At 55.8% G+C, this 138682-nt stretch overlaps 3 protein-coding genes across 5 annotated transcripts; 1 reads left to right on the top strand and 2 right to left on the bottom strand.

Moving 5' to 3' along the window:
* Nucleotides 1-34237: 34237 nt before the first annotated feature.
* RCC2 (regulator of chromosome condensation 2) lies at nt 34238-59338 on the top strand. 2 transcript variants are annotated; one of them, XM_042995870.1, is made up of 13 exons: nt 34238-34407; nt 35457-35748; nt 41264-41357; nt 44624-44767; nt 47091-47222; nt 47626-47714; nt 48956-49070; nt 51459-51625; nt 53071-53251; nt 53499-53604; nt 54494-54566; nt 56179-56256; nt 56919-59338. In XM_042995870.1, exons 2-13 carry the CDS (start codon nt 35464-35466, stop codon nt 57021-57023), a joined length of 1569 nt encoding a protein of 522 aa, XP_042851804.1. In that variant the 5' UTR covers nt 34238-34407; nt 35457-35463; the 3' UTR covers nt 57024-59338. The 2 variants fall into 2 exon arrangements, with proteins under 2 accessions (XP_042851804.1, XP_042851805.1); XM_042995871.1 differs by having other exon boundaries at nt 34278-34297.
* A 1065-nt stretch (nt 59339-60403) lies between these two features.
* On the bottom strand, nt 60404-82623 carry PADI6 (peptidyl arginine deiminase 6). The gene is made up of 16 exons (XM_007083766.2): nt 82500-82623; nt 81603-81786; nt 79785-79857; nt 76878-76945; nt 76304-76418; nt 75149-75274; nt 70461-70639; nt 70094-70197; nt 66774-66885; nt 65535-65642; nt 65183-65337; nt 64395-64551; nt 64157-64280; nt 63010-63080; nt 61738-61899; nt 60404-60898 (listed from the first exon to the last, which is right to left on the bottom strand). Exons 1-16 carry the CDS (start codon nt 82589-82591, stop codon nt 60653-60655), a joined length of 2076 nt encoding a protein of 691 aa, XP_007083828.1. The 5' UTR covers nt 82592-82623; the 3' UTR covers nt 60404-60652.
* Nucleotides 82624-86552: 3929 nt separating this feature from the next.
* On the bottom strand, nt 86553-119347 carry PADI4 (peptidyl arginine deiminase 4). Of its 2 annotated transcripts, XM_042996520.1 has the most exons (16): nt 119208-119347; nt 108179-108359; nt 105993-106059; nt 104356-104423; nt 102768-102885; nt 101481-101606; nt 99843-100021; nt 99582-99685; nt 98550-98661; nt 97081-97188; nt 91741-91895; nt 90862-91000; nt 90537-90639; nt 89644-89711; nt 88910-89050; nt 86553-87057 (listed from the first exon to the last, which is right to left on the bottom strand). In XM_042996520.1, exons 1-16 carry the CDS (start codon nt 119297-119299, stop codon nt 86824-86826), a joined length of 1995 nt encoding a protein of 664 aa, XP_042852454.1. In that variant the 5' UTR covers nt 119300-119347; the 3' UTR covers nt 86553-86823. The 2 variants fall into 2 exon arrangements, with proteins under 2 accessions (XP_042852454.1, XP_042852455.1); XM_042996521.1 differs by lacking the exons at nt 108179-108359; nt 119208-119347 and adding an exon at nt 105018-105205 and having other exon boundaries at nt 105993-106049.
* Between the last annotated feature and the right edge of the window lie 19335 nt (nt 119348-138682).

Genomic DNA, 138682 nt, shown 5'->3' with positions numbered 1-138682 from the left:
GCCCCGGATATGACAGAGCCGAGACGAGCCGCCCCGTTGTACCCCGTCCGACTCCAGAGTCTATTATCAGCCCCACGAAATGGTTGTCTCCTGCCATGAAGTTTCGGGGCGGTTCGTTACACAGCAACAGCTGATCGGAACACCACCGTCCACACCGCGTTCTCCCCGAGCCCCCAGGTGTGGAAAGGGCACTGTTCTCGAAACCAGGCGATCCGTCCTACAACCCTGAACGTGTCCCTAGGCTTCAGATCCCACACTTGGAGAGTTGGAGTAGGAAGTCCAACCTGCCCATCTCTCAGGGGGTGGTGTTGGGGTGTGTGTGTGTGTGTGTGTGCACGCACGTGTGTGTTTCGGGGAAGCTCAGACAAGCCCCAGGATGTGAAAGCCCTTTATAGCACAGAGGTTAACAGTGAACACCCCGGGCCAGGCTGCCCGGGCTCCAGTCCCGGTTCTTTCACCAGCCGCGTGACCTTGGACGGGACACTGAGCTTCTCTGTGCACCTGTTCCCACTTGTGTAAAAAGGGGATGATGACAGAGGGCTGCGGAGAGGTTTCCGTAAGAAATGCTCACACAGCTCTAGGGTATGTGGGTGCATTCACTCTACTGAGAGTGCAGGCGATGGTGGTGAGGGTTGCAAATGGCTCTGCAGGGGCGCCTGGGTGGTTCAGTCGGTTGAGCGACCGACTTCGGCTCAGGCCGTGATCTCACACTTTATGAGTTCGAGCCCCGCATCGGGCTCCGTGCTGACAGCTCAGAGCCTGGAGCCCGCTTTGGGTTCCGTGTCTCCCTCTCTCTCTGCCCCTCGCCCGCTCACACTCTGTCTCTCCCTCAAGAACAAACATTAAAAAAACCTTAATTAAAAAGAAAGGAAATCGAGGCTCGGCGAGGGTGAGCAATTTGACCATGATCATTGAACTATACATGGCTGTCTCAACAAATGCTTGCCGCGTAATAAAAGAAAAAATTTAATGGCCGAAAATGATAAGCCTGTGCCGTAGCTCACGGTCAGCCGTGCAGTTCCTCCGGCCGGGACTACGCAGAGTTGATCTCACTTGGCTTGCTCACAAGGCTGCTGTCTGCTGGTTTCAGAAGCGCGTGCTCGGGATCCTGTCCTCCACGTGGTCCTCATGGGCCACAGGCTCGTATCACGTGATGGTCACAAGGGTCCGAGAAGGAACGTGCAAGCGGGCAGAACCTCCTGACCCCCTGACTTGTTCTTCTGTCTACCATGTTCTTTCAGTCGAGGCAAGGAGTAGCAAAAACTGACTCCTCGACGCCGGGAGAAACGGAGCGTGGCGGGTGTTTTGGTCACTTATACGGTGGTTGGGCCAGGATTTGAACGCAGGCCTGTCGCTTCACTGTTACTGCCTCCTACTCTCTCGCCGCCCCCCGCTGAATCATCCACACTTGCTCAGTATTCAACTTGAGCCTCTGTCCTTTCCAGCTCAGGCCTCTAAGGTGGAGGCGCCTCACTGAGAACCCTAGAGGCACAGCTTATTTCCGTCGATTTTCCCCGCCATCCACGGATGTGTTAGATTCCTACCGGCCCTGCCTTCTGCCAAGCTCAGGGTCATCCTGAGAATGAAATTCACAGCCCAAACAGCTGGGGCGCACCCCAGACATGGCAGAAACAGAAAGCAAGTTGGAGGGGGTGCTGAAGCCAACAGCTTGGAGGGGGGCCCGGTTCCCAAGAGGCATATGCCATGAGCATAATTGGTCATTGCCAGCCGCAGTGCTGTCCCCACAGAACTGTCCTCACAGAGATCGGTAGTCAGACGCAGCTGCGGCTCCGCCGGGGGCCGGGGAGCAGCAGGAGGGTTCTGCAATGTGCACGGCGCCCCCTGGCGTTGTGCACTGAGCAGCACGCCAGGATGGCGGTCAGGGTCAAGGGCGAGACTTGGTTCCTATTCTTGTGCCCCCTCCTCCACCCCAGAGGCAGCCGCCGAACCCCCTGGTCTTACAGATGTGGCTCTTGTGCAAGTCATTCCACCTCCTGGGGCCTCAGTTTTCTTCCCTACAAATGGGCATGATGATGCTACCTCTCACTGTTGCTATGTGGCATTGCCAAAGTCACAACCGTAAAGGGCCAGTGTTCTGAGCGGCTTCCCCTTCGTCCCAAGGGCAGTAGCCCCACCTCTCGACTCAGAGACAGGAGCACGTGAAGCTCGGGGTCAGGCCCGCAGCTCGTGGCTGCGTGGCTGCATGAATCTACACGGGATCCTTGAACAACGTGGGTTTGAACTGCACGGATTTGGAACTTCCATGTAGATTTCTTTTCTCAATAGATACAGTACAGCACTATAAATGTATCCTTTCCTCTGTCGGGGAGCAAGAACTCCCGTCCCCCTTCCGGAGTCCTTCCGGCTGGACCAAGAATCAAATTGACTTGAGACAGATTAATGGGAGAAGATAACATTTAATAGAGTGCATACGGGGAATCCACACAGACACGGAGATTCCAGAGACAGTCGGGCACGATGAGATACGCACATCGTTCTGAGCTAAAGAGAAGGGGGCAGGGGGCAGGGACTTCGGAGGAAAGAAATGCACCTCACAGGGCGATAAGAGGAGATGTTTGGTAATTAAAATGTCTCTCCTGCCATATAGATGGGTCACTCAGATAAAATGTGTCTCTGATAATAGCCCTGCTTCTGGGAAAGACCCCAATTTACATGCTTCTATGTAGTTAAGGGAGGGACAAATATTTCTCTCGAGGCCTCAGGGTCTCAATTGCCATCGGCTCAAAATAACCTTCGTGCCAGGGTCGCCTGGGTGGCTCAGTCCGTTAAGCGTCCGACTCTTGATTTCGGCTCAGGTCATGATCTCAACGGTTTGTAGGTTCAAGCCCCGCATCGGGCTCTACAGCACACAGCCTGCTTAGGATTCTCTCTCTCCCTCTCTGCCCCTCCCCTGCTCGCTCTGTCTCTCAAAATAAATAAACTTTAAAAAGTTAAAAAAATAATCTTCATGCCAAAGTGGGCCATCTTGGGGCCGTCTGCCCTCGGCCCTCCACACTCCCATATGATTTAACATTTTCTTTTCTCTGGCTTGCTTTATCGTAAGAATACAGCGTATAATACATACAACACACAAAATAACGTGTTAATCGACAGCTTGGGTTATCAGTAAGGCTTCTGGTTAACAGGAGACTAGAAAGAGTTAAAGTTTGGGGGGATCAAAAGTTGTACGCAGATTTTCCACGATGCGGGGTGTCTGCGCCCCTAACCCCCACGTTGTTCAAGGGTCAACTCTAATCTTGTGTTGTTTAACTGAAGACAACACAGAATCTCGAAAGCAATGGCAAAACACACACCTACAACATGTGTTGCACGTTTTTGACCTTCCCTGCATCACTATGAGGAAACTGAGGTTCAGAGAGGTTCGTTCGCGTGCCTGATATCACACAGCCGGTAGGAAGTAAAGTCAGGGTTCAAAGCCAGACCATCAGGCTCCAAAATGTGGACTTTTGTCCTTGATGGAGATGTTGCTCTACCAACCTGCCCGGAGAGGGAAAGAGAAGACAAGGATTTTTTATTTATTTATTTTTTTGGTCTCCTTTAGGTAGATGGAGGCAGCATACGGTTCAGCCCGCCCCCATCCCCCAGTTTGGCTGGAAGGCTGACCTGGCCCCCAGCCTCCCTGCTGCCCGCTGCCTCCCCCTCCCAACCCCTGGAGCAGGGCTCATCCGGGGATCGGGGCAGTCTCGGTTTCAGGGTGGGGTAGGCATGGGGGCATCCCGGGGGCACCCCAGGCTCCCGCTCCTGCCGTGAGCTGCAGCCTGACTCAGGGGAGCCAAGTTTCCAGATGCACTGGCACCCCAGCTCAGGCCAAAAGCCTCGACCGACCCTTCCCAGGAGAAGCTGGGACACAGACCGTGACCCCACCAGGAGCATTAGGTCTGGGGGAGCAGGAAGAGCGTAGGAAGGCAGGGAGGAGTTGCCTTTCCTCTGGAGCCACAATCAGCTGGAATGTGAACCCGGACCTTGAGTATGATCATCATCACCAGGCAATAATAACAATAAAGGGAAATTATAATATAGCAGAACCACATGCCCCGCACTGTTCTTGGGTGTTTTACATGTATCGTCTCAATTTTCACAACTGCCCTATGGAAGGGGGGGTTAAAATTATCCCCATACCACAGATGAGAAAACTGAGGCACGGAGAGGTGAAGTCACGAGTTCGTGGTCACCAAGCTAGTCGGTGGCGGACTCACGAATCCTGAGCCAGGCGGGGCTGAGGGTTTCACATGATCATTTTGTTAAATACAAAATCCTTAGGGGCATTATTATAGCCAATTTGTAGAAGAGAAAAATTGAGGGTCCGAGGGGCAAATCGCCAGGCCCAAGATCACACAGTTAGGAATGTATGGGCCAAGTCCTGGGCTCTTAACCACAGGTGACCTGGTTTCCAAACAGCAAGGGAAGCCCCTCACCTTTGTCCAGATGCCTCCTGAGGGCAGGGGCGGAATCGTGGAGCTGAGGCGCCCTCTGCTGGCCTCGGCGAAAAGGACACCAAGAGGACTAGGGATGCTGAGCCCATTAAGGGCTTGATCCCTTCCCTGATGGGCGCGCAGTCCCCTCACGGGAAATGGACCGTTTAAGAGAGGGGTAAGCACAGGACTCGGGAGCAATACCCGACCAAGACTGGGTGGTCTGGAAAGGCTTCCTGGAGGAGCTGTCCTACACTGAGAGATGGGTAGCCTGATTCAGAAATGCAATTCACTGAGGCCAAAACCGTTTAGGTTCGAGCGGCCAGAGCCACCGGCAAGGGCCACCCTGAAAAGCTGGACTCCTGGTTTCAGCTCAGGTCATGGTCCCAAGGTTCGTGAGTTCCAGCCCTTCATCAGGCTCCTCGAGCCTGAGGACAGAAGAGGAAATCCCGGTCGGGTGGGGGAGGTGGAGGAAGGCACTGCACGGGCAGAGCAGGCAGAAACGGGAACCACAAGTTGGAGGGAGCCTCAGTCAGCAAAGGCAGAGAGAGAGAAGTAGGAGCTGGGCCGCGAGCTCGGCTGATGGTTGGCGGCACCTGGCCGCCTGGGAACTTGTTGGAAACGCAGATAATCGACCCCCAGATGCAGCTCAGAGGACCACCGCTCTGAGCCATCCCTGAGAGTCCTGCTCCGATCCGGACTCCCCCAAACCAATTCCCTGCTAGTTCCCTTCACAAACCAGGTGAGGGGCGCCTGGGTGACTCAGTCGGTTAGGCGTCCGACTTGATTTCGGCTCGGGCCACCATCTCACAGTTCGTGAGTTCGAGCCCCGCGTTGGGCTCTGCGCTGACAGTGCGGAGCCTGCTGGGGATTCTCCCTCTCCCTCTCTCTGTGCCCCCTCCCCCCCCACCAAAATAAATAAATAAACTTAAAAAAAAAAAGCAGGTGAGCTCGCGAGCACACAGGCTGGCCTGCATTCTGAGAACCGTGTGGCCCTATATCACGATTTTGTGGGTTCCTAGTAACATGCTGACATTCGCTGCAGGGTCGCCCCGCTGGACCGTTCTCCATCCTCCCACAAAGCACCAGCAAGGGGCGCACCTGCGCTCCAGACCCGGAGACAGGGACTCCCCGAGCTGGAGGAACTTGGCCCAGGCTCCCAGAGCAAGGACTCAGCCCGGCAGCAGCAGGTTCTGGAACACAGGTGTCCCCACTCCTTCCCACTGCCTGGCCCTGAGCTGGACCCACTGCATGGGGGTGACGAGCTCTTCTCTCCCCCGCCCCCCGCCTTGGTTTCCTCGTCCTTGCAACGATGGGGTGCCAAAAAGATCGTAAGCTCATTTCCCGTTCTAAAACTAGCATCAGTCTTACTGCCGGGGACCCAGCAGTCACGCCTTCCTTCTGGCCACAACCGTGCAGAGCGGGAGACAGGCTCCTGCGGGTTAGGAGGAAGTACAGAATGTGCCAGTAAGTGCTGGGGACAGGGAGACAGCAGAGAAGGGGACAGGCGTGGGTGGCACTTTTGTTTCGGCTGCCTGGAGGAGGTGACATCTGAGCGGAGACCGAGGGCGATGAGGGCCTGGAGGAACTCAAGGGTATGTGGGAGCAGCACATTCCAGCCAGATGGGACAGCAAGGGCAACATCTCTGAGGCAGGAGCTTAGCCTGTCCAAGGGGCAGAAGGAGGCCGGGCGGCTGGACCAGAGAGAGCAGGGCTAAAGCGAAGCGGGAAGACGATAAGGAGTGTAGGGGAAAATCACGAAAGACCGAAATGTCATGAGAGTCTCGACTAGCTGCCTGCCTACCCGTTTCTGGCCTCTATGGTAACTTGGGACTCTACCCGATAGTGACGCACATCTCGCGCATTAAAATGTAAATTGTGTCCCGGGCATGCGATTGATTTAAAGGTTCACCTGCATAGAGATTGGGTAGGTTGCACTGAACTAGTTGGGGGCAGGAAGGGTTTGCCTGGATAATACCATTGGATGGACGGACAGAAGGAAAGGAGGGAGATGGGAGGGAAGGAGGGAGAGAAGGAAGGAGGGAGGGAGGGAGGGAGGGAAAAAAGGGAGGGAAGGAAGGAAGAAGGGAGGGGAGGAAGAAAGGGAGGGAGGGAGGGAAGGATGGAGGAAGGGAGGGAGGGAAGGAAGGAAGGAAGAAGGGAGGGGAGGAAGGAAGGAAGAAGGGAGGGGAGGAAGAAAGGGAGGGAAGGAGGGAAGGAAGGAAGGAAAGAAGGTAGGAAGGAAGGAAGAGGGGAGGGAGGAGGGAAGGAAGGGTTTGGCTTTTCAGCTCTTCAAATCCAGGAGCTTTCAGAACAAACTAGAACCTTGGGCCCTTTATCAGAACCCAAAGGAGAAGAGACCTCACACAGACCAGTCCTGGGGGCTAATTATTTGGTGTGTCCGACTCACGTCTCTCAATCCATACGAGTCAAGTTGCGGTCTAACCTGTTCTCTCCCTGGTGCTTGTTCAAAGCGACGTGCACTCTTCCTACGGCCACGGTGCCACCTGCAGACGCCCCCACCCCCACCCCCACCCCCACCCCCACCCCCGAGAGTGGTGTTTTAGGGGTTTGCGGGGGCCCCCGGGGGCACAACGCGCTGTAAGTAACGAAGGCAGAATTGAGCAGACGAGCCTCTTCCTTCGCAGCCACTGCGCGTGCGTTCATGCTCGCTCGTGCGCGTGCTTCTTTGATCTTCCCCAGACATTTGCAAGAAAACGTCAAACTTTGGAGGAACACTGGAGCGGGTCCGGCACCAAGCAAGAAGTCAACAGAGGACGTCTCCGGATCCCGGCCCTTTGCTCCTTCCTCCTTCCTGGCTCTCAGTGCTGCCCGCACAGCCTAACCACCCGACGTGAATTCGCCCTCACACCTGCGTGGGGGGAACGACCTTGACGTTTGGTTTTGTCTCTGCAGAGTTCAACATCATGAGGCCATTAGGCGGCCAGTCTCGGCATCGCCGTTCGGAGCTAAAACGGAGAGTTGGCCTCTACTGGGCCAGCCGACGACGGGCCACACGCGCGCTGCCTTCTGGGCACCTCCCATCCCTGGGTGCCTCGGAACCTCAGGGCTCAGAGAGGCTAACGGCGAGCTGGAGGTCACACGGCCGTCTTCTGCCGGGCCAGGATCGGATGCCAGACTCGCCCTCCTTCCCCTTCCCTGGGGAGATTTGGATCTGTCTTCATCAACCACGACATCGCTCTCTGGTCGGCCCCTTCAACGGTATAGGGGGAGCCAGGTAAGTCTCTCGGGGCCCCCCGTCCCCCACTGAGAGTTTATAACAGTGAAAAAAAAAAAAAAAGCTGTCTCTGGAAAAAAAAAACCCTCTAGATAGGAAACACGTGCCCATAAAGTGGGTTTCAGGGTAGCGATCAAAGCTACACATCTGGTTCTGGTCACCTCCCCTGTCGGGGCCCCACTCCAGCCCCCCCTTCCTGCTGCCACAGATGAAAATAATCCCAAACAGTAACTCCGTGGTGCTCAGCTGCGGGGGGAGGCGATCGTGCTCCCAGGGAACATCTGGCAGGTGTCTGGAGACGTTTGGGGGTCAGGTGGGAGAGGCAGATGTTCCCGGCACCTAGCGGGTGGGGGTCAGGGAGGCTGTGCCACGTAGCACGATGGCCCCCACGAAGAAGACCCACCCGGCCCCCAATGTCAGGAGGGCCTGAACACTCTGCACCGCGAGGGCTGTTTGCACACCCAGGGGCCATTTTCAGGAGCTAAGTGGGGAGGAAGAATCCTTGGCGAAGAGAACGGTTCCGAGTGAAGACAAGTTTCTCCGGGTTTATCCACAACGAGAGGCAAAGATCCTCACCCTCGCACCCATTTCTTGGCCTTCAGCTCGGAGAAAACCACTGGACGTCTCCTCCTTTACCTCCGGCCTTAGATGTGTCATCCCAAAGTCAAGACTGTGGGGCATGAGATCCAACCGGTCAGGGCCACCCGCCCGCCGCCTTCCAAACCCTCCCGCGTCACTTACGCGTCCCCGGTGCCGGGCTCGGCCTGGCACCGTTGACAGAAACGGCAAAGCACGTGGGTCCCACCCCCAAAGAGGTTACTTCTTCCCTCAAGGAGAGACATTACCCCCTACAAGGCGGTTTCTCCTATAAAACAAAAAAAATTATTCATGGCACTTGTCAAAAAGCAGCAAGGCAGGCTTGACTCGGGGGCACTACGGCCGTGAACGGAGGGTTCCATTGCAGGGGACTCTGCAGGAGGGGACAGAGACTGGGCTCAAGCAAGGGACCCAGTGAGAGAAGGTGGGCAGGCAAAGACAAGGAGCAGGGTGGGTGTGGATGGATGGAGAGTTTCCAAGAGGAAACATGGGGGTGGGGGTGGCGGGGGGCGGCGGTGGGGGGGGGGCGGGATTCTGGCTTAGGCAACAATGAAGGAAGAGGGCACGCTTGTCTTCCTTCCGAACACTTCTGAGCTCGGGGCACCAAACGTGTGGGAGACACCAGCCACGCGTCCTGCGATGTACCTCGTTCCAACGCTATCTACCTGGATGGCATCAGATCCCAGCCGGGCAGGGCTCCGTCCTAAAAGACTGCCCCCGCTTCAGAAGCCAACCGCGGGCCAGGTTGTCACCTGCACCCCCGGCCCGGCTGGCTGCAGGTTGGAGGTTCCCCACCCCCTCCTCGGGTTGGGTTAATTTGCTCACAGAACTCACAGAACGTGACGGTACTCGATCGATCGCTGAGTGATCACAGGATGTAGCTTGGGAACAGCAGGATAGGAGGGAGGGGGCACGGGGCAGGGAGTACGGGAAGGGGAGGAGCTTCTGAGCCCGCCCTCCCCCCCAGGGGCCATCCCTCCCCCACCCCAGCACCTCCACACCCACCAACCCAGAAGCTCTCTGAATCTCAGGACCCTGAGCCCTGTCCTTTGGGGGTTTAATGGAGGCTTCATTACATTGGGATGGATGAAAACATTGGCCATAGGTGATTGAACGCCTTCTCCAGCCCCTCTCCCTACCCCGAGGTCCTGGGGGCAGGGCGGAACGTTGGAAGCTTCCAAGCTTGTTAGTTTCTCCCAGCACCCAGCCCCCATCTCAGGGCCTTTCCAAAACTCACGTCAGTAACATAAACTCAGGGGTGGCTGAAAGGCACCTGTCACAGGTAACAGAAGACCAAGCCATTTCAGGAACTGAGGACAGAAGTAAATATCACCACAAAAGATGCCCCTGCCGATGGCTCTTCTATAGGAAATTGCAAGGGTTTCAGGGTCTCTGGGTCAGAACCGGAGGAAGACCAAATGCATTTCTTATTCTAAATCGCCCTATCACACACCCACCTAGTTGGAGTCCCACTGAAGGCAGGCCAGGGTGACCAGACGTCCCCAGGGCGGTGGCGGGGCGTGAGGAACCCCATCAGACATGGGGGGTGATCAGACGTGGCGAATGAGGGCTCCTGGCTGAGCCGGTTCAGCGGGGTTCTTGCAGAGGACGCAGGACAGGGCAGAGACGCTGGAACGTGGAAACCCAGAGGTCAGCACCTCACGCGGAAGGATTCAGAGGAAGCTGAGCAGGATCTGGGCAAGGAGAGGCTCGCTGTCACCGCCAGCTGCTGACCCCTGGGCGATGGGACACAAAGTGGCAAAGACCCAGAGCCCAGAGTCTGGTGACATGGGCAGAAGACAAATGAAGGTCCAGGTGACGCAGGCTTGAGAGAATGGCTTCCTGGAGGAGGCGGCATAGATGGGACTGGGGAGCGAGGAGCAGAAGTCCTAATGCCCTCGACGGCCACGTGGCAGGGGGAGGCCATCCCCGCTGTCTGGCGACCTCATGGTCAGATGACAAAGGGTTAGAGCCCCGTGAGCCTTACTCATCACAAAAAGGCACTAAGAGGGGCGCCTGAGTGGCTCAGTCGGTTAAGCGTCCTACTCTTGATTTCAGCTCAGGTCGCGATCTTGCGGTTGGTGGGATCCAGCCCCACCTCGGGCTCCATGCTGACAGTGTGGAGCCTGCTTGGGATTCTCTCTCTCCCGCTCTCTCTGCCCCTCCCCTGCTCTCTCTTTCAAAAATAAGGAAATAAACGTTTAAAGAAAAAAAAAAAAAGGCACTCAGAAGCTGGATGCAGGAAAGGACGCCGACCTTGGCAACCGGAGAATCAAAGTCTTATTCCTAATTCTGCCATCAGCTGGCTGTGCAACCTTGGACCAGAAACCTCCCCTCTCTGGACCTCACTTTTTCTCCTGTGAAATGTGAGCCCTGAGCTGGCGAAGCTGCGAGCAGCTGTCTAGACACCATCTGAGCTGCTGTTCCCTCGGAGATCCTATGTGGTTTCGAGGCTCTGATGATGCGCCTGCGCTGAAGCGAACGACTCGCGTGACTCCGCGTCCAGGCCAGACCTCTTCCCAACTCCGCCCTCGGGGCCAGCGGCCTGCTCCCGTCTCCACGTGGACGTCCCGTGGCATCGCAGGTCAACGTGTCCCAAACGGAGCTCCCCAGGGGTCCCCTCTTCTCATCTGCTGCCCTCCCCCACCACTCCAACCTGCTTCTACCCCGTGGGTCTCCCCTCTCCTCTGATGACAGTGACTCCGTGCTTAGGCTGAAAATTATAGTCACCTTTGTGTTTTGCTCCCGCACCCCGCCATCAATGAACCCAGAGGCCCCACCTTCAGAGCACATCCGAAAGCAAACATTTCTTGCCACCTTCTCCATGCTCGTGGCTCGCTTGGATTGTCACACGGGAATCCCAACTGATTTCCCTGCTGTGTCTCTTGGCTCCTTCTCGACACAGAGAGAGCAAATAGTCCATTTTTAAAAAGAAGAATCATGTCCCCCATCTACTCAGTGCCCTCAGGTCTCCAGCTGAGGCCCTATATGAACTCCCCTAAACCCCTGACCTCCTCACCTCATTTCCTCACCTCTCTCCCTCCACTCTGGCCACACCAGCCTCCTTGCCCACAGATCCTTGATACAGTCGGCATTTACCTACCTCAGGGCCTTTGCACCTGCTTTTCTCTCTGCCCAGTGTTTCCCCCGCCCACCCCGTCCCCCCGGTAGCCTCCTGTCTCCCAGCTAGCTCCCTAGCCAGAATGCCTCCTTCCCAGTGAAAGCTCCCCTGCCCACCCCGTCTGTAAGTGTAAATTTTCCAGCTGGCACACTCTCTCCCCTTCCCTGCTCTATGGGACCGTCCTCCCTTAACAGACATCACAATTCACCTCCTTGCCTTGCTGGATGTCTGTCTCCCTTCGATCGAATAGAAGCCCCAGAAGGGCAGGGTCTTTGTCTGCAACTGGTCCCTGCTCTATCCCCAGTGGCAGGAATGGTGATGGTTCAGTCAGTGCTCAGAAAATATTGGTAAAAGGAAAACTTCAAAGGGTAGCTCTTTGCAAGGATGGAATGCTAGGGCAAGCATCTAAAGGAAAGCAAGATCAAATGAATGCAGAGACAGTCACCTTCACCCTGAATAAGAACCTTTGGATTTTGTCCTTCTCCTTGCCCCTCCCCCCCATCATTGCCTCCCAGCCTTCCCCCCCAAAACTAATTTAAAAATGGGGTCACCCCGTCCCCTAAAAACGTGCTAGGTCTGTCTCCCCGATCTGGGTCTCGGGCAAATACATGCCCTGAGTAAATCAGGGAAGCCTCCCTCTCCTGGCAGGGGCGCTGATAAAGAAACGCTCTTCGGGGGGCACCTGGGTGGCTCAGTCGGTTGAGCATCTGACCTCGGCTCAGGCCATGATCTCATGGTTTGTGAGTTCGAGCCCCGCGTCGGGCTCTATACTAACAGTTTGGAGCCTACTTGGGATTCTCTCTCCCTCTCTGCCCCTCCTCCACTCACTCTCTCTCTCGCAAAAATAAACATTAAAAAAAATATATAAAGAGGGGCACCTGAGTGGCTCAGTTGGTTAAGCGTCTGACTTCGGCTCAGGTCATGATCTCGCGGTCCGTGAGTTCGAGCCCCGCGTCGGGCTCTGTGCTGACAGCTCGGAGCCTGGAGCCCGCTTTGGATTCTGTGTCTCCCTCTCCCTTTGCCCCTCCCCTGCTCACGCTCTGTCTCTCTCGGTCTTAAAAATGAATAAAACACTAAAAAAAATGTTTTTAAACACTGTTCGGGCCCCTCGATCTGCTTCTTGGCTGTGGGTCCGCAGCTGCCTGTGGGGTATTGAGAGCTCGCTCGCATGTCTCTGTATTATTGTAAGAGTCCCTGGCCGCTGTCATCTCAGATCACAAGTGTCCGGTGTCATTTTCGCTTCTTCAGCAGCGCACATTGTCGCGGTTGGGCTTTGCAAACACAGACACACACACGCGGACACACACACTCCTGAAGAGCTAGGCTCGGGTCCTCCTCGACCGCATCTCCCAGCACTGGAAAGGCCCCCCGCTGGCCACTCCCATCTCTCACGGGGTCCCCACCCTGAGAAACAACCTATTCTCTCACTGCTCTTACCCAGCTGACGCTATGGAGGCCAAGAGGGGGTGTCCCTCTTCCCCAGGGTCCCTGGAGACACAGGTGCCTGACTAACCCAAGGGCCAGGCAGTGAGCTGCGGGGCTGCTGTGATTTAGCTCAGACTTTCATTGTATGCAAATTATACCTCAATGAAAAGAGGAGTCTTAAGGAAAAACAGATGGTGGGGGGGGGCTAGGGGACAAAGGAAAGATTCCATTTTATTATTATGGTTTTAATGTTTATTTATTTTTGAGAGAGAGCGAGAACGAGAAGAGGAGGGGCAGAGAGAGAGAGAGAGAGAGAGAGACACACACACACACACACACACACACACAGCATCCGAAGCAGGCTCCAGGCTGCGAGCTGTCAGCACAGAGCCCGAGGCGGGGGCTCAGACTCACCAACTGTGAGATCACGCCCTGAGCCGAAGTCGGACGCTTAACTGACTGAGCCACCCAGGCGCCCCGAAAAGATTCCATTTTAAAAAGAGGGATGCGTAGAGCAAAGGGTTAACTTCACAGCCAGCCTGGAAGGTACAAAAAGCTGTTTCCAAAAAAAAAGGAGCTAAAACTTCTCTTAATGAGAAAGCAGACATAAAATTCCCATATGGGGGCCTGTGTTTTCACCAGTCCCGAGCAGAGATTGTGGCCAAACTTGCAAATGCCTGTGAACTAAACGCACACAGTCTCTCAGATTCTGCCAAAGATAACGTGTCACCCGGGAAGGGGGGGGGGAGGGGCGGGGGCCGGTGCCACTCTCATTTCTCAGGAGAGGTGGCGTGGTCTGCGGGGATAGCAGACAAACCCCACAGGCCCTCTGTCCCAGCCCCTGCCTGCGACCTGATGGGATCATTTCAAACCCCGGCTCCCAAGTCTGCCCGCAAAGCAATTGCTAACGTCGTCCACGGACGCGGTGGCTGTGAATCAGTAAGCCAGTGAGAGGTCAGGGGGCAGGGTGGGCTGAAGGTTAACGATGGGTGGTGTGGAAGACCCCGGTTCGAGTCCTGGCTCCCCCACGGTCTAGGTAGCCTGCTGTGAGAGACTGTTCCTCAGTTTGGTCACCTGAAAAATGGACAGATGATGGTAAAAATAGCCACTTCATAGCGCTCTAGGGAGAATTTCATAAAATTATAGACAGAGTACATGAATCTTTGCCCGCACCTAGTAAGTGCTCAATGCATGCTAGCTATAATAATAGTAACAATAATAGTTATAAATTGGCATTATCTAGGCTTTCCCGCAGATCAACTGTGTGAGCTGAAGCTAATCCACTCACCTCTGAGATTCCCTCGGCGGGAAGGAACAAGGCCTGCTCCCAAGAAGGAATAAAATAACGTGTGTGAGGGGCGCCTGGGTGACTCAGTCGGTTAAGTGTCCGACCTTGGCTCAGGTCATGATCTCGTGGTCCGTGAGTTCGAGCCCCGCGTCGGGCTCTGTGCTGACCTCTCGGAGCCTGGAACCGGCTTCAAGTTCTGTGTCTCCTTCTCTCTCTGCCCCTCCCCTGCTCAGGCTCTGTCTCTCTGTCTCTCTTAAAAACAAATAAACATTAAAAAAAAAATCTTAAAAAAAATGAATGCGTGTTAAGTACCCAATTGTCCCTAGAAAAGAACCAAGAGAAATAGTAGCTTTAATTATGATGATTTTCTCAAAGCTGGTCTTTGTTTGCCAGTTTTCTTTTGGGGCAAAAAAAAAAAAAAAAAAAAAAAAAAACCGGCCTGTGATTAGCATTTAGATTCCTTGGGGGCAGGAATTCAATTGTTTCCCAAGGGCCCAGACGCAGCGCTCTGGTCCCTTGGGTATAGCCAGCTGCTCCTTGATCCCTGAGGATATAACCCCCTCTCCCCCCAAAAAAATCCCAGAATCCACCAAAATGGTAGCTGGTTGTGTTAAAAATAAATAAATAAAGGCCATCAGAGGAAAAACAAAACTACCTGGCTGATTGCTAGCTGACGAGGCCAGGGAAGGCAGGGCAGAGGAGAAACACGCCCATGGGTTCCCAAGGACAGAGTCAGCGGCCTTCTGTGCTGGAAAGGGATTCGCCAAGTTGCGCCCACGGCACCTGGAAACCAGGCTCTGGGAGCCGCGCGGGGAGGCCCCAGGTCTGTACTCGGCTGGTTAACACCAGGCCCACTGTTCACTGGTCAGGAAAATGCCTTCACTTAGGTCTAGTTAGCTTCCGGGTCCTGGCCGGCCAGGTTTCTGATGACCTTTTATCAGCTTTTTCTCTCTGGAGCCCCTGGGGGTGAAACACAGCAGCTGGCTTGGATGGTTCCCAAAAGCTCTGCTATAAATGGGAAAAAAAAGAAATTTTATTTTATCTATTTATTTATTTATTTATTTATTTTACAAAGTCGTGGGTCATCGGCTGGCCTTTCCCCTCCTTTCCTGTACTTTCCTACTTTTCCTTCGCCGATGCTCTGTATTGTTTTCATATCCAAAAAAATACGTTCAAGAAACATCACCACGGGGCGCCTGGGTGGCTCAGTCAGCTGAGCGTCCGACTTCGGCTCAGGTCATGATCTCGCGGGTCGAGAGTTCGAGCGCCGCGTCGGGCTCTGTGCGGACAGCTCGGAGCCTGGAGCCTGCTTCGGATTCTGTGTGTGTGTCTCTCTCTCTGCCCCTCCCCTGCTCCTGCTCTCTCTCTGTCTTAAAAATGAATAAACATAAAAAAAAAAACTGGTTTAAGTGGTGTATTTTATGTTAGGCGTATTTTCCCGCAATTTAAAAATTTTACTTTTTTTGTTTGTTTATTTAAGCAATCTCTACACCCAACGTGGAGCTCGAACTCGGGGCCCTGAGATCAAGAGGCACATGCTCCTCTGAGCCAGCCAGGTGGCCCTAAGACTTTTCTTAAAGTGTTTATTTACATATCTATTTTTAAAGTTTCATTTGTATTTATTTTGTGAGAAAGAGAGAGAGAGAGAGACATTGAGCACGGGGGGAGGGGCAGAGAGACAGGTCGAGAGAGAATGCCAAGCAGGTTTCGGGTGTCGGCATAGAGCCCGACACGGGGCTCGAACCCACAAACCGTGAGATCGTGACCTGAGCTGAAATCAAGAGTCGGGTGCTTAACAGACAGAGACACCCAGGCACCCTGGCCCTAAAACTTTTAATAAAAAAAAAAAAAAAAAGAAAGAAAAGAAAAGAAAAGGGGGTGCCAGGGTGCCTCAGTCGGTTAAGCATCTGACTTCAGCTCAGATCATGATCCCACTGCTCGTGGGTTCGAGCCCCGCGTCGGGCTCTGTGCTGACAGTTCACAGCTCAGAGCCCAGAGCCTGCTTCAGATTTTGTCTCCATCCCTCTGGCCCTCCCCCACTCAAGAGTGCGCGCTCTCTCTCTCTCTCTGTCTCTCTAAATATAAATTAACATGAAAAACAATTAAAGAAGGAGAAGAAGAGGCAGCAGCAGCAGCCAGCAAGGTGGTTTAGCTGAGTACCTGGTACAACTGTATAAGCCCCCATCGTGAACAACCGTACAATGGACAGAACAGCCTAAGCCATGGTTTTCAGACATTGAACCACAAGCAGCAGAAGCCTGTGGTCCCCAAGACCCAGGGAGAGACCGGGACAGGGTGAGTCCGCCCTTTGCCACCGCCCACCTTTTCCCTGGGGACGGCCCCCCAAATGCCAGCAAAGCCCTGAGGTCCTGCTGAGCGGAGGTCAGCCTTCGGGGGCAGCAGAAACGGCTGGAGGCGGCATGGCAGGGTGCCACAGAGGCACTCCTCCCCCCCCCCCACCGACCCAGCCTCTCCTCACCCGGGCCTCAGTTTCCTCATCTGTAGAGGGGGATAACCACACTACCCACCTCATAGCATCATTACGGGAGTTCAAGAAGTTAAAATATGCAAAGCATCAAAACCTTTATATGGCGCGTGCTGAGAGCCACGTATCTTCCGTTCGGGTCAATAAAGACGTGCCGAGCGTAGTTAGACGCTGGGTGTTTGGTGTTAGGGGCCCGAAATGCATCTGCCACAGCCAGGACCTGGGTAGGGCCGTGCGGCATCTTCATTCTTCCGGTGCGGTGTGCACCCACAGCCTTAAAGCGGTCCTGCCCTTTGCCTCGGTAATTCTGCTAATGGCAAAGTAGCCTGAACAAGATACTCCTCATTGCAAAAAGTTCCTTGATAGGTTTAGTCATTGATTCAGAAATGTGGGGGTTTTTAAAAATATTTTTTAAATGTTTTATTTATTTTTGAGAGAGAGAGGGAGGCAGAGTGTGAGCGGGGGAGGGGCAGGGAGAGAGGGGGACCCAGAATCCCAAGCAGGCCCCGGGCTCTGAGCCGTCAGCACAGAGCCCAACGCGGGGCTCGAACTCACGAGCTCCAAGACCACGACCTGAGCCGAAGTCGGAGGCTTAACCGACTGAGCCACCCAGGCGTCCCAGAAACTGTTCTTAACACATGAGTGAAACGGTTTGGAAAGGAGCCATTCTCTTACACAAGGTGTAGCAAGGATTCAGGGCCAGAATGAAGGAGGTGGGTGCTTCACGTTGTGCTTCGTGGTTGCAAGATGAACGCCGGGACAGAGAGATTTTCCAGTGTCTCTGAGCAGAGCGGCTGGCCGGAAGAAGAGCTCTCGTGTCCCCACCCCCTGGTGCACGCCCGTCACTTGCCACGTGAAGGAGCCTGGGAAGCCCGGCTCTCTCATGCGGGGGTTCTGCCTGAAGCACCCTGCTCGGTCCTTGGCATGGCCAGGCTGGCAGCTGGAAAGCTGGGGCGGCCCACTGAGGGTCATGCCGGGCAAAGCAGGTTTGAACTTGGTGCCTCTCCAAAGGCCCTTCCCTTTGACTCTCAAGCCGTGGCCCACGGCCCGCACAACTCTCAGGGGCCGGGACCCACAGGTCCTGGGCCGAGCTGGGCGGGAGGGAGGGAGGTGGGGCTCCCGGAAAGCTGACCGGCTGCAGAGGATGCGGTAACCCCAGAAGCCACCTTGCGGATGGTGGGGGACTCCAGGAAGCACGTTACATTGGAGGACTCTCCCGGGGAGGTCTGCGGGGTCCCCAGAAGAAGCTGCGACATGAAGCGGGGAGGACACGGGCCTCTGGGATCTTGCAAGTCTGGGTTGACCCGGCTCTGCCGTCTACGTGATGTGTGTGGCATCCGAGAATTTTGCTCCCCTCTCTGAGCACCAAAGACGTTGCGATGGCGACAGTGAAAACACCTGCCCCTCGGATTGCTGTGAGGATTACGTGACATGTAATTTGTGAAGCGTCTGGTAGGGATTTGAAACTTTCAACCACAAGGGCAGGAAAGGACCCATTCTTACTCTGAACGCAGCAGAGTGTGGGGCTGAGATTGCAGACTGTGAAGTCAGGGGCAACCGAGCTCCAATACGGCCTCACTAGCTGTTCAACCTCGGGCTGCTTACTTCGCCTCTCTGGGCTTTAGCTTCCTCCTCTGTCAGCTGAGGTCGGTAACAAGAGCCCCTGCTTGCTCAAAAGGGCTGTCGTGCAGATTAAATGCAAAAATACATGACAGAGGGGCGCCCAGGGGGCTCAGTCGTAAGCGTCTGACTCCTGATCTCAGCTCAGGTCTTGATCTCGGGGTCATGCGTTTAAGCCCTGCGTTGGGCTCTGTGCTGGGCGGAAATCCTACTTTAAAAAAAAAAAAAAGATGTGGAAAACACAGGGTCTGCTTCATCACAGCCTCCACCACCGTCATCATGGGTGTACCGGAGAATGCTTTGGGGAAGAGGTGACCTTGGAAAGGGCCTTGAAGGCTGAAGAGGAGTTTGAAGGACTCAGCGTGACGCTGGGCCCAGGGCAGGCACCTAAGGAGTATTTGCGGTTGCAAAACAGAGCAGAGCAAGTTCTGCAGGCCGGGGGGGTGCCTTCTAGAGACCCCCGGGTGTCGGGGAGAGAGGCTGGGCTTGGGTGGTGGTCAGCCCTGGGTGAGAGTCTGTACGAGGTTCTCCAGAGACAGGAGCCCGAGGCTATACTGAGATATATGTACCGAGGTACGTCTGTTCATATGAGCAGATACAGAAAGAGATCTATGTGAAGGGCTGGCTCACAGGATCACGGAGCCTGAGAAGCACCATGAGGCACCGTCTGCGTGCTAGAAACGCTGACGGCACGGTGCCAGTCCAAACCCAAAGGCCGAGAACTCCGGGACCAGCCGTGTGAGTCCCGGTCCGGGTCCGAAGCCCGAGAACCAGGAGCGCTGATGCCCCAGGATGCGGGATGCGTGTCCCGGCTCAGACAGAGAGCAATCCGCCCTTCCTCTGCCTTTCGCTCCGTGCAGACCCTCTGGGGTCTGGACGATGCCCGCCGAACTGGGGAGGGTCCATCTGGTTCACTCAGCCGCCCTATTCAGATGCTGATCTCGCCCAGAACTCTCTCACGGGCACGGCCAGCATTAACGTCTTACCGGCTCTCTGGGCATCCCTCGGCCGGGTCACGCTGACGCGTGAAATTAACCACAACAGAGTCCCAGCTCTGCCCCCTACTGGCTGAGAGAACCTTCCCGACCTCGGGTTTCTTCATAGGAAAGCAGGACGGGAGGGACGCTTGCCTTGCCTGTCTGGTGTCCTGCAAAGCCCCCTCGCCCCCAGCGCGTGATGGGTACTTTATAAATGGCAGTCACCGTTTCGGGTCTCTGGGAACGTAGCAGCCTCCTCTCGGCCACACCAGCCTCCTCTGCCCGGGGACACAGATCTGTCACCCACGTCCTTACCGTTTCATCTGGGTGCCCTGTCATCACCCCCAACCCTTGCAGTAGAGCTCAAATTTCCCTCCCTCTAGCGCTGGGGTCGGCCAAGCTTCCTCTGTAAAGGCCCAGACAGCAAATATCTCAGGCCCTGGGAGCCAAGAGGCACCCTAGCAGGTGACCTGGGGCTACTTACATAACAAGGATAAAATGAACGTTCCCAAATGCCTCCTTACTTGTGATCAAATCCCAAAATTATAATCCAGGAGAATTTTTTTGTAACACGGGTTGACCAGCGAGCAGAATGAAATTCTTTCGGGGAGAGGAAGACAGTTTGCTTAACTGAGGTTCACGTGGAAAAACTGTTCTTTTTTTTTTTTTTTAAGTTTATTTATTTTGAGAGAGAGAGAGAGAGGGTGTGGAGGAGGGGCAGAGAGAGAGGGAGAGAGAGAGAATCTCGAGCAGGCTCCGTACTGTCAGCACAGAGCCCAGTGCGGGGCTCGAACCCACGAACCGTGAGAACTTGACCTGATTCGAAGTCAAGAGTCGGAGGCTTAACCGACTGAGCCACCCACGCGGCCCCCGTAAGAGCCATTCTTCACTCACGGGCTGGATGTGACCTCTCGGTGCCTCTCACTTTTCGGAAGGTCTCGGACCATTCACCTGTCGTTTGTTGTTATTTGCTGGATCTCGTTGCGAGAACTGACCCACCGGGACCGTTCGCCTAAGCCCCCCTACAAGTTGCTGCGCTCACGTGCAGAGTATTTACTGGGCGACTGCTGGGTTCTGGAAGCTATTCGTAGAGCTGGGAGTGAGGCAGTAAACAAGCAAGCCATCCCTCTAAGCTTCCAGCCTAGTGGAGGGAGACGGAAAAGTGAAAAGACAAGCCCCTTGACCTTCCTGAGCCCCAGGCTTCCCTGCTATAATGTGGGCATAATCATCTGTGACCGTGGCTTCAGCAGGTGGTCGGGAGGCCCGAGGAAGCAGACAGCACGCTTCGCTAACCTAAAGCACCCTACTGACGTGAGCCCGGCACCTGAGGCACGCTGCTATTTTTAGCTGGTTACTTCTTGTCTCAAACCAGAGATTTTGACAAGCGACCTTCAGGTCTCATTGCAGTTGGGAGGGATGGCAGAGAGAAGAGAGAGACATCGGTTCATCGAGGAGACGGGGCCGTTGCCAGCGCGAGATGAGTCCTGGTGCAGGTACGTGTTGGGGGTGGGGGGTGCGGGGTCCGGTGGGGTGGGGGGAGGCGCGTTCCTCGTGCCCTTGAGCCCCCTGCGGCTCCTCCCGGGGCATCTGGGGGAATTCTCTCCCGGCATCCCATGGCGGTGGGTAGAAGCAAGCATCTCAATTTGCATCGTGAAGCCACCCTTCCAAGTCCTCAGAGCGGGTCTCGCCTGGTGCATTCTTTCCCCCCCACCCCCCCGGCACGTCCACCCCCTCGTCCACGTGGCCAGCTCATCATTGCTCCTCACGAGGGGGCTGCCTGCCTCCCCGCAGGCTCATGCACCTGCCCAGGGGTGTCCTCTGTCCCACTAATGAGCCTCCCATCAAAGGAGGGCTCCTTTCTATGCCGAGAGGCCCCATCTGGGGAGGAGGGCCCAGATGGTAAGAGGGGGCCCAGGAGGGGCCCGCTGCTGAGGCGGGAACCCAGGAGTCCCTTGTCTGGGGGACTTTGAAGCCAGCCGCTGGGCTCCATGAGTCACCCCAGGGCTTGGAGCTAATAAGGTATGAGAGCCAGGAGAACGTCCGCATCATCTCGTTCAACAGTTTTCAAACTATTTTAGCGGCGACATTTTTTCTTCAAACAAAATCCTGCAGGGAACACGAACTCACAAAGTGTTAAGGTGGCCAGGTGTCCTGGTTACAAGTCCGGGTTTGAAAGAGGAAAAGGATGGGCTTTTGAACAAATGATGGAGAGCGACTGGATATCCACAGGCTACAACACGAACTTGACTTCAGCCTCCCGTCTCATATAAAAATGAACTCCAGGGGCGCCTGGGTGGCGCAGTCGGTTAAGCGCCCGACTTCAGCTCAGGTCACGATCTCGCGGTCCGTGAGTTCGAGCCCCGCGTCGGGCTCTGGGCCGATGGCTCGGAGCCTGGAGCCTGTTTCCGATTCTGTGTCTCCCTCTCTCTGACCCTCCCCCGTTCATGCTCTGTCTCTCTCTGTCCCAAAAATAAATAAAAAACGTTGAAAAAATAAAAATGAACTCCAAACGGATCATGGACTTAAAAGTAAAACACACAACTATAAAACATTCCGAAGAAAACATAGAAGAATGTCTTTAGGACCTAGGGCTAGGGTTGATTTCCTCCCCTCCTCCTCCTCTTCTTCCTCTTTTTCCCAGATCATTGGCTGGTGGTAAAAAGATATAACTCAGGAACAGAGAGACGGAAGAGACCCACAAGGCAAGGGTTGGGGGAAGGGCGAGGGCCTTCCCTGCCCTCTCTCAGAGCTCCCTTTCCCCCCACATCTCCACTTTTTCACCCACCCAGAAGCTCCAGGCTAGGAACATGATGCCAAAGCACAGTCCATAAGAGAAAAAAAAATTCATAAACTGGACTTCGTCAAAATCAGGAAATTTTGCTCTATGGGAAACCCTGTTAAGAGGACGGAAAGCCCAGCTACAAACCGGGAGAAAATACTTTGAACCCACATGTCTGACAAAGGACTCATATTGAAAATATATACGGTCGCCTGGGTGGCTCAGTCGGCTGAGCAGCCGACTTCAGCTCAGGTTATGATGTCACGGTTTGTGGGTTTGAGACCCTCGTCGGGCTCTGTGCTGACGGCTCGGGGCCTGGAGCCTGCTTCGGATTCTGTGTCTCCCTCTCTCTCTCTGCCCCTCCCCTCCTCACGCTCTGTCTCTCTCTCTCTCAAAAATGAATAAACATTAAAAACAATTTTTTAAAAAGATACTTAAAAAAAGAAAATATAGAAAGAACTCTCAAAACTCAACAGTAAAAAAAAAAAAATGCAATTAGAAAAACCAGGAGACATGTCACTGAAGAGGGTTTACAGATACCGATGAGGGGCGTGAAAAGATGTTCAGCATCACCAGCCAGAAGGGAAATGCAAATCAAGACCCCAGCGAGACATCGCGACGCGACGTACCTGTGAGAACAGTTAGAGTGAAAACAGTTCAAGTAAAAAAGCGGCAAAACCAGACGCTGGCGAGCATGTGGAGAAGCCGGCTCTCTCGCACGCGGCCAGTGGGGACATAAAATGCGACAGCCGCTCTCGAAAATACTTTGGTGGTTTCTTTAACGAAACGAAATACACACTTGGCCTCTGACCCAGCGATTACACACTCGGGGCACTGATCCCGGAGAAACAAAAACTCAAGTCGACACTAAAACCGATCTACAAGTGTTCCCAGCAACTTTGTTTGCAACAGCCAAACTCTGGAAACAAACAAGATGTCCTCTCATTGGACAAATGGTTAAGCAGGCCGCGATAGGTCATACCGAGGAACACAACGCGATAAGAGAGAGGAACAAACCGCTGATGCACACAACAGTTTGCACAGACCTCAAGGGATTAGGCCGAGTGTGAACACTCAGCCTTAGAAGGGTCTGATTCCAGGGGCGCCCGGGTGGCTCAGTGGGTGAAGCATCTGGCTGCCCATCTCGGCTCAGGTCATGATCTCATAGCTCATGAGTTCGAGTCCCACCCTGGGCTCTTTGCTGATGGAGCAGAGCCTGCTTGGGATGGTCTCTCCTTTTGTCTCTGCCCCTCCCCCACTTGTGCATGCACGCACTTTCTCTCTCTCTCTCTCTCTCTCTCTCTCTCAAAATAAGTAAATAAGCTTCAAAAGAAGTGGACAATTCCATTTACAAAACATTCTCGAAAGGACAAAATCACAGAGATGGAGAACAGACTGGTGGTTGCCAAGGTTTAGGGACTCCAGGTGGGAGGGAGGGGGGTGTGACTACGAAGGACAGCCCCAGGGAGATCTCTGCCGTCAAAGAGCAGCTCTGTGTCTTCACTGGGGTGGTGGCCACACAACCCTACCCAGGCGACACAAGGTGGCAGAGGAGGATACATCGCACCAATGTCAATTTCCCGATTTGGGAATTGTACCAAAGTTGTGCGAACGCAACTATTACGGGAAACGGGGCAAAGGGTACGTGTAAGGACCTCTCTGTACGATGTATGCGGTTGCCTGTGAAGCCATTATTTCAAAATTAAAGGAGAAACAAGTGAATAAATAAAAAAGTTCAGGCTCTGAAGTCACTCAGAATCGGGTTCAAATCCCAGGTCCCCACGGTTGGCTTGCTGTGTGACCTTAGGCAGATTGCATCACCTCTATGTGCTTCCTGTCCCCTTCTGTTACCCGTGACCACCTCGGGAGTTTGTAAGGGTTGACTGATAGAGTGCACACGTGCCTATAAAGTATCTGGTAGGTGGTCAGGGCCCAACAGATGTGTGTTATCATTTTGAAAATCTGATAGAACTGGGTTGGGGGACCTTGGGCACGGGTACCTCCGAGGAAGCTTCGCCGGAGGGCCACTGGTGAGGTTGTGCCTCTTTGTGTGGCCCTGGAAGCTGGGGGGACCCGGCCCAGGGGTCCCATCCAGCACCTGCCGCACGGGGAGACTGAGACCCTGTGCTCCTGGGTCCTCACCCTGGGTCTCTTGCTCCTCAGCCGCCCCCTCCCCACCCACATGGTCACGGGCATTCGTTCCCGTGGGTCGATCCTGGGCACTCCTTGTACGAGCCCCACAAGATCCCAGTGATACGTGGACAGGGGTCTTAGCTAATGCAAGTTCCTCTTTCTCGAGGGCTCCTTCCGGCCCAGACTCGGGGTTCGTGCCCTTGACTCTTTTTAACAATCCCAGCAGGTAAGGTCCATCCCCACCCTGACTTTACACATCAGATGACGAAGTCCAGAGGAACGCAGGAAGCGACCCGAGGCTCTGGCGTGAGTCCAGTAGTGGCTGTGGTCTGACCTGCATCTGTGGGTCCAGGGGCTCCCCTCCTAAGGTCTAGGAGAAGAGCACCCAACTCAGATCCCAACTCAACACGCTGAGTACCATTCCGAGCCTAGCTCACTTGGGCCGCAGAATGAGGCTCTGAAGTAGATTTTATTGTTAAAATTTCCACTTGCAGAGGAGGGAAGTGAGGCACAGAGAGGCTCTTGAACTTGTCCAAGATCACACAGCAAGCGACAGAGCCGGAAGGAGTCTCCATCTCCCTCCCTCACTGTCTCTCACACGGGTCCACCCTTTCCTGCCTTTCCAGAAGGGTCCTGCCTGCATTCCTGGGGTCACCTGTACTCTCCTCGGCCCCGTGAGTCACCTGGAGACCCCCCCTCCTGGTCAGACTGGCTGCCCAGAGATCCCCGGCACCCTGTATTGGACACAGAGCATTAGGTCATGGTGTGGGCGGAGAAGGCTTCAGAGTCCAGCCAGATTCCTTCCTTCCCTCCAAGGCAGGGAAGGGGAACCAGCCCAAGACACAAGCGATTTAATGAGGTTTGGTAATAAACAAACTCTTTGGGCGGGGGGGGGGGGGGGGAAGTATGTATAATAATAGTTATTTAAACCATCCAGAAGATAAAAAGTAATGAGTAGTTTACTTGTCAAGGTGGCTTCTGGCCCAGTGGTAGGGAGTCAACACGTGGCCCTCCTCCTTTTGGCTCAGAGCAGGAGACAGCTCCCCTTCTCTGGCTTTTAGTTTTCGCATCCCTCAAAGGAGGGGACTGGGTTCCGGCTAGAAAATAATCCTTTCCGGAGCAACCTAATAGACCCAGAAATGACTATATTTCACACATACACGCTAGATACTTCGGGCCAAGATCAGGTTCCCACCTGCAAGGCTCAGGTTCTCGGCTGCCAGCTTCCGGCTTCCTGAGCCCCATAATCAGGCCGGTGTTTGATGACGGGTTGCACACACCTGGTCACACAGGCAAAGCCAAAAAGTCTTCCGTGGATCAGGTCCAGACCTGCGTGATTCAATGTGTACCTTTCAACAGGCTTGCTTTCTCGTTCACTACCCGACTTCCGTTCGCGGTGGATTTTTTTTTTTTAAGTTTTTATTTCTTTATTTTTGAGGGGGGCGGCAGAGAGAGAGGGAAAGAGAGACAGAGAATCCCAAGCAGGCTCAAGATGCAGAGCCAGATGCGGGGCTCGAACCCACGAACCACGAGATCATGACCTGAGCCCCAATCCAGAGTCAGACACTCGATCGACAGGGCCACCCAGGCGCCCCATGGTGGATTTTTCTAGGTCATCAGAGTACGTGGCTCATCACAGACCAAAGAACATCAGAGCTGGGAGAGCTGTCTGAGAGCAGTGAATCCTGCTCTCTCAAAACGAAGTCATTTCTGAACCGCTTTATTTTTGTAAGATCTATGTAACACCTGATGAGTATCTTGCTTTAAATAAACACCTACTTTGGGGAGCCTGGGTGGCTCAGTCGGTGAAGCGTCCGACTTCGGCTCAGGTCACGATCTCGCGGTCCGTGAGTTCAAGCCCCTCGTCAGGCTCTGTGCTGACAGCTCAGAGCCTGGAGCCTGCTTCGGATTCTGTGTCTCCCTCTCTCTCTCTGACCCTCCCCCGTTCATGCTCTGTCTCTGTCTCAAAAATAAAGAAACGTTAAAAAAAATTTAAATAAACACCTACTTTAAGTTGAAGTGAATAATTTTTATTTTTCCTTTTTTAAAGTTTATTTATTTTGAGAGAGAGGGAGAGAGTGTGTGTGTGCAAGTGAGGAAGCGGCAGAGACAGAGAGAAAGAGAGAGAGAGAACCCCAAGCAGGCTCAGCTCTGTCAGTGTATAGCCAGATCTGGGGCTCGAACTCTACAAACCTTGAGATCATGACCTGGCCCGAAATCGAGAGTCAGTTGCTTAACCGACTGAGCCACCCAGGCACCCCTGAAATGAACAATTTTTAAAAGGACACTCTATATCGTACATTATTGAAAACACGGATTTGGTTGCTAATGATACACACACACACACACACACACACACACACACACACGTATTTCTAATATACTCTGAAATGAATTTGCAGCAATTGGAATTAAAAACAATTTTTTTAATGTTTATTCATTTTTGAGAGAGAGAGAGAGACAGAGTGTGAGCAGGGGAGGGGCAGAGAGAGAGGGAGACACAGAATCCGAAGCAGGCTCCAGGCTCTGAGCTGTCAGCACGGAGCCCGCCGTGGGGCTCGAACCCACGAATCGTGAGATCATGACCTGAGCCGAAGTCGGACGCTTCACCGACTGAGCCCCCCCAGGCGCCCCTCAATTGGAATCTTCTAAATATTCATCTGTGTGCCAGCCTCAACCTCCAGGTGCACAGCTGTGCTGCATTTCCATGGCGCGTGCCCACGAAGCGTGTCTATAACGTATTTCCACCGAGCACACCCACGCAGCGTGCCATTGGTGCGTGTCCACAGTGCCCATCCGTGGTACCTGTCTATGGTGCACATCCCTGGAGCACATCCACAGAGCACATCCCTGGAGCATGTCCATGGGGCATGCCCAAGGGGCACTTCCGTGGAGCACTGACCTATCCCTTTCATTTTGCGGTGAGGATGCCTGGGGCCCAGGCGGGGTTGCCCACAGCCTACACCTAATATTGCCGAGGCATATTCTGAGAAGGGGCCCAGGTCTCAGGGTTGAGCAGCAGGGAGGGGTGGCAAAAAGACTGTGGGTTTCCCAATCACAGACCCCGAATCACCACCTTGGAACGCACCAGTTGAACAACCTCTCTGAGCCTCAGTTTCCCCATTAGAAAATGCACCGCTGTACCTACACCGAGCCCACCTCACAGGGCTGGCACCTTACTAGCACTTGGTCTGTTAGTCACCGCCTTCCTCCTTCTCCACTTCGCCCAAAACAACAGAACGCATTCTCACCTCGGGGCCTTTGCACATGCTGTTCCTACTGCCTGGACGCCTGGACGAAGAGAGGCAGCTTGTGAACCGCAGGGCTCTGTGCCGACTGTGGTCTAGGAGCCCAACCTAAGGCCGTGATGTGGCCGCTGTGACATGCCTGGCTTTGGGAGGGTTCTGCCCCCGGCAGGGGACTTGCCAGCCCACGTGGTCCGCTCCCAGAAGAGCACAGACCTGGAGCAGAAGCTGGGCCCTGGCACTATCCAGCTCCCAGCCCAGCGTTCCTGTCGCCCACAGCGGACATCGTATTTGAAGATGGTGCCTCTTCTGGGGACACAGCCAGGAGAACCACTTGCACGAATGCTGTAATCCACCCGCTGCCTCCAGCTTCAGAGCGGAGCCGGGACTCCGATAGGCATAGCGAGGTAAGGAATGAAAAGAAGGGGCCCTGGGAAGAGGGGGGATTTCAGAAAGTGAAGGGGGGCACGGATGGGGGGGCGTAGCAAGGAGAGGGCTGACGGGTGACCGTGGAGAAAGTATCGAGTGGCTGGTTGAAATCAGGAACTATACATTTTAGTCTCTGCCACTAGGCAAGAGTTAGGCAAAGAGCGTATCATTATTCCTTATATTTTATCATCCCGTTGTTATGTCCCATGTTCAACCCTCGTGAGCAGGAAACACGAAAACCGTCGTCCACTCGCTAACAGGCACTGAGTTGCGGTGTTCTCGCGATCGCACGACAGGGAAACTGAGGCGCGACCAGGAGGGCTCTGCCGGGCTCAGTGGCCCCTGTTGCGTGGACATTTGGGCCCATGCCCTGGAGAGGGCAGCGCAGAGGGGGACAGCATGGACCCCACCGCACACGTTCCGCGTGCCAGGGAGCGAGCTGTCTGCTGGGCCACAGCCTGTCCCCTTCTGCAGGGTGGCTGTCCCCGCCTCCATTTTACCTTTGTGGGGCCTGAGGGGCGCCTGGGGGGCTCAGCCGGTTAAGTGACTGACTTCGGCTCAGGTCATGATCTCACGGTTCGTGGGTTCGAGCCCCACGTCGGGCTCTGTGCTGATGCCTCGGAGCCTGGAGCCTGCTTCGGATTCTGTGTCTCCTCCTCTCTCTGCCCCTCCCATGCTCATGCTCTGTCTCTCTCTTTCTCTAAAATAAATAAACATTTTTTTAAAAAGGTTTTTTTTTAATTTAAAAAGTAGGAACCGTGGGACCAGTAGGGGGGAAATTGTGAAGGAGCTGCTTGTTTTGTTTTGTTTTGTTAATTTATTTTTTAATTTACATCCAAGTCAGTTAGCATATAGTGCAACAACGATTTCAGGACTAGATTCCAGTGATTCAACCCCTCTGTATAAGGGGCACCCAGTGCCCATCCCAACAAGTGTCTTCCTTAATGCCCCCTGCCCGTTTAGCCCATCCCCCCTCCCACAACCCCTCCAGCAACCCTCTGTTTGTTCTCTATATTTGAGAGTCTCTTCTGTTTTGTCCCCCTCCCTGTTTTTATATTATTTTTGCTTCCCTTCCCTTATGTTCATCTGTTCTGTGTCTTAAAGTCCTCAAATGAGTGAAGTCATATGATGTTTGTCTTTCTCTGACTAATTTCACGTAGCATCATACCCTCCAGTTCCATCCACGTAGTTGCAAATGGCAAGAGGTCATTCTTTTTGACTGCCGAGTAATACTCCATTGTATGTATATCCCACATCGTCTTTCTCCATTCATCCACCGATGGACATTCGGGCTCTTTCCATACTTTGGCTATTGTCGATAGTGCTGCTATCAACATGGGGGTGCATGCGAGGGGCTGCTTGTTCTTGAGGTGCAGGTGATGGGGCTACAAACGTAAGCCCCTCAAACCCTCAGGAAGAGAAGCAGGGGCATCGGCTCCAGGGACGTGGCAAAGCAGAGGTTCGGTAAGTATTTGTTGAATCTCCTTAAATCTTGGTCTTCACCATCCAGCACGTGAGGCTGGGCATCCAGCATCTTAGAGCTTCTCTCCCTGGACTTAGGCAGAGACAAAGTCCCACAGGGCATAGAGAGTAAGGCTTCCCTTGAGAAATGGGGTATGACTTTCCATACTTTGAGATACATAGAAATCATCTGTGGGATCTTGATAAAAATGCAGATTCAGATTCAACAGATCTGGGGCCCAGCCTGAAATTCTGCTTCTTTCTTTTTTTTTATGTTTATTTATTTTTGAGAGAGAGAGAGAGAGAGAGAGACCGAGCGTCAGTGGGAGAGGGGCAGAGAGCGAGGGGGACACAGAATCCCAAGCAGGCACCAGGCTCCGAGCTGTCAGCACAGAGCCTGACGCGGGGCTCGATCCCACGAACCCGGAGATCATGACCTAAACCAAAGTCGGACACTTAACTGACTGAGCCACCCAGGCGCCCCATGTTTATTTATTTCGAGAGAGAGAGGGAGCGCTCGTATAAGCGAACGAGCGGGAGGGACGGGGAGAGAGGGAGAGAGGGAGACAAAGAATCCCAAGCAGGCTCACACTGTCAGCGCAGAGCCTGACGCGGGGCTCGATCTCACGCGCCATGAAATCATGACCTGAGCCAAAGTCAGACACTTAACCGACTGAGCCGCCCAGGCGCCCCTGAAATTCTGTGTTTCTAACACACACCACAATGATGCAGCTGCGGCTGGTCCGGGGACCACGCCAAGGGTTTCCTGAACTGGCTTACTTACCGGCCACTGTGGGGCCGATTCTGTGGCCTCAGGTGGTTTCAGAGCTTCTCTGGGCTTCCCTTCTTCCTCTGGGAAGCATACAGGTCAACAAAGCTACACTGAAAGCATGCTCCTGTCAGGCTGCCCTGGGTGCTTGCTGGAAAAACAAAGGTGAATAAAACCACAGGCCTGGGAGGGCCCCGCAGACAGGGCGGCTTAAAAGTCCAATGATAATATTTAAAGATCCTTTGGATTCTAAAATGTCACGGCCCCCTGGCAGAAACAGAGCTGGAGGGATTTCCTCTCCCGGAAAACACCTTTCCAAACACTAGGACAAGGATCCCCATCACCTACTGTTCTCAGGACCAGGGGATATTCCTCCACAAGTAACCCTAAAAGAAATTTAGTGCAAGCTCCGGCTTGCCATTTAACACACGGGAAAACTCGGGAGAGTGTTGGGTCCAGAGCAAGTTACTGGTTTTCCAGCTGTGCTTTCAAAGGTAGTGTCGTCCAATAGAAATAAAGCGTGAACCACACGGTATTTTAACTAAGCAATTTTAAATTTTGCGGTCGCCACATCGGAAAGAGTAAAACGGAACAGGTGATGTTCATTTTAATACTCCATTAACCTGATGCCAAAAAGATTATCATTTCAGCGTGTGATCAAGAGAATAAAATTAGTAATGGGGTATTTTACAGTCTTTATTTTTATTGGACGAAGACTGAAATTCAGCGTCGGTTCGCCTACAGCACGGCTTAATTTGCATTAGCCACATTTCCAGGGCTCAGTAGCCCGTGTGTAGCCAATGGCTACCATGTTGGATGGTGAATATCCAAATGATGGCACCCTCCCCTAACCCAACTGTACAAACACAGCCCATCGGGACCAATTTCCCATTGGTCACTAGCATCTTTCTCATGATCAGTGGTCATTTTTTGTAGACACTGGCATTGTAGCTTTCTGGGGTCAAGTTGAATAGCATTCCATTTCTGGGAGGGACCTACAGCGCAGCCAAATCTTTTTTTTTTTTTTTTTTTTTTTAATGTTTATTTTTGAGAGAGTGAGAGAGCTCTAGCGGCGGGGTGGGGCAGAGAGAGAGGGAGACATGGAATCTGTCAGCACAGAGCCTGATACGGGGCTCGAACTCACGAACCGTGAGATCATGACCCGAGCTGAAGTCAGACACTTAACCGACTGAGCCACCCAGGCGCCCCCAGCACAGCCCAATCTAACTTGACATACGCCTTTATCGAACACCAGAAGGGGCCAAACAGCCTGCTGTGGGGCCCCGCGATGGCAGGCTGGCAGTCGGAACCCACGCCTCCACAGCTCCTTGCTGTCCTGCTTGTAAGCCGGTGCCGGCCACCTAGGAAGTGCCCGGAGAAACTTCTTCGTTCCTCCTCTTCGAGTTTTGCACCAAACCGGCCTGTCCCCAGAGCACCGGCTCCATTAAAGTGAGATACGATGCAGAGCACGTCTGGGAGGAGGAAGTGTCACTTCCAGCTTGCCTGGCGGGTGCACCTCCCTGGGTCACAATCATTACATAAGCGGTGGGTCCAGCCCGGAAAGCCACGCCGGCTTTCCCCAGGAGAGTGGTGTGGAACCGAGGCATGTGCGTGCAGAAATGACTTTTGCCATCCGACGAGTCGGGCCAGTTCTCGGGTGTCATCCCCAAAGTGCTTTTCTAGCGCAGCGCGACCTCAAGAAAAACCAGTTTCACCCACACCACACCTAGGATCACATGACGCAACCCGATCTCAGCGTCTGGTTGCATCAGTGTTTTCTGACGCCTCTGTCTTCTGCGCTGGCAAAAAGCTTTATAATGGGGAAGGAGAAAAAAAAAGAAAAAAAGAAAAAGGCTCGCGGGCTGAAATCTAAAAGTACTATGAGTATTTCTCCTAATTGGCCACACAGGGTGCTTGGAGAATAAACACCCAACCGACCACGGAGGCCTGGCAAGCATCAGCACGCCATTTCCTGAAGGGGACTTGATGGCATATTTAGGCAAAATGCTTTTCTGGTTCGTTCTACTCCTGTTTTATATGAAAGCATCAAGGTGGAATCTCCGAAATCTTTTCTTAATGCGGGTCTATTAAGAAGAGGCTTTCAAAGGGTGTTTGTGTTCCCTGTCTTGACCTATCTGAAAAATCTCTGGAAAGTACCAGTTGGTTTCTCATTCCTAAAGTCGTTTCACAAAAGCGCTCCTGGCTCCCCGGACACGGAGACTTTTGACGGATCAAACACCTTAGATTTGGGCCCCTTGGTTTCTCTGCTTTGCTTTAGACATTTGTTGCCTCCTGAATCCTGCTTCTTGCTCTGAGGATTAAAGAATGAATTAATTGCAAAAATCCTAGAACTCTTATCCGTCTTTGGGAAGCTGTCTAAAGATGAAACTTCCCGGTAACAGTCTCTGCCTAAGACAAAAGGAAGCAGTTGAAAATCTTCGGTAGGAGACCCTGTGCTATTCAGATCATATCATAGGAGCGGAGACTAGGACATCATCCCCCTCCCAGGATGAGCAAACAGAGCTTCTAAGAAAAATCAACCCTTAGTATGGCTCACCAGGTGCTACAGAATCTAGCTCTTGCCTACTTCCTCCGCTCTGGCTACACTGCTTTTCTCGTCCAGCCCCACTCTCCCTCCACATGGTCTCTCAAGGTCCCCGGACTTTTGTCTGTACTGTTCCTCCTCGTGCCCTGGTCTTCGCATCACTGTTCGTCTGGCGAATCTTACCCACCCTCAAAGTCACTCGGCTTAACCTTCTAAAGGAGGCTTTCCCTGAACTCAGAAGAGGATGAATTTCCTTGCCATAAAGTTCCCACACGGGTGTTACTCTGCAATGCTTACGTTGGAGAGGAGAGAGCTTTCCTCGACCTTCTTTAGGGTTCTAGGCTGGGTCCGAAAATCATGCCGACAAAGGCAGCTTCACGGGAGAAAAGCATACGAGTTTATTTTTGCTTTGAGTCTATTGAAGTCATCTCTGCACCTAATGTGGGGCTCGAACCCACCATCCCAAGATGAAGAGTCGCACGCTCTACCGACTGAGCCAGTCGGGTGCCCCGTGAGTTTAAGTTTTATGTGACATGAGAGCCTTCATGAGGATATGAAGACCGAGAGAAACAGACCCGCGCATTTCCCGTCATGTTTGATGGCGAGCGGACAGTGTTGGAGGACCAGCGTAGGTCAAAGAGTATGACGCACGTGTAGGTGACTGGGGACACTAAGCAAAGGTCACTTATTGGGACTCTCCCTGGCGTTCTTTTGTCTTCAGAGAGGCTGTTCCTTTCCTTCTGGGATGTGGAGGGCACTTCTCACCTGAGGGCTTTCTGACCTGTCTTAGGCAAGAGGGGTTTGGCAGGGAGGGGGTTGGTGGGGGGTAGGGGGGGGTTCTCAGTGACTTTCTGGCTTCTGCAGGTTTTCTTAAAACTCCTTTAGCTGATAATATTCAACACACCGAGGTACCATGTTTCGGGGAAGCGTGTCCTGAACGCCATCACTTATCACACATGTGATTCCTTATTTAATGGTCTATGTGTCCCGTTAGACACCGTGTTTCGCTAGGACAGGACTCTTGTCTTCTAGCTTTATATCCCCCAGCACCTAGCACCGTGTGCCTTACGTGTCCCGGGGACTTAGCAAATATTTATGAAAACTTTCCATGAACACTAGCGTCCTTGGCCTGCATACCAATCACTGGCTAATTCACTCATAGGGCAAGTCTTCACGTAACCCTACCAGGTAACGGCAGCTTGCTACATACTGGGGACGCATCCGTAGGCAGCCAAAGCGCAGCTTCTCTCTGCACAAGAGATTATTCAAATTGTATTCATCCTTCATTCCAATCACTCAATTAGGGCACGTCCCTTGCTGGCTGATGCGTGAGCAAAGTAACTATTTTCCAGCGAGTGTCCTCAGGTGACCCGTCTAGACGTGCTCGGGGGAAAAACAATCTAACATGTTCCTAAACCCCAAGGAAACCTCTGGCGCGCAGAGGACGCGCCGCGGACAGGGCCCGGGGCCCGCGGCGCGGCCTGCGGAAGGCGCAGGACCCGAGCGGGTGAAGGGTGGCCGCGTGGCGCCCGGCGCAGGCTCGGGTGGGCCGGCAGTCCCCCGGGCGCGGGCGCGGGCGGGGGCGGAACCGGGCCGCCGCGGGGTCCGCCGGCCGGCAGGGGGCGCGCGCGCCCCGGGCCCCGCGCCGCCCGCTCGGTCGCGCGCTCGCTTGCCGCCCGGCAGCACATGTGTTTCTGTTTTGTGTTGTAGCATTTGTTCTGGAAGCTCGTATTTACATTTTAAGTGTATCTGGTGAGTGGGCTGGAGCCCTGATCAGGGCCGGGGGGGAAAAAAAAGCCCTCCGGTACGTCTTTTAGTGCTCCTCTTCCGTTTTCTCTCCGGTTTCTCATCACTCCAACCAGGTAGGGACTGAAAATCAAAATCGACAACGTTCAGTTTGCGGGATCTGGGAAAGTTTTCCCCCCTCCCATCCCCCCCCTTTTTTTTTTAAAGGAGAAAAGGTAAAAAAAAAAAAAAAACCTGAGAAGGGGGGTTGGGGGATTGAATGAATAAAAAGGGGAAGGAAGGCGGATCCACGTGGTTTAATCGGAGACAGACAGAGATCCCATTGTTCAAAATCAATAAAAAAAAAAAAAAAAAAAAGGCAGACAGGGCGAAAGCGCAGGGACGCTGGGGGAAAGTAGCGGCAGAGCGGGGCACTTTGCAGCCGGGATCGGAGGGACCGGCTGGGCCGCACGGTCGGGGAGGGGCCGGGAGAGTTGAGCACCATTAAAGTTTTTATTTTTCGTGTCTGTGCGAGCAGGTGTTTGGGGCTGGGGGCCGGCTTTATTCGCCCCCCTCTCGCCGGGGGCAGCCCACCCCGAGGGATTAGGCTAATTAGAGCCAGAGGTCGGAACCCCCGGGCTGGCGCGGAACTGGGGGCTCGGGCGGGGGAGGGGGGCGGCAGAGAGAATTGCATTTAATTGAGTGGGCTTGGGGAGGGGGGCGCGGAGACAAAAGCAGCAGGTGGGGCGGCCAGGGAGGGGGGGGAGCGCTTTCAAAGGGGGATCTTTGAAGTATCCCGGAGCCTTCTCTAATTAGAACGTAGAGGATCGGAGGCTCCTTTTTCTTTCCCTTTACTTTTTCGGGGACCAGGCTGCAATTGTGATGCGTTGTAGGCAAACCTAACTTGAGGATGGGCCGGGGGGGGGGGGGTCTCCATTTTTTTTCTTTCCCTACGCGGAATGCAGTCGGAGACCTGGGCTCCCGTGCGGGATTCCCCGGAGGAGGCGCGCCGGGGCCCGGGAGGGGCGCGATTTCCTCCCGGCTCGCCCCCTCTCCGCCCACCCCGCGGCCGCCACTTTGGGGAGGGCAGGGGAGGAAGTGGAGGCCGGTGGCTCGGCTGCGCTCCCCTCCCCCCGCGCAGTTTATAACCCGTCCATTGTGCGCCGCTGCCCCGTGTCTCCTCCAGCGCGACCATGCCCAGGAAGAAGGCGGCGGCGGCGGCGGCCTGGGAGGAGCCGAGCTCGGGCAACGGCACGGCCCGCGCCGGGCCCAGGAAGCGCGGCGGCCCGGCCGGCAGGAAGCGCGAGCGGCCCGAGCGCTGCAGCAGCAGCAGCGGCGGCGGCAGCAGCGGCGACGAGGACGGCCTGGAGCTCGACGGGGCCCCCGGCGGGGGCAAGCGCGCGGCGCGGCCGGCGGCGGCCAAGGCGGGCGGCGCGGCCGTGATCATCACCGAGCCCGAGCACACCAAGGAGCGCGTCGTGAGTGCGGGGCCGGGGGGTCCGGGGGGCCGCGGCGCGTCACTGCGCGTCCTGGCCGGGGGCGGCGGGGCCGGCGCAGGCCGCGGGCTGAATCATCGCCGCCGCCGCCGCCGCACAACAAAAGGGCGCGGGCCGGGGGCGGGCGCGGGCCGCGGCCTAGCCGACCCCGCAGCCCCCGCCCGCGCGGCAGTTGGCCGTTGGGGCGCGCGCCCCCGGGCCCCCGCCGGGGGAGGGGCGGCCGGAGCCCGCGCCCGCCCGCCCGCCCGCGCGAGGGGGTCATGGCCCCGCCCCCGGCGCCGCGCGAGCCGACTCCCTCCGCCTCCCCTCCCCCTCCCGCCCCGGGAAGGGAGACTTTTGCAAGTTGTCTCGGGCCGGAGGAGGGGACGCGCGCGCGCGCCGGGTGCGGCCCGCGACGCCGCGGGCCCTCGCCGCTCCCAGCCCCCTCTCCCGCCACCGCGGCTGCCGCTCGGCCGGGGCGCCGCCGCGGGAGGGGGCCGCCGGGGCGCTGCGGGGAGCGGCGGTTTGCGCCGGGGCTTTGAGGTTCCCGCCGCCTCGGCTCCGGCGCTCCGGGGGGGCGGGGCCTGGCGGCCGCCGCGCATGCCTCGTGCGGCCCTGCGCCGTCTAGCGCCGCCGGGGAGGCGGGGGCGGTCGGCGCCGGGGCGGGGTGCGAGGGCGCATGCTCGGGAGAGCCCCCCCCCCCCCCCCCCCCGGGGTCGGGAAGCCCCCGGGGCTGAGAGGTGTTTGGGCTTTGTTCGCCGCTCGCAGTCCGAGGGCGCGGGGGCTCCGGGTGGCGCTCCCCCTTCCCCCGGGAGGAAGCATCTCCCGTGCCCTGAGCGGGGCTGAATTCGCTGGTTAGAGTGGGGCCTGTAGATCTTAGTTGAGGTCGTGACCAACTCAACTCCTGCGCCTGCAAGACCCTGCGGAGCCGGAGATCTCAGCCCGGGGCCCGCGATCCTCGAAACCCACAGGCTTCTTGTGGGACGTGTGTTTGGGAGAGTCTCAGAGCTGACACCGGATTTCAGATAACCTCCAAAGAGTCGGAACTTCCGCTTAGGGTGTAGACGCTCTGGAGAGGCCTTTCGATGTCCCCAAAGGGCGTGTAAGGGTTAACAGTACAGGAGTGCTTTCCCCCAAAGGCGCTCAGTGTTTAAACGGTTAAAAATGATGCATTTCTTCATCCACTTAACTGATGAGGAAACTGGGGCGCAGAGTTTCAAAGAGCCTATCCCAGCATCACACGGAGGTGGATTTCCACATGGGCTCAGGTGTTTTCTGATGGCATCCTTAACCCCTGTGCAAAGGGGTCCCGTGAAAATGTTTTATGACTGCCCTCTCATTGAAAGGGTCAGCCCATCAGATGGTAGAGGAGAGCCCATGTCAGTGGAATGTCTCACCTGGCGTCTGGGACCGGGCCGGTGCCGGGAACTAGCCACAGCATTGAGAAACTGGGGCGCAGGAATGGCTTTCCCTTGACAGATCTCATTCTCTGTGTGGGACTGTAGCCATTGGCCGCTCCAGTCCTGGTGTATTAGGAGGAGACTGAACAAAAAGGCCAGCTGAGCTCTGCCTCTGCTGCGTTCTCTGTGCGTGAGTTCCTTCAGCTGCAGGGCTCCACTCCGCCTGACTGAGCGTGAGCTTTCTGGTCCTGAAGGAAGAGATTCTGACCCCAAGACCAAGGTTCGCCCAAGAGTGTGGTCCCAGAGGCTCAGTCTTCAGAGGCTCAGGTCCTCAGTGGCTCAGTCGGTCAAGGGTCTGACTTCCCCTCGGGTTGTGATCTCTCAGTTCATGAGTTTGAGCCCCGTGTGGAGCTCCGGCTGGGCTGACAGCTCGGAGCCTGGAGCCTGCTTCGTATTCTGTGTCTCCCGCTCTGTCTCTCTCTTTCTCAAAAATCAATAAACATTAAACAAACAGAAAAAGAGTGTAGTTCCAGGGAGAGTGTGTGCAAGGCACACGTGACTCTCCACCAGCACTGTGCGTGGCTGGCTTGTCTGGTGGGAACGGCACTTTCTCAGTCTCACTGAGCGATTCCTTTGATCCCTGGGGGTAGACAGACCGGGCAGTCCCCCGCAGCTTGCTTTTGCTTTGTATTCACATCTCTAGGATCTTTCAGATTCTTGGTTCTTCTGTACAGATCTACGCGTACCTTCCCCCACCCCCTTAAAAAACAAGGGGCCTGTTGAGCATTAGAGCAGTTTCCTTTGGACCAGTCCGCACCCTCCTAGGCTCAGCGCATCTAGGATACTGAGGGTTCAGATGCCTCATGGAAAGTGAGTACGCCGAGGTTTAAGTTCTTGTTAGCATCTTTTGGGTTGGGTCCGGAGTCCAGGCCAGGCCCTGGTGGGTCTCCTGCTTGGCCCCAGGTTCCTGGGTTCCAGGGGAAGCATAAGGTCGCCTTCTGCTAAGCTGTCCCGCCCCAGGCTGCCAGCAGCCCCTGGCTTGTTTCAGAGAAGGTTTTCAACCGCTGTTGAGGGCTTCCTGAAGGAGGTGTGTGTGAGAGCGGCTGCCAGGAGTGGTCTGGAACCATAAGCTGCATAAGTTGGACTCCTGAAAGGTGAACCCAGATGCTTGTGTGGTCGAGGGGCAAGGTTGCCGTGAGTAAGTAAAGGTGGTGTATTTTTGTAAAACATTTCATAGCATTGAGCGTTTTATGATGGTCTAGGGTCGATGGCTTGTGAGCTCCATAAGCCTGTAGGCGACGCAGACGGCCTTGGCAGAATCCTGGAAAACCAGTGAGTGTCCCAAGCCGTCCGGGTCTTTGTAGTTCCTTCAGTGTTGGTTTGCTGAGGTTTTGTAGACCCTGAGACAGGTGTGCTCCATCCGAAAGGGCCTGATCGATACGACTGAAAAGCGAGCTTGAAGTCTGTTTCAGTTGATAGCCCGTTAGGAAACTTGTCATTGCTGCCATCTCTCTGAACCATCGTCTCTCTGCCAAGGGTAGCGCTTTTTTAGAAGGATGTATGTTAAAAGGTTGACTCTCAGCCTCACGAACGTGCTCCTTGCACTTGGGCAGTAATTCGAAAATCGCTTTGGACCGGAAACCCCATTTTGTTGATCGGAGAAACTCTGTGCGTTTTGCTGCCATGGCCATTCATCTCGGCCCAGCTCACGGGAGGCAGCAAGGTGAAGTGAAATTCACTCATCCTGTTGGGGAGACTGTTTGACCGGCTTCGTAGCCACCTGGCCTTTAGGCGCAAAAAGCAATCTCTTGGCCCATCAGGGAAGGTTGGATCATACCTTGCAGGGTCACCTAGCCTCCGGCTCGCAGCCCTGACAGCCATGGGGGGTCCTCTGGCTGGGAGCCAGTAGGCTTTGGGGTCTTTCCTACCTGATGGCCTGGCTTAGGTCTGTGACCAGGAGGGACATCACAGGTCTGTGATCTACAGGGCGTTAGGAGTTGTCATTTTAATTTTTTATTTCATAGAAGGTAAAGGGGAGAATTAAATTATGGACAAAGTCGGCGACGGATGGCAAACAACTGTGTGGATAATAGCAGTGAAATCTAGTCTGTTACTTTGACCTCATGTGTGAGGACGTAAGGCTTGTGATGTAAAAACCTGAGTAAGATAAGTTTCTCTGTAGGAATCAGACCACAGAGACTGGAGTAGACTCCACTGACCGAGGCTTTGCACACACCTCGTATCGGGAAGGTGGGAGTTTTGTGTGAGCATGTGGCTGGCTAGATGAGCCAGTATCCACGGGCACCTGCTCATCCGTGCAGCTGCTGGCAGGCGCGGGTCACAGAGGAAACCCGTCCCTTCCCCGGGCCAGGGCAGAAGGTCCGGCCATCTGATGGAGTGGCAGAGGTCCGCAGGGGCCACCTGCGAGCTATTGCTCTAGCAAATGCCTCTCGATGTCACGGGTTGATGGTCACATTGCCCGCCCCCCCCCCCCCCCCCCGGGGCTCCTCTGCCCGCCTGGCCCGGCAGCTCGTCCCACCGTGCTTTAGTGCCCTCCTTGGTCTCTGCTCCCCTCTCCACGCACACCTGAGAAGTGGTGCGGAGCTGGCCGGTGACCTGGGCAGAGACCCAGGGCCGCCCCTTCCTTGGGGAGCTTGACGAAACCCACTGGCTGCTGCTCATCCTCTGCTGTTGTAGATCTGTAGAATGTTCCAGCCAGGCCCGCCAGCTAAACAAAGAAGGGGAGATAACCAAGGGAAACTAGGCTCCCGTTCAAGTAATCCGAGTCTGTGGGTGCCGTGGGGTGGGACTGCCCTGCGATTAGGGTCGTTCTCTAAATAATTGAAGCCTGGTGAAGCCCTTCTCCATTCATGGCTGTTTGGCTCCCCTTCGCGGCTGCTCTCTCTGCCCGCAGGACATGTCCTGTAGATGGACTGGCTTTCTCCAGCCCCGTAAACGTGGGTGAGCATGGCGGGGTCTGTTCTGTGGCGTGACCGAGGCCTCGGGTTTGGGTCACGCTGAGTCCCCGCGAAGGTGCGTTCCTCTTAAAAACGCATGCGTGTGGCCACATGTCCCGCCAGGGCCACCACCGCCTAGACGTTAAGATGACTGGAACTGGGTGGCTTTTTTTTCATCAGGCCTTCCAAGAACAGCTCTGTAAATGGGAAGAAACTGTTCTCTTCAATGTTCTGGGCTTGGTGCGGTAGGGGATGAGAGGGACGTCCCCTTCCCCGGCCCGTAAGGAACCTACCGGTGCGTGGTTCAGAAGTGAGTCTTTACCTGACTGCTGTTTGAAAATGTGCAGCAGACTGCTGAGGATATTCTAATGAGGGCCACCCCAAACTGGATAGTGGCCTTTTAAAGCAGTGCGTATTCCCATCGACGGCCCAAGGGCCCCACACGCTCTGTGTTGGGCAGCTGAGGGTCTGGACCGGAGTACCAGGGTCTGGAACCCTCCCTGTCCCACTCACTGCCGCTCCCCAGGCTCCCAGGCCAGCAGTGGGGATGAGCCCAGCCCCATCGAAGCCAGGTTCTCCCATGTCACACGGTGCTCTGATGATTTCCCCACAGAAAGGCGCCTGGCACCGCGGGGCAGCACCCGGAGGGAGGGTCCAACATCACCGGTGACTCGGGGCTCCCAAGGCTTGGAGTCACGTGCAACACCATGTTGGCCGTGGGCAAAGCAGACCTAGCCCCAAGGTCATCCGTTGTAATTCTCCCTGTGTGCCACCGTAGGCCTCCTGCGAATACCCGTATAGGCAGTTGGCAGGGTGGAGGGGAATGCCATTTGGTTGATTTTTTTTTTTTTTTAATGTTTTTTTACGTTTTTTGCGAAAGATCATTCTCAAGAGAAGTCAAAGGGTAACAGTGAGCCTGGGCATAAGGAACGAGCTGCTGTGGGCAGGTTTGGGGTTATGCACACTGATGAGGCAGTGACCACCTCAAGCCTCCATTCGCTGTGCGAACTGCGGGGGGGGGGGGGCGGGGGGGCGGCGGGGGGGGCATGCGAATAACGAATTCCTATTTTTTTCTTTTGTTTCTGGCTGTCGTTGGACAGACTTAGAAAGCTAGAAGCCACGTTGCAAGCTAATACTTTTTCTCTCTCCCTGTCTCCGTAGAAACTCGAAGGGTCTAAGTGCAAAGGGCAGCTTTTGATTTTTGGGGCAACCAACTGGGACTTGATTGGTCGAAAAGAAGTGCCTAAGCAACAAGGTAGGAGGCGTGGTTTCCGAGTTCTCCCGCGTGACTCTGTGATTCTGGGTGATTCTGGCGGGCGTCCGCCAGGTGGGTCTCCTCTTCATTTACAGAAGCGACCAGAGAGGCCAAGCAACCTGCCCGAGGCCACAGAACCCCCCTGGGGGCTCCCAGAGAACCCTGGTCTCCCGCTTCGCAATTCTGTGCTAACAAACCCGATTGCATTTAGGATTAAACGGGAAGATTATAAATAGCCACCAATAACATTGACCCCTTCTTTCCATTCTCCTTCTCACGTCAGTTATTTTCATGAAAACAGAGAGGCTGGTCAGACATCCAAGACATTTGTCACGTACCGCATGTCAGACTCCTTAGACGTTACAGAACTGAGTTCAGTTCTTTGTTAGCCGTCAAATTATTGCAGGAACTGGTCGGACAGAGCAAGTGACGGTGTGTGGAGTGGAGGGAGCAGAGGAGTCCCAAGAAAGCAGCTTTTGGTCCCCAGTGGCTTTTAGTGAGTTGATATCTTTCCTCAGGCAGCTACTGGCCCGTCGTGAAGCTGGCACATCGCCACATTTTATGGCTTCTTGATTTCATTTGGAAAGATTCCCAAAGTGCTTCCCAGCATCGCCCAGTGAACAAATATTTGCACACTGACACTCCCTGGTGCCTCAGGACGGGCAGAGAAGGTCGTCTTATTCCGTGAAAACGGCAGGGGTTCCCGACGGGCAGGGCCCGCTTCCACCCCGCGGCTGGGGGGCCAGGAAGCCCCTCCTGAGGGGTAGCTGATGCCTCTGCAGCCCTGCCAGTGGGCCACGTCCCTTCGCAGTGCTCTTCCGGCCGGTGGCCCGCTCACGGTTCCACATCAGGCCCAGGGAGGGAGGGGAAGTAGCCGCCAGAGGAGAGCAGAGCTTGGGCTCTCGTGTGGGGCGGGATTGCCGGGCCCGGCTCGACTCCCCGCACCCCTGTGAGGCAGAGAAGGTAGGGAAACCAGCCTGTGGTTAGAGATCTGCTTTCACGGCCTGGTTCAAGGCACTCTGGGCCTGTTTTTAGGCGTGCCTTTGTGTCCTTTCCCTTTCCGGCTTTTGCTTCCCTGATCGGTCTCCCTTTAAATGGAGTTTTATGTAATTAGATTGACCTGTGTCAGACCTTTGTAAGTATCTTAAAATACCCCTTGGCCCTCCGTGACCTTGCCGGGGCACTAAATGCAAGGGCAGGGGGTTTGTTTTACCATTGGTGCAAAAGCCGAAGGAAGGAGGGCCTCCCTTCTGTGTCTCCTGGCCTCCTCGGAAGGCGAGCTCGCCAACCCCCGTGTGCAGGCTGCCCCAGATCCTGTTGGGTCGGCACGACGCCCACTTCATTTACAGATTGACACGGCGACTTGTGCTCCCTCTCCTGACCGCCAGCCTGGCTGAAGAGCCGGGACTGCGGCGGGGCACTGACTGTGGCTTGGATCGCCCTCCCAGGCTTCCCCGGAGGCTGGGCCCCCGGCGTCTTGGGCACGGGTTGCCCCACAGCTGCCGTAGGGAAGATGCTTTGGCGAACCCGAGCCATCTGGCCGCCTGTGAGGCAGGTCCACTCAGCGACGCCGGGGCAGCTGCTGCACCGCTCACCTCCGCGGTGTCCCCGCACGCTGTGTCCTGTTCCCAGAGATGACACACGTCAGTCGTGCCCCCAATTCATTTTGCCTTCACGATAGACAGACTTGAACATAACCCGCGAAGGCTGTCATTTTCGGTCTGCTCTGTCGCAGAGAATTGTTGGGTTTTCTTCCTTTCCCCTTTGGGTAGCGAGGAGTGTCTCAGGGCGGAGAAGCTCAGGGACTTTGCTGTGTGCCTTGATGACCCCAGGGCCCGCCGCCTGATGGGGGAGGGACTTCAGCTTCCCTTTGCCTGGGCGGCCTCTGCAACTCATGAGGATACGCTTGGCGCCCTCTGCTGGTGGGGCACGGGCAGCGTAGGTTCGCAGATGCTTTTCCTCCGGTGCCTGATAACTGATCAGCCTCCTAATCAGCTCGGACATCGAGATGAGTGTGACGGTTGACGTGGCAGCGGCTAGCGTTTCATAATGGCCCCCACGGGCCTCGAAACGTGTTCATGTCTCTGTCCTTGAGAACCCCAAATTAAAAATACTAAGCACAAAATTGGCCACACCCTGTCTGTCAAAAGGGAAAAGAGAGGGTTTTGAAGGCGGCAGCTGTTTTCTCCTGCCCACACACCCTCCAGTGTTCCTGGGTGTTCCCTGGGTGCCAGGCACTGGTGAGGCCCTCAGGTTGCTAGGACCGTGGAAGGCACGTGAGTGCAGTAGGCTGAGTGCTGCAATCGGCCTCACGGTTCTCGGGGAACCACAAACTGTAGGGGGATGTGGTCAGGGAGGGCTTCCCAGAGGAGAGGGTGCTTGATACGAGGTTTTAAAGAACAAGTGGGTGGGGGGGAGGGCGCCTGGGTGGCTCAGTTGGTGAACGTCCGACTTTGGCTCAAGTCATGATCTCGTGATTTGTGAGTTTGAGCCCCACATCGGGCTCTGTGCTGGCAGCTTGGAGCATGGAGCCCGCTTCAGATTCTGTGTCTCCCTCTCTCTGCCCCTCCCCCACTCACACTCTGTCTCTGTCTCTCTCAAAAATAAATAAGCATTAAAAAATTTTTTTTATTTTAAATAAAAAAAAAATAATAAAGCACAAGCAGGGGACGGGGAAGGGCATTCTGTGGGAGGGAGTACACGGCAAAGGCAGGGGGCCATGACCTGGCCACTGCGGTGGGACCCCTGAGACAGGAAGCCACGTAAGGGGAGGGGTGTCAGCCGTTCCCCCTGCACAGAGCCTGGTAGGTGTGCGAGGAGGGCAGGTTGTTCTGGGGAGGATGGGGACACTCAGACCCCAAAAGGAGCCTCTGGCTGCAGGGGGGGAGGCTGAGGTGGAGAGCAGACGAGGGAGGGTGACGTTGGGCATAGGGGGGAGGAGACCGGGGGTCCACCGCCAGCTTTCCTGGGTTGGGCTCCCAACAGGAGGGAGAACACCGTGCCTTTCTGGTCAGTTGCACGTGGATGTGCTCGGTAGCCAGTGCGCGAGGGTCTGAGGTCCCTGTGGTTTGGGGGCCCAGACGCAGGTGGAGCAGGTCGGGGTTGCAGACTTTCTCCTTGAGCGGCCTCCCTGCGCCAGGGGGATGCCGCACCCCCAGGGTTCTGTGTCCCAGGAGACCAAGCCCTTGGTGGCTGGCGACGTTTCTCGGGGTGCTTTCCGCTAGCCGGTCCCCGCGGGCGTCTGATTTGCCTTCCTCCCTTTGCAGCTGCCTACCGCAATCTCGGTCAGAATTTGTGGGGGCCCCATAGATACGGCTGCCTGTCGGGGGTCCGGGTGCGGACTGTGGTGTCGGGTTCGTGTGCTGCCCATAGTCTCCTCATCACCACGGAAGGGACGCTGTGGAGCTGGGGTAAGTCCGGGCGGGGGCGGGGGCGGGGGCGGGTCAGGGTGGCTCATGGAGGCAGCCCCCCACGGGGCTGACTTCCTCCCCCTCCGTCTGGTCTGCCTGGAGGGGTGGCCTTCTTGCAGCCGTATTTGCTCCGTCTGATTTCCGGCTGGTCCCTCCTGTTTCCCGCCAGTGCATCCCCTTCCTCCACTGCCCTGTCAAGCTCTTGTACGCGGCCACCTAATTCTCTGAATCCTCTTTTTTAAGCAACCTTTTCCTGAATGTTCTGGCTGAATCTGGATCTTTCTGATCTTGAGGCACCTAGAATTGAATTCCTATTTTAGGCACGTCGTCCCCTGGGCAGACAGCCCCCCCTCCCCCCCCTTGCTTTGTGGCTCAGTGTTGACGTAAGACCTGTGTTCCTGCCACTTGAAATGCCATGGGCCGCGTCACGGCATCGGCCACTGTGTCCCTGCAGTCCTGTGCCTCTGTTTCCGGGGATCACAGGCCCACAGGCTGGGTTGCTCGGTGCCTCTTTCTTACTGGATTTCCCGACAGCTGAGAGCGCTTTTTCTCAGCCGGGCCGGTTTCCGGCTGCTGGACCCCCTCGTGTGCGCCCCTCGGCGGTGGTGTCCTTGCCGTCCTCCGGTGTCCCCTCGGGAAGGCTTCCACGCACTGCCGCCCCTTTCCTCTTCCAGATTGTTGATCCAGGTACTGACTAAGGCTCAGTTTAGCCCCACGCCCTGTGGTAGTTCCTGGAGTCTTCTTCCAGCTGGGTGTGTTGGCAGTGGTCCCCACCCTTTGTTTCTGGTCCTTTGGCTAGCTTTTAGTCCATATGACTCCTTTTTTATTTCGGTCTGTTTGAATGATTTTTTGCAATTTCATGAGCTGCTGTACCAAAGTCCAAATATATTAACATCTGTTGTCTTCGCTGCACTCTGCTAATTTTGTGATTCTGTTGGGGAAAAAAAAAAAAAAAACCAGCTAACAAGGGTGTCTGGCCCAAATTTAAACTTTAGTCTCTGGATGCCATGCTGACACGGCCGCGGTGTTCATTTTCTCCGACTGGCACAGCGGCATGTGTGTCCCCCCCCCTCCCCCCGAGGACCCCTCCTGCCTGGTGTTCTGACACCGAACACAGCAGCCTGTCAGAGTTCCGAACTTGAAATAGCGGATTTCTGACCTCTTCACCGAATTTCACTTACGTGGTGCTTCTAAAACTGTCCCCTGTGCTGACCCTGCGGGTAGGGCATGATGCTGGAGGGTGGCCACTTAACTTGGTCCCAGAGCAAAGACCCGTGTCCCGGTGAGCAGACTTGGTTGCCGCCGAGGGTGAGGGGCCGGGGGGGTGGGGGGGTGGGGTGGGGGGGGCAACCGGTTCCGCAGTCAGCCACAGCCAAAGGCACGTGGTGTTGTCCGGTGTCTGTAAGCGTCAGGGCTCAGCCCATTGCTCTCGAGGGGTCCACGCCTGCCAGCCCCCCAAGCGTCTCGGGTGGCCGAGAAGCTGCACCCAGCACCCATGCTGGGTAGAGTGCCCTTCCCGGTGAACTTGGACCGCTCCCGGTAGAAGCGGGGTTCTGCCGCTCCTGCTGGGGGGGGGGGGTGCTGGGATCTGTGCGGGTTTGAGGGTGGAGTTTCTCATAGCCGGCCATTAACTTCCTTCTCAGGCCCTTAGGAGGCTTGGGCCTCACCTTCGTGGCTCTGCTCTCCGTGTTTCCTGTGACAGAGGTCACGACGTTCATTGTCAGGGAGGGTGTGAACTGCCCCTCCCTCCCAGTGCCCTGACTCTCTGGCCCCGTAAAATCTCCCCAGTATGTGGCTCCCACCGTATGGTTCTCTCGGCCAGGGGGACCCGTGAGGGGCCCGCAGAGTTGTTTGATTTGGAAGCTGTCGTAGCCCGTGTTGGAAACGAGGGCAGGTGTAGGGGCCGGAGCGGAAGAGCTTTGGAGCCGAAGAGCCTTGCCAGGGGCTAGTGTCTCGTGGAAGGTTCTGGCAGGGGCCAGGGCGAACCGAGCAGCAGAGCCTCAGAAAGTGCTTCGGGGGGGGGGGGGGGGGCGGCAGCTGCCGTCACAGGAAAGGGGGTCAGAGAAGGTGAAGTAGATGGCAGCGGCCCGAGGAGAGGTCCCTGGGGAAGGCACCGTGGATCTTCCCCTGGTCACCCGGCCCCATCCGAGCCGGTCTCGAAAGGCTGGCCGTTGACAGGAGCCGGACCCGGACCTTTTCTCCGCCTCGATCTCCGCCACTGAGTGGAGGGCACCTTCTAGGGGACCCCCACACGTGCCTGCCTCTTCCGTGACGCTGCTCTGGCCACCCTCTCTTCCCTCTGCGTCTCGCTCTTGATCTGCAGGTCGAAATGAGAAGGGGCAGCTGGGCCACGGTGACACCAAGAGGGTTGAGGCCCCCAAACTCATTGAGGGTCTCAGCCACGAAGTGATTGTGTCTGCGGCATGTGGGCGGAACCACACCCTGGCGTTGACGGGTAAGGAACGGCGGGTTCCTTCTACATTTGGCACGAGGCCACAGGACCCACCTCGGGCGCGGGGACAGAGCCGCCTCTGTGGCTCTCGGTCAGGATCAGAAAAGTGCCCAGAGTGCCCCAGGGGTGGGCCTCTTGAAGCCGCTGGCAGCCTCAGCTGCCTGCCTGCCTGCCTGCCTGCCGGTGTAGGAAGCCCGTCCGGGAGGCGGAGGCCGGGGCCGTGCCCTGTGTGCCTCTGCGCTCTCGTCCCCGGCTGTGCGGGGGTTTTGCTCCGAGCTCGTCCGCTCCACGCATGCTCTTCCTGGCAGAGGAGCTCTTTTTATGGTTTTGGAGCCCTTGATTCCAAACCCAGTTCAAAACCTTCAGTGTTCTTTGTCCCTTCTGTGATACTGTTCTCTCCTTCCAGAAACAGGCTCCGTGTTTGCATTCGGAGAGAACAAGATGGGGCAGCTGGGCCTCGGCAACCAGACAGATGCTGTTCCGAGCCCGGCACAGGTACCCGCTCTGGTCTTGCGGCCTTTCTCTTTGCTGTTGTGCAGAAATTTCTGCGGTGGGACCAAATACCTCTCCCTGCAGTGTAACTGATGTCTCGTAGAAACAGAGCCTAGAGTCTTTGAGTGGAATGCACACGTTACAGGCTTTAGAGCAGATTTAATATATGCTCATGGTTGAAACACACACCGAGAACGATTTTTCTCTCTCACGGAGAGAATTTGTTACAGAGGCCTTGTTCTTCAGCCTGTACTATTCCAAAGAAGGTGAGAGATGTTCTAGGGATGGGATTTGTCAGCATCTGCAAAGACTTGTTGAGTTTTGACCTTGTGTGAAGTCCCCTGCCAGGTGCCTAGGACACAGACTGGAGTCCGTCTTTTCTTCCTCAGGAACGGAGGGTTAAGTTGGGGAGGGAGGACTCGCACCTAAAACGTGACTATGAACATAAAACAGCCAAGTGCCAGTGAGTGTCTGGTTTAATGATGAAGGCAGGAACTCAGATCGCTCGTCTCTTAAAAAGAGACCGTGGGCAAACTTAACCTGTGGTTTGAACGATTTGTGGAACGTCTCCGTTTCATCTGCCACCCGCTCCGAGGAGGAACAGTTTCTAAAGGAAGCCAGGACCGACGGGCAGGGCCCAGGGCTCACGCTTCTTGGCGAGGGCTCTCCCTGACTGATGAGTGCAGTAACACAGTTTCCAAGTACTGTCTTAGATGTGTTTCCCGAGCCCACGCTAAGTTCCTCGGGGCCTTGGCTGTCTTCGTATTGGCTGTCTTTGAGCCATTTTATGTCTCATCCACACCTTCGGTGGAGACCAGTCAGGCCATTATCTCTGCGGAGGGTGAGGGAAGCGTGAGAAAGTTCCTCTCGGAAGTTAAGGCTGAGCTGCTAGTGAGTAGGTGAGGTCTGGGGGTCACATGTGGGTAAGTTTCTGTCGCTTTCACCCTCCTGCCCGTGCTGGCCGGCTGAGGAGTGAGTGCGTTGACTGGGCACAGTGTTGGGCATCTGGAGGGATACAGGGATCGGGGCACGATCAACCCTGTCTTGGGATTCAACTCTGCTGGGAAGGTGGGGGTCACAAGGGTGTTTCTTAACCTGCGTCCTAAGCTTTCGCCTTCAGAATTGCTGAGTCCATTAAATTTCCTTTGTAATCTAGTAATTGTTTCACACTGACCTACGAGAGGTGGAGGCTTTTTATCAGTCTTTTAGAAAATGTCTGAGAGTCTCCTGTCTTGTCTTTTCAGATAATGTACAACGGCCAGCCAATTACCAAAATGGCCTGTGGGGCTGAATTCAGTATGATAATGGACTGCAAAGGGAACCTCTATTCCTTTGGGTGCCCTGAATATGGTCAGCTGGGTATGGAAACATTTTTTTAAAAGCTCTGTAATCTAACTGCGTATCTGGAGCCAGAAGTCGGTGTGGGCCTGCACACACATGTTGGAAATGTGGGTAATTGATCGCAGATAATAGCCTTGATCCATTAAGTGGATCTCCCATTTACTGGGACAGCATGTCCTAACTCACAGGGTTGTGGAGCATCACAGTGGCTTGGCCTTAATGAGTAAGTCAGGCTCAGTCTGACAAAGGATTCTTTTTTCTGATAATGGGAATTCATTTATATGTAAAAGGATTTCAGAGTTGTAAAAAAAAAAAGAAAAAAAAAGGCGCCTTCATTCGGTTTCATATTTTAAAGATTTGCCTTTATTGAAAGTGAGAAAATTACACAGGATTAAGTCTGCTCTGCAAACCCTGGTCTGGGCGATTCTTTCAGGTACACGCATGAGCCCCATTCCGTGTAAAGTGCCTGGGATCCCTCCTGTTTTCGTCCCTAAACAGAACGTACTCCTCCAGAAACACATTCACTTCTATCTCATTGAGTAGAAAGGGAGAACTCAGAAAGCGGTTCTCAGTAAGTGGAAAATGTCTCTCGATCCTGATTTTACAAGGTCTCCATTTTCTTTTCCCATCTGACACCAGAGTGTTTTTTTCCTTCTGGCGCCTTCCCACACCCCAGCCCTTTGCGAGTAGGAGGTGAGGAGTGGGCGCCCTCTGCTGGCTCCCTAGCTGCATGCCACCCCGGATCCGCCGCGGCCCCCGGATCTGGGTTGCTGGGTCCCCACGTCATTAAAAGCAGACAGATGGAAGAAGGTATAAATAGAACAAGGAGCATCTCGTTGGCCTTAGACTTTAGGGAACAGTGACTTTGTGAAACTAAATATACCTCAAGTCAGAAGTGAATAAGAAAGAACAGCCCCTTACGCACATTTCACTGTTGGTTGCCAGGGAGTTGCCAGAGGCTGTTGGAGAAACCGTTTCCATGGCCACAGGCCCCGGTGCCATCCCCAGCCCCGGGCGAAACACCGGAAGTGTGGTTCCGTTCGGCTTCCGGAAATGTGTCTGCTCCCCTGCTGCCTCTAGCTGCCCCAGATCTGCGAGCAAGCAGGTGGATTTTCCTTCAGGGAGAGCCACACGATCTCGGTGACCATGATAATGGCTGATCGCTGAGCAGTTGCCATGGGCAGGCCGCTCTTGGAGCACTTTGTACGGACTCCCCTTTCCCTGGGACATCCTTCTTCAAAACTAGTTTGAGAAACTGGCTTTATGTGTATCTGTGGAATCCGCTATACCTCTCAGCTTTCTTTGCAGCCCGCTTTGAATCTCCTGGTCCAAATCCAGAGAGATCCCTTGTAGAATTAGGACATACGATGTATCCTTGGAGAAGTGGATCCCGGCACATCCGCTCGCCCCCACCCCCTCTCTTGTGACGCGTTTACTGGGTCAGGCAAGGCGAAGACGAGAATCCGCCATTAACTACGTTGTAACATCGTAGTGCTAGGTCTGGGTTACTAGTAAGTCATAGAACCTCAAGTCTCAGGTTGTGTGTTGAACTTTTTCTGTCCGTCCCCCCGCCCCCCCGCCCCGGGGCCAAGTGGGGCACAGACCATACTCAGTAGACCATTCCTTCGAATCGGGAGCTTCTGACTTTGACCACAGCTGACATTAAGGTGTGTGTTACAGCCCATTCACGTCAGAGCACGAACAAAGAACTTTTACAAAACAACGTCCTTGTGTGGACAGTGTCCTTGGGTGTTCCCTATTCTGTCCTATTCATTTTTTTTTTTAACATTTATTTTTGACACAGAGACAGAGCATGAACGGGGGAGGGCCAGAGAGAGAGGGAGACACAGAATCCGAGGCAGGCTCCAGGCTCTGAGCGGTCAGCACAGAGCCCAACGCGGGGCTCGAACTCACAGACCGCGAGATCATGACCTGGGCTGAAATCGGACGCTTAACCGACGGAGCCCCCCAGGCGCCCCTTTGTCCTGTTCTTCTTCTTTTTTTTTTTTTTTTTAACATTTTTATTTATTTTTGAGACAGAGAGAGACAGAGCATGAACGGGGGGAGGGCCAGAGAGAGAGGGAGACACAGAATCGGAAGCAGGCTCCAGGCTCCAAGCCATCAGCCCAGAGCCCGACGCGGGGCTCGAACTCACGGACCGTGAGATCGTGACCCGAGCGAAGTCGGACGCTCAACCGACTGAGCCACCCAGGCGCCCCTGTCCTGTTCATCTTTAAAAACTAATTGGTTTCAACCCCTTAGAATCGATTTCATGACACTGAGTGGGTTGTGCCCCAGATGGAAAAGCATTACCTTGGTGGGCAGACTTGTCCCGCGAGGCCCCCCTGCCGGGTTGGGGCGGGGTGCCGTCAACTGCTGCTTGACCCCTGGCTCTGGTCGCCCCAGGACACAACTCGGACGGGAAGTTCATCGCCAGGGCACAGCGGATAGAGTACGACTGCGAGCTGGTGCCCCGGCGGGTGGCCATCTTCATCGAGAAGACGAAAGATGGGCAGATTCTGCCAGTCCCAAACGTGGTTGTACGAGATGTGGCCTGTGGCGCTAACCACACGGTAAGACTTGGGGGTTTCTGGCTTTTCCTCTGCTTCCTGAGCCTCACCTCCGTGGGGAGGCTGTGTGTGTGCTGCGGTGTCCCAGCGCTTGGCTTCGGCTGGGACTTACTTTATTCTGGGAGTCCGAGACCTCCCGCCCTTCTCCCCGGGCTTTGTACCACTCAGGTGGCTCCGGGGCGGGTTTTCCTTTTTTCTTTTTTCTTTTTTCTTTTTTTTAAATTTGTTTTGAGAGAGAGAGCATGAGCGGGGAAGGGTCTGAGACAGAGAGAGAGAGTATCCCAAGCAGACTCTGCGCTGTCAGCACAGTGGGGCTCGAAGTCAAGAACCCTGAGATCACGACCTGAGCCGAAATCGATTCAGACGCCCAGCCGACTGAGCCACCCAGGCACCACCCCCCCGCCACCCCCCATGGGGTGTAGATCTTCTGTTCAGAGTCTCTCGGTAACTTCTGTAGACGTAGTTAAAGGACAGACTTTTTGGTTGGACTCATGGTGTCTTTCTGGTTTTGGCCTTTGTCTGACAGCTTCACAGACTTTTTCTGATCCCCCGTACGGACAGTGTTGAGTGGTTTTAACTGTGGGGGCTGTGTCCTTGCAGATCACTTGGGATAGATGGCGATACAGTTTTTGGATATGCGTCTATCTGTATTGCCTTCTCGCGGTGGTTTTGCCCAAGGATGCCTGCGAGTCAAAAGTTGGCTCTCTCCTCTGTTGAGAGAGCACTGGGCTGGGAGTCCAGAGACCAAGCTGGTCTCCTGCTGTGTGTGGCTGACTGGCGAGTGACCCTCGGGCACGGCCTCTGGGATGCTTTGTCTGGTGCTCAGTGATGTGGACCGGGAGATTTCGGTCCCCTGGAGTCGAAAATCCGTGGTTCTCTTCTGCCCAGTGTCATCTGGGAAAGCAAAGGTGGATCCCGTGCTGGCCTCTTCCGTCAGATGGTTTTGGTGGGCTGTCCGTTTTGAACGTTGAAAATGCCGCGAAGGAAAGAAGATCAGCCTTAAGTTGTTTCAGTGAAATTAAGTCCATGTGGTCCCGGCACCAGTGACCAGATGGAGACCACCTGCGAACGGGGCATCCAAACCAGAGTCCCTGCAGGCAGGCAGGCCTTGCCTCTCGGTTTTGTGCGGTTCTGTCTCCACCGTGGAAGGAAACAAGCCTGCTCTCTGGAGACCCACCCACCCTTTTGCTTTTGATGAGGCGTGAAGGGGATTTGAGGCTTAAAGTAGTAATAATTATGGACGGAAAGCCGCGTCCCCAGCCGAGAAAAAGAGCAAATGCCCTGTTGCCTCCGCCCCCTCTCCGCCCCCACCGTGGGCGCAGCTTCAGATTATCCTGCCTCTTATACCACCAGCCGCAGCAACAGGCTCTCTGGAACGGAGTGATGGCCCCCTCGTCCCCTCGGGTTAGGAGGCCCGCTCCAAGCCTGCGTTTTCTCTCCGCCCGCAGCTGGTCCTGGACTCTCAGAAGCGCGTCTTCTCCTGGGGCTTCGGCGGCTACGGCCGGCTGGGCCACGCGGAACAGAAGGACGAGATGGTGCCGCGCCTGGTGAAGCTGTTCGACTTCCCCGGGCGTGGGGCGGCCCAGATCTACGCCGGCTACACCTGCTCCTTTGCCGTCAGCGAAGTGGGTGAGTGACCCCCCCGCCGCCCTGTTCCCCCATCAGGGCCTCGGGAGGAGAGTGTCTGGAACCAAGTCACGGCTTTCCATGGCGTGGCGGGTGGGCAGCCCCGTAGCCCTTGGCACGTTCCCGGGCCAAAACCCCCGCGTTCTTCCGGCCTGAACGCCCCTCTGTTGCCAGCAGCGTGCAATGTTCTTGCCTTGCTGATGTTGCTGGAGAGGGGAGTTCAGTTCTTGGTACGTGTGCCTCTCCCCAGGCGGTCTGTTCTTCTGGGGGGCCACCAACACGTCCCGTGAATCCACCATGTACCCGAAGGCCGTGCAGGACCTGTGCGGCTGGAGAATCCGGAGCCTGGCTTGTGGGTACGTGGCAGTGTCTCCTGGTGAGCGGGACGTGTGTCCCCTTCCTGGGCCCGGAGGACACAGTGGGGAGGGCGCCTCTTCCTTTGAGCCCCCCGTCCCCCAATCAGGGCATCAGACGCACCAGGGTTCGGGGCGGGAGGGGCTGTTTCAGGCTCTGGGGGTTGGTAGGTCCTAGAACAGAGGCTTTGTCTTGCTGCATCCACAGAAAGTTCCCTTGTAGGGTTTTTTACTCCTCAGAGGCTTGGTGTGCTTCGCTCGTCTGTGCAGGTTAACGGGATTTTAGCTGGACATAGTGGTAGGATTTTGGTTACCCCGACGCACGGAGAAGAAACCGTCTTTTAAGCCCGTGCTTTTCGGTTTATTTTGAGGACATCTCAGACGCCGTTGAGTGAGGTAGCGCTTCTTGCTGAGGAGTCTGATTATGTTAATCAGCTGCCGGGTCGTTGGAGGGGGGCCGTGTCTCTCCGGGCAGGGGCTATGGCTTTAATCTGCCCGGATGTCTAGCCCCGCCCACGTCAGTTTTTGTGGCGTTCTACCCGCTTTAGAGTCAGCTCTCTGCCCTGATCTGATGACCTCTTTTCCCGGTGTGTTTTCCCCGCCCCAGCCCTCAAACCAGGCCGAGGTGAGGTGGGGGGAAGGCCTGGGGCCCTGGTTCCTGGCACCCTCTCGGGGCTTTGCTCTGGGGCCCGCACGGGACGCTGTGGAGGGCCTAGAAGCCCGTTGGCCTGGCACGTGTTGCCAGGAAATGAGTACCTCTCGGTGTTTAATGGGGGTACTGGACTCTGATGCTCACGAGCCACACCCTGCTGTTGAGCGGGCAGCCTGCAGGGAGGGTCCGTGGCGGCTGGGGCTGCCGGCCGTGCTGGCAACATCCTCTGCCTTTTCGCAGGAAGAGCAGCATCATCGTGGCCGCCGACGAGAGCACCATCAGCTGGGGCCCGTCGCCGACCTTCGGGGAGCTGGTAAGCGGGGGGATCCGGTCTGGGCTCTCTGGGGCTGCCTCCCGCAAACCCGCAAGAGGAAAACGGGCATCTGCGTGAAAGGCCAAGACGCTCCCTAGTCTTTGGTCACGTCGGCTTTCAGAGATCCTTCGGTGCCTCTCAAGTAATTGTGAAAGTCTTTCACGTCCCCGTCGTAAATCTGGAAATAGGGAAGTTTCGGGTCTCATTTCCCCCTCGGTTTTGCAAGCCGTGGTTGCATATGCCGGTGATGGGGGAGAGGGGTGGTTTCTCTCATTCCCTCCAGGAGGGTTTAAGTCAGCAGGCTCAGCGGGTCGTTGGGCCCCACGCGGGCGGTGGTGAGCAGGCGTCCTGTCTTCCTGGTTTTCTCCTGCAGCCACGGGGCCGGCCTCGCAGGTCATTTGGGGACGTTCTTCTCTCGTTTTTCCTAAAAAAGTCAAAGTCTGTGTTGCCTGCTTTTAATCTCCGTTGCCTGCCTGATGAGAACTGATAGCCCTCGGTTTCTCACACGTACTTGGCCTTCCCCAACCAACTGTCTGATTCTTGGGTTCTGGTGCCTGATGAGTCTTTAACTTTTAATTTCTTCATCAGGAACAGCTTGGCTGTGGAGCTCGGCTGGCGGTCTGCCCGTTCTAGCTGCGATTTGATCCTCAGCCTGACTCTTTGTTATTTCCTGCGGGGAAGGCGGTCTGTTTCCCTTCCCGCCTCGCTCGTGGGAGGGAGAGGAGGGAAGGCAGGGCTCCTTGGTCCCTAAAGCCGTCTCCGGGGCTCGGTGGCCTGGTCCTCGGTGTTCTGCACCTACTTTGGGTCTGGGGCTCCCTGGGGGCCCATGTGCAGCTGCCCCTCAGAGTCAGCCCCGGGCAGAGCCTCGAAATCAGGACACTGAACCTGGCCCGGGTTTCATGGCTCATTCTTAGAACAGGACAGATGTCTCTAGGGCCTGTCAGAGATGGAACCCGTATACCGATTCAGCCACCAGAGGGGACTGAGGGGGACTTTGGGGCAGCTTCTCGGGGTTGAGGAGGTGGCCTGGCATCTCGGAGGCAAAAGCCTTCACTGTACGGGAAGGTGTGAGAGGGAGTCTGGTGGCAGAGACGCAGCTGGGAAGGGAGGCCCTTCGTCCCCAGCCCCGTCAGCCTCTCGGTTTGACCTGAGGGGTCTGCTTGGCCCTTAAAGGCCCCCGTGTCCACGCTCTCTGCGTGACGCCCTCTGCGTGGTCCTCAGGCAGAGCCTTCTGTCTCTGGTGTCCTGGAGTCTGGCGGCGGGTGGGGGTGATTCAGTCTCCAGTCTGCGGGGCGAGGGTGGGGACGGCCAGTGTTGTGACCTCATAGCCTGAGGGCCACAGCAGCCGACTCTTCGTGTGCTCGTGACGGTGCTGTCTCCTCAGTGACAACCCCCAGAAGGTGCTCACGATAGCAGAAACCCCCCGAGATTGTCAGGGTCCTCAAGTGGGGAATCAGCCCCCTGTGCACAGCACTCGTGTGCACTCTTGTGGGTAGCTGTCCTCCCCTCGTGTCACGCGTGGTGGGGCTCTGGTGCGACGGCTCAAGGTCGCCGTCGTCCCCTTTGTGGACCGTGCCGCAGCGAGCCCTGTCCTGTGTCTCCGCTTTGCCAGGGCTACGGGGACCACAAGCCCAAGTCCTCCACCGCGGCTCAGGAGGTGAAGACGCTGGACGGCATTTTCACGGAGCAGGTGAGCACGCGCTCCCGGGCCAGGGGGACGCGAAAGGCGCCCGTGGAGAGAGTGCCGCCAGCCGGCACCCGACTTTCCTGCTGCCGGTCTCGTTAGCCTGGCCGAGGCTGGTCTGATGGCTCCTCGAGCGGCTTTTCTGCTGCTTTGTGCTAGAGGCCAGCAGTAGGAGGCACGGGGGCGTGCCAGCCGGGCTCAGTGGCTGTTCTCGCCCTGAATGACTCTGGCCACAGGCCAGGCCCGGCAGACTTGTTCTGGGGACGAGGGCGTCGCTCACGTCTGCTTTGTACCTTCGGCGGAGCCTGCGCCCCATCGGGCCTTAGGGCAGATGGCGGGGCAAGGCCCCTGCTGTTCCGTCCACCGGCCTGCCCGCCCTTGTCTGCCGATACACAGATGGGGCGGGTGCCCTCACACAAGGCGGGATTGTGGTCCAGAGAGGCCCGGGAGCAGGATCCCCGTGTCCCCGCCAGTCTCTGCTGACCGCGTTGAATCCCTGCCTGGTGGCAGGCTGGAAGGCTTTGGTTTTGGCCAGGGCTCTTTAGCAAAGGGCTTTTGTGCGGCCCAGGGTGGCCAGCCCAGCTTACGGACGGCCTGTCGTCCGCTCCCCCCCTCCACGACGGGCCGGCGGGCTCCGCTTACACCCCAGCCCCGATCTGTTCCCCCAGGTGGCCATGGGCTACGCCCACTCCCTGGTGATAGCACGAGACGAAAGCGAGGCCGAGAAAGAGAAGATCAAGAAACTGCCAGAGTACAACCCCCGGACCCTCTGATCGTCCCGGAGCCTTCTGCAGCCCCACACCTCTCGCGGCAGCTGTCGGTTCCAGTGCACTGGGACGGGACGTCGAACAAGGAATTTTCAGAAAGCAAAAGTTGACCGAAGGTGCATTTTTGTTAGACTCCCTGCGGTTCCGTTTTATAAGCGATTCAACGTCAACTACCTTTTCTGTATGCTTTCCAAAGTGGTTTTTTTTTTTTTCCTTTTCTTTTCATGTTGAATTAAAATATCTGCTCATAGTTGACTTACCATTCCTACAAAAGAGGCAGAAACTTTGAGCAATCTAGGGGTTTTGTTTTTGTTTTTGTTTTTCTTCCTCCCCTAAATCCACTTCTCAGAACACCCCTTTCCAGCTGTAACTAGCGTTGCGATCCGGGCGGGTGTTCCCTGAGAGGAGTCCCCGTGGACTCAAAGAAACGTCCCTTCTGGGAACCGGCGGCCGCAGCTGGGCATAGACAGTGCTGGTGGCGGATCTCCATCCAGAATCACGGCCGCCCGCTTCGGGAGCATCGGGGTCACCACTTCCTGCTTCTTGTACACCGGCTGAGGCTGGCGTTCTGTTTCTCTCCTTGGCTGCTTGTAAGCCCCATCGCCTTTTGGCTGCAACATTAGTAGAATCTGCCGTTTCCCCCCTGGTGGGGGCTTTGGGGTCTGTGTTTAGCCATTTTTATCTACTTTAGCTGTAAAAGAAGTCCAAATGAAAATCAGGTGATTGTGGACCCAGTGGGGACTTGGGGGTGGGGGGGGGGGTGTGGGTGGGCAGACGCGGGGACAACGTATCTGGTTCAAGGGCGGCTTCCAGGCTCCTTAGACGAGCCGGGGCCGCCTCGCCAGCACTCGCCATTAGAGATTGATCAGCCAGCAGTGAAAAGTGCATTCTGGAGTCCTTGCAAGGAAGGCTCAGCCCTTTTTGTACCAGCCTTTACCACCTTCATGCTTCTGTCTTTCTCCCCTGCCGGATCCTGCCGGAACGGGCCCCCATTTCTGAGACTCGGGCTCCTGTTCCACTAACCCAGCTCTCTGGTCGCATTGCTTGGCCGTGGTACCAAATAGTTGGGATTCCTGAAGAAGTCCCCCTTCCCCGCGTGTCTGCGCAGATCTGTGACTGCCACCCCCGTTCCTGCCAAGTGCCCTCTGCCCGAGCTCGTCACCGGTGTTGCGCTGCTCTGCGTGAGTTACGAGGTGCCTTTCCCGGAACCCCTCCTCTCACTTGGACCCAGGAGAGGCGACAGCTCTGGCTGGGGCTCTTGTTTTCGAGAGGGTCTGGACTGGTTTGGGTGCTTTAAAATAGATTTTTTAGTTCCGTGGTGCTTCTGGGGGGAGATGGGGGTAGAACTTCAGTGTGAGACTTGGGTGGATGGGGAAAGTTACATATTGGTCTTTTTTTATTCTTTGCTTTGCCGTTGTTACCACTTGTCAGTGTCTCGATGTTAAAATGCCAAAAATGATCTAGTCGTCGTTGCTTTTTTCCCCTGCCCGTCCCCCGTCACGCCTTACGGCGGCCTCTGCCTTTTCCAGGGCGTGTGACAGGCTCTGTCCCGGCCGGTCCCACCGCCTCGAGCGAAGAGACCGGCCTGCATCTTCCTTAGTCTGACTTCACGCTCTTTGGCCTCCCGTGTCCGTAGTCCAGGGGAGAAGCTTCTGCACCCTCAGAGCTTTTGCCACACTAACCTGCTTTGTCCAAATCACCCCAAAAGTACCATCTCTCTCGCTTCTGTGCGTAAACCCGTCCGTTTTCCTAAACACCGGTCTCCTTCCTGGAGTGGGGCTTAGGCGCCTGCGCCCCTGGTACCCGCATATCTGCCCCCCCACCCCCGGGTCGGGTCGTGCGGTCCCTTTGCAGGAGCTGCCCTTGGCGAGGCAGGGCTCCGATCTTCCAGGGGACTAGTCTGAAACCTGCCACCAGCCTATTTAGGGCCCCCGGCCAGGGACAGAGCAGCATACACATACCTTCAAGTGAAGACGGCCCCATTCTCTGCCACAATCACTCCTTTGGGCTTAGAATTTTAAAATGAACTTCCTACTGGCGGAAAAAAATCATGACAAGTGCAAGGGGGTGGCCCTGCACCCCAAGAGAAAGAGGGGCCCGGTCTGGGCACGGACTCTGCACCAACCCCTCGGGCATCTGACCTGTCTTCCAGCTCAGGAAGGAGCCTTTGGGAGAAGGGGTTTAGGGCGAAGGGGGAGAACCTGAGAAGAGGTTGTGATTTGGTCGAAGGTGCCTGGTTTAGTGCTGTAATTGTCTTATTTTTTTTTATATATATTTCTTGGAGTAAACATTTTAAATAAACGACATCATTGTTTACTCTGTTTTGGCTTTCGTGCTTCTTTTTCGGACACAGCAGCTCTGTTTTTCCTCTGCTCCCTGCAGGTGCAGCCCCAAGGCTGAGGCGCGCACGAGAAAGATGGGCTTCAGGGGAGGTCGGGGTTGAAGGGGAGCAGAGCTCCCCACTCTCCCTGGAAACCCGTGCCCTTCAGGGAGGGGTCCGCCCTGCACTTGCCCGACTCAACAATGGCATTTGTATCGGCCCCGCTCGAGTGTTGGGGAGGAGAGACCGGGCATGGAAAGCACCGGAACAGTGGTAGATTTCATAGACCGAGAAACACGTGTTCTCCTTTCCCACCACCCGTTCCTAGGGGAGCCTGAGCCCTAGTGTCCCACAAGCCCTGGTTGAAAATGTGCCCCTCCGGGGCCCCACGTGGGCCCCTGGCTGGCAGCCAAGTGTCCACCAGGGGGCACTGAGGAGCCAGGCAGGTCTGCAGAAGCCCCAGGCACTTCCTGGTGTGCCCAGGCTGATCCCCTGTGTCCTGAGAGCAGCACCCCCAACACACACACACACACACGCACATACAGGCATTGCCCCCTTTCCAGTGGAGCTTCCCGTCAGCACGAGGAGGGGCAGAGTGGGAGCAGCAGTGGTTGGTAAAGTAAACTTCCTCTGAGGTTTAATGGCATCTTTGTGCCACCAACCCAGGGGGCTTTGGAGGCCAGGGTAGGCATTTTCTGTCTCCGGGACACTTCAGGCGTCATGAGAGGTCCCCCAGGCCTGCCCCTGCTGTAGCCTGTCCCTCAGGGGACAGCGATCCCCGCTGAAGCCAGCTGCCCACAAGGCCCAATCCCTCCCCGCACCCCACAGCTCCTCCTGCCAGACCTGCCGAGGAGCCCTCCTCCCTTCCCCGAGCCAGGAGACGCTCACGGCTCAAGCAGGTAGATTAGCTGGTCTGAGAAAACTCCCCAATAGTTTGCGTCCAGCCCTGGCCCACTGCAAAGACAGGGATGGAGGGGAAGGGGCGGGGAGGAGGGAGAGGGCAGCCTTGTCCCTGCCCCCACCCCCCCCCCCCGGGTGGGAGAGCCTGCCCCAGGAGTCCCTTCGCTGTTACCCCTTCCTCAAAACAAGGCAGCTGCTGCCAAAATGCATTCAGAACAGCTCGAACTTTAATGGGTTCTCAGCTGAAGACCGTTCTCTGAGGGGTTCAGGCTGGCAGTGTTGGCTGTCGCTCTGGATACTGAGGGACAGGGTGAACAGGTAAGGAAGGGGTGCAGTACCTCCCAAAGAGGCAGGGGATCCTAACGCTGGTGAATGGTGAGTAATGGGCCATTCCTGCTGGGGCAGGGCTGGCACGCTAGGCCTGGGGCTCCGGTACCATCCTCCACCATTTGAAGGCAAAGGGCACCCGGCGGATGTTGGCACAGGCACAGAAGTCCCCGACTTCAGTCAGGTAGCAGTCAAAGTCATCAATGAAGGTGCACTGGAAGCCCAGGGGCTCTAGCAACTGGCAGATCTTTTTTTCCAGGCAGCAGGTACCCTTGATCTGGGGCCCAAAAGGCTTGGGGATGCCCAGATTTTTGCCCATCACCATCATCTGCAGCTGTCAGGATGGACAAGGCCTAGGTAGGGTGTCAGAGCCATGGAAGAAGGCCCCACCCCCAAACAGGGAAACGCAGCTGCCTCTGTGGTCAGGGCTAGACCTCCAGCAGCCCACACAGGGCACCTCGCTGGAGGCTCTGCCCCCTGCAGACATCACCAATCACCCTCCGCAAAATCCAACTCCCCTTTGCCTAATCCTCCTACGGCCCAGCCGTGTTTCGGCGAAACCGAAATCCTGGCTAGCCAAGGCCTGCCTCTGCAGACCTCCCCAGTTCCTTCCTCTGTTGTATTTCTCTTACACCGGGCATGAGGTCTCCTTCACACCGTAGTCTTGGTGCCTCTCCTGGAATCCCCTCCCCGACCAGCTCTGGCGGTTGACTTCTGTCCACTTCTCGTTTCCTCAATCGCAGCCTCTTTTCCCCAAAGGCACTCCCCCCCCCCCCCCACCTTCACCCCTGCCTGCTCCCAGGAGCCTGTGTCATGCCCAGAGGGCCACACTGGTGTTGTGAAATTAAAAGCTACCCGTGTGTGACTGATGAATGCAGGGCCCGTGTCCCTAAGACTTGGGGTGGGGGGGGGACACAACTCCCTTCTTCCAAGTTTGGGGATGAACCCAGGGCCTGGCCTATAGTCACTGCTTAGCCAGTCGCCCGGTCTGGGACCTGCTCACGTCAGGGGCGTTCCCTACCTGAGGAGGGAGAGAGGAGCTCCCACCTCCCTTCCTCTCAGGCACCACTGTCTGCCGTGCCCGTGCCTCTGGCCCAGCACCACGGATGTCAGGAGACCAGCCAGAGCAGGCGGAACGGACCCCCTCCCCAGCCCACCCCTGACGCTCCTCACCAGATCAGGGAAGTACGGCCTCGCGTAGAACTTCCCCGTCTGCTGGTCGGAGGGGACGTTCATCAGCTGCTCCAGGCAGAAGAGCTGTGGGATGTCGATGATGTCCCTCTCGGCCAGGCCCAGCTCCTTCTTCACGATGTCACGGTTCAGGTTAATGCACTTCTGCGGGTCGGCAGAGGGCAGTTCGTGGGAATTGAGGAGCCCGGGGTATTGGCCTGACTCTGCCGCCATCTTGTCTTCATCGCTCTCCCTGTGCTGGGAGCCTTTCATGGCCTGCCCGCCCTCTGATAACCGTGCACACGGTTCCCTTTCTGAGGGGCGGTGGGGCTCAGAGGAAAGGCCAGGATCCCACAGCTGGGCTGGGCTGGGCTGGGCTGGGCTGGGCCGGACAGCCACCGGTCCTAATTCTGTAGCATGAAGGCCAAAGGGCCCACAGTCCTGGCCAGAGTGGAGGCTCCGGGCAAGGTCAGGCGAAGAGGAAGTCCTGCCTTGGCAGGAACCCTGCTTCTTCCTTAAGGGATGTGAGCAGTTGCGCTGCCCCCGTCCTTGGGGGCACTTCCTCTCTCTGACCACCTGTTTCCCAGGTCTAGGCATAGTGTTTGTGACCTCCACCCTCAGGGTAGGAGTCCCCAGGGCTGAGATGCGGTTCCCACCCTGCTGTACCAAGAGGCCTTCCCTGTTTAGCAAAGGTCGGCCCCCATCGCATGGAGGCTCGGAATACCCCCCCACTAGGAGCCATGAGGAGCCAGTGGGCAACGCTGTTTGGGCTGATCCTGTGACCTTGGGCAAGCCCGTGGCCCCCACCAGGCCTCTGCTTCCTCCCCCCCACCTCCCACCCCAGACAGTTGGATGATCTCTCCTGGGAAACTCTTCTCCCCACAGCCAGGGGTTCACACCTTGAGACCCGAGGTGCTGAGTGACCCAGAACAGTGCTCACGGGCCACTTGAAGCATGGAGATGGCCCTCAGTCCAAATCTCTTAAATTTGGAGCTAAGTTCTTAGGGGATTCAGGGATGGGGTCTCCTTCATTTTCTGGTCAGACATGGGGCAACTTGAGTGGCAGAGAGAACAGGCCTTGGGATCAAATCCAGTCCCCCAACTCATGGCTTAGGTTTGCACCTGGCCTCTTACGCCTCGCTCTCCTCAGTTGTTCGGTGATCTCCAGGATCATAGTGTCTTTCTTGATGCTTGGGCTATAGTAGCTGCTCAGTTAGGACCTGGTCTACCTCCCCCCGCTTTTTGGAGAGGGGCCTTCACACCCTTGGCCCGTACCTCCACATATTCGTTCTGCTTTCTCATGTTTTCATCAGCTAGAAGTTGATGGATGGTATTGGCCTCCCTCCCTGTAGGAAAAAGGAGCGGGTGGGCAGGCTGTAGGCCAGGGAGCGATGCCTTCAGGGACAGGCCGGCCTCCTGGGCCCAGCTAACTGGGTATATCGTTGCCCCGGTGACCATGACAGATGGCCCGGCCAGTCTCCGAAGACCAATCTAAGGCCACACGTCCCATCTGGGGACTGACATCAGGTCCATGAAAACCCAGGGAGGGCTTTCACTGCCACCAGCCCCTTGGGCCCTGGGGAGGCAGCCGGAACAGGTGAGCAGGTGACTTGAGCCCCCACTCACCCCTCACCCGGGCAGCTCCATGCATCACTGGACCTGAACAACCCATGACCTTGACCAGATTATTTACTCTGCTCCCCCACGGCTTTATCTTTAGGAAAGGGATGCCCAGTTCCAGTCCCCAGCTGAGGTAACACAAAGTCATTGCATGTGGTGTGTGATTCGTGGTTCACACTTCCTGGATGTCACCTTCTAGAAGTGCTTCTAGGACCGTGTGATTCCTGGGCCCCACCCCAAAGGTTGATTCACCAGATCTGGGCGGGGGAGGGCGGAGCTGAAATTCTGCATTTCTAGAACAAGTCCCCCCTCCCCCGTGACACTGAAGCTGCACTTAGGGTAGCAAAGGTCTAGAGAACCTCCCAGCAACCCCCTCTCTGGATTCCCTCAGCATTTAGAACAGAGATGCTGTGCACCAGTGACGTTATCTCTGTCTGTCCACTGAGGTTTTCCACAGGGGTGACCAGGGGACCCCTGAACTCCCAACGCCCAGGCACCTAACTCCACATTCCCTGAGTAGATCCAGACAGGAGCGTTGGTAGCGCCTGGTTTTGCCTCCCCCCGCCGTCCCCCAGAGTCCTCTTTGCATATACTCCAGCCACCCCTCAGCCACCTTAGGACTTCTGGCTGCCTGGTCTGCATGCCCCGAGACAGAACCAGATGTTCCGTGGTACAGGTTAGGCTTTTACGCTTTCCTGAGGCTCTTTCAAGCAGGAGGAACAGAGGAAAACCGGCCCTCTGGGAAGGACCCCTGGGAGAGAAGCAGCTGGCCTCTGCCCCAGTGCCAAGGGGCTCTCCTTACCGTTGGAGAGGAGCTGATCCTCTCTGACCTCCTCAAACAGAGTCACGTCTCCGTAGCCCTCTCTCTGTTTCTCCTCAAACAGCCTGTAGCAGGAGCTGGGGCTGGCCAGGAGCAGCCGGAAGCCCTGGAAAGAGAACCAGGGTCAGATGCGAGCTAGCTTCCTCCCCAGAAGCTTCCAAGGGGCTTTAAAAGGTGGGAGGCCCCCCTCTCCACCCCTACACCCCCACCCCCACCAGACCTTTTCGCCCTCACTCTTGTCCTGTGTGGGGATAAAGCACATGAACTCGTCTATGTGGCCGACCATCAGCCAATCCGAGAAGAGCTCCACCGGGGCCTGGACTCGCTGGGCGTAGAGGAAGTCCCGGAGGGCCTTGCTCATGTCTCGGCCCTCCTTGCTGAGGGGAAGACGGAAGGCACGGCCCCTGAGCCAACATGGTGTGGTTTAGGCCACCACCTATTCCCCTTGGGCTAGAGCAGTTGCTCAGTTAGGACCTGGTCTACATCCCCCCCCACCCCACTTTTGGGGGAGGGGCCTTCACACCCTTGGCCCATACCTCTACATGGTCATTCTGCTTTCTCGGGTTCTCATCAGCCATCAGGCTCCCCTTCTGCTAACTGGCTGCTCTGACCCTTGGGCTCAAGTGACCGGTCCATAAACAATGGGCTAAGAATCTCTTACTCCGGCCCAACTCAGGACGGACGCCAGAGGATTCAAGCTCGAGAAATTCTGACCCCTGGGACACAAGTATCTCCTGGATGTCAATTAACGGCCACCAAGAAGTCCATACATCTTGTGGGAGGAAGCCCCTAGAGGTCACTAGGCCAACCAAATTCAGCATCCTTCTAATGTAAACCCTGGAATCAAAAGGATGAAGTTTGTCTGCTTTTTCTACCCGGGGTCTCCTAGGACAACCAAAGGCTCAAAAATCCTTTCTGGGCAGTGTTAAGAATGTCCCCGAGCAGATGATCTGCCGAGTCGTGTGGAAGTTCCCTTCCAAGAGGCCACCACCTGGCCTCGTGCCTCACCTGGGGTAAAAGCAGCTGCCAATGAGGATCCTGCCTAGGGGGTATTCTTTCCCTCCCACCTTGACCGGCGGGGACACCATCAGGTTCCCAATGGAATCCATGCTGGCCACCCTGTGGTCCTGGGTGCACTGGATCACGTAACCGACCCCTGGGCTCTGGAAGGAGACCCAGTGGGGCAGGGGTGTGAGGAAGGACGGGCTTTAGGCCCCAGACTTTCGGGTAGATTCCCACCTCCCCGCCCCTTCCCCAGGAGGCCACTTGGGACCTCCCCCTCGCCACCCCATCACTTCCAGGCAGCTGCCAGGTCCGACAGGTTGGACCGAGTTCAGATCAGCCAAACTGAGCCCCACACCAGTGAGTATTTCATGGGGAAGTCTTCCAGCGTGAGGGCCCGAGGGGTGTCGAGGACAAAGGAGAGCGTCTTGTGGGGAGCCTGGGTGTAACAGAAGGCCATCTCGTCCTGGAGGAGACGGGAAAAGGAGTTGAGTTCTCCCTGCTCCCTCGGCGAGTTTTCCTGCCTGTGTTATTGGCCCGCCGGTCACAATGCTTCCCGCACCCAGGCCGCCTCTAAGAAGGGGCGCAACGGGAACCCCTTCCGCCCACTCCTGCTTGGCCCTCGACACCCAGCTCAGGCATCCCCTTCTCTGGGGCTGGCCCAGACCCGTTCTCCTACTCGTCACGTTTAAAGCCAGAGTCACCTCAGATCCCTCCTCCCGTACCCCGTCCATGAACAAGCCTCGTTTCATGTCATGGGGACGGGGCGGGGCGGGGCGGGGCGGGGCGGGGAGGGCGGAGCTCCTCTCTGGCACCGGTCAGGGGAAACCGCCACGTTCTCGCCCCCAAGTTACTGCAGTTGCCCTGCAGCCAGTTCTCTTTGGTTCTTGCCCCTTCCTAAGACCAGTTCTGTATTTCTCAGCCAGAAGGGACTTTTCAAAACCTAAATCAGAACACTTCCCTCTCGAGGCCCTCCCATCTCATTGTGAACTTGTTTCTGCCCCTTAACCTTGGCTTTAAAAAAAGGTCCCTAATATAGGATCTGGCTCTTCCCCACCTCGGACCTTGTCGCTTTGATCCAGCCCCCACCCCCCACCCCCCACCCCCACCACCCCAGCCCTTCTGTTCTCCAAACCCTCCAAGTACATGTCCACGTTCGGACCTTCACATCAGCTGTGCCTCTGCCCAAAGAGCCCTGATGTCTAATCTAGCACCTACCCCCAATCTTTGTCTGGCCAGCTCAGTTTCCTGAATTTGAAGATTTTCCCGACTGTCTAGAGACTCCCTACGGCATCATCTTCACAAGACTTAGAGAGTCCTGTGTCCTTGCTAGAGCCGGGCACGATCTGGCCCATTCTGCTTTATCTCCAGCACTCGGATCGATGCCCGGCCTAGGGTCCTCACTCGGCTGCTCGTGGGGAGCAGAGCGCCGGACCTCGGGGTCCTGCCAGGTCGGGCTGGACGCTGAAGCGGGGAGCCCTGCTCTAACCGCCAACATGTGAACGTGCCAGACCCGTTAGCACCTGGGTGTTCTGTGCGTTCTCGAACGGGAAGAGAGTGGGTTGCCCCAGGGGCGTGGGGGGGGGGCGGGGTTTACCTGGAGCCACCTGCCCAGGCGATTGGGGTCCTCGTAGACAGATGCCACTTGGCTGTTACTCTTCTCGCTCAGCTCCATCACCGTGTTGACAAAACCTTCGACCTGCAGCTCTCTGCCACGGGAGAGAAGCCAGCCCTGGGGGAAGCCTTCAAGACTCCGGTCATGGCCTCGCTGCCCCAGGGCCGGGGGTGGGGCACCTCTTTCTGGTCAGGAGAGAGGACGCCTCCGGCCACAAGGTGAGCAGAGCGGCCCTCCCGCGTCTCGCTTAGCAGCACTCGGCGCATGGCGGAGTCGGGCCAGGAATTGCCAGCGTCGGTCCCTGCTCTGGTTCCCTACGACCCTGCTTTGTCCCCGCCCCTGCAGTCACACCCCGCGCGTGCCTTCGACCCCTGCCCCAGGCTCTCTCACCTCAGTCTACCCAGAGGAGGCTGGATTTTTCTCCCAAGAAGCCAAGCAGCTCAGCGCCCCCTTGGGAGGGCCAACGAGGTGGTCACATTTGCATGGCGGGTGGGGGTGGGGTTGGGGGTAGACCCTGGGGTCTTAGCGCTGTCGTGCACAGCAGCAGGCTTACAGGACCATGATATTCCTCGTTGGAGATACACAGTAATGTCTGAGGCACGCATTAAGACCGCTCATTTTACAGACAGATCGTCAGGAGTTGAACGCCAGCAAGGTCATACTGTTGGAACTGGGCTAGAGTCTCAATTCTGACACTTCCCAAGCCCAAGACCTGCTTTGTTCTTCCATGATCCCCAAGAACCGATTTCTTAGGTCAACACAGACAAGGCTGCAGGGAGCTCAGAAACCCGACGGGCGCCCCTGGCAAGGCCCGGAACAGTCTGCGGATGCGTGCTGGGGGAAGGAGGTGTAATCGCAGGCCGGCGGCTAAGCTGGATCACGCTGTGCCTGCATACCTCCTCCGCGGGAGAGTCCTAGGAGACCAGGCTTTCAGCAGATGCCGCTTATGTAGTGAAGGTCAATCTCCAAAGACAAAGTAGAAGGATCTGGGGTCTGGGGTCTGGGGTCTGGGGTCTGGGGTCTGGGGATCTGTCGTCAGCAAAATCCCTTAAGCTCTTCCTTTTTTATTCTGAAAGGCATTCCTCTGGAGAGCCCTACTCCGTGGAAGCACCCCCACCCCCACAGAAGGGCTATCTGCTATCCCCCGCCCTGGACGCAGAGGAGGTAGAGATCCCCCTCGCCATGAGGTACCACACGGGGGCACTTGTACCACCTCCAAGATCTCCAGCATCCGCCAGGTTTTGCCGCCTCCATTTCCGGCTCGCCCTCGCTGGGACCTCTGGTCCTCAGCTGCTGTCTGAGGTTCTTGACCTTTCTCCTCGGTTGGCTTGGAGTCTAGGATCGTCGTCATTAAACCCTCGCCCCTGTGCTTGGGGCTGACTCACGCAGCAGAACCCCACCCCCCACCCCCACCCCCACCCCCAGTTAGCCCAGTTCCGTATTTTCTTCTTCCCTAGAACTCCAGTCACTGAAGACAGCTGGAGCAAAGCCCCTGGTGACAGCCTAACCTGGTCCTTAGCACTGGACGGCCATCCTAGGACATCCCCAGTCCCTTTGCTCTGTTCTCCCTCCTGGAGCTGTGGGCAAGCGGTCCTTGTACCAGATCTGTGGACACGTCCTGCCAGCTCGGTTCCTGGAGCTGCCTTTTCCCTCCTGGTAGATTCTTCTCTGCTGGATCATTCCAGCCGTATTGTTCTTGGTTTCCCACCTTAAAAAAAAATGGCCTTCCCTTGCCCCTCCCCGCCACCCCCCTTCTTGCTTTCCCCGTTCAGACCATTTCCTTTGGAGTTTTGCTAAGTCCAACCTTCCCGTCATCCTTCAGTCCTTCCGCACCCACCGTTCAGGGTTTCTTGCTGCACAGCAGGTGCCTGCATCTTGCCAAACCCGATGGCGTCTCCTCTCTTCCTCTTGGGGTTTCACCCGGTATCCCCGCCTCCTTTAACGCCTGGGTCTCCACCCTCCTGGTTTTTAATCGAGCTTCTCTTCCTTCGCGGTTGCCTTTGCTAGATTCTTGTCCAGAGCAAAGTGTTCGATCCCTCCAGAGCTCACTGCTCGGCCAGCTCTCCGGCGCGCACTTGCTCCTCAGCTGGGCGTGGCCAGGCCCGTGGCCTTGAACATCCTCCACCTGCCAGGCCCGCCCGGACTGGTCTCGAGCTTCCAAGACGGTCCCTTGAGCTCCAGAAGCTTAGAAACCCAACAGGTGCCTCCAGGTTCAAGTCACCAGAACCAAAGCACCCATTCCACCCCATGTCACAGCAAGGACACCACCATTCGCCTTACTGCAGACCCCAAACTCAGGGCACAGTCTCCTTTCTCTGTAGCCTGTGCATCAGCTAACCTGGTCGGGGCAGGGATGGGATGGGGTGGGGTGGGGTGGGGTGGGGTGGTCTACCTTCAGTACACCCCTGAGTCAACTGCTGTGCTCCCACCCACTGGCCTGAGCCACTGCTGTGTCCTATGTCCGGCCTGTGCCATTGCAGTGGCTGTACTCGTCCCTGCCTTCTGCTGGGACCCCTGGTTTTCCATATGGCCGGAGCGATTGTACACACAGGACCGTTGATGGTTTCCCATCCGTTTTACCAGCCCGGGTCCTTGGCCCCCTTCTCCCTGTCCTGGCTTCCCCGTGGTCAGGCGCGGCCCTCTGCAGGCCAATTAGCACACGAGAAGCGGGTCAGGAGGCTTCCAGGCCTCAGCAGCGACAAGTGACAGCTTTGCCTGGGCTTTGTCTCTTCTGCTCTCCTAGAGGATGGAGCTCGGAAGTGCCCGGCAGGCGGGGAAGGACTGAACGGAGCTGGGGCCCCTGAGAAACCGTGAGAACGATGTTGCCCTCCTACCCGTGGGCATCCGGGCGGGAGAAAGTGGACTTTAAACCACCACATTTGGGGTCTGTCACAGCCCAGGAGGCCCTGCTGCCGTGGCCGGGTCCTCTCCTACCTGCTCTCTCCCGGCCCTCCAGGTCTCCTGGCTGTCCCCGGAGCACACGCCTGTCCTTACCTCTCTACGTCCTTCACCCTGCTTGCAACCCAGGAGGCCACCTGAAGTCGTGCCGCTGTCTCCCCAGGATGGGGGAGGGACTGTCACATCCACTACTCCGTCCCTAGCATCATGCGCATTTAAACGGGACTTTTGGTAGGACCGGGGTGGGGGGGGGTTCCTGGGGATAGGACTGGACAGTTCAGGCAGAAGGATCTCACTTGGCCGGGGAGAAGTCTCTAGTCCTTTTTACCCCCGTCACCACGCAGACACAGAAAAGAGTACCACTTACGGAAAGGACAGGACACAGGCACCCAAGGGCCTCTTACCTGCACAGGTAGACCTCTAGAGGCATCTGCGTGCTGGGAATGAAGACACAAGGGGCCACCCGGAATACCACGGTGTCTTTGTATACCAGGGTCTCTGGAATGGACTGAAACATCAGACACGGTCCCGTCAGTGACCCTGTGCGGAATCCACCCTCCCCCAGCACCCCTGCAGGCCGCCAGCCACCCAGCTCAACCTGCCTCCGGCCCTCACCCGTCCCCCGCGGCCTTCTCCCAAAGGCGGCAGGAAACCCACGCTTTCCCTTGCCGAGCCTGGCCTTCCCCTGTCCCTGCCCACCTTGAGGTGCAGGGGGCTACCTTCCCCCATAGTCCCCGGTGCGGGGGCTGCTGGTCTACTCGGGGGACGTACCGGGTCTGGAGATTCTTGCACCAGGGAGACCGAGTAGGAAATCAGGCCCGAGAAGTCGGCAGACGGGAATTCCGCAGCTTCGACATAGAAGGTTTCCTTCAGGTAGTTCTCGAGGGGGGCAAAGGTGTACGTGTGCTGGCCAGGCCCCAGCAGCACCTCAAAGGTGCTCGAGCTGTCTTCTGAGGAGGAGAGAAGGGACAGGCCAGCTGCTGACGTAGCCTAGTGCCGGTCTCCACATCCGACGGTCAGGGTACCGGCTCGTTCCTCTGGTCAGAGGGACAAGGCGCTCCCAGCCCCAGGAGAACGGGAGCCGAGCCGGCTTTTCTGTGCCCGCAGTTGTGGCGACCGTGCAGGAGGTCACAAACGAGCATTTGTTCGCGAACGAGGGCCCCCCACACGCTGCTCTCAAAGCCCTGTCACACCTCGAGGGCTGGGGCTCAGAGGAGGACGGCTGTCTTCAAGGCGCTCGGTCCAGGGTAAAGTCTCACGGGAGGTGGTTCTCCCCTTTGACCCCCTTCGGGGAAGAGATCCTAAAAAGCCTTAAAGGGGCAAAGGTGAGCCTGGCAGCCTCGTCTGCAAAGTCGGACGCTGCTTAAGTAAGCGCTAGGAAGGCGTCCGTGAGAACGGCCTGTTGGCTGGCCTCCGAGGGTTTCCTGAGAAGCCAAGGAAAGTTCCCATCAGCTGTGTGGAGCCCACCTCCTTCCGGCTTCTCAGGTTGTGAAATAAAAAGCCACGCACGAGAGAGAGGGAGGGAGAGGGAGGGAGGGAGGGAGAGGGAGGGAGAGGGAGGGAGAGGGAGGGAGAGGGAGGGAGAGGGAGGGAGAGGGAGGGAGAGAGAAGTTGACCGTACCCTGTGGTTGTCTCTGGTTAATCCGATCCCCGATCTGTTCGTTCTCCGTTTCCAGAGGTCCCCCTCCCTGACCGGAGGCCGCCAGGCTTCCCTACCCGACTTCCTCGCCACTATTCTCCTACTTCTGACCCCCTTCCCCCCTGTGACCGCCCCGCTCCGACGGCAGCTGCTCCTCCGTAGAGCCTCTCGACAGACCCCAGGCCCAGGGAATCCCACCCTAGGTTTACTGTGGCCACCGAGGCCCTGAACGACCCGGGCACCGCATCCCGTGCAGACCTCACACACGGCAGGTGCCGGCTGCCTTGGCCTCCGGTTCCAACGTGCCAGCAGAGGGCCGCTGCGGCCACTGCCATCCCCCGGGGCACAGGCACGGCTCCGGCTCACTGGCCTCTCGCTCTGGGTCACGGCACTGCCGTGGCCTGCGTAGGGGCCGTGCTCCTCCAGACGCGGCCCAGCTACTCGTAGGTCTGCAAGAAAACCTTACGGGCACCGACCGCAGCTGCCGGCCCCGGGTGCTCCGGCTTCTCCTGCCGCCGGCCACTTACGGGCTGTGCCGGCCGGACAGCTCCGGCTGGGAATGCTCCCGGGGCCCCCTGCCTCTCTGGTCCGCCCAAAGTCTCCTTCGCTGGCCCGGAGCCAGGCCTGGAGGCGGCCAGCCTAGACAGGGTGGGAGGGACCCCCGAAGCTGCCCAGCACAGCCCTTTTGACTGGATGCAGAGGTTCACAGCTGGTGCGCTCGAGCCCCACGGGGTTCCCAACCGCACACACCGGATTGTTCCGGCCACCACGTGGCACCCGACAGCCGCCTCCGCGGGCCCGGCACCTCCCGCTGCACCAGGGCCCTGGGCTCCCCATGGCCGCTGCACCCAAAGGGGACTCCCCACGGAGTGCTGGAGCGAGAGGGTCCATCCTGGGTGCCCGTGGACGCCCACGCACCCTCCTACCCTTTGAGGCAGGTGCTGTGACCGCCACCCTCGTGAGCCGGGTGAGGAGGGAGGAAAAGGTGCCTCACGGCCCAGACAGGTGCCTTCCTGCCCTGTTCGCACTCCGTTCTCCGCTCCACTACCCTTGACCTCAAGCCACCCCCCCCCCCCCCCCAGCCCCTGCCCGGCCTCTGGCTGTCGACCCCTAGCAGGCTTCGAGAGCAGGGAGCGAACGCGTCCTTCCAGAGCGAGAGCCCCAGCACGCAGAGTCAACGCTGATCTGAGCTGTGCTTGTTCTCCTACCTTCCGTGTACCACGGGGTCTGTTCTTCGAACCTTCCAGCCCATTTCTTCATCCCGCAAGAATCCTCGTCCCGTGGAAGGACACGCTCGCAGATGAGGCCACCGGCTCCTTCCTTTCTGCGCCCGACTGCCCCCCTCAGCCTCCTCCGTGGACTATTTCAAGCACAGACTCGTCGCAAGGCTCTGTGCCGCCCCAGATGCCAATCTCCACGCTCACGGCCCGGACGTCACCTCCGCACAGCTTGTTGGCACCTTCCTGTCTTTTCAGCTCACCGAGACCCCAACCTCTGCAATCCTTCAACCCGGCCCCCACCCTGCCTACTGCCGATTCCTCTTTTCATCCCCCCCCCACACACATTCCGGGAACCATGGCTAAACCCACTCCCTTGCACACACCATCCACTCCCACACCAAGACCTCAACTCTGGTTAAGCCAGATCCATCAAGCTCTCTTGGGGGCGCCCGGGTGAGTCAGTCGGTTAAGCACCTGACTCTTGATTCCTGTGTCTCCCTCGCTCTCTGCCCCTCCCTCTGCTTGCACTCTTCTCGCGCTCAAAAATAAAGAGAAAAATAAAGCTCTCTTGCACCCACGCAGCCAGAGGAGCCACCGTGCTGAAAAGACCCCCCCATTGGGAGAGGACCAAACCTGAGTCACCCTGGACACTACCCACTAGACACTGGTGTCCCCCTCCCATCCAGGAGGGCTCCCGATTCTCATAGTCTCATCCTTAGATGCGCTCCCTCCCCTCCGCTGGGTCAGTGCTACCCGCACGGGTGTGCTGCGTTCTGCCGTCTTCAGACATCCCCCCACCCCAGCCTCCCAGTCACTACCTCCACAAGGTCCCCTTTACGGCGGAGTCCTCGGCCGTAGACCCACGGCCTGCCCACTTTGCCGTGGCTCCTGGCCCCACGGCTCTTAGCAGATCGCGAATGACGGTCGTTTTGAAAACAGATTTTTTTGTACCATCGATTTGATCAGCGACACCATCAGCCATGGTGGATCATGGCCCCCACGCAAGGCTTCCTTCCCTTGGTTTCTAGAACTTCAGCTCTGGCTGTTGATTTTCTCCAGAAGTTCCTCCTCGGACTCCGTTGCTCTAGCTTATAGAGAGAGAGCCATGGTTCTCCCACTGGAGCCTGCTGCAGAATCCCCTAAGGGTTCGTGAAAACGCCGCATGCTGGGTACCCCTGCCGGGTAGGTTTTAAATGCATTTTTAAAAAACTGAGCTCTGCTCCCAGGGTGGGGCTCAGACTCGCAACCCCGCAATCACGAGTCACACGCTCCACTGACTGAGCCAGGCTCGCGCCCGGTTCCCCCTGGATTCGTGAATGCTTTAAATACAAAACAAAACGCCTTCATCTCTCCCCCCGACATGGGGCTCCAACGCCTGACCACAAGATCGAGGGTCGTACGCTCTACCAACCTGGCCAGCCAGGCATCCTTCGACAACCAAACGGAAACTTCAGTAAGACCCTGACAGCCTGACACAGAGGATGGAGTCCATGTTCAGTGGGCTACACGGATCACTGCCTCCGTCATCCACACGCGGCGGGCAGCCCTGGGCAGAGCGGTCCTCGTGCCCCAAACCAGGCTTACACCCACGGGTCTACGGCTCACTCCCAGCCCACGTGGGGAAGGACCGCGTACAACCGACGTGGGCGGCCTTTCCCGGCCAGTCCCACGCCACTTCCAAGTTCAGCTGCGGTCTACAGAAGAGACGGAGCAGAAGACCGAGCCAGGGCCCCCGCGCGCAGGGGAGGAAGCGGCCGAGACCTTGCTCTCCAGAGCCGGACGCCGAGGGATGGACGTGGTACGGAGAGCAGAGCCCTGCCCGGTCGCCCAGCCGAGCGAAACTTGGCTCTGAGAGAAGGAAACACACCGGTACAGGCCTCCAGAAGCAGCGTTAAACCTCAGCTTGAGGAAGCTGGAGGCACGGAATGCCAAACCGGTGTAGGTAGACCAGAAGGCTGGTTTGTTCAAGGAGGTCCTGCTGGAGGTGGACGTGTCCCCTTCCTAAGCCACAGCTTGTGTGCCTTTACCTATAGGACAGGGATGAGCCACCCGCCTTCCAGGCTGCAAGGGCTCCGGCTGGGCAGGGTGGGGCGTGGTGCCTAGGGCGAACGTGCTAGCATGTGCTACTCCGCTCCTTGGGCTCTGAGTTCTGGAAACTTCATACGGTGGGCTCTTGGAAGAGGAGGGAAGACAAACTCTTCTGGAAGAGGCAGCTGGCAGAAGAGCTTATCTGATCTGAGGACATGGGGCCAGTATGCATTGCTCCCCTCCAGCTGCGGAAACCCCATGGGGTGCGCACGATCGTCACCCCCACTGGGGGAAGGTGGCTTGGGGGCCACGTGGGTGACTCACCCACGTGTACAGACTTAGTCTTTAGAAGTGGCAGCCAGAGAGTCCCCGGGACACACGTGTGGCCACACCAGGCCCCGACCAGCAGCCCTAGGTCCCAGCAGCCCTAGGTCCCAGCAGCCCTAGGTCCCAGCAGCCCTAGGTCCCAGCAGCCCTAGGTCCCAGCAGGCCTGCTGGGAGCGACGTGGCCGCGGCTGCTCCCGGCACGATGGAAACATGGGCGAAGCCAGAGCTGGTGCCAGAACACTCACTTTGGGGCCGGTAGACTCTTGCCTTCTCTGCCTCTTCCTTGGAGGTGTGGAGAACCAGCCGGTATTTCTTTAAAGTGCAGCTGGGCCCTTGAACATTCAGGGTCATCTGGGACAGACTCTTGATCTCTGGGCAAAAGACAAGGTAAAAGGTGGAGGGGCCTCTGCAGGCCAGCGCTCCAGAGGTGGAGGGAGGCGCGGTAAGGCCCACGGTTGGGGTTCGTGGATCGGAGCTCTGGGGACCTCGGGGCTCCCACTCTGGCCCGGCCCTGCCGTAGGTCTCGGCTACTTGCTCCCCGCGTGGCCACAGGCAACCGGCCAGCCTTGGGGTCCGCTTTGAGTTAGGACAGCACTCACCCCACGCGGTTGGGGGGAGTGCACGGCCCCCGCAAACACCAAGAATAGGGCCTGGCACGGCCAGTTCCGTGTGGGTTCCCCTCCAGCCTTGGTGAGAACCAGGGCACCCCTTTATACCGCCAAGACCTAGAACGTTGGCCCCGACCTCAGGAGAGGACCAGATCCAAGACTGCTTTTGCCTAAGGCAGAAGGGATCCTGCCCCAGGTCACGAGAGGGTTTTTAGGGAGATGCTCGCATACCCCTCGTGTGTGTTCACTTAGACTCAACTACTTTGTGAAGCCAGCTGTATCATCCCCATTTTACAGATAGGGAGAATGAGACCAGGGAAGTTAACACGCTTAAGTCTGTGGCCAGGAAATAGTTTGTTATCCAGTATCAAGGACCCACGGGGCCAGGTGGCTTCTTTCCTCCTCGCTATAAACTTCAAGCCTCTGACAAGCCGAGACTTTAGGCACAGGGCGTCTGGGTGGCTCAGTTAAGCATCCTGATGGGCTCAGGTCGCGATCTGGTTCGTGAGTTCAAGCCCCGTGTCGGGCTCTACGTGGCTATCTCAGGGCCTGGAGCCTGTTACAGATTCTGTGTCTCCCTCTCTCTCTCCGCCCCTTCCCTGCTTGTGCCCTCGCTCTCAAGAATAAACATTAAAAGAGAGACAGACAGACAGACACAGTTTAGGCTCAGAGGGGGACCTCAACCTAGAATCTGCGTTTGCTGAGGGCTGTGGCAATGAAACCCCAGGGAAAGCTCGGTGCCACGAAGCAAAGGTGGCAGCGGTCCCAGGACAGCGAGAGGCCAGTTCTTACCCTCGGGAAAGAACACCCTCGTGGTCTTCTTGTCCATGCTCTGGCCCTTGTCGGTAGGGCTGCAGTTCACAAGCAGGATGGCGCCCCAGCCACTGGGTCCCCAGACCCAGTTTTTCTGCAAACGTAACAGGAATGCTGATTCAGGAGGAAGCCGGGTAAATCCTGCTTCCCAGACAGGCCCCCACACATCAGGAGCAGAGCCAAGACTTTCTCCAGGGGTACAGGGACCTCTTTGCCAACGCAAGTGCTTAATAGGAGAGGGTGAGGTCAGGGGAGCGAGTCGAGAGGGAGGGAGGAAGCTGGATGTGGGTCACAGCTCCCTGCCTGGTCTCAGTGCCGGGGGAGCAGGGATACAGGCGAACGAGAGGAGACCCGTCCCGTGCGGAGGGGCCAGTCCCAGGTAACCACATAACCAGGCTAGGATGGGGGGCCAGCGTCCCCAGACCTTTTCGTTTTGGGGGCAGAGCTAGAAATGGACGGGATCAGCTCTGACTGTATTGCAGGAATGGGACTTCAGAGGCGTTAGCAAATCCAGAGAGTCTGTGGGCCCACGCCCTTCCCCGGGCAGCCTCACCTTAGCCTGCTTGTCACTGGCCACCTCGACTTGCCCGCTGCGGTAGATGTCCACGTCTAGGGAGACCACTGAAACGAGAGGGAAATTCACCACCACCACCTAGACCTGCCGGGTGGAGCCTCGAGGCGGTAGGTGATCCCAGCGCTGCCCGAAGCTGGGGCCAGGGATCAGGGATGCCCCACCTCCCGGGCATGCTGCCAGCTTCGAAGAAGAAAGCTCCTCAGAGGCTGACCGCCTCCCGTGAGCAAGCCTGGAGAGGACCGGTACCTGGGCGTCTCCCCCAACCTCCCGGCAACCCCCAGAACGATTCCACTGTGGTCCTGATGCGATCTCGTGCCACTTGGCCTCTACCCAGGTGACGCCTACCTAGAGGGCCCGCTCTCCAGCCTTCTGGAAAGCTCTTGGCACTCTCAGACTTAGGAAAGGCTCCATACGTGGCGATTCCAAGCCTCTCAGAACTTCAAGATCCAGGCTCTGCCCAAAGATCAGCACCGAGGCTCCTTGTACAGTTTCTACGTTCTCCACCTTGTACGCCCCCCGCCGCCCACGGGCCACCGTGTGCCTTTACCCTGGCTGTTTTTATTCACAGCTCCCATCTGATGTGCTAGGTCCCGACCGGAACGTCAGGGCCACGAAAACAGACCACGATGGCCGCATACACTTAGCGCCTGGTATGGATGCCCAGGGACCAGATACTATGAACCTCGTCATCTTCAGTCTCAGGGAAGAGCGTGTGAGCGTGCGCATACACAACTCCCCCCCCCCCCCCCCCCCGGCAAGGGGTGAAGACGGAAGTAAAATGCACATCCTGCCCGATGGTAGAAATGCCATAGGAAACAGGGGAGCAGGTGGAGGGATAGGCTTTAGTTTTAGGGCATCAGAGGAGTCTCCCAAATTGAAACGTGAACAGAGGCCCGAAGGAGGCATAAAAGTGATCAGCGTCCATGTTTAGGGAAAAGCAATTAGAAGAGGAGGTGCCAAGCGGCAAGGTCAAAAGTCAAGCGGCCAGGGTGCCCTGGGCACCCACAAAACCTGGGTGGGAGGGAGGCCAGCTCTGACCCGGGTACGCAGAAGCAACAGAAGGCTTTGATCCCCGGAGACCTTATCAGATGGCCTTCTGGAGACGCACCGCTCTGGGGGCCAGGTCAGGGGTGGACCTATAGGATGGCAAGGATGAGACAGGGAACCCACGCAGGGACCCAAGCAAGAGGAGGGTGGCTTGGACCAGCCAACAACGTCCAAGTGGCCTGTGGCCGCATTCCAGCCAGCTTTGAGGAAACGGCAGCAAGGTACGGGGATTGACGTGGGCAGGGGGGAGAAGGAAGGGGGACATCCAGGGTTGGGGCCCAACCAGCTAGAAGCACGGACCACGGTCCACGGTGATGGGAAGACCGTCAGCAAGGGAGGCGCTGGAGGGAGAGAGAACGAGTTCAGTTTGGGTCCTCCTACTCCGCCACCTTCCCCGGAAGTAGAGCCAGTTCCATTTGGGATAGATTAAGTTGGAGACCTTGGTTAGACACTCAGGAAGGAACACTGGGTCAGCAGATACAGGGGTCAAGTTGGCGGGAGATGCCTGGCCGGAAGAGTTTGGGGGGGGGGGGTCCTGATTGCAGAGCCACGTGACCTGCTGCCTGAGCCTGAGGCACTCCCACCAGGCTGGGGTGGGCGGCTGGGTGATAAAAGATCCAGCAAAAAGGACCCGAGAAGGAACAGCCGGCTGGGTAGGAAGGAAACAGAGCGCAGGGTCCCCGAAAAGGTTTCAAGTAGAAAGTGTCAAAGGGTAACCGGTTGTATTAAGGCTGCTGTCAGGTCAAGGCAGGGGAAGACAGAGCAGACTACTGGGCTTAGTGAAGCAGAGGTCGTTCAGGCCCTTCCTAAGGGCAGTGGGGGGTCGGACTTGACAAAGACAGACAGACAGGGGGTGCAGAGTTAGGGGAGTGGAGCTCGAAGAGGACACAGAATCAGATCTCAGAGAGCACAGGTTAGTTACATGTTGTTCCTTAAGGAGAATAGGCATACAGCCTGCTCCCATTAAATGAATGGATGGGATGGCAGGGCGCCTGGGTGGCTCAGTCGGTTAAGCATCCGACTTCAGCTCAGGTCACGACCTTGAGGTTCAGGAGTCCAAGCCCCACGTCGGGCTCTGTGCCGACAGCTCAGAGCCTGGAGCCTGCTTCGGATTCTGGGTCTCCCTCTTTCTTTGCCCCTCCCCTGCTGGTGCTCAGTCTCTCCCTGTCTCTCAAAAATAGATATTTAAAAAAAAAAAAAGGGGGGGGGGTAGGATAGCTTGTTCTGGAATGATCCAGAAGAGTGGAGAAAGGGGAGTGGCTTCCTATGGCAGCAAGTTGCTGAAGGAAGGTTCTGAATGAGAGGGGGAAGGATCGAATGGGAGCATGAACCAATCACCAGACCTACCAACAGTGGTACCCGGGGAGGCGGGAGGCAGGCGCCGGCCACGAGTAGGTATGGAAAACGAGGAAGCCGGGGCGCCTGGGTGGCTCAGTCGGTTAAGCGGCCGACTTCAGCTCAGGTCATGATCTCGCGGTCCGTGAGTTCGAGCCCTGCGTCAGGCTCTGGGCTGACAGCTCAGAGCCTGGAGCCTGCTTCAGATTCTGTGTCTCCCTCTCTCTCTGCCCCTCCCCTGTTCATGCTCTGTCTCTCTCTGTCTCAAAAATAAATAAAACGTTAATAAAAAAAAAATTTTAATAAAAAAAAAAAAAAAAAAAAGAAAACGAGGAAGCCCAGGGAAACCCCCAGGTCTGCTCTCCGAGAACGAGGTCAGCAGTGACTGAGCTCTGAGGGACCGTGTGAACAGGCGTGTCGAGCGAACCCCTCCAGGACCCACGGGAGACACCCTGTTGCCGGGAGAGCCCCTCTGCTCCCTGTCTGGGGTGGGAACATACTCACCAATGCCAGTGAGGCAGAGCACGGCCGTGGCCACTGGGACTTCCTCATCAGGCAGATAGTAGGAGACCAGAACCTGTGGAGACAGCAGCCAGAACCCACGGGAGGGGAGGGGACAGGAACAGGACTTCGGCTAAGTACCCAAGTCCAGCCACTCGACTTTGGTTCCCTCTTACAGCTTCTGACATCTGGGAGCTGGGGCAGGGTCACAGTCCCGTCTAAAACCTGCCACGACCCCACCAGGCACTTCCACACGGTGGCCCCACCACACCCCACGCAGGTGGGCTCTACCCCAAGGTCAGAGAGACCAAGGCACTCGGCCCTACAGCGCTCAACTAGGAAGCGGCAGCACAAGGTTGAAGTTCCAGGCCGCCTGGCTCCAGAGGTCAAGCATCCCCCAACCGTCAAACTACTCAAAAGGAAGCAGGACACCCAGGGTGGGGACTGGAATCGGAACTCGGTCTTTCCCACGTCCTGCACCAGACTGTTTCCGGGGGGGCCTTTCTACTTTAGACAAAGACCTGCCCTTTGGCCACCGGTGGCCTGGACCACAGAGCTTCGTGACAAACCAGAGAACGAACCAGTAGCTGGGGCCATGCTTTCGTGCCTGTGACCCGTCACCTGTTCCCAAATGGAAATTTAGGTCCTCCAAGGTCTAGCGTCTCCCCAGCGGGCCACTCCTGATGGTTCTGGAGGCTGAGCCCCGGGCAGAGAACGCTGCTCAGGTCCTCCGGGCTCAGCCAGGATAGATCGCAGCCCTGGATGTCACCTGTGAGCCACGCTGCCCTCAAGCATGCCACCCGCTTCCTAGGGAGTCGCCAGCCCTGGGCACAGAGCACGGAAGAGGGTGTGTACCACCCTCCCGTCACCTGTCAATTACCAGCGGACCACTCCAGCAGGTTCTGCTGGCCGAGCGCCCTAGTCCTGAGCGGGTCTCACCTGTGTTCTCACCCTCACCTCACATTGGAGTCACCTGGAGGGAACTGTGACCCACAGAAGCCAGGGGCTCGCCCCCAGAGGCTGACTTAATTGGCAGGGGGTGTGGTCTGGGTGGTGTTTCCAATCACCCTGCAGTGCCATCAGCTGCCGTCCCAGACCCACGGCCAGTGCCAAATCCGGGAGGAGCCTGCCCTACAAGGAACTGATCCCCCCCCCCCCACCCCGCCGACACCACCGGGGCATTAGGGAGACAGCATGCCCAGGAGAAAGAGCACGGTCTTGGGCTCACATTCGAGATCTGCCCCACTCGGGTTCTGTCATTTAGGTCGAGAGCAGTCCTTCTGTGCCTCAGTTTCCTCATGTGGAAGAGGAGGGGCAGGCCGACCTCTCGAAACGTGACTCAAGATACCCATTACACATCATGCACTTAACACACATTAGCTCTTACGTCCCACTAAGATCTGCACACCCAGAAGAGCAGCCTTAGCCAGAAAGCCCATCTGAGTTTTGCTGCCAGAACCTTTGAGCCGGACTTTGAAAGCAGCTAGCCGGGAAGCTAGCCGGGTGTCTGGTCAGGAGCACACAGGGTCAAGACAGACGTGCTTGAGCTTGAATCCCGGTTCTGCGGGTCACTGGCTTGGGCAGGGTGCTTCCTCACCCAGTGAGTCTGTTTGCCTGTCTGTATAATGGGGTCACCGAGGGCCCACCTCGCAGGTTTGGCACAGGCATCGAAGGTCATGCCGAACACCTGCACTGCGTTTGTCACGGACTCCGGGCCCAGGAAACACCAGCTTTCAGGAGGGAGACCCCCGGGGGGGGGGGGCTGTGTCAGCTCCCTCCCCTGGGAGATTCCACTCCCCCACCTCCCGCCCCCAGACTTACCTTGTCACCATCGGGGGCAGAGCTGGGGGAGATCATATTCACCAGGACATCCATGGGATCAGACAGAGGCCACCGGGTGGTGGCCGTCTCCTCCTTGGTCATTAACGGGGACGTGTTGTGGATGTCAACCAAGACCCCCGGAGAGCCACTGATGGTAAATGACTTGCATTTCTCCGGGGCACACCTGCTGGGCCCGACCAGGAGACAGACTCTAGGGCATAAGAACCTCAGGGGACGGCCCCTCACCCTCTCTCTCCTTAGGGTACTTTTGTGGTCCTCACACAACTTCAGCCCCACTCCCACCTCCCCCCACTGCAAGGAGCCCTGTTCTCCCTCCCACGGAGGCTTTAGCCTGGATCGCACCCTCCCACCGAGCCTCCAGAAGTTACCAAAGCTGCATCTTATTTATAAACCCATGGAGGGAGGAGCGGCTTAAGCTGGAAGGGATCCCTACAGGGGAAGAAACATGACCTAGTCCTGGGGATGGGGGGGGGGGAGGCCACCCCTAACTAAGTCACCCCCCCCAACTAAGGCTCCAGTTTACAGGAGCCCCCCTCACTCAATCCTTATGGCCTCCTGGAGAGCCAGCCCCACCCCTATTTCATAGGCAAGAGGACAGAAGAGGCAAGGCACTTGTTTCGCTAAGGTCCCACAGCCCACACGGGGCAGACGCAGGAATGGGGTCAGAACCCCGCAGCGTCAGGACTGGGGGGTCCTTCGACACCCACACCTGGCTCCCTGAGATGAGGCAGGACCCGAAGACGCAGGGAAGGGAGGTGACCCCCGACCCCCACGCAGCCTAGGGCCAACCCCAGTGCGGGGCAGGGAGGTGGGGGGGTGGGTGGGGACAGGCACCAGCCTCCCTGCTCAGACCCACCCCCGGAGCCAGCTCCTCACCCACTGAGATCCAAGCAGATGTCCACACCCAGCACGCAGAGGGCATGGACGGGGCCGTCCAGGGACAGGTGGACGAGGCTCTGGAAGGACATGCCTAAGGCCTCCAAGGTGGCCGCCCGTTCGACAACCCTCCCTCAGCACAGCGGCCTCAGATAACCCCGGGGTCTCCCCCCACCCCTGCCCTCCCCTCTTAAGGGCTCAGGGCCTCTCCGGCCCACCCCCCCCCCCACCCCTGCCTTGTTAAGGCTTCAGCAGCTGCCCAGGTGTGACTGATTTGCTCCACTGAGACCTGCCGATGGGGGGTGGGGGTGGGGTGGGGTCTGAGCCCAGTCGTCACTAATCCATCAGGCAGCCAGTTCCCACAGATCCAGGGCACCTGCGGCTGGCTGCTCAGGTCTCTGGCCTTCAGCTGGGAGCAAGGGGGGCGCTGGGAGGCTGGCGTGGGGTGGGGGGGGGGTGGGCAGGATGGCAGCGTGTGGCGACATCGCCCGGCTCTGGGGCCTCTCTGGCGTGTGTCTGTCCTGGCAAACGAGGAGCAGAGCCCGGCCAAGCGCTGGACCAGCGTTTCCCAGGCCACACGCTGGTTGCGAAAATGATCGGGAGGCTCGTTAACGTTCTAGATGCCTGGGCCCGGCAGGTCTGGGGTGCGGCCCATCCCCAGGTGGTGAGGGGGCGGCGGGGGGGGGGGGGCGGCGCTCCTTGTCCACAGCGGTGTCAGCCGCTCCCGGAGGGAACACAGCGAGGGCCCGGATGGCATGCGCGAATGGAGGGGCCCCTGTGGAGCCCAGGTCGCCAGCCGCCCCCCGTCTTCCCTGAGCTCACTGGGCAAAGAGCTCCTCCCCCGGCCCAAGAGACTCACCAGCTGACTTGAAAGCTGTGTGTTCGTTCCACATTTGACGTTTCATGTTACGGGTTATTCTTTTTTTTTTTTTAATTTTTTTTTTTTTAACATTTATTTTTGAGACAGAGAGACAGAGCATGAACAGGGGAGGGTCAGAGAGAGGGAGACACAGAATCTGAAACAGGCTCCGGGCTCTGAGCTGTCAGCACAGAGCCCGACGCGGGGCTTGAACTCACGAACCGCGAGATCGTGACCTGAGCCGAAGTCAGCTGCTTAACCGACTAAGCCGCTCAGGTACCCCTGTTACGGGTTATTCTTGAACAGCTACCTCGTTCACATGGGCCCGAGTTCAAAGAGGCTTGCAACAGAGGGCGCCTCCTGCACGGGACCAAGCACACACGTGTCCGTATCCTCCCCCTCCCTCTTATTTTTCTGTAAACGGCAGTGGGTGCTCTGCAGGGTTCGTATCCCGCTGTTTGCACTGGATGGTGTAACTCAGAGGGAAGCGCTTCCTAGCAGCACGTGAAAAGCACCCTTACCCTTGCTCGTGGCTCCGTAGTACTCCGAGCAGGGCCACACCGTTCTCTGCAGACGTATTTGGGTTCGGGCTTTTGCCCTGACGCACAACGCTGTGATGCGTGACCCGTGTGTCACAGCCCAGGGGGCGCAGGCTGGGTGCTGAGTGGAGACTGCTCGGTCAGCCAGGCTTGTTAGATTCAGGACTGAGAAGGAGAAACCTCCCTCTTTGGAAGCCGGAAGCATGCCGCGTAGCTATCAGGGGTGGCTTTGTTTAGGGGGCTCTCGGAGGCAGCGGGTTGGCCAGGAAGACCCCCCCCCCAAGGCCCTTCTGGTTGGGCTGAAAGCGTCTGCTCACACACACGCTGGCCGGGAGGGGGGCTGGAGGGAGGGGGTCGCTGAGGGCTGGGCTCTGGGCTCTGGAGCCAGACAGCCTGGGAGCTCTGCCCTCCTCGCTGCCCTGGGGTAGCCCAGCCTTGTGCGGGGGTTCTGAGCACCGTGAGGACGAGTGCTCCCGGCCTGGAGGGTGGAGACCCTTCTGGGGATGGAAGGGACTCGGAGAGATCTAGAGTGGACCCTGCTTCCTCTCCAGGGGCTCCCTGTTCACCACTGAATCTCCAGCACCTGCAGAAGCGTCCTGGACATAGTAGGTGCTCAATAAATTCTTGCAATGTGCACGACTGCATGACCCCTGCGGCCCTCGAGAAGATAACTGAGTGGGCTTCTGACCAAACCGAGCCTAGTTTACCTGGACTCCCACGGCTCCCTACACGTTTGCTCAGTGTAGACGGTCCCCCTCGGCTTCTCAGTGAGGCTGCCTCATCACTCAGGTATCCGGGCCCTGTGGTCACTTTAGGTCACTGTGACGGATGCCATGATACCACGTGACCCCTTCAGGACGCAGGCGCTCATTCCCCCGGCTGCTCACAGCAGCCCCCACCCCTGAAATCGTCCACGCCAGGTCCCAAGGCCGTGTCCCCTCTTTGGGGGGAGCTTCCTCCAATGGGAGGGGGGACAAAGGGCAGGCTGCTTGTCTTAATTCAGGACAACCCCGAGGGCCTATCCCAGCCCCAGAGCATCTCGTGTTTTACCCCGAATCTCTGTGGCCACCACATCCCTGTGCATTGGCTCCTGCTGCCCCCGCCCCTTCCCTCCCCTGTCCCCTGTGGTTCCTGAGGGCACCCCCTCCCGGTCCCCATCCGCCACCTGCGGGCACATCTCCCTCTCCGAATCCGTTTCCGGAAACCAGACATAAAACAGGCCCCGGACAATTTCAACGCAGAAGTTCAAAAGCCGAACCCCACACAAAAGGAAACGCTCCGCCGTGGTTTTACAAGATGAAATCTGCCCCCACAAAGAAGAAATGATAATCACGTGGCGTGATGGAGGCCTTGGCTAACACCGCGGTGGTGATCGTTCTGCTGTGCATATCAAATCAACACGTTGTACACCTTAGCCTTACACAAAGTTACGTGTCCGTTAGCTCTCAATTTTTCCAAAGTCTTGTCCCTTTCCCGTCAGGGTTTAAGGCAGGCGCAGAGCTGCAAGCTGTGGGAAAGGGATGCCCCGCTTCTCTCCGCCTCCTCCACCTGCCACATCCGGAAACAGCGGTTCCTAACCTGCGGGAGGTTGACACGGCCCCCAAAAGATGTCGGGTCCTAATCCCCGGAGTCTGTGACCACGAGACTTTGGGATGGGGAGATTGTTCCTGGCTCTTCTGGGAGGACCCCAAATGCAATGACAAGTGTGTTTGTAAGAGAGAGGCAGGGGGAGATTCGACGCACGCAGAAAAGAAGGCAGGCTGACCACGGGCAGGGACCGGAAGCATGCCAGAGGCCACCAGGAGCCAGACAAGGAACTGACTCCTCCCAGAGCCCCTGGAGGGGACACGGCCCTGCCCACCCCTTGATTTCAGCCCGGTGAAACCGATTTTCGACCCCGGGCCTCCAGAACCGTGAGGATAAATTTCTGTGGTCTTAAGACGCCCAGTTTGTGGTAATCGGTTACAGCAGCCGCAGGAAAGTAGCTGGGGGAGGGAGGGGAGACGGCCCGAAAGTTCTGGCTTCCCAGGTACTGTCCTAGGACAGCTCCGTGCTCTGTGGGGCCGGCAGGACTCACAGCCGGTGCCTTCTCTCACGTGGGCTTCCCCGGTCCTTCGCAGAGGTTCTCACCCCCCAAGGGTGGCCGGGGGACGCTCCCCTGCACCTGTCTTGGTGCCAAGGTCTGCTTCAGCCACCTGCTTGTCCCTCGGTCCTTCTGCAGCCCCAGCAATGCAGCCAAACATTTCCCTTCTGTCTGCTGAGGTGGGTGGCAGCTCCAGGCTGCTCTAAGGTTTGGGGACAACCTCATACGGGACTCCCCCTTGTGCACGGTCCCCTTTCTGGTCCACAGAAAACACGTGCATTTTTGCCCCAGCCATTCTGGAGGGGGAGCAGCTGACTCTTGTCAGAGGAGCACATTTTGACCCGGGTTTTTTGGGGGTCCCTTTCCGCATAGTCTGAGGGAAGAGGCTTTGGACGCCCTCCTCCTCCACCGTCACACGTCCGCCACGAGCACGTGAAAACTGCCGTTTTCTTAGTATCTCGGACGCTAAGGAGCCAAGATCTGGCCTTAATTTTTATTTATTTTATTATGATTTTTAAGCTCATTCATTTATTTTTGAGAGACAGAGAGTTGGGGAAGGGCAGAGCGAAAGGGAGAGAGAATCCCAAACAGGCCCTGTGCTGTCAGCTCAGAGCCCGATGGGAGGCTCGAACTCCTGAACCGCGAGACGACGGCCCCACAGGGCACAGCGGAAGGAAGCAAGCCGCTGCCTTGGAAGGCGGCCACGCCCAGGGGGCCAAAATGTCCCTAAGAGCTCTTGCGATGCCACACTGCAGGGGATCAGAGTGTCTGGCCGGGAGCTTCGGAAGGAAAGGATGGGGTGGGGCGATGGGCTCAGGGCACAGGATGGGGTGGGGGATGGGCTCAGGGCACCATGTGCCACCACTTGAAGGAGAAGGGCCGCCGGCGCACGTTGGTGCCGCAGTGCACCTCCCCGTGCCGCAGGTGGTACGCGTAGAAGTCGTCGATGAAGGTGCAGTGGAGGCCCAGCGGCTCCAGCAGGGACCGCACCTTCTCCTCCAGGCAGCAGCGGTCGTCGATGATGGGCCCGAAGGGCTTGGGGATGCCCAGGTGCTTCCCCAGCACCAGCATGTTCACCTGCAAAGACGCGGGGTCCCCGGGTCAGGGGCGCCGGCGTGCAGCCCGCATCACCCTCCGAGGGGCCCCCTTTTCTTCTGACCTGCAGCAACAGCAGCCCCACTTCGCAGAGGGGGAAACTGAGGCCCAGGCAGGTCAAGCGGGCTGCCTGGTCCAGGCCTCATACCCAAGTCTGGCAGACTCCGGGACCCATGCTCTTGCCCACCTGCCACCTTCTGGAAAACTCTCTGCGACTCAAGGGCCAGCTCAAATGCCACCCGCTTTGGGAAGCCGCCCGCGAGTCCCTGAACTGCGGCACTCGGTGCTCCCCCTCTGTGCTCCCACAGCGGCCGGCATGGCGCCTGGCATAACGAAGGCACTTGGGAAGTACCTGTTGAACGGACGCACAAATGACCACCTTTTTGGTAGCGCTCTCCGGATATTGAAGTTTATGGAAATGACTATTCCCTCCACTATCTTGGGAGGTGAGAAAGGACAAAGGTGTTGACTCCAGGCCAACAGAGGTTCGACTCCCAGCCCTGTTACTCAATAGCTGTGTGACCTTAGGCAAGTCACTTTCCCTCTCTGAGACGCAGCAGCAAAAGGAGCCCAAACACACTGCCGCTGCCGTGACAATCAGACGTCAGGCTCACGGGGCACCGTGCTGGCACGCAGCAGGTGCAGAGTCGGTCTCCAGGGGTCAGGAGTCGTGGAAAGGCATCTCACTCTCTGCCACCACTCAGACACAGCCCGTGCTGGGGGGTCTTGCCCTCTGAGTTTCTCTGCCTGTTCCACACCCACGCCCTCCCCGCTCCCACCGTGGGCTCCCGGGGGGCGGGGGGAATCACGACTCTTCTCGGGGCCTCGAACAGCGAAGGCACCCACGGTCGCCGGTCTCACTTCATTTGCGATGCCTCACCCCCCCGGCTGGTGGCATCCACCCTCTTTCCTGCCTGGGGAACCTGGCTGGACTGACAGGCAGAAACAAATGCTCGGGGCCAAGGGCTTTTATTCAAGGTGCCCCTTCCTGCCTTGTTGGTTTAGCCACGGAACCTCTTCTTCTAAATAAAATCTTCTGTAGCACCTCAATGCCTAAGACGGAAAAAAATCCCAACCACTGCCTTGGAACCCCAGGGACCTGGGGAAACCAGTCTGACGTCCACTGTGCCGGGACTGGCCCAGCCCCAGCAGGACAGGGTAGCTGAGGGCCCCAGCTGGGCTTTCTGCCCGGCCCTCGGGTATCCTTTGGAGAGACAGAGGAAGGGCACGGGGATGGTAGAAGTGCCATGGATGGCTTTAAGACGGTCTTGGGGTGGGCGAGGAGGGGGTCACAGTTAAAAGTTCTTGACCAGGGTGGGATCCCCCCCCCCGAGTTCACCCGTCAGAGGAGTGAATCCGCCCAGCCCAGGCAGTGCTAGCCTCACGGCCTGCCCGGACCACCCAGTCTGAAATGGTGCCCCCGCTTTTCCCCTTCCCAATGGGACTTGAAACGGAGAGCAGCTTGTAAGTTGCCTGCTCAAGGGCACACCTACACCGTCCCCCCGCCCCCCTGCCCCCGCCGGGAAATCCGTAGCCGGCAGTGCCTCGGGGGTCAGCGTGTGGGCTCTGCAGCCAGACCCCTGGTTCGAATTCCAGCTCTAAATCCCATGTCGCCAGCTGTGTGTCCTTGTGCGGGAGGCCCGACCTCTCTGTGCCTCATCTGTGAAGCGGGAGCCCCACACCGTCATGGCTGTGAGCCGCCCAGAGCCGCCCTGGGGGCGGCACACGGCCACGCCAGCCCCGAGCAGACAGCCAAGCCCCCTGGACCCACACCCGGGGGTCCTGACTTGAGGCCACTGGCAAAGGCGAGCCCAACCAAAGCCCCCCTCCTCACCATGTTTGGGAAATAGGCTTCGGCCTTGAGTCTCCCTTGGAGGTCATCCTGGAGCTTGAAGAGCTGGGGGATGTCCACGATGTCCCGCTCGGTCAGGCCCAGCTCCCGCTTTAACACCTCCCGGTTCCAGTCAATGCATTTCTAGGGGGGCGGGGGGGGCCGACTCAGGCAGGGGTGGGGCGGGCAACGAGGGGGTGGGGGGTGGTGAGGGGGCGGTGGGCACGGTGGGGTGGGGAGTGAAGGAGGGGTGGGGACCGCCGCGGAGGAGGACAGTCTGGGGCTGAGGCCTGGCCAAGGGAAGGACTAGGGACGAGGTCGGGGAGGCAGTGACGGGCCCCTCCTTTTCTTCCCTCCTTTCCTGCTCTGCTCCGCTCAGTCCCTCTGCCTCCTGCTTCTGCTTGTGCGTCCCTGTCTTTCCGGTCACTCTAGCACTTGGCCTCTCTCCTGCCTCTGTCCCTGTTTCTGAGAGCTCCCCCCGTCTTTCTCTGGCTCCAGCTTTCCCAATTTTGCTTCCCCTCTTTTCCATGCATCACTCGTGTGTGTTCCTGCAGTGGTGACTGAAGTCTCTCTCTCTGTCCCACACACATTGACCCGAATCCCGGAGCCACCTGCCACCAAGCCTACGGGCAGCTGGTGGAAGGCTCCGCCCTTGTGCCTCTGATGGTAGGGAAGGTGGTGGGGGCGGGTGGTTAGGTCTGCCCGGACTGTGGCGTCTCCGGCACCCAGGCTGGTACCTGCACGTACGAATTATCTTCTCTCAATTTCTCGTTGGACAGAACGTCCTTTATTTTCTGTTTTTTTTCTGGCACGGAGAAAAAGAAAAAAAACAAAAGCAGGTGAACTCGGAGGTCAATTTCCGTCCTCCTGGTGGGCACGGTGGGGACTCAGTTTTCCCATCTATAAAATGGGGGCGGCTAGAATTCCTAACAGGTAGGTTTGTTGTGCGCAGCCGGGAGGCACGTGCCTTAACGAACGTATTTTCTCAGCGCGAGTTCTCCTTAAAGGTGTGGCTCTCACCCCCTTAAATTGTCTCCAAAAAATTCCCATCCAGCGAACGGCAAACAGAGGTCTAACCGTTGCCTGATGCAACACGACATTCTACGGAGACGACGTAAAAACTCTCAGCCGTGACTTACTGACCTCTGACACCAGCCCCTGTCTGTGGACTTTGAGATTACCTCCAGCCAGACTGAACTTTCATGCGGGTCCTCAAACACATTTCACTCTCTCTTGCCTCTGAGCCTTCGTATTGACGGTTCCCTCTGTCTGCGCTACCTCTCTTCCTCTCATCCCGCCACCCCACTGGGTGAACTCCTGCTCATTCGTCATGCTCCTGCCTGCTCTTTGCCTCCTCCAGGAAGCCTCCCTCGGACTCCTCCCAGATACCCTCCAACCCCTGTGCTGTGGCTGTTTTCCTGACTCGCTTCCCCAAGACTGCGGGCTGTCACAGCAGCAGCAAGGAGCTAGTCTGCCCTGTTCACACAGCACCCCTGGCCCGGAGCACAATGTCTGGCGCACAGCGGGTGCTCAGAGGACAGGTGTTCTAGGTGCCCCCACCTGGCAACAGGAGGCCACGCGAAGGCAGAGAAAGGACCCCGGGTGGAAACGCAAGGCACAGCCAACTTACTCTTGACCCCTTCAAATAGCAGAGCCTCGCCGTGGCCCTCCTCCAGCTGCTCCTGGAACAGCCTGTAGCAGGACCTGGGGCTGGCGAGGAGCAGCCGGAAGCCCTGGAGGCATGAAACGCTGGGGTCAGAGGTCAGCTTTGCCCCTGGGGCTCCCAGAAGGGCGGGCTTGGACCCAGGCTGGCCCCCTCCTGGGGTTGAGGGAAAGCTAGTCCGGCACGTGAGGCCAGGCCCCCCCCCCATCCCAGGCAGAGCGAGCGCTGAGCAAAACCTGGGAGCCCAGGGCGGAGGTGTGTGCCTTCCTCCAGGCAGCCCCCCACATTGTACCTTGTGCACCGGGACGAAGCTCAGGAACTCGTCCACGTGGCCCACAAACAGCCAGTCGGAGTAGAGCTTCACGGGCGCCTGCACCTGCTGGGCGCTGAGGAAGTCCTGCAAGGCCTGGTGCATCTCCTCGCTCTCGTTGCTGCCGACACAGGATGAAGGGGGCGTTATGGGGGGCGGGGGGCAACAGGGAGATCTCCGACGGCCTGGAGGCTGGGCAAAGGGGTCGGGGGTCTTCTTCAGCTAGGGAAGGGATTCAGAAGCCTGGACGCCTTTAACTGTCTCCTCAAACACTGGGGGACTTTACGAATTGCCATCCCGGTTGTGTTGGGGGAAACTGAGGCACCGAGTCGGTACGGCAAATAAGACCAGAGCTTAGCCTCGGGAAGCAAAACCCACTGGCTCAGCCCAGATGCTGGCGTTGTGGGTAAACATGGCTCACAGCTCCGTGGAGAGCCGGGCCCGTCTGAGCGGATGATCTCTGATTAGCTGTGTGGCCTCGGGGACATTCCTTCACCTCTCTGGGCTTCAGTTTTCTCCTCGCTCTGGCCTCCACGGTCCTTCCTGATCTAGCCCTTTGCTCTCTCTCAATGTGCTCTAGCCCCTCGGGCCTTCTTGAACACACCCAGTTCAGTCCTGCCTCAGGGCCTTGGCACATGCTCTTTCGGCTGCCAGGAGCCCTCTGTCCCAGATCTCCACGCAGTCATGTCCTTACTGTCGTCAGGCCTTCGCTCAAGAGCTGCCTTCTCAGCGAGGCCTTCCCCGATGACCCCCACAGTTCCCAAGTCCCTGGAGTCTGTCGAGGCCCTGCGGTCGGAAGCAAGTAGGGAGGGCTTCCACTGTGGCCCTGGGGCCACCCCTCTCCGCCCCTCCCCTCCTCACCTGGGGTAGCAGCTGCTGCCAATGAGGATCCTGCCCAGAGGGTATTTCTTCCTCCCAACCTTGACCGGGGGGCTCACTTCCAGATTTCCAAAGGAGTCGAGGTCAGAAACCTCTCCTGTTTGGGGCCCTCGAGTCACGTAGCCAAAATCCGGACCCTGGGATGGGAGAAGCATGTACCAAGCGTTAGAGAACACGGTCCCCGCGTGAGGAGAGGGCGGGAGCCGAGTCACGGGAAGGATTCGGGAACGGTCAGCGGCCGGTACAGCCCAGGCACCGCTGTCGCTTGTAGGACATGCGGAAGGGGTGCCAAACCAGCTGGTTGAGAAAAGGGACCGGCGTTTGTCGAGTGCCTCATACGCGCCCGCTGCTTTTGCAAACCTTAACTCGACCGTAACAACGGATCTGCGAAGTATCATTTTTGCCCTCATTCTGCAGAGAAGAAACGCAGCTCAGAGCGGCGTGTGGCTTCATCAGGTGCCACGGCCCGTCGGTGGAGGGACGCAGATTCGAGCTGTCTCTACAGCAAGCCCTCTTGCACCACGCCACCCTGCCTCCTGACCTCGGGCTGGAGCGGGCCTTGCCGAATGGCCGCGACGTCCCCGCGTGGGTCTCTGCGGGAACAATCTCCTGCCCCGCGCGAGTTCGCTGTGGCTGCTGTAACACATCTAGCGGCTTAAAACAACACGCGTTTATCCTCTGTCGGCTCTGGGGGTCAGAGGTCTGAAACCGGTCTCACCAGGCTAATGTCAAGGTGTGGCAGGGCCAGTTCCTTCCAGAGGCTCTGAGGGGAGAACCTGTCTCCTTGCCCCTTTCGGCCTCCAGTAGCCGCCGTGGCTGGTGGGCTCTCCCCCAGCTTCAAGGCGCATTGCTACATCCTCCGCCTCCAACATCAAGGGCCTTCTCCCACTCCGTCCTCCCTCTTCCAAGGAGCACCACGATGGCACAGAGCCCGCCAGATAACTCAGGGGCACCTCCCCCATCCCAGAGTCCCTAACTTCATCACACCTGCAAAGTGCCTTTTGCCACAAGATAGCATCAGGTCCTGGGGATTCGCACGGGGCCGTGTTCGAGGACCGCCATTCTGTCTACCGCACTAGCCCTAGCTTTTTACAAATCGACAGAGCTTCACTGGGGCCACCGACTCCCTGCAGGTAGATTCCAAATGGTGAGCTTCCGTGCATTTCTCTGGGAAGAGGAGTCCTCTCAAGGAGGTCTATGACGCTCCCAGTTTAAAAGCCATCATTCCTGGGGCGTCCGGGTGGCTCAGTTGGTTAAGTGCCTGACTCTTAATCTCTAGCTCAGGTCACGATCTCCTGGTTCGGGAGCTCGAGCCCCATGTCAGGCTCTGCACTGACAGCACGGAGCCTGCTTGAGATTCTCTCTTTCCCTCTCTTTCTGCTCCTCCCCCGCGCACATGCACCCTCTCCCTCTCTCTCCCCCTCTCCCTCTCTCTCCCCCTCTCTCTCAAAAATAAACAAACGTAAAAAAAGGAGCCCGCAACAACTCCCCAGTTTCCCAGAGCTTAAACAAACAGCCCCCGCGTCATCCCCATCACCTCTCTGACAGCCAGCCTCTCCTTCCTCGCTCGCTTCTTCCCCGCGCCCCCACCCGCCCCAAATCAATATGCCTTTTGTCGCATCTTTAAAATATGCCAAGTAGGTCTGAAAAATTATCTGGCATCTTGCAGTTTCTGTAGCTGGACAACTTAGTCCTTATTCATCAGCCTGCCGAACCGTTCCTTTTTTCAGAAACCTCGCCACCATCCCCAGATTTCCTGACGTCCTTATTTTTAACGCTTGTGGCCTGCTGAATCAAAAGCAGCTGAGTTTCGATACAAGTTCAATGTCATTTCCTTCAAGAATGAACTCATCTTTCTGGGCCTGAGATACCGAACAAGCAAACGCCTGGCCTCATCCGAACCCTGCGGGGTGTGTGTTTTTTCACCCGAGAGATTTTGGATCTCGACGAGAGCGCCATTCTCCCGAACGATGACGTCGGTGGAGGGCCTCATCTTGTAACGGAAGCCCAGCGTGACGCCCTTGACCGTGTTCTGCACACGACTACAGATGGTGCGAACGGTAGCCAGCTCTCCAGTTTTCCACCATGCGTCAACTCAGAGCTCTTCGTTTTCCTTCCAGGGAGACTGAGCTCTACACTGCTGTGGTTGAAGTCCCTCCGCAGGGTTCCTCTGGGGCCCTTCGCAAATAACAGCGCCTCTCCTCAGAGTGATGGCGACATCTTCAGGAATGTTGACGGTCTCATTGCTGAGAAAGGCCTTCGTTCTCCCGCCAGATGGGGCCAAGAGCTCCCACCCTTCCTCTTGCCCACTCTGCTTCACCCCTTCTGGCCTCTTCACGCTTCCCTGAACATGCCAGGCGTGCTGGTGCCTCAGGACCTTTGCGCTGGCTGTTTCTTCTGCCTAGAACACTCTTCACTCAGACACCCACATAGCCGACTCTCACTTCTTTTGAGTTTTTGTGCGTGTGTCTGCTTCTCAGAGGTCCTACCTGACCATCCTGTTTAAAATTGCAGTGTAATCTTCCCACTACTCTGGTGCCTGGGAGCCTCTCGATTCTGTTTTTGTTTGTTTTTTTTTTTTTTTCACCTATAGCACTAGGTCCCACCTCCCAACATACCATATAATTTATTTATTGTTGTGCTTAGCTTATCGTCTGTCTTTCCGGGCTAGAATGTCACCTCCATGAGGGTGGGGGCCTCTGCAGCGCTCACTGATATACTCCAAGAGCCCAGAACAAGGCTGGGCACAGAGAATGGGCTCAAAGAATGTCTGATGAATGAATGATAAATTCATACAAGTCACTGCCTTGGCCATTGCCATGAGAGGGGCTCAGTGTCACAGGCTGCAGGTGTGGATCTCTTTCTTCTTTATTGATTTTAGAGAGAGAGCAAGGGTAAGCAGGGGAGAGGCAGAGAGAGAGGGCGCGCGAGAGAATCCCAAGCAGGCTCCCCACTGCCAGCACACAGCCTGATTGATGTGGGACTCGAACTCATGAATCACAAGATCATGACCCGAGCTGAAATCAAAGAGTCTGACGCTTAACAGACTGAGCCGCCCCGGTGCCCCGTGGGTCAAGGCTTGGATTTCTGAAGGCCAGTGAAGGCGCGCCCAAGGTCTGCAGAAGTACCCCCCCACCCCCACCCCCAGGGAGTGGGATGGGCAGGGGAAGCTCACACGTGTGACCCCAGCTGATCCCGCTTCTAGCACAGACTTAGAAACATGTGGCCCGCTTAACTCTCCTCTAGTCTTTTTCTGGTTCATCAAAGACCCGGAGTGTGCAAATCTATCGTCAAAACCAGCCGATCTCCCCCTTTAACAGCCAGAGAGCCCATCTGGGCTTCCCGCTTGCTCTCGTTCATACCGAGCTGGCTTTAGTAACATTATTTGCTTTAATCCTATTTACTTTCACGGTTGCCTTTCTATTTACAGTAAGTGCTGCTGGTCTCCCACGGATGGGTGTCCAAAATTTACTGACGTTGTCTTTTGGGAAGAACACCCACCGCATGTGGAGCTGTGTGCTAACGGGCCTGTGCACAGTGATGGGCACCCCGGCCTCAGGCTCCGCCCTCCTGCTGCTGCCGGTCTAGCAGGGAAACAGACAATAAAACGGAAGTAACAGACAATAAAACGGAAGTAACGAGTCAGTGATTTGTAACAAAACACTCCGGAAGAAACCAACAAGGTGAAACCAACAAGAATGCGAGGGGTTGGGGCCCGAGTCCTGCAGGGTCAGGGATGGCCTCACTGAGGAGGGCACTGAAGCGAGACCCAGCCGGACGTGTGAAGCGGAACAGCATTAAAGGCAGAGGGAACAGCATATGCAAACGAGGTGGGTACAAGTTGGGTGCATTTGAAGAACAGGAAGGAGGCCCGTGAGGTTGCAGCTGGCTGGGGGACAGGGAGAGTGGCTCGGGATGAGTCTGGAAAAGCAGAGGGGGTTGTCGCCCGGTGACAAGTTTGACTTTTATCCCAATTCTTTTCCTGAGTGATGGGAGTCGGAATACCACAGATGTGCTTGCCTAAGAAAACATCGCGGCCCCTCGTCCGAGGCCGGGTGTGGGAAAGGATGAGGACACCCGTGCTGAGGCGTCTGTCTGCCCAACAGGACTCTGGAGATGTCGCTTGTGGCATCAGAGAATCTGACCTTTGTCACACTCAGATTACCAAAGTGAGAGGCCCCTGAGCAGAGCAGAGCAGGGCTGAAGACAGACGGAGGGACGAAGGTCCCAGGGGCAGCTGGCTCGTCTGTCCCCAGGGTCCTGAAACAGGATTAGCCTGATTCCACACAGACAGACACTGTAGACCCACAAAATCTCTGCATCAGCCCCACTCAGCCCAGGAGAGCGAGAGAGACTCAGACAAGGTGCTGAGTTGAACTCAGATTCCCTTTCAAAGCTTCCTGTGTGGGCAGAGCCGCTTCCCCTTCCCTGGGGCTCAGGGTGCTCCCCGGAAAGCCATTCATCAGAGCAAACCTTACACCCCACACTCCTTCCTCCATCCCTGGACACCTGGAATCAGCCTGGAATGCGGGCCTGGTGGCATGCTGGCCACAGAACTCCCGGAGCCGGACCCGCCAGCCTCTCCTCTCTCTTTGTGTGACCTTGGAAAAGCTGCTTCACCTCTCTGAGCCTCAATTTCTCCATCTATATAATGGGCCTAGTGACAGCATCTAGATTGAAGGTTGTCGGACAAATGAAATGAGTCAGCGCATGTAAAGAATCTGGCACCTTGACCGACACAGAATACGGGCTTGATAAATGTAACTATTGTTATCATTATAAGTCTCTGCTGAGTTTACACAAACCTGCCAGGCTAGTCCGGCATGATTCGCCAATATGTCACCCCCACCCCCAAACACACACACGGTCACATCTAGGAAATGACCACCCTGATCCCCAAACCCACCCCACACCCCAGATGGAACACCCCCCGAGGCCAGACCCCACCCAAAAGACAGATCCTCCAGCCGGACACCGGGGAAGGTGCCAGTCCTGGCTCCACCCCCCCACCTTGCCACAAGAGCATCTTCAGAGGACCAAGGATGCCCAAGCCTGACCTACGTCCTTGGCAGGGTTATTCTGAGGACAGGCTGAGCTCATGGCTGGAAAGAGCTTTGGGAAAGGAAGGGCCAGATCTCGTCTCGGCAATGACAAAAATAACATGGTCCACCTGCGTTGATGGCGGCTTAAGCAGGAGCTGCATCTACGGAGCGGGTGTGCTCAGCCACGGGGGCTGGCGGGGGAGGGGAGGGGGGGACGGGCAGTGAGGAGGGAGACCTGGGGCAAGGGGGTTTCAGCACTGCCGGCCCCCCCAGCACGTACCAGCATGCACTTGATGGGGAACTCCTTCAAGCCTCTGTTCCTTGGAGAGTCAAAGACCACGGGCAGTGTCTTGTGCGGGGCTTGGATGTAGCCGACCTCTATCTCGTCCTGTGTGTGGAGCGAGCGAAAGGAAGGCTGAAACGCGTGCTCTCTGGGTTGTGACACCCAGTGCAGGGATCGGGGGGTGGGGGTGGGCGCAGAACCATCCGTCCCCCTCCCACGCCGTGGTCAAGGGCAAATTCCACCCCAGAGAAGGGGCTCTGAGGAAGCGGAGTTTATTATCCTGTGTTTGCCCCAACAAGTTCACCCCCACTCCTGGTGAGTGCTGGGACCGAGTGCTGCAGGTGCCGGGGACCCGGTGAGCGAGCCTCAGACCCTGCCCTCAGGAAGCCGGGCACCTCGCACCCAGTGTGAGGTGCTGGGCGGGGAGGTGAGGGTCTGTGGGGACACCCAGGAGGGGCTCCTGATGCTCTGCTAAGCTGAGGCCTGAGGTGGGAGCACGAGATCCCGTCCCCCAAAAGGGGGCAGGTCGGACCCAGCCTCGCCCGTGGGGCAGAAGCAGAAAGGGCTTGGCAATGAACCCAAGTCCTGCCCGCGTTCTGGCGGACGGATGAGACTACTTTTAGGCTGAACCCCCCGGAATTACCACTCCTGTAGGTCAAAAATGTGCCATCAGCAATTTCGTGCCGTTCGATCCGACTCAACACGGAACGACGCAAGAGGAAGGGAGGGTTTATGCGTGGGGTTGGGAGAGGGATGGGGAAATTGGGGGAGGGGAAGCTTTCAAGCCGGGATGGTGCGAGCATGACCCGGACGTGGGGGATGGGGACGGGGAGGACAGTGGTGAGGGGCCGCGGCAAGAGCAAAGGCAGAGGCCAGAGCAGGGCGACCGACCGGCATGGCAGGGCAAGGAGCCTGAGAAAGCAAGGGAAGGGCAAGGAGGTTCGGTCCAGCCCGCCGGCTGCCCACAGCCACTGCCCCGTGCCACGCACTGGGTGCAGAGCTGAGTGAGACTCAGTCCCTGAGCTCAGGGAGCTCACGGCATGAGCGGGGAGCCTGGCACAGAAGCGGAATGGAGATACGGTGCGGCCGGCAGGCTGGCACCAGGTAAGGGGCGGCAGGCTGGGAGGCCAGGCTGGCGACTGCGTCCAGAAACCTGGCTTGGAGGGAGGGCCACTGGAGGGACCCGCTGAGCTCCAGCCCCCTGAGCTTTGCGTCATTTCCAGACGCCATCTGAGTTTTCGGGCAGGCAGGTGGTTTTCATCTTGGTGAGCACGGCAGTTTAATCGCTGGCCTGGGCCCCCGTACGCGGGGACCCTCAGGGGCTCCTCACTTCCTGCCCCTCTGAGGGACGGTGGCCAGTGAGCCGCCGGGCCCAGCCCCAGGAGCCTGGGTCCCCCAGTGTCGCTTGACCCTCAGGAGCACCCACCCCGCGTGTCCCAGCTCCCCCGGCCCACAGGGCCGCACACCTGCATCCACCGGTCCCCCACACTCTGCTCCCTGCTGCACACGGTCAGCTGGCACTTGGCTTCCTGGGTCAGCGCAGTCACGGACTTAAGGAAGTCCTCATTTTCAAGCATCCTAGAAGGAGCAGAAAAAAGAAGCCCCTCAGGGCTCTGGATTCAGCAGCCGGTGGCCTTGGCCTGGCTCTGAGGGGGCAAGCTGGGCCCCCGGAGGGTCCCCAGGGGTGGAGCAGGAGCTCGGGCCCGGATGGAGTTGGGGACGGGCACAGTGGCTGCTGGGGAGATGCCTGGGGCCTGGACGGACATGCCCGGCTCGCCGGGTCTCCCTGCTCCTAGCAAACATCTCACTGAACTCTTGCAACAATCCCTGAGAGGAGCCAACAGGTACCGCCTTCCCTTGAGGAGACGCCAGAATGAGGAGGTCAAGGCCCAAGGTCATGCCATCCGGGGGCGAGCACCCAATCTGAACCCAGGCCTCGCTGGCTTCCAGCCCGCGTCCTCCCGACCAGGTTGCTCCCTCACCCCTTCTGCCTGGAAACGACTGGAAGAGGAGAGGGGAGGGTCCCCTGAGACCCCAGGATGCTTAACAGGTGCGCTCAGATGGCAGGGTGGATGCTGGGGGGGGGGGGACCCAGAGCAGCTTGTTAGCTTGTTAAAAGGCAGACGGGCCCCATCCCCAGACCCAAGACCCCGCGGTTCTGGGGTTGGCCCGCAACGTGCATTTGAAACGGTTTCTGGTTCGGCAGAAGGTCCGCAGGGCTCACTCTCAGCAGCCCGGGAAGCCTGGCTCACCGACTGAGGGTTTTCATCTGCCGGGCCTAGCGAATTCTACAGTCCTTCAGGAGAGAAAGCCGCACTCGGCGTGCATTAGGGCAGGACAGCGAGGACAAACCAGACTGGCCGGGAGCCCTCCGCACGCTGCGATAAGGGGCATTTCCCCCCATTGGCACAGCGGAGATGCGGCGGGGCCTGCGGCCAGAACCCAGGGCCCCTCCTGGCGTACCTGTGCCCCGCCCGCTGGCACCCCAGAGCCCTCACCTGCACACGTACACCTCCTCAGGGGGCTGAGTGTTGGGGGTCATGATCCAGGGGGCCACACGGAAGACCACACTGTCTTGGAAAACCAGGGTCTTGGGGAGCTCCTGCGAGGCGTGGGTAGGGGGAGGGCTATTGCAGCAGCCAATGCCAGAGACCCGCTTCCTCCCAGAGGCTGTGTGAGCCTCCTCCCCGGCTGGGCTCTGCACCCCCACCCCCCGCCTGGCGACTCAGCTTCCCCCTTGGACTGCCATCTTGGCCTACCGGGTTGGATGTGTCCAGCAGGGAGACGGTGAGGGAAATGAGCCCCGGGAAGTTGGCGTCTGGGAAAGCGAGGCCCTCCACATAGAAGTCTGTGCTGTGCTGGCCCCCCGGGAGTTCCAGGGGGTGACAGGGCTGCTTTGGCCCCAGGACCTCCCTGTACCTGGAGATCTGATTGCCTCCTAGGAGAGAGAAGGGAGGCCCAGGTCTGCTTCTCCCCGGTGCTGCGATGCCTTCTCGGGGCCACCGCTGCCATGGAGACATGTCACAGCCACTCAGAGAAAGAAACCTAAAGTGTCAGCTGGGACATCGCCCCCTGGCTGGGGCTCCAGGGATGGAGTGACCGGGGTGGGGGTCCCTGAGCCATTCCCGAACATATACATACAGGTCCACTATACATTATGGTTCGTTCGCTCATCATTCATTCGTTCATTCATTCCTGAGCCCCAGCTCTCGGCTGACACTGGGGGAGACCAGGGTGGTGGTCACAGTCTCCTGGGTGAGTGAGGAGGAGCAGAGACGGTCAAAATCACAGATGGTAGTAAGTGCTGTGATGGGGGGGAAACCCAGAGGGCCAGGGAAGGCTTCCTGGAGGAGGTGACGCCTCAGCAGAGGCAAAGAATTGGTTTGCCACCGAGTCAACGTCAGTCTGATCACCTTGATCTAGAACGGGAGCAAGTCAGATCAAGCTGTGCCTCTGCCGAGAGCCCTCAGATGGCCTCGGCCGCCTCCCTCAGACTAGAAGGCAGAGTCATTCCCCGCCTACCTGAGCCGGCCCTTCCCCTTCCTTCTCCACCCTCACCTGCCACGTTAACCCCGAGTCCTGCACTCCAGCCTCACTGGCCTCCCTGCCTTCCTCAAGCCCACAGGCACCATCCTGCCTCACTCGGGGCCTTTGCTCCTGCGGCTCCCTCTGCCTGGAGTGCCCTTCCCCTGAGCGTCTGCGTGGCTGTTCCCACCCCTGCTGCTCGAGTGACACCTTACGGAGGAAGCGTTCCCTAACCTCCTCTCCTCACACCCCCAGACCCTACCCCTCCTCTACGCCCCCTTCCTGGTTGCGCTCTTCTGCACAGCCCTCAGACACTAGCTGCTTCACTTACTTATTTTATACATTGTCTCTCAACCCACCAAGAGGAAAGCGACCTGGGGGCAGAGGCGTTTTCATGTGCTTTGCTCCGGCCCCGTGCCTCAAACAAGCCCGGCGCTCGGGAGCAGGCGCGAGCTGCTGCGAAGCTAATGCTGTCTTTGGTCGGGAGGATGCTGGAGGACAAAGTCTGATGCCGTCCGCTTGGGCTCGACGGTCCCCGTAAACCAGAGTCCTCTGTGTGCGTGCGTGTGTGCACGCGTGTGTGCACGCGGCAGAGGGGAGGAGACAGACACAAACACAGCAGGCCTCGGAGCGGGGGCTACTTCCTCGGTGCTCGCCAGCACCAGACATCATGTGAGTGTCTGTCTGCACATCATCTGTGTGTCCTTTCTAGAAGGTAGCGGCATGGACGTCCACCTTGCTCACTGCTGCATCCTTGGCCCTAAGAACGTGCTCCCTAAGAGGGGCTCAGGAATTAGTCGTCAAAGGGGGGTGTGAAGGGGCTGTCCCGGGGCGGGGAGGGGACACCGAGGTGACAGCCAAGGGTGACTCACGGCTGGCTTGGAACACCCTGACTTTGTCCATCTCCGACTTGGCCACATGGAGAAGTAGCTGGTGCCTGGCGAAGAAGTCCCTGGGGGTGTTCGTGTTCAGGGTCACCAGGGACATGTCCTGTAGGTCTGGACCGAGAAGGGAGGGGCCTGAGACGCAGGCCCCTGAGACCCTCTCCTCCCCCGCTGCTCCCCTCAAGCCCCCCTCTACCTGGTCGCCTGGTTTCCTTTTCCTTACGCTCTTTCCAGAATTTAAATGATGATTTTCATTTTGGAATGAAAGCTAATTAAGTTTTTGGTCTTCTCCCGCGACAGTGAGCTTAGCGTACAAGCTCCGGGAAGCAGGGGCCACAGCTATCTTGTTTAAAAATTTTTTTTTAATGTTGGGGCTCCTGGGTGGCTCAGTCGGTTGAGCGTCCGACTTCGGCTCAAGTCATGATCTCACGGTCTGTGAGTTCGAGCCCTGCATCGGGCTCTGTGCCGACAGCTCAGAGCCTGGAGCCTGCTTCGGATTCTGGGTCTCCTCCTGTCTCTGCCCCTCCCCTGCTCATGCTCTGTGTCTGTCTCTCAATAATAAAGAAACGTGAAGATGCGTCTGTTTCTGTGCTCTTCTAGCCGCTCCCTCGGAAGACCACCCCCTTAGCGCCCTCCTCCCACCCCAGCCACCTCAGAGGGGTGCCAGCAGAGACCCCGTGCCCACCCCCATGCTTGTGCCCTGGTGTTGGGATGTCTGGGTTCAGATCCTGAACCTGTGACTTACTGGCTGTGTGACCTTAAGCAAACCGCTTAACTTCCCCATCTGTAAAATGGGGTGAGGACAGCATGTACCTCCAAGCCTCAAACTGAAGGATGAAACGAGTTAATGATTCTGAAGTGGTCACAGAGGTGTCCAGAGGGCGGCAGGGGCCCGGGGCTGCTCTGACATGAGTTTGGGGGCGGTAGGCTTTCATTCTGAATAATTTCAGGTCCCAGGTTTGACCCAAGAGCAGAAATTTGGGTTGGGCAGCGGACCGGAGCATGGGGCCCGGAGGAGGCACGGGGAGACGCAGCACTGGTCCCAGGTGCTCTGTGGCTGCTGTGTGACCGTGGGTGCGTGGCCTGCCCTCTCAGGACCCCTGTCCGCTCCTTTTATACAATGGACAAGCTAACAAGAACGTGCTTCCAATAACCCATTTCTGAGGGCTGTTCCAAAGCTTAGGCTGCGTAGACAGAAGGGCTTGACACACAGACAAAGCTCTATTTCCATTAGCTCTCTGGGCAGGGGGGAGGCTGGGGGGTGGGGGTCCTTACCTTGGCTGTCAAGCACCCTATCATCCCTGCAGTCTATGGTGGAAGATTTGGGGTTGTCCTTGTCGCAGTTCACCAGCAGGATGGCGCCTTGCCCGCGGGGGCCCCAGGTCCAGGCCCTCTGTGGACGCCCAGCAGAGACGGGGCACGTTTAGAAAACCTGTGTGTGTCCCTCCACCTCTTGGGGGAAGCAGAGCCACCTTCCCCCAGCACCCAGATAGGCTTGTGCAGTTTCCACATCTCACTCCCACATCAGGTCAATTCTTTAGTCCCAAGAGGGGATTTTTCCTGCTCCAAAAATCCTAAACAAATTCCCCCCAAATGCAATGCATCCACCTATGGAAAGGAGCCCAAGAGGGGCGCCTGGGTGGCTCAGTCGGTTAAGCGTCTGACTCTTGACTTTGGCTCAGGGCATGATCTCACGGTTCGTGGGTTCAAGCCCTGCATGGGGCTCTGCGCTGACAGCATGGAAGCCTGCTTGGGATTCTCTCTCTCCCTCTCTCTCTGCCCCTCCCCTGCTCTCTCTCTCTCTCTCTCTCTCAAAATAAATAAACTTTAAAAAAGGAGCCCAAGACAGTAAAATTGATTTCAATGGCTCTAAGAAACTGTCTGATTGGCAAACCAAACTGAGCTAAATATTTGTGTCAAGATTCGAATGTAAATGGTTATTCTAACGTGAACTCTTTTTTTTTTTAATATGAAATGTGTTGTCCAATTGCTTTCCATACAACACCCAGTGCTCACCCCAACAGGTGCCCTCCTCGATGCCCATCGTGAACTCTTTAATTACTCCTTCACCAAAGTGTGGGTACTATTCTTAGCAGCTCGTTGCTGCCTGTCCAAAGATGAAAGCCAGTTAAGCAGCCCCTCCCGGGAGGGACCTACTGGCGATGACGTCTTCTGTTTGCAGGTGTCCCACCCCCAGGGAGTGACTGGGTTGGGATGGGACAGAAGCACGAGTCCGCTGCTCAGATGGTAATTCTTCCCTCTGCCTTTGGCTGACCCCACAGAGGGATCTTCATCTTTGGACAGGTCCTATCCTTCTAAAGGGCCCACCAGCATTAAATCGGGCAGGCAGCTTTGGGATTTCAGTTGCTTCCTGAGGTTCGTCCTCTGCAGACCCCAGTTAGGACAGCCTGCGTGCCTCGCTCAGGCTTTCAGCATCACACTTTCCCCACCCCCACTTGGCTCCTTCCCTCTCCTCCCCCCTGCCAGTCCTTCCTTTCTCTATTCATCACTCCCCACCAGCAGCACCATGGGAATCTCTCCCACCAGCCCAGAAAGCCCCCGGTGGGAGGGGTTTTTTTGTTTTTTTTGTTTTTGCCAGAGTTAAGAACTGCCTGCATTAACTGGATGACTCTGTCGTTTCCAGTTTGTAGGACAACACATGCTCTGAACGCACAACGGGTGAACATCTAGCTTTGCAAAAGAGACGGGGAACATATGCATCAAAATGGACATGGGGATTGTAGTTTTCTTCTCTCCCTGGTTCTTGCTAAAGGGACAGGCGGCCATTCGTGCCATCACCAGCAGGGGGCGCCAGAGGAGAACCCAACGGAGTCAGGGCGCAGCTCCAGAGGCTTGAGCCTACCTGGCCTTTCCGGGCTCCGGCAGGCTTCACTTTGCCAGTGCGGGTGATGTCCGCGCTCAAGGAGATTTCTGCAATCCCACCAAGAGGAGAGGGTTGGTGAAGGGACAAGGTCAAGGCACTCAGCCTGGCCCGGGGAGGCGGGGAGGGGAGGATAATCCTTTCCCGGGGAGATTGTCTGCACTGCACGGCTTCAGAGGAGACACAAGTTCAAAGATGCCCCCATGTCCCCCAGGAAGACGTCTGACTGCAATTCAGACAGCAAAGCTGGAGCTTCTGACCGCACGCACTTTCCTTTGCAGGGGAACTTGTCACAGCTGCGATGCTACCCAGACCCTACACGTCTAGCCACCTTCAGGGGTTCAGAAAGAATTCCCAGCCACCCCCAATGGGATGCTTGGTGCAAAGACACCTCGCCGGGCTCCCAGAGACCTCTGGCCTCAACTCCAGTCCCCAGTGACCTTGGGGTGGGGGGCCCAGCCTCACCAGGCTCTTCTTTATGTGCATTATGACTGTGCTGGGGACAAATCATGGCCCCAGACATACCCCTCTCTGTGCAAATGCCAAGTCCGAGAAAGCATATACCGGTTTCTAAATCCCTCCCACCCTCTCATCAGCACGTGTGGTCACATATGCAAGGTGTTACATAGAGTATATGTAATGACCTTGTGAGCTCCCAGTGTGAAGTTGACCTGGATGACCTTTTAAACACATCCACGGCCATGTGGTCGTCGATTCAGAGCAGCATAGAGTTGAATGCTCCGCATTTCCCGGCTCCTTCACTAACCGGCTGCAGCAACTTAGGCAGCTCTATCCGCCTCTTGTGCCTCAGTTTCCTCATCTGTCAAATGGGCTATAACAGTACCAATTTCACTGGATTGTTATGTGGTTTAAATGTAAAGTCTTAGCACAGCGCCCGGTATAAAATAATTGCTATGTCGTTCATATTATTAAAATGCATACTCATGAAATAAGTGTGTATTAATGCATGAAATTGATTTGTTAATGAATGAAACCCATTAATGAAATGAAACGTGACGTTTTCACATGCCGTTCATATATTTAATGCGCGTTTAAATGGCAACAACAATCTTACAAAATCATCGTTTATGATGAGGGCAAGTTAGAAAATATACTTTATTTAAAGAAGAATATTAAATAAATATGAGTCTAGGCAAATCATCGGTATGGCAGAATGGCAAAGACGGGAGGTAAGTCGTGGCATATGGGGAACATTGGTCTATCTATTATTGTATAAGACTGTCATCATCTGCTTTTCTTATAAATATTTGAAGTATCAAAAGGTATAGAGGCTCATATATGGAAAATATATGTAGCACTTCCTAAATTGAGAAAATATTAACGTGTGATTGCACACTCTGTAAATGCCTTCCCTCCCCTACCCCTCGGTGAATGTCTTTATGGTTCACTGATGGGGGAGGGGATATTTATGAACCACCAGATGCATGACTAGCCAGAAATTGTCCCTTTTTTCTGCTCAGTCTAAAGTAAGATCCAGTGTGTAGTTTCTCCCGGAGAGATGCCTTGCAAGGGTGGGGTGTGTGTGTGTGTGTGTGTGTGTGTGTGTGTGTGTGTGTGGAGGGGGGCAGTGGGACCCCAAGATCCTGGTGGTCACTTACCGACACCAGTGACATAGAGCAGGGCTTGGATCGGGCTGGTCTTCGATCCATAGTATGAAATCTGGACCTAAAAGGCAGACCAAACCATGAATGTCTTCTCTTAGTCATTCAACAAACACTAACTAGACCCCTGCTCTGTGCCAGCTCAGGGTGGGATGTTGCAGAGACCAGGATGAACAAGAAGGGATCCCAGCCTGTAAGGAGCACCCCAACTGATGGGAGCAGAGGGGGCAGCAAAGTACTCAGATGACCACAATGCTTAGAAGTGGGCCCTATGGGGGAGGGGGGGGTATCGCCTGGGGGGCTCAGTCGGTCAAGCGACCGACTTCAGCGCAGGTCATGATTTCGCAGTTGGTGGCTTCCAGCCCGGCGTTGGGCTCTGTGCTAATGGCTCAGAGCCGGAGCCTGCTTCAGATTCGGTGTCTCCCCCTCTCTCTGCCCCTCCCCTGCTCTTGCTCTCGCTCTCGCTCTCCTCTCTGAAAAATGGATAAACCTTAAAAAAAAATTGTTTTTAAAAGAAGTGGGCCCTATGGGATCCCAGAAATGGAAGGGCTGAGCCTGCGGAGGCCATATTGGGCGGGGGGGGGGGGGGGGCGGAGCGTCAAGATTGACACTTTTGAGCAAAATGGCAGAGGGTTTGCTCCCCAAAGCAAACCCACAGAGCTGTGACCCCAAGAAGCGGTGCTCTGAGGGGATGGTCTGAGGTGTTTGGGTCTGTCCTGTAGATAGTGAGGATCCAGGGAGGGGTCACAGCGGCCATCACCTCGCGTCTAGACCGGGGCATCAGCCTCCAGTCTACTGCCTGGATCCAATCTACTCTGGACGCTGCAGCCAGTGGGGACTTTCCAAGACAAATGCAGACTTGTTACTCCCTGGATGACAGGTTGTCACTGGCTTCCTGTTGCCCTCAGAAAATGAGGTGCCTGATGCCGAGACCTCTGACGCTGGCTCCCTCTCTCCCCCACTTTCCTCCTCGCCCTCTTTTCTTGCCATGCATATCTTCCTCAGTTTCCCCAACACACGCCTGACCATCTCCTCATCTAGAGTGTGCACACAGGCCGCGTGTCCCGTGTAGAGTTCCCACTCCGCTTTCCCTCTCTTAGGCGGGTCATTTCTACCATCCGTCAGCTTGCCACTTCTTCCAGGAAGTTTTCCCTGATTGCACCCTCACCGACCTACTTTAGGGCCCAGACTCTCTGCTCCGACGGCAGGCAACAACTCTCCATCCCAAGGGGAAGACCGCTTGGCCTGTCCTTCTGGAAACAAGTGCTCATTGGCCCAGATCTCTTGGGGAACCCCAGAGGCTCCTCCTGAGCTCATCTACGGTTAAAGGGGCGTGCAATGGGTTGAACGGCCGTCCCCACAAAGATACGTCTTGGAACTTGCGAACGTGACCTTATTTGGAGAAAAGGTCTTTGCAGAGGTAATTAAGTGAAGGGTCTTGAAAGGAGATCCACGTGGATTATCCGGGGAGCTCTTAAATCCAGTGACAAGCGTCCTTCTCAAGAGTGAGGCAGAGGGAGATTTGACAGCCTGAGGAGGGGGGGACGAGACCACGGAGGCAGGGACTGGAGTGACAGGGCCACAGGTCTAGGAAGCCGGAGGAAGCAAAGAACGGGGTCTCCCCTAGAGCCTCCGGCGGGAGGGCAGCTGTACGGACACCTTGATTTTGGACTTCTGTCCTCCAGAGGGAATAGATTTCCGTTGACTTGAGCTGATATAGTGCGCGGTCATTGGTTCAGCAGCCACAGGACACCAGTGGGCACGGATCAGAGCTTCCTAGGGCTGCCTGGCCGTGGCCTCCCAGCACACGCTCCCGTTCCCAATTGCTTACCTGTGTTTGATCTAGCTTGTAAGCCCCGTGCGGTCTGCAGCCTCACCTATCTGAATCCCTTCTGTGTCTCCAGTGCCCGGCAGTGCCTGGCATGTAGTAGGTGAACAGTAAACATTTGCTGAACGGACGGATCGAATAAATACCCTGGCCTCCGCAACCCCCTGGCACCCGTACGTTGTGAGGCTGCCGTGGCCACGACGGTCGTCATAGATACCCGGAGAGGAGGAGGATAGAGACCCCTGCCGGGGGGCGGGGGGGCTGGGGTCAATGCGGGACAGCCTGTGAGTAGCAGACCTGATGCCACTGGCTGGCCTCCTCCCACACATCCCACCCCCGCCCCTGCCACACTCACCTTTTGGTCGCCTGTGCTGTTGCTGGCATCTCTCACCCTCAGGCTCACCTCCAGCCTCGGGTCCAGGGACCACTTGGAGGAGCCCTTGGGTTTCTTCTTGGCTGGAGGGCCGTGGGCAACGTCCACGATCACTCCTGGGGAGGCACTGATGCTGAAGGACGTGCAGCCCGTGGGGGCAGAGCTGTGGAAGAGACCGTTGGGGAGGACAGGGGGGTACAGTGAGGCGGGCCTGGGTCACCACTGATGCCCCAGCATTCTCCCTTTCCCCCAACAGGCGTAAACACCAGATGGCAGCCAGTCGGCCCTGACCACGGGGCAGGGCGGTGGCGGGGGGTGGTGGGCACCGTGAGCTTGCCGGGAGGTGGTGAGAAACGGAAAAGCCCCTGAGCTGAAGGGCTTACACTTGAACTAGGAGAATCGCAGAGGGACATGCCCACCAAAGGCACACACACGGATGTGTGCGCACAGCAGACGGCGTGCCCAGGGGTTTACACCACGCAAGCGCGCACACGTGGGATTGTGCGTAAACGATCACACGGACTCCTGCTTCTGGAATACGGCCGACCGGTACTCGGAAGGACCTTCCTCTTAGGAAACAACCGGATCACGATTGAAATATGCTTTGTAGAGCATCGCTGAGACCCTGAGACATAAGGGAGATCTCCAAGGACTCCCTTCTCTGTGTGCACGTGCACACACATACGCACCACGTGCTTAAATCGAGGAACACCCAAACCGAGGAGAAGATGTGAAAGGTATCCAGAAAGAAAAGTTAGATCATCTACAAAGGAATAACTATTAGATTGAAAGCCGGCTTCCCAGTAGCAACAATAAAGTCCGGAGGACAGTTGAATAACAGCTTCAAAGTATTTTGAAGAAATAACTGTTAACGTAGAATTGTGTGCCCCACAAAATTATATTTGATTTATTATTTTTTTTACATTTCTTTAATGTTTATTTATTTCTGAGAGAGAGAGAAACAGGGTGCAAGCTGGGGAGGGGCAGAGAGAGAGGGAGACACAGAATCCGAAGCAGGCTCCAGGTTCTGAGCTGTCAGCACAGAGCCTGATATGGGGCTCAAACCCATGAACCTTGAGATCGTGACCTGAGCCGAAGTTAACTGACTGAGCCGCCCAAGCATCCCTATTTGTTTATTTGAGAGAGAGAGAGAGAGCAAGAGAGAGCATGAGCAGGGGAGAGGGGCAGAGGGGGAGAGAGAGAGGGGGGGGAGAGAGAGAATCTCAAGCAGGCTCCAGGCTCAGTACAGAGTCTGAGGCAGGGTTTGATCCCACAACCTTGGGATCATACCTGAGCTGAAATCAAGAGTCAAATGCTCAACCCAGTGAGCCACCCAGGCACCCCTAGATGAAAAACACACTACTAGCAATAGAGAGGATCACAGCCTATTAATTTAAAGTTCAACTCACTTAGAACATATTCTAAAGTTATATGCACCTAACAATATAGCCCCAATATACATATAAGGCAAAATTTGATAGAAATACAGGGATAAGCTGACAAACCCATCATCATAGTTAAAAACTTCAAGTCCTTCTCAGTTAACAATGGATTAAGCAGACAAAAAATTAGTAACATGATTAACAAGCTTGATTTGGTAGACACACCTAAAATTCTTTGCTCCACAACTAGTGAATATACATTTTCCCGAACAAAGCACACATGGAACACCAAAAAAACATTAATCACATCATTGGCCATCAAAATAAGTGCAACAAATGTTAAAGGATAGGTCACAAACAGGGTAGGTAGCATATTCTTTGATCAGAACGTAACTAGGTTAGGAGTCACTAACATAAAGTCCATTGTTAAGAGTCCCATACATTTGAGGGGTGCCTGGGTGGCTCAGTCAGTTAAGCTTCCTACTTCGACTCAGGTCATGATCTCACAGTTTGTGGGATCGAGCCCCACATCGGGATCTGTACTGGCAGCTCAGAGCCTGGAGCCTGCTTCAGATTCTGTGTCTCCCTCTCTCTCTGCCCCGCCCCTGCTCATACTCTGTCTCTCTCGCTCTCAAAAATAAATAAAATATTTAAAAACTTACCAAAAAAGTCCCATACATATGAAAATTTAAAAACCAGACTTCTAGATAACTTACAAGTCAAAGGACAATTAACAGAAATTCAATAATAATACTTACAACAACAGTTAACATACTATATTTCAAAACTTTTGGGGGAACTAAAGGTGTTGCTTTGTGCCTTACAGGCCTATATCTCCAAAAAGAAGAGAAAAGCTAATAAGTAAGTATTTAGGAAAAAAATAGAAAAATAAAGTAGAATGTAATTTCCCAAAATAAAGAAAATAAAGATGGTGGAAATCTGAAATATAAAACACGTAAATCAACAAGGCCAAAATAGACTAAAACAACCGATAAACCTCTGGCAAGATTGATCAAGGAGAAAAAAAATTTTGAAAACTAAGAAAGAAACATCACGACAGGAAAAACAAATTATTTTGTAGATAGTTAATAAAAGGTAACAAAAACTTCATGGCATGATTATCTGAAGCCTCCCCCAAACATTTTAAAATTTAAATTCAAAAGAAATACAAAGAATGTAATAAGATAGTAAGACAGAGAGGCAAAATTCAGTTGCATTTCTGGATACCAGCAATAGTTAGAAAAAATAATTTTAAAAAAAAATTTTTAATAATTTTATGGAGAAAAACAAGCCTATTGAAAGCTTTAGAGAAGACCCAAATTAATAGAAAGAAGTATCACAAACATGGTTAGGAAGGCCTAATATCATTATGATTTGAATTTGCTCCAAATGAATTTATATATTCAATGGAATTGCAGGGCTTTTCATAGAACTTGACAAGTTGATTCCAAGATTTATGCAGAAAACCAAGGGGTTAAGATAATCAAAGTATTCCTCACAGACAAGAAGCAAAATGTGAGGAACTTTCTCTACCAAATATGAATTTACCAGAAAGCCGAGGATGGCACTATAACGGCTCAGGCAGGGACAAATGACAGTTGTAACTTAAGAGAGATTCTACTTGACCTGTGACACAGTGGTCTTGCAGACAAGTGGGCAAGGTAAGATTTTGTAAGATTATGTAAGGTTGTGTAAATGGTGCTGGGACAATTGAATGCCCATATGGAAAATAGTTAAATGGGATGAATAATTCAGTTGATCCCATCCTCACACCATATACAAAAACAAGCTGCAGGGGGATTTAAGACTTACATATGAAAGGCAAAAATTTGAATTTTTTTAAAAATAGATATTGTTTTTTAGAGAAGTTTTAGGTTCACAGCAAAATTGAGAGGAAGGTACAGAGATTTCCCATATAGCTCCTGCTCCCTACCCCTACATACAGTCTCCCCCATTATCAACATCATTCACTGGAGTGGTACATTCATTGAAATTGATAGACCTCCGTTGATATATCATAATCACCCAAAGTCTACGGTTTACATTACATTTCACTCTTGGTGTTGTACATTCCATGGTCTTAAACAAACATATGCACAATGACATGTATCCACCATGATGGTATCATACAGAGTAGTGTCGTTGCCCTAAAAATCCTCTGTGCTCTGACCATTCCTCCTTCCTCCCAACCCCTGGCAACCACTGAGTTTTTACTGCTGCCATAGTTTTCTCTTTTCCAGAATGTTACATAGTCGGGATCGCATAGTAGGCTTCTTTTAGATTGGCTTCTTTCTTAGTAACACGAATTTAAGTTTCCTCCATGTCTTTTCATGATTTGAGAGCTCACCTCTTTTTAGCACTGGATAATATTCCATTGTCTGGATGTGCCATTGGTTTGTCCATTCACCTACTGAAAGACTCCTTGGTTGCTTCCAAGTTCGGGCAATTATGAATAAAGCTCCTATAAACGTCTGTGTGCAAATTTTGTGTGGACGTAAGTTTTCAACCCCTTTGGGTAAATACCAAGGAGCGCAGTTACTGGTCTGTATGGTTAAGAGTATGTTTAGTTTTGTAGGAAACCACCAAACTGTCTTCCAAAGTGGCTGTACCATTTTGCATTATCACCAGCAACGAAATGAGAGTTCCTGTCCTTCCACATCCTCTCCAGCATTTGGTGTTCTCTGTGTTCTGGATTTTGGCCATTCTAATGGAGTGGCATTAGTGGAGTGGCATCTCATGATTGCTTTATTTTTCATTTCCCCGATGACATATCATGTGGAGCATCTTTTCACACACTTACCTGCCATCTGTGTATCTTTTTTTTGGCCAGGTGTCTGTTAAGATCTTTAGCCCATTTTCAACCAGGTTGTTTGTTATTAAGAGTTCTTTGTATGTTTTGGATAACAATCCTTTACCAGAAATATCTTTTGTAAATATTTTCTCCCAGCCTGTGGTTTGTCTTTCTATCCACTTGACAGTCTTTTTTAGAGCAGAACTTTTCAATTTTAATGAAGTCCAACGTGTCAATTTTTTCTTTCCTGGATTACACCCTTGGGGTTGTGTCTAAAAAGCCATTGCCAAACCCAAATTCTTCTAGATTTTCTCTTATGTTACCTTCTGAGAATTTTATAGTTCTCTGTTTTACATTTAGGTCTGTGGCCTGTTCTGAGTTAATTTTTGTGAATGATATAAGGTCTGTGTCTAGATTCCTTTTTTGGAGGTGGATGTCCAGTCGTTGTACCATTTGTTGAAAAAACTACCTTTTTTCCCCTGTTGTGTTGTCTTTGCTTTTTTGCCAAAGGTCAGTTGATGTATTTATGTGGGTCCATTTCTGGGCTCTCTATTCTGTTCCATTTATTTATTTCCCTGTTCCTTTGCCAATACCACACTGACTTGATCACTGTAGCTTTATAAGAAGTCTTTATAATATAGTGTCAGTCCTCCAACTTTATTCTTCTCCTTTAATACTCTGTTGGCTATTCTGATCTTTTTTACCTCTTCATATCAACTTTAGAATCAGTTTGTTGATACCCACAAAATGGGATTGCATTGAATCTATAGATCAAGTTGGGAAGGACTCACATCTTGCCAATATTGAATCTTCCTATCCATGAACATGGACTATCTCTCCATTTATTTACTTCTTTGATTTCTTTCATCAGAGTTTTGTAGTTTCCTCATATAGGTTTTATTAGATTTATAGCTAAGTGTTAAATTTGGAGGGGGGAGTGCAAATATAGTGGTATCATGTTTTTAAATTTCAAATTTCACTTGTTTGTTGGCAGTATGTAGGAACATGATGGACTTTTCCACATTAACACTGTATCCTACAGCCTTGTCATAGTTTTAGAAGGTTTGTTTTTTGTTGTTATTGTTAATGTGTTTGGATTTTCTACAAAGACGATCATGTGACCTGCAAATGAAGAGAGGCTTATTTCTTTCTTTCCAATTTGTATCTCTCTTCTTTCCCTTTCTAGTCTCATTGCACTTGTTAGGAATTTTAGTATGATGTTGAAAAGTGATGGTAAGAGGGGACATCTTTGCCTTGCTCCTGATTTTAGTGGGAAAGCTGCAAATTTCTCACCATTAGGTGTGATGTTAGCTGTAGGTTTTTTGTAAATAGTCTTTATCAAGCTGAGGAAATTCCCCTCTAAGTTTACTGAGAGTCTTGTCATAAACAGGTGTTTGATCTTTTAAAAAAAGATGTTGCAGCATTTTTATACCATTTCTCAAACAAAACACAAAACTAATAAATATTAAAGATTGTAAGTTCAACTAAATGAGAATAACTGTCTTCTGTTTACCAAAAGACACCATGAAGTGAAAAGACTAGCATAATCTAAGGAGAAGATATTCATGACATAAAACCAAAAAGGCTTAGCACCCACAATATGTAAAGAACTTGGGCTAATCAATATGAAAAAGACAGATAATGCAACAGAAAAAAATGGCCAAAGACATAAACAGCCATTCACACAGGTTGAAACAGAAAAGGATGATAAACATGTGAAGACTCACTCCATCTCACTAATAAGTAAGGAAACAAAAATATCCAGGTCATAGTAACACAGGAGTATACACCAACCTGACTGGCGAAAAATAGTGCCATAGACAATATGGTTCAAAGTCAACTCTAACACACTGCTTATGGGGGTGTGAAGTTAACCACTCTGTAAAACAACTGGGTGCTCTCCTATGAAGTCAAACATTGGCCCCTCAAACCCAACAATTCCACCGCTAGACAGACACCCCAGGGCATCCCTGGAGCATGTACACCAGGAGATATGTCTGAGGGTGTTCTGAGAGTGTACTTTCTGTACCAGTGAGTGACCCACAGACCATGGAAGGACTAGTAATGGCAGCAGATTCAAACTATGGAAGGCTCCCTGGGGAGCCTGGGGAGGGAAAGCTGACTCCACAAGGTCACAAGGATATGAGTGTTATGATTGCATTTTCCATTTTTATTTGTGTTGTAAAATTCTCCTTCTCTGTATCAAAAGCTGTATGTATTCCTTATAGAGAATTAGGAAAAGTACATGATAGGCAGTCTTTGAACATAGCCCCCAATAATTCCACCTCTGGTGCTCATGCCCTCCTGTAAATCCCTCCTCCTGAGGGTGGGAAGGGCCTAGTGACGGCCTTCTAACCAATGGAAAATGGCAAAAGCAATGGGTTGTCGCTTCTGTGGTTGAGGTTACAAAAGGCGCTTTCTCTCTGCCTCTCTCCCTCACCCCTCTCTCCTTGGCTTCCTCACCTGGAGAAGTCAGCTGCCGTGTCGTGAGCTACAGAGAGGCCCAGATGGCAAACAACCGAGGGAGGCGTCCAGCCCACGGGGAACCGAGTCCTGCCAACATCTATGTGAACAGGCTTGCTAACATGACTATGGCTCCACTGACACCTGGACAGTGTCTCCGTGTCCCCCACTGGTGCCCCAAAGCGGAGGACCCAGGAAGCCACACAGGAGTCCTGCCCCACAGACAAGGCGAGAAAATAGACGATATTGTTTCAAGCCACTGGGTTTGGGGCAATTTGTCCCACAGTGATAAATCATTAATATGAGGCTAACAAGGAAGAAAGTAGGGGAGAAACAGACAGAGGAAGGAAGGGAGGAAGGGAGGAAGGAAGGAAGGGAGGAAGGAAGGAAGGGAGGGAAGGAAGGAAAGAAGGGAGGGAGGGAAGGAGGAAGGAAGGAAGGAAAGAAGGAAGGAAGGGAGGAAGGGAGGAAGGAAGGGAGGGAGGGAGGGAGGAAGGAAGGGACGGAGGCAGGAAGGAAGGGAGGGAGGAAGGAAGGGAGGAAGAAAGGAAAGAAGGAAGGAAGGAAGGAAGGGAAGGAGGAAGGAAGGAAAGAAGGAAGGAAGGGAGGAAGGAAGGAAGGAAGGAAGGGAGGGAGGGAGGGAGAGAGGGAAGGAGGAAGGAAGGAAAGAAGGGAAGAAGGAAGGAAAGAAGGGAGGAAGGAGGGAAAGAAGGAAGGGAGGAAGGAAGGAAGGAAGGAAGGGAAGGAGGAAGGAAGGAAGGAAAGAAGGAAGGAAGGGAGGAAGGGAGGAAGGAAGGGAGGGAGGGAGGGAGGGAGGAAGGAAGGGACGGAGGGAGGAAGGAAGAAAGGGAGAGAGGGAAGGAGGAAGGAAGGAAAGAGGGGAGGAAGGAAGGAAAGAAGGGAGGAAGGAAGGAAAGAAGGAAGGGAGGGAGGGAGGGAGGGAGGAAGGAAGGGAGGGAGGAAGGAAGGAATGAAGGAAGGAAAGAAGGAAGGAAGGGAGGAAAGAAGGAAAGAAGGAAGGAAGGGAGGAAGGAAGGAAGGGAGGGAGGGAGGAGTTGCCTAGAAGAGAATGGAATCTTACCAACTTAGGGACAATCATTGACATTTTGATATTTTCTTTCAGGAGATTATTTTTTTAAAATGTTTGTTTATGTAGGCATGTATTTTGAGAGACAGCGCACGTGCACGCAAGCAGGGGAGGGGCCGCGAGACAGGGAGGGAGAGAGAATCCCAAGCAGGCTCCACGCTGTCAGCACAGAGCCCAACACAGGGCTGGATCCCACAAACAGTGAGATCACGACCTGAGCCGAAACCAAGAGTCGGACCCCTAACCGACTGAGCCACGCAGGCGCCCCAGGAGGAGATCAATTTTTGAAGTAAGTTTTGCAGGACCAAGAAGCAGCAGATGAAAAAGAAACTCATCTTTCCCCCAGCGCTCCCCTGGTCTCTGTTCCCCAGTTTCCTTCTGTGGGCTGTTCACCCTGCGTGGGCCCTTATGCCACCCCCGCAAAGTCAACCTCAAGTTCTTAGCCTCCAAGGACGGCGAGCTGGTCATCTCAGCCGCAGGACAGGAGAGGGGCACGCTGGGCGTTCGGAACAGCAGGAACACGAACAAGGGACTCAAACGACAACGGGCAGGCCGAGCCGGGGGGCCAAGCGGGGGGCGCACGCAGCCCGGCTCGCTCTGCCCCACGTGGCTTCCTCGCCAGGGGCAGGAAGACGGGCGCAGACAGGCAGGTCTGTGGCCTCACAGCCACCCTCTGTGCCAGATGGGGAAACGGAGGCTCAGGGCAGTGAGGCCCAGCTGGGAAGTGGCACCACTGTGATTGGACCTGGGATATACGTCCTTTCCTTCCGCTGTGTTTCAGACCCTCTCGGGTCCCTGACCAAGGGGCTTCCATAAACACAGAGGGGTTTTCACTGTGAGTCGGGGGCGGGGAGGCGGGGGGGGATCCGCCGCGTGTGTTGCTTTAAGACAACCCAGAGCTGATCTCTGCGTGATTTCTACTAGCCTCTGCGGGGACAGCGCTGAGAGCTGGAGCCCCAGACAAGCGACCTCTGGATCCAGCTCCCGCATCCGGCATTTGCTTCCCAACGACCCCCGGCCGCACAGCACTCAGTGTCTGCAAGTCTTGAATTCGGGAGATCACGCAGTCTTTGCGGGAAGGGGGACCAAATTACTTGTGTCATTTGTAATCCTCGCCACACGCCGGCAGGGTGGATGTTAACGTTCCCATTTGACAGACGGGTACACCGAGGCTCAGACAGAGACTCGCCCGTGTTCCCCGCTGTCACACTGAGTGGTCACCTGTTGAGAAGGAGACGCTGGGGGGACAGTGGAATTTTGTTGGAATACCATCAGTGTATTTCCCATGACAGGAAAAGAGCTTTTCCAAATGCAGAACGGAAATCGCAAACAGCGTTTGTTAAGAGCAGCTCTGGAATATGGGGCCTACGGCCCCGGGTCTGCTCCTGCCTCTACAACCCTATCTTTTTTTTTTTAATTTTTGTAAGCGTTTATTTATTTTGAGAGAGATAGACAGAACAAGCCAGGGAGGGGCAGAGAGAGAGAGAGAGGGATGGAGAGAATCCCAAGCAGGCTCCCCACTGTCGGCACAGAGCCCACCGTGGGGCTCGAACTCATGAACCGTGAGATCGTGACCTGAGCCGAAACCAAGAGTCGGATGCTTAGCCCGCTGAGCCACCCAGGCGCCCCCCAGCCCTGTTTTTCTCACCCCAGGGGCTCTGAGCCCAGTGGCAGAGGGCTCGGCTTGAGCTGAGGGGTGGAGGCGTGCACGCCGCAGGGGGAGGACCAGGGGGCTGGGCTGGGGAGGAGGGCGTGTCTCAAGAAGAGAATTCACCTCCTCTTTCCCCTCCCCCCCCAACCCCCATCAACCCCCAGTTTGTTCTCAGGGGGAGGCGGGGGGTGGGCATCGAGGAGGGCGCACCTGTTGGAATGAGCCCTGGGTGTTGTATGGAAACCAATTTGACAATAAATTATATATCTATTTATACACATATGAAGAGAATTCAGACTGCAGTCGGTGTGGCGGCTGCACAGGAGATGCGAAGAAGGTCCTCGTGAGGCGGGGCTGGGGGGGGCTGCGGTCAAGGGCAGGTAAGAAAGGAGAGGGAGGAGTCCCCAAGCCAGGCTGCCTGGGTCTGAATCCCAACTCCCTCACCTCTGGGCTGTGTGGCTTCAGGGGGGTTACTTAACCCCTCAGAGCCTCAGCTTCCTCTTCTGTAAAATGGGAATAGCAGCACCGCCTGCCTTCATAAGGCCATTGAGTGAGTTGTATGTGGGCAGAGGGAGGGAAATCTGGGGCATCACTGTGTGAGATGTCCGGGGGGGGCGGGGGGTTGGTGAATGACAGGGCTCTGTGTCTCAGAAGGAGCTCACTCTCAGAGGGGGCAGGTGGCCTCAGGTGACATCAGCCTCTCTTTTCCCTTTATCCCTCGGCCTCTCGGTCTCCCGCTTCCCCTCCACGTCTCCGGGAGGCTCCCCCCTTTGGTGCTGCTCTACCGCGGTCCAGGTTGAGGCAGAGGTGCCACTTTGAAGGAAATGTCCCAGACAGTCCCGTGGGCACCATCGAGGACCACAGATGTCCGGCCTGGGAGGGAGGAAGCCGGGGGAGGCCGCTACCTCTACTGACGACAACGACACCGACCACGCGCACTCGCTGAGCGTCCCTAGACCGTATCTTGTTTAACCAGAGCCTGGGGCCGGCTTGGCACATAGTAGGTGTTCAGTTGGTATTTGTTGGATGGATGGATGGATGGATGGGTGAAAACCACTAACAGTATGTCCAGCTCTATGCTGAGTTCTTACACACTTTCATGTTTAATCCCTCCACCCGCCATGTGAAGTGGATATCATCCCCATTTCACAGATGAGGAACCTGGGGCTCAGTTGGCCTTGGCCGCAGCCGCTCCCACGCCACAGCCTGTCCCATCGCGGATGCGTTATTACGCACACCTGGAGGGAGGCTCGGCTGAGAGGTGGGGGGCTGGCAAACGGCCCCTTGAACCAGGTGTGGGTCGTGGAGTCCAGGCCCTAGCCTTCCTTCCGGGGCCGTGGGCCTGCTGTGTGCCGTGAGGCAAGTCACAAACCCTCTCTGAGCTCCGTTGCCTCAACGGCAAAAGGAGAGGGTCCTGTTGGCCCTGCGGTCATTCATTTGCGGTGAGGCCCTGGGGAACCCTCGCCTCGAGTCCAGGCACATCCCGGGGCCACGCAGCTCTTCCCCTCTGGCTTCTCCCTTGGCGGCAGCTACGGAGGCTGAAGCCCCAGCCAACCACACATACTGTGTCGGCAGAACCTGCTCATCCAGCATCACTGGGCCCGTCCCCGCCCCCGGCCCCGAATGTCCCCACTCACCTGTAGACATCCAGCTGACTTTCGGTGCCCAGGACACACACGGCATAGGTGGGCTCCTCCGGGGCCACATGGATCACCGTGCCCTGGGCCATAGTCCCGCCAGCCCGTCCCTCCAGCTGCAGGGAGCCCCTCGGCTGGTTCCTTTATAAGGCCCGGCCCGGCCGAGCCATGAGTCAGCACCTGTGGTTTGCGGCCGGCGGCTTAGCCCTCCCCACGCAGGCCCCGGGGCGTGTCCTCTCCACCCTCCCCAGCCCAGGAGATGCCCCTCGGGCCTGTACGAGTGAAGATGCCAGAATCAGGGGACTGAAGCCCGCGGGCTCCTGGGAAGGGCCAGGGGCTCAGGAAGCCTGGGGGTGGGGAGCGTAGGTCTGAATCTTCACGTAACAGCCCCGTGCGCACCTGGGGCCCTCCCACCTTGCCTCGCCGTGCCCAACACCTGTATCAGGAGGAGGCGAGAAACGCAGGGGCCTCGGGAGATCGTCGCCAGGAGGTCACGGCTGGCTCGGGACGGGTCTCCCCGGGCTGGTCACCCACGTGATGGCCCACTTGCTATGTTCCGTGCGTCTGGCAGCCGTCTCTGCCCCTCGCATGGCATGGCCCGCTGAGGCAGGCCCGTGGGGGGGAACACAATCGTGATTCCCTTGCTTTGTTCTCACGGCACCTCTCGGAGGTCAGTGTCGTTATTATTCCCATTTTACAGAAGAAACTGAGGCACAGGGAAGCTAAATAATACTCCTGGGGCTCCACCAGCCATAAGGAGGAGCCTTCTCGGGGCTCAAAGCCCATTTCCTGAGCCAAAAGCCAATGCGGCCGGACCTGATGCTCTGACCCGTCTACACTACTACTTGTACACAGCAGGTCTTAATAAACCCAATTTCCCTGGCTGGTCATAGGGTTAGGACTAGTTTGAGTTTGGGAGGGAAGCAGAGGGAGGGGGCTGTCAACTGTCAGACTCGAGAAGGCCCTCGCCACCAGACCCGGTCATCCTGTGGACGGGAGACTAGGCACAGAGAGGGCTATGACATGCCCACTCTCGCACAGCAAGTCGGTGGCAGGGTTGGGCTCTACCCCCGAGCCTTAGGTCTCCTGGAGTAGTTTTCTTCTTTATCCTTCTCCCCTTTTTTGCTTCAGGATTTTAGGGTTTACATTTGCTATGAATAAGCTACAGAGAGAACAAGCCCAGAGCACTTCTGTTAATTCAACAAACATTTATTGATTGCTTCCTGTTTGCCAGGCCCTGCTCTGGGCACTGAGGATACAAAGAGAACAAAACAGACAAAAGTCTTGCTTTCATGGAACTTTCTTGTAATAGAAAGAGAGAGCCAATAGGCAATAAATATAATAAGTGAATTATATAACATGTGAGCGTTATGGAAAAATGAAACAATAGGGCAGGGCAAGGGGTAGATTGCAGTTTCCAAAAGGGTGATCAGAGGAGGTGACATCTCAGCCGACTGGAGGAAGGTGACAATGAGAATACCTGGGGGGAGAACATTCCAGGTTGAGGGACCGGCCAGTGCAACTAGTGCAAAGGCCCTGAGGCAGGGACGTGCCTGGAGGGTTCAAGAAAGGGCAAGGAGACCCGTGTGGCTGGAAGGCAGCAAAATGGGAGGGGGGCTGGAGGGCAGTGATAAGAGGCCGGTGTGGAGCACAGAGAGCCTTGCGGGCGTTGTGAGGACTTTGGCTTCTACCCCAAGTGACTTGGGGAGACAGGGGGACATTTTGAGCAGGGCAGACCCATGGTCTCATCTCTCTGGCTGCTGGGGGGAGTCAACCACAGGGAGAGCAGCGAGGAGGCTGCTGCTGTCCGGGAGGTGGTGGATGATGGGTGCTGGCAGTGGAGGAGGTGAGAAGCAGTCAGATTCTGGACATAGCCTGAGAGTACAGCCAATAGGATTTGCAGATGGGCCAGAAGGGGGGCAGCAAGAAAAGTGAGGAGTCTAGAAATCCAAGGTCCGGGGGGTGGGGGTGGGTGGGGATGAGCCCCTGGAGGGATAGATCTGGCACCCACTGAGCGGGGAGGGCTGGGGAGGGGCAGTTGCAGGCGGCGTGGCCATCGGGAGTTTGGTCCCGGCCATACCGAGCGGGAGCTGTCTATCTGAGTCTGTGTGGGGACGTCCCGTGGGCCGTGGGACACATGATCCCGGAGTTTGAGAGGATCGGGCTTAGAAATGACAAGTCTGCCAACGTCTAGAGCGTCCCCAGGGAATGAGTGTGGACGGAGAAGGGAGAAGCCTCAGGACCCTGCACCAGAGACTGAGAGGGGCTACCAGCAGGACGGGAAACAAAAGAGGGTGTGTCTTGCTATTTCACAGGGTTGTGGTGAGCAACCAGCCTTGTGACACACACACGCGCGTTTCCACACGCTCACACGGGGAAAGCAGCCGTACTTGGGCGCGATGCCCTTTTGCAGACTCCCGTGCCCTCGTGTGGCAGAGTAGGGATGAAAGGCTCTGCGGTGGGCAGGTGGCCCGAGGGCAGACAGACCTGGGGGTCGTTGGGGCACCACCCGCCCCAGCTGCACCATTGCCCGGCCGCTCCCTGTCTTAGCTTGGCTGCCGTAACAAAAATACCCTGGGCTGAGGGCCTTAAACAACAGAGATTTATTTTCTCACAGTTCTGGAGACTGTAAGTCCTGGATCATGGCATCAGTTCAGGTGCGGACCCTCCTCCTGGCTCGCACACAGCCGTCTTCTTGCTGTGCATGTGGCTCGGAGAGAGAGGAGGAGGGAGAGACAGAGAGAAACCCAGACCGTTAGTTCTCTGATGTCTCTACCCTCATGATTCATCTAACCCCGATTACCTACCAAAAGCTGCCTGTGCAAATACTACACTGGGGGTGAGGCCTTCAACTTACGGATTTGGGGGGAGCCACGATTTAGTCGGCAGCCATGCGGGACGTGAAGGCTGTTTGCGGATTTCTGGCGTAAAAACCATGTTATGATACACAATTGCATCCAGATCTGTGGCTACTTGCAGGGATCTTGTGGATTGATCTTTCCTTCTCTTCATTCTCCTACAGGGCATTTTGGTTTTTTCCTGAAATTTGTTACAGCTTATTATTAGGTGTGTGTGTTCAAATGTCTATCCCCCAATCAGCCACGAGAGCAGGGCCTCTATAGGTCTTGGCCGCACCACCAGCACCTAGAATAGCTTCCGATTCATCGTAGGTGCTCACTAAACCCTGTGGCTGAAGACTGCAGTGTTCTCCAGCACCCAGCCCGGCACCGGACCCTGGGGTGGGGCCGCTGAGGACAGCTTCCTATGAGGATCCTTCAGAACCCGGCCTGTTATCTCCAAAATGGCATCGACCTTGTGAAGTTTGGGAAGCAAACGGTCTGCCACAAGAGAGCAGCTGACTCAAAGCCCAGACCAGAACCGCTACAGGAAGGGGCCCCTCTCCCCACTGAAAGGCAGAATCACCAGCGGGGCTGCTCACAGCTTACAGGAAGTAAGGCAACGTTCAGAGTTGCCCGACGCCCCCCGGCACCTGAGCTGATGCCCCAGCAACTGGCCTGGATATATGCCCTTTCTCCAGGTGGTTGTGATGATGTCGTTTGGGGAAGAGGCCCTGGCATCAGGAACTCTCCGAGACTCAGGGACAGGGTGTAGGGCAATGTTATGTTCGGGGTGGACAGCCGAGCCATTTCTCCAGGGTCGTTCGTTCACAGATAGAGTTCAGATTCACTTACTCGGCTCTTGACTCAATAAATACTTATCAGATGCTTCCTAAGTGCCCGGCACTCTCTTAGAGGCTGTTAAGCTTTGTTGAAAATAGATTTACAAGGACCCAGGGTGATAACAGAGACCACAGTCTATTACATGTGCACTATGTTCCACACTTGCCTCCAGGTCCTTGGCTATATTATTTCCAATTTTCACCCTAACCCAGCGGGCAGGACTTAGGATCTCGTTTCTACAGAGGAGTGAAGCCCCGTGCTCAAGGTCACCGGGCCCCTGTGTGGGTTTCAAACCCCGCTTTGCCCAACATGCTCTGCTCTCTGGTGCGGACCCTGCCCGAGCCAGGCCACTGACATGACCTCATCTCAGATCCCCACATCAACCTTAATGTCTGAGTTATGCTCTCCCCACTTTCCAGATGAGGAAACTGAGTCTTGGAAGGCTTAGGTAACTCGCCCAAGGTTATGCAGACAGCAAGTGGGGACACTTGGGCTTACCTTCGCCCCTTGTCCCACTCTGCCCGCCGCACAGCTGCCTCCTGGTCAAGTCCCTCGGCTCTGAAGCCCGGGTGTCCAGATCTTCCAGATTGGCCTGACGAAGGGAAGACCCCTACTAGTCACCGATAGGTGAGCATTATGTCTGGGCAGAGCTGGGAGATGGGACACAGGTCCGCCTGCATCGAAAGCCTGTGACCTTCCACTATGCCATCTTTGAGGAAAGAGGGGGATCCAGCCAGGTGCAAGTCTTTTCTGGAGCCGCCTTCTACCCTGTCTTCGACCCCAGGTGCCCACATCCCTTCTCCAACACCCAGAATTTCTCTTGGGGACCGTGACCATGAGAATGTCAACACCCCCAGAGCAGGGACTTGCCTTTGTGATCATTGCTGTACCCTTAGTGCTGGTACAGAGCAGGTGCACAAGAAATTCTGTATTTTGTTGAACTGAAAACTGTTTAAGATACATCCTTACTCCATCAACCGTTTGTCGAAATGACGATCCTTCCTCCGTCGAATCACCTTTGCAACGTTGCCCAAAAGTCAGTTGGCCATCCTTGCGTAGGCTGTTTCTGGGTTCTCTGTTCTGTTCTGTCGATCGACGCGTCTATCCCCCAACCCTCAAGCACAGTCTTGATTACTACAGCCGTATCTTGAAATTGGGTAGACTAAAGGCTCCCGCTTGATTCTTTTCCAAAAATGTTTTAGCTATTCCAGTTTTTTTGTCTTTCCATGTAATTTTAGAAGAACCTTGCTTATATCTACAGACAATCTTGCTGGGATTCTGACTGCAACTGCATTAAAACCTGGGTATCAGTTTGCTGAAGACTAACACTTCACTATGCCAAGCTTTCCGACCCACGAACACAGCATCTCTCCACTTATTTAGAGCTTCTTTCGCCAGCCTTTTGAAGCTTCTAGAATACAAGTCTCGCGCACGTTTGTTAGACTTCTATCTAGGGATTTCATTTTGGTGGGGCGGTCGTAGATAGATGGTCTTGTACTTTTAATTCCAGTATCCACGTGTTCATTGCTAGTATATTAAAACACAAGTGATGTTTATGTGTTGGTCTCGTATTCTGTGACCTCACTGAACTCACTTATTAGTTCTAGGAGGGCTTTTTTTTTTTTTTGGTAGATTCCTTGGCATTTTCTACATAGATAATTATGGCATTTGCGAACAGAGGTAGGAGGTAGTTTTATTTCTTCCTTCCTCGTTTGTACATCTTTCTTTTCTTGCTTTGTCACCCACTGGCTAGAACTTTCAGTGCTAGGTTGGATAACTGGTGAGAATGGTCATCCTTATCTTTCTCTCAATCTTGTGGGGGGAAGCATTCAGTCTTTCACCATGAAGTATGTTGATAACTGTAGATGTGGTTTTGTGGTTTTTTTGTGCATGGTCTTTCTAGTTGAGGAAGTGCCTCTCTACTTCCTTTTTTTTTTTAATGTTTATTTATTTTTGAGAGAGAGGGAGAGACAGAGTATGAGTGGGGGCGGGGCAGAGAGAGAGGGAGACCCAGAATCCGAAGCAGGCTCCGGGCTCCGAGCTGTGAGCCCAGATCTCGACGCGGGGCTCGAACCCACGAACCGTGAGATCACGACCTGAGCCGAGGTCGGAGGCTCAACCGACTGAGCCCCCCGGGCGCCCCAGTGCCTCTCTCTATTTCTAATTTGCGGAGAGTTTGAATCATGGATGTCTACTGGATTTTTTTCAAATGGTCTTTTGGCACCCATTGAATATGACGGTATGAGTTTCCTTCTTTAGCCTGTTACATGGCGGATTACGTTGGGTTTTGTCCAGAACACCAGGCACCGATAACCAACGCCGGGGGAGGACACCCACTAGACAGAGGACAGCAAGATCATCGCAACGCCAGTCTCCGCGAAGACAAGTCCAAACGCTTCTGCCCAAGACGGCTGACCTCGCTCGCCTGCCCCACAACACTTTCAGGCTGGGCGGCGGGGGGGGGGGGGGGGGGTGCTTCTGCTATTTTGACGGTGGTATTTCGTGTTTCTTTTGTGCCTAATGAGGTGGCTACACGTGCCAGATGTCTGCCATCCAGGTGCCAACGTTGTCGATGAGCAATACCGTTCAGGAGAGACCTTAGGAGCCAGGGGCTGGAGCCCCGCAGGCGACTTGTGTCCTCACAAACCCCTCACCTTGCGTTTTCTGGTTAGACCGCGATTGCTTCTCTCCAGCAGCGACTTGGAGGTTGCACCTGGAGCTACATTAAAATAACACAGCCGTAAAAACTTGAACCCAAGCGCTGGTTTAAAATAACACTGACACCTCACATTCTTCTCAGCCAGGCTTGGGTGATGATCTTCTGCGGAATTTGTTTGCTCAGTGGACTCACACCCAACGGGGAAGCCAAAAGGCGGGGCCGGGTGACTCTGTCACAGAGGTCTTGGCCAGGCCAGCCAAGACCTCTTCCTCCTGGTGCTCTAGACCCCTTATGCGTCCCTCCTCACTAAGGACCGTCCAGGCATCTTCAGCTGCCACTCGGGGGCCTTGTGGGTTTAGCCTGAACATGCCTCTCGGTCCTATAAACGGAGCCATAATGGAGCCCAGGATGACTCCACCGGGAAGGCATTTTGCAGGCAAGGAAGTTGAGGCTCAAAGAACTTGAGCGACCGGCACAAGAGCACCTGGTGGTAAAAGAAGTTAGGATTTGAATCCAGGTCGAGCGGATGGCAAAGCCGTAAGCACAAGGCTTTACTGGCCACTTGGGGGGAGAATAAAAGCCCCCAGACTCTTGGGTCTTCTGATTTGTTTATTTTTCTTAAAAAATTTTTCTTTTAATCTTTATTTTTGAGAGAGAGAGAGAGAGAGACAGAGTGAGAGCGGGGGAGGAACAGAGAGAGAGAGAGACACAGAATCGAAAGCAGGCTCCAGGCTCTGAGCTGTCCACACGGAGCCCGACGCGGGGCTCAAACCCATGAACCGTGAGATCGTGACCCGAGCCGGAGTCGGACGCTTAACCAAGCCACCCAGGCGCCCTCTGATTTATGTTTATTCAACAGACATCCACTGAGCCCCCCTCTGCACTAGGGCCGTGTGCCAGGTATTAGTGACACAGAAGCTCGGAGGGTCCTGCCCTCAAGGAACACGAAACAAAAGTCCAAGAAACAGGGGCGCCTGGGTGGCTCGGTTGGTCAAGCATCCGACTTCGGCTCAGGTCACGATCCCACGGTTCGTGGGTTCGAGTCCCACGTCGGGCTCTGTGCTGACAGCTCAGGGCCGGGAGTTTGCTTCAGATTCTGTGTCTCCCTCTCTCTCTGCCCCTCCCCTGCTCACACTCTGTCTCTCCCTCAAAAATAAATAAGCACTGGGGCGCCTGGGTGGCTCAGTCGGTTAAGCGTCTGACTTCAGCTCGGGTCACGATCTCACAGTCCGTGAGTTCGAGCCCCACGTCGGGCTCTGGGCTGACAGCTCAGAGCCTGGAGCCTGCTTCAGATTCTGTGTCTCCCTCTCTCTCTGCCCCTCCCCTGTTCATGCTCTGTCTCTCTCTGTCTCAAAAATAAATAAACGTTAAAAAATTTTTTTTAAATAAAAAAAATAAAAATAAGCATTAAAAAAAAAAAGTCCAAGAAACAGGACTAAGAAGATATCTCTCTGTCTCTGTCTGTCTCTGTCTCGCTCTCGCTCTGTCTGTACGTTCTGGGACAGGAACTTGAGTGCAAGCTGTTTATCTGGGAGGTGCAGGAGGCCAGGACGAGGTGGGAAAGTGAGACAGGGAAGGGGGCCGGTGAAGGTGTGTGAGTCAGCTGGTCACCGTGGTTACTACTTGAGGGCTTCAGGGCCACCCCCCCACCCCGGGGGCGCTGGAAAGTGTGGAGCCCCTACCCCACGGCCAGCCCACCCCAGCGGCAGGGGAGCCGGGCCATTTACAGCCCATCCCCCTCAGCCGTAGTAGGTCGAGGGCTGCTCCTGAGGGCCTCGCGTCCCTGGCATCTGGTGAGCAGGCTCTCGTAGACAAAGAGCGCTCGTGCTGGTTCTTGGAGGCCAGGTGTCCGTGAACTGAAGACAGAGGGGACGGCAGGCGGGGCACTGGCAGCCACGGCCAGGGGCCCTCCTCCGGGGCTGGCAGATCCCCTGCTGTCTGCCTGCTGGAGGCGGGGATCTCGTTCCAGCCAGCGTGAGCCGCGTTGATGAACGAGATCTGCTCACGCTCACGTTCCGCGGCCGCCTTTCTGTCTGCGCGCGTGAGCCCAAGTCGTGTGTGACACCTCATGCATACGGAGGAGCGAGAGAACTCGCACTCGTTTTAAGGAACAGTAATAAAGTGGACACAGCGTGCAAACACCACTTAGGCTAAAAAATAGAAAGGGGGCGCCTGGGTGGCTCCGTCGGGTGAGCGAGCAACTCTTGACTTCGGCTCGCGTCCCGATCCCAGGGTCGTGGGATCAAGTCCCAGGTCGTGCTGAGCATGGAGACTGCTTAAGATATTTCCTCTCTCTCCCTTTCCCCCTCTCCCTCACTCAGGCTCTCTCTCTCTCTAAAATAAAATTAAAAAAAAAAATTAGAAAGCCTTCAGTATCTTTGAAGCAATTTAGGGACACCTCTCTCACTACATCCCCGTCCCAGCCCTGAACCAACAATTCGGCAAATTTTTCCGTCATCGTTCCTTTGCTTTTCTTTACAGCTTTTACCGTATTGGTTAGTTTTGTCCGGTTTTGGACTCGACGTCAATGGAAGCGCACTTCGGTCCTTTGTGACTTGCCTCCTTCGCTCAAGGTTGTATTTTTGAAACGCGCCCCGGTTGCCGGGGGGAGTCGTATATGGTGCATCTCCGTTGCTTCCCAATATCCCGTCACATGGACGTCCAACAACGTAGCGATCCGTCCCGCAGGCGATGGGCAGCGTTTCCAGTCCGGGGATGATGGACAGTGGTACTCTGTCGTGAATAGTCACGTCTCTCGGGGCGCCGTGCAAGCGCTCCCGCAGGTACATGCCTAGGAGTCGAATTCCTGGCACAGGGTGGGGCAGTTTGAATTCACTGGGTCGTAGCAAACTATTTTTCATAGTGGTCGCACCAGTCTCATCCCCATCAGCAATTTCTGAGCCTTCCCTTTGTTCCACATCCTGGCTAAGAGTTCTCCCTTATGCATTTATTTTCGCCTCTCCGCCAAGCCTGGAAATAACTATCATTGTGGTTTGCCTCGGAGTTTCCCTCGTTACAAACGAGGCTGAGTATCTTTCCATCTCTTTATTGGAAATCTGTGTTTTCTGTTTTGTGACAGGCTTATTTATAGTTTTATCCTTTTTATCCCCCCTATGGGATTGTTTCTCTTTTTCTTATTTTTATTGAGCGGTAGGACTTATTTATCTATTCTGGATAGTGGTCCACAAAGAACATAATGATAAAGGAATGATTAACTGTATTAAAATGAGGAACTTCTGAAAGCCTGGGTGGCTCAGTCAGTTGAGCATCCGACTTCGGTTCAAGTCATGATCCCGCAGTTCGTGGGATCGAGCCCCACATCGTGCTCTGTGCGCTGGCAGCTCAGAGCCTGGAGCCTGCTTCACATTCTGTGTCTCCCTCTCTCTCTGCCCCTCCCCCCTCACACTCTGTCTCTCTCTCAAAAATAAACATTAAAAAATTTTTAAAAATAAAATGAGGAACTTCCATTTATTAAAAGATTAAGTGAATAAAAAATAAACCACAAACCCGGAGAAAATCTGACTGTGATACATGCCAAGGGTGACAGGTAGGGTTGATCAGCAACTCCTACCAGGTCATAATAAAACCTCTGACCCTCCGATCTGGGTAATCAGACTGTTTGTCTACCTCTGCATGAATTCTGCATTGCCTTCATCATTACAGCTTTAATATAAGTCTTAATACCTGGTAGGGCCCATTCTCCCATCCTGTCATCTTAACAGTCACTTAGCTATTCTCGACTCTTTGCAGCTCTAGATACATTTTAATTTTTTTAATGTTTATTTTTGAGAGAGAGAGAGAGAGAGAGAGACAGAGCATGAGTCAGGGCGGGGCAGAGAGAGAAGGAGACACAGGATCGGAAGCAGGCTCCAGGCTCCGAGCTGTCAGCACAGAGCCGGACGTGGGGCTTGAACTCACAAACCATGAGATCATGACCTGAGCTGAAGTTAGACGCTTAACCACTGAGCCACCCAGGCGCCCCTAAACCTTCTTATTCTTATAGCGTGCAGATTCTTTTGGATTTTTCTATGTCTGTAATCATTCCTTTCTGGTCCTTAAAACCTGCACCTGTACTGCATGAACTTTCTGCTCAATGCTGAATAGACGTGATGACCACAGTGCTCTTGTCTCGCCCTGATCCTCTGATCCTAGGAGGGTGGTTTCAACATTCCCTCATTAAGTGTAATTGTTGACGTGGGTTTCTCGTAGACCGGTGGTTCTTGAAGTCCAGCCACACTAGAGTTACCCGAAGGGCCCATGCAGAGACAGCCCACTGCCCCTGTCCACACCCTGACCCCAGAGTTTCTGACTCAGTAGGTCCGGGGGAGGCCCGAGGGCTTCGTTTGGGAGGAGTTCCCTCTCAGTGCTGCTGCTGCTGGTCTGGGGACCACGCCGTGAGAACATCTGCTGTCGATATTCCTCATCAGGTTAAAGCAGCTCCTTCCTGGGGACCCTGGGTGGCTCAGTCAGATAAGCGTCCAACTTCGGCTCGGGTCATGATCTCACGGTTCGTGAGTTCGAGCCCCACGTCCGGCTCTGTGCTGACGGCTGGGAGCCTGGAGCCTGCTTCGGATTCTGTGTCTCCCTCTCTCTCTGCCCCTCCCCCACTCATGCTCTGTCTCTCTCCCCCTCCGTCTCTCTCAAGAAATAAACATTTTTTTAAAAAGCAGCTCCTTTCTATGCTTAGCTTAAGTTTTATTTTAAGCTAAAATAAATATTAAAATAAAACTTTCCATTTTAATGGAAGCTTTATCAACTGTCTTTTTCTGATTTATTGAGATCATTGTGTAAATTGTCTTTGATTTATGAGGCCACCGGACTGATTTTCTAAGGCGATCTGGGATCGGCTTAATTTGATCCGATATTGTATCCTCTTTGCATTTAGTTTGCTGAAGTTCTGCTTACAATTTTTGTATTTATGAATTCACTGCTGTGCCTACAGGCTTCCTTTTCCATGCTGCTCTCGTCGAAGCCGGGACCTAGCTCAGATTCAGTGCTAACAAACGGACGTTCCCATTACGCCCTGATCGTTGTATATATCCTGCCATGCCGCCGTTGCCCAGTGGCCTTGCTTCGCTCCTCACCTGTGAGCTTCGTAAAGGCGGGGTCCACATCTGCGCATTCGCTTCCCTGGAATCTACCACGAAGCCGGACACGCCGCAGGGATGACTGCGCCCGTATAAAACGGGGGTGAGGATTAAGCGGCTGCTACGGAGAGGATGAATGAGGCACTGGTCCTGCAGGGTTGGAGAACGGGAAGTCAAGAAACGAACGTTTGCCGGCTGCTCCCAGTCTGCCAGGCCTGGGTCTAGTCCTCCTCGAACGATCCGGCAAGACAAGCATCGATCACACTTTACAGATGAGAAACGGAGACTCAGACGTAGGAGATGTCTCGTCACATTTGCCGCCACAGAGGGTTGAAGGCAGCGACCTCTCCACGTCCTTTTATAAGGGCCCACGTGTGGCGGGGATCACCTGGCACGTTGCCTTCCTTCCGATAATGAGAACAAGATGGCTGATTCTGCTTCCTGTTTTTGCACAGTCTGCCGGGAAGCTCAGATCCCAAATCTGAGCTTAACCACACTTTCGTATCTTTGTTTGTCCTTTCTTCCTGTGGCCTCTATTTCTTAAAATTTTCCTGCTTTGGTGTCTTTCCCTTCCTCTATTTTTTAATCATCAATTTGCTGACTGTTTCCTTACGATAAATGGTCTCAAATCCCTTGAAAATTCATTCCCGTCAAGGGAATTAAAAAAAAAAAAAAAAGAAAGAAAATATGTAACTATAAGGGCTGAGTGGCCCCGTACCTTCCTGGGTAGTGTTACTCACATAAAAACTCATCTCTGAGTCATGCCCTGCCCAGCCCTGCTCAGGCCCCTGCTTGCCGGAGCCCTGGGAATTACCCGGGGCGGCTGTCATTTCTGTGATTGAGATGTTTCCGATTAAGATAATTACCGCTGAGATGCAGCTTCGCAGGATGCCGAGGCATTTAAAGACCCAAGGAGAGTTCAAAGAAGCAAGTGCGGAATGAACTTTAATGCTGGCCTCGAACTCTTCAAAGACAGCATTGCTTCAGGAGTCGGCTTAACGGCCGCTTCTTTTCATCTGCTGGGTGAGGACACCCACACGTCTGCGGGGCGCTCACACCAGCACCCCGCACCCTGTGTTTTCGAGTGCGCGGTCCTTTCTAGGAACTCCGAGGGGGACCCCTGGCCCCCCTCCCCCGCCCCGGCATCCCACCAAAAGCCGTCTCAAATCCTCGCCACCGACGTAATGAGAAAACGCTCGGAACCAGGAGGCCCCAGTCTTGGTGGCCAGACGGAGGAACGGGGAGCCAGCCCCTCGGCACCCTGGCCTTGTGACAACTTGCCCACTACTTACTGACTTCAGCTTCAAGTCAGAGGGGAGTGGCCGCGGGCACATCGTCGTGGGCACAGGGGACCCTCCACAGCCCGCCCCCCGGTGGGCGGAGGGTGTTTGCATCCACTCTGCTCATCAAAGCGTTGGCTGTAGCCAGACTTCTTAAGCATAAAAAGAAAAAAAAGCTTATTATCAGGAGAAAGCGGGTAAGGGACTCCTTGGGTGGCAGTGCAGACAAATCGGGGCATCTGAGCCAAACCACACCTGTCTTTCCGATGACCTCAAGTTACGGCTCCCGTTCAACCGAGCACCGGGCGCCATGCCAAGCACCTTAGACCATCTCTGACTCTGCTCACAGCACCAGCCCGAGATGGGGACTATTACCATCCCCGCCTTACCAATGAGGAAAGTCAGGCGCAGAGAGGTTAGGCGACCTGCCCAAGGTCACAGAGCTGGCGACGGCCAAGCCAGGAAGCGCACCCTGGCGGCCTGGCTCCCGATGGGCTCCTCGCCGGGCTACGGCCATTGCCGCGTATTGCCTGGGCACATAGCACGTGCTCAGGAAACATCTAACAGGCGACACGGAAGTGTCTCTCTCTCTCCGTCGGCGGAGCTCTCGCCCAGGAGCAACGGGCAGGTACAGGCGGGCGGATGAGCCTCAGTCCGCTCCCGTGTTGGCACACCAGTCGCTCGATCGCCACAAACAGGGAGGCAGGAAACACGGAGGCACTGGACGCCTCCATCGGTCACCGGGTCCTCAACGCGGGACTTTGGTCTGTTTGCACTGAAGGCACCCTTGACCCCTTCATCTCTGTCCAGGAAGCTATCAGGAGGGCCCGGTGTCCCAAGGCGGGGGGAGGGAGGGAGGTGTAGGAAGGAACAGGTTGAAAGCTCAGCACTGGGACCTGGGATGTCCCTTCCGTGAGGGATCTTTCTCCCGGACCACTCTCTTTCTCCTCTGGGCTCGGGAAGGCTGGTGAGCAGCCTCTTCCCTCATCTGTAATGTGGATGTGACTCGGCAGGCCGCCTGCCCTGGCGAGGACCACGTTCCCAGAGTCCCTTGCACCCACATGCGGGCACTGAGTTCCCACGGTGATGTGTGTCCCCTCCGGCCTGATGTCGTTTCTCCTCTCTCTCTCCTCTTTTCTGCCGGCTCTAGGCCAATGCCCAGGGGGACCTTGGACATCACGATGGCAGGGCCTCCGCCAGCCTGGGCCCCCGAGCGACTGTGTGGAGAACTCTCTAGTCCACCCGGCGCACCACACATGGGGCACACAACGCCCACCTCAGACTGTGGGCACGAGCAGGAAATAAACACGCGCTGCGTCTGAGCCGCGACCCGTGTTACCGTCTATTCGCTGGAACCGCGAGCCTCCCCGAAACGAACGCTTCCCCACCTCCGCCAAAGCACCCATTTATTTCCCTTTCTCCTCCACCGCATCACCACTTCCCCAGTCAAGGAGGCTAGAGACCTTCTAGATACTTCAGCTAGAGAGACTCGTGAATCTGCACACCGGGGAACATCCTGACAATAACCCCGTTGTTCGTTACAGCAAAAAAATTTTTTAAAAAATGGAAAGAACCCAAGACCCCTTGACAGAAAGACATAACCAAATCCCATTCACGAAACGGAATACTACGTAGCCGTGCAAAGGAATGGTTGGCGATAGGCAGCGGGAAGGAATCTCACCAACACGGGGTTGCATGAAAAGAGCAAGACACGGAATAACGGGAACGAATGTGGTTGGAAGCGTCTAAACTCTAAAAACGGGCAGCACTGAACAGCAGGTGGTCCCGAGATGCCGCCGCGAGTGGTGAAATCATAACGAGGGGGGGAGTGATGACAAACACAACGTTCAGGGTAGCCACAGGCCCCGGGTGTGGGAGGAGGGCGGGAAGGGTCACCCGCAGGACCGCGGAGGGGTTTGGAATGTTCTCTTTTGCAAAGAAAACAGAGCCGCGTAGACCCGGGTCCTGTCATAATGAATCCCTTAAATCCTCCAGGAACATTATAAAGACTTTTTTGTAGCTGCGATCGACTGCGTAGTAAATCGGTGAGTTAACAAGCCTGGAAAGCTGGCAGTTGCCCCTGACCCGCCTTGTTGCCTCGGTTCTCACACAAACGGGGAGTTGAACGCGGTCCTGCTCTCCGGCTGACGGTGGCGGCCCTTTGACCCGTCTTTGCGGCCGCCTCAGTTCTTACTGCCAAGCCGGTTCCCCGTCGAGAACGTTCTCTTAAAAAATCTAGACCAAGGGGCGCCTGGGTGGCTCAGTCGGCTAGGCGTCTGACTTCAGCTCAGGTCATGATCTCTCGGTCCGTGAGTTCAAGCCCCGCGTCGGGCTCTGTGCTGACAGCTCAGAGCCTGGAGCCTGTTTCGAATTCTGTGTCTCCCTCTCTCTCTGACCCTCCCCTGTTCATGCTCTGTCTCTGTCTCAAAAATAAATAAACGCTAAAAAAAAAAAAGAAAAAAAATCTAGACCAAACCACATCACACCCTGTTCAGAGGGCTCCCCCTGCTTCAGAGCCACAGCGAAGCTCGTCCCTGTGAGAGCGATGGGGACCCGCCTCCTCTCCCAGGACACTCCCTTGCGCCAGCTGCCTCCATTCCGACACCGGGAGGCCTTTGGCCAAGTTCTAGAACACACAGAGTCAGCCCCCCATTCGGGGCTCTGGCCCCCGCTGCGCTCTCCACTGTGGCCCCTTCCCACTCTTTCTATCCAGTCTGAGATACCACCTCCTGGAAGGCCTCCCTGACCACTTGTCTGAGGTAGGCCCCTGGGGCTCCCAGCTGCGCGCCCCCGTTTGTTTCCTTCGTGCCCCGAGTGTTATTTGGGGCTGGGTTACCGCATTGTCTGCTTGGGACATCAGACTATGAGCTCCGTGGAGGAGGAACCTCCATTGTGGTCTTAGTGGTGGGGAGCGCCATTTTCCCCCGTCCACTCTCCAGAAACTTCAACTTGTACTTTGACTTCCCAGCGTGGCCACAGTCTTTGGCCCAAAGCACAGCTCATTTTCACTAAAAAAAAAAAAAGAAAAAGTGTTTGAATATACACACACCATGTGTAATTCTAATACATAAATCACGCAGGTAGTCGAATCATACCCACCTCGCAGCGTATTTTTTTTTAATGGGCACATTTTTTTTAAGGGTTTGTTGGTTTGTTGGTTTATTTCTACAGAGAGACAGAGGGAGAGAGAAATCCCAAGCAGCCTCCATGCTGACAGAAGACGCAGAGCCTGATGTGGGGCTTGAACCCACACACCGTAAGATCATGACCTGAGCTGAGACCGAGAGTTGGCCGCTCGGCTGACTGAGCCCCCCAGGTGCCCCCGCTTGGTGTCTTTTTTATCCCTTATGTATCTGCTTGCCTCCTTCCTCCTCCCTGCCACCATGGTAGTCAGTCTGTGCTTTCTTCATGGTTGTATAATCATAAAGCAATGCACATACACACACGCACAGCGGGGGCACTTTTGAGGGCACCGTGCCCCTGCTGACCACAGCGTGTGCACGCCAGTTTGGGCTTCGGGTTTCTCCCTCGCTGCCTTGTGGAAACCCCTCCATGTCAGTTGGGATCATTCCCATTCATTCTTATTAAATGACACTATAACAGTCCCAGGTATGGACGACCCCAGAATTCAAAGACACCTTCTTGGCGCCTGGGTGGCTCAGTCGGTTGAGCACCTGACTCTGGATTGGGGCTCAGGTCATGATCCCAGGGTCATGGAATCGAGCCCCGCATCGGGCTCCATGCTGAGTGCGGAGTCTGCTTAAGATTCTGTCTCTCTCTCCCTCTGCCCCTCTCCCCCACTCACTCTCTCTCTCTCTTTCTCAAAATTAAAAAAAATAATAATAACATCCAAAGACCCCTCTTGATAAACGTCCACACTATGTCCAGATGTTTTGTCATGATGAACAGGAAATCGTTGGAATTTTTAACCCAGAACCATCAGAACCATCTGGGAAGTTTACAACATCCCGATAGCCAGGCCCAGGGATCTGGCTCAGGGGGCCTGGCCTGACGGGTGAGGGTGGCCAGAAATCTGTATTTTTAATGACTCTTCCGGGAAATCCTGTGTGCACGCTGAGAGCCACAGGCCCTGCAAGAAAATTTGAAAGTAGCAGGAGCTGTCTGGTTGTTGGAGGTGCCACCACAGCCTGGGTGATGTGGGGTCCCACAGCCCCCCGAACTTGCCGATTCTAGGTGGCGGAGACAGCCACCAGGCAGGGGCAGGGGCGGGCAGGCTTAGGAAGGCGGTATGGCCTGGGTCACTGATGCTCTGCTCTGGCTGCCCGTCAGAATCACCAGGCAGCTTCGTGCAACATCCCAAGGTCCAGGCCGACCTTCCAAGGGCGGAGACTTTGCCCGGCTAGTTTCCAGCCTCCCCGGGTGACTCTTAACGTGCGGATGGGGTGAGGATCTGTACCGTGGCCGCGTAAGAACCCAGGCTACGGAGGTCCCCCGTCTGGACTCAAACCTGTCCTCTCCACCTAAGGGCTCTGTGACCCGGGCAAGTTCCTGCATGTCTCTGTGCCTCGGTTTCCTTGCCTATAAGGTGAGGGTGATAATATAACCACCTGCCAGCCTGCTGTGCAAACGAGATGGTTATGTGGCAGGTGCACGGCACCTGCTGGCACACGGCTCACACTCGCCGACCTTAGGCCGTGGGAGACGTGCCATGACGCCGATGGTTTAGGAAACGGTGGCTTCTGAATGCACCCAGTCGACCAGAATTCCTTCCGGGCCATCCCGGAGCCCCAGCTGCCCCAGCCTGACGCTCTGTCCTCCGGGGCTGCCGGCCGAGGCGTAGGAGACCACAGAGTTGGGCAACCTCCTGCCAAGGCCCTGCAGTTACCGATTCCTAATTCTGAAGAAAGCGCGAGTCAGGCGGGTCCAGTGCCACGGAGCGTCGCCGGTTCCCACAGGAAAGACAGGCCCTCGCTTCCCATCTGGGCCGGAGCCTGGTCAATCCCACGCAGCTGGGACCAGCGGGCTATCACGTTAAGAGTTGCTGGGCCAGCCCTCCCGTCCCTTCCTCCCAAATCTGACCTCGGGGCCTCAAAGGGTCTCCGTCCCCAAGACGAAGGCAGAAGTTAGGAGCTCTATACCTAGCAGTGGCCTGAAAAGGGTCTGTTGTACCACAGCAGGCATTATTTATTGAGCACTTACTATGTGCCAGGAGGTGTGCTGCCGAGCGTCTTACTGAAACCACGTGTGAACTCTCTGAGGCGGGCACAATCATGACCCCCATTTTACAGAGAAGAAAACAGACTCCGAGAGGTTCAGAGCCGAGAAGTGCCAAGTTCAGCGTCGGATCGTCCGACTCCGAGGCACTTGGCCTTTCCGCTGCCCCACGCTGCTTCGCCCGAGGGCTGGGGTGCGTGGGCAGAGCGTCTGGACACACTCTTCCCCCATCCTGTCTACCCCCAGGTCTAGACCCTGGGGTGGGGGGAGGGGCAGTGTGCTTTGAGATGGGCGCCGTAGGGCTCTGGGAAAACGGGCCTCGTCCCCACTCACCCCACTCCATACCCTTACCCCGTCCTGGTCTTCTTTTGGTCCTGCTACGCCACGGACGCTCCCCTCCCTTCCCTACCTCCGGGCTTCGTCCTGTCCCCACGCCCAGAAGCTTGTTCCCTCACTGGCATTCTTCAGCCTCAGCCCAAATAGCTCCTCTGCTGGGAGGAGTCTGTCACCTTGCAAAAGCAGCCCCCGCCTCGCTTCTCTGCTCCTCATGCTCCGCTGCATGGCACTCGCCATCATTTCTAGTGATCTCTGTCTCCTTACTTGCTGCCTCCCTAGATGTGAACTCCCGAGGTTGGAGATTTTGCCTGGCAAACAGTAGATCCTCCCTGAATAGATTTTGAGTGAAGGGATGAGGGATACAGAAGGGTGCTGGGAAGACTTTTGCTGGGGTATAAATAACTGACCCAACCTAGCAGCCTTCAGCCTGCCTTAGAGCACCCAACCTGACCTTCCCAGGGTCAAGGCTAACCTCTGTGTCGGAGAAAACATAGCGTGTTCTGGGGGAAATGGCCCGGGGGCCCCATCCTCCTGGGGGTTTCCAGGCCCTGGAAGGGAACACGCAGTGCAGCACAGGCAGCTGTCTGGGGCGGGAGGCGGGGGCTGGTCCTCAGGCTGGATGAAGCAACCCCTGGTGCTCTTAGGAACCACCAGCCTGAACTCAGGGGATCCCGGGTCTCAGCCTAGTACCCCCAATGGTCCAGGACTGAGCACCAGCCCTGAAGGGAGGGTCCACAGGTAACATCTTTCTCCTGCTGACCCCGTGACTCTTATGGAGCAGCCGAGCTGGATTTCAGAGGGGACATGTGTGGCCCAGCTCACGGAGTCCAGAAAGCCCAGTTGGGGAGGGGGGTGGTGGCTAGCTGGCCGTGGTAGGCATTAGAATCATGCCTCCACCCCCCAAAGATGTCCACATCCAGGACTTTGTCTTGTGTCCAACCTGAGGGCATCCAGCAATGGGGGGTGGAGTGATGAGAAAAGCCTGCTTGCAAACTCACCCCAGTTCTCCCAATTCTAAGCACTTGCCTTCTAGAAAAGCCACATTCCCCACCTTTCACAAAACAGGATTTTCTCAGCAGAATCTGTGCCAGCTTCCCTTGGAGGTGGGCTTATTCTGGTAAAAATCTGGCCACACAGGGGCATTGGGAGTCTGTTCAAGAGATTCTAAGTAAATCGTGGCGAGGAGGGGGCTTGGAGGGGGAGGCTGAGCACCTTCTCTAACCACCCAGAAGCAACCCAGCCCTGGGGCCAGCGTGGG

Source organism: Panthera tigris, chromosome C1 (genome assembly GCF_018350195.1).
Source record: "Panthera tigris isolate Pti1 chromosome C1, P.tigris_Pti1_mat1.1, whole genome shotgun sequence".
NCBI lineage: Eukaryota > Metazoa > Chordata > Mammalia > Carnivora > Felidae > Panthera > Panthera tigris.
The sequence above is the reverse complement of the archived record's forward strand: the minus strand, read 5'-3'. Positions and strand labels throughout refer to the sequence as shown.

Coding starts and splice junctions, on each gene's coding strand:
- RCC2 (XM_042995870.1), top strand. CDS start 35,464: ATGCCCAGGAAGAAGGCGGCGGCGGCGGCGGCCTGGGAGGAGCCGAGC. Junction 35,749..41,263: donor AGCACACCAAGGAGCGCGTC/GTGAGTGCGGGG, acceptor CTGTCTCCGTAG/AAACTCGAAGGGTCTAAGTG. Junction 51,626..53,070: donor CCTGTGGCGCTAACCACACG/GTAAGACTTGGG, acceptor CTCCGCCCGCAG/CTGGTCCTGGACTCTCAGAA.
- PADI6 (XM_007083766.2), bottom strand. CDS start 82,591: ATGTCCTTCCAGAGCCTCGTCCACCTGTCCCTGGACGGCCCCGTCCAT. Junction 81,787..82,499: donor ATCTGCTTGGATCTCAGTGG/GTGAGGAGCTGG, acceptor CGGGCCCAGCAG/GTGTGCCCCGGAGAAATGCA. Junction 76,419..76,877: donor CCAGTGACAAGCAGGCTAAG/GTGAGGCTGCCC, acceptor TTACGTTTGCAG/AAAAACTGGGTCTGGGGACC.
- PADI4 (XM_042996520.1), bottom strand. CDS start 119,299: ATGGCCCAGGGCACGGTGATCCATGTGGCCCCGGAGGAGCCCACCTAT. Junction 106,060..108,178: donor ACAGCACAGGCGACCAAAAG/GTGAGTGTGGCA, acceptor TCTGCCTTTTAG/GTCCAGATTTCATACTATGG. Junction 89,051..89,643: donor AAGATAATTCGTACGTGCAG/GTACCAGCCTGG, acceptor CCGCCCCCCTAG/AAATGCATTGACTGGAACCG.